Consider the following 144,179-nt stretch of genomic DNA (forward strand, 5'->3'; position numbering starts at 1 on the left):
TAATGTTGGTGGGGGAGGAAGGGTGGTTGGGGGGGAAAGAGGAAGGTTGGGTGTGGGGGGGTGGAAGAGTTTGTGTGAACAGGAAGGGTGTGTGATGTTGGTGGGGGGAGGAAGGGTGTGTTGGGGGGGGAAGAGGAAGGGTGTTTGGGTGGGGGGGAAGAGGAAGGGTTGTTGGGTGGGGGGTGAAGACTAAGGGCGGGGGGGGTCAAGAGTAAGGGTGGGTGGGGTGGTGGGGGAAGAGTAAGGGTGGTTGTGGGGGTGGGTGAAGATTAAGGGTGGGTGGGAGGGAAGAGGAAGGGTGGTTGGTGGGGGGGAAGAGTAAGGGTGGATGGGGGTGGTAAGAGTAAGTGGGGGTGGGTGGGGGTGGTAAGAGTAAGGGTGGGTGGGTGGGTGTGGTAAGAGTAAGGGTGGGTGGGTGGGGGTGGTAAGAGTAAGGGTGGGTGGGGGTGGTAAGAGTAAGGGTGGGTGGGTGGGGGTGGTAAGAGTAAGGGTGGGTGGGTGGGGGTGGTAAGAGTAAGGGTGGGTGGGTGGGGGTGGTAAGAGTAAGGGTGGGTGGGTGGGGGTGGTAAGAGTAAGGGTGGGTGGGTGGGGGTGGTAAGAGTAAGGGTGGGTGGGTGTGGTAAGAGTAAGGGTGGGTGTGGTAAGAGTAAGGGTGGGTGTGTGTGGTAAGAGTAAGGGTGGGTGGGTGGGGGTGGTAAGAGTAAGGGTGGGTGGGTGGGGGTGGTAAGAGTAAGGGTGGGTGGGTGGGGGTGGTAAGAGTAAGGGTGGGTGGGTGGGGGTGGTAAGAGTAAGGGTGGGTGGGTGGGGGTGGTAAGAGTAAGGGTGGGTGGGTGTGGTAAGAGTAAGGGTGGGTGTGGTAAGAGTAAGGGTGGGTGTGTGTGGTAAGAGTAAGGGTGGGTGGGTGTGATAAGAGTAAGGGTGGGTGGGTGTGTGTGGTAAGAGTAAGGGTGGGTGGGTGGGTGTGGTAAGAGTAAGGGTGGGTGGGTGTGGTAAGAGTAAGGGTGGGTGGGTATGGTAAGAGTAAGGCTGGGTGGGTGGGGGTGGTAAGAGTAAGGGTGGGTGGGTGGGGGTGGTAAGAGTAAGGGTGGGTGGGGGTGGTAAGAGTAAGGGTGGGTGGGGGTGGTAAGAGTAAGGGTGGGTGGGTGGGGGTGGTAAGAGTAAGGGTGGGTGGGTGGGGGTGGTAAGAGTAAGGGTGGGTGGGGGTGGTAAGGGTGGGTGGGTGGGGGTGGTAAGAGTAAGGGTGGGTGGGTGGCGGTGGTAAGAGTAAGGGTGGGTGGGTGGGGCTGGTAAGAGTAAGGGTGCTTGGGTGGTGGTGGTAAGAGTAAGGGTGGGTGGGTGTGTGTGGGAACAGTAAGTGTGGGTGGGGGTTGGAAGATAAAGGGTGTGTGGGTGGGTGTGGAACAGAAAGGCTGGATGTGTGTTGGGGGGGAAGATAAAGGGTGGGTGGAAATGAATGTTGGTGGGGGAGGAAGGGTGTTTGGGGGGGAAAGAGGAAGGGTGGGTGTGTGGGGGGGAAAGAGGAAGGGTGGGTGTGGGGGGGGGGAAGAGGAAGGGTGGGTGTGGGGGGGGAAGAGGAAGGGTGGGTGTGGGGGGGGGAAGAGTTTGTGTGAACAGGAAGGGTGTGTGATGTTGGTGGGGGGGAGGAAGGGTGTGTTGGTGGGGGAAGAGGAAGGTTGTTTGGGTGGGGGGGAAGAGGAAGGGTGTTTGGGTGGGGGGGGGGAAGAGGAAGATTGGTTGGGTGGGGGGGTGAAGACTAAGGGCGGGTGGGTAAAGAGTAAGGGTGGTTGGGTGTGTGTGTGAAGAGTAAGGGTGTTTGGGGGGGTGGGTGAAGATTAAGGGTGGGTGGGGGGGTGGGTGAAGATTAAGGGTGGGTGGGGGGGTTGGTGAAGAGTAAGGGTGTTTGTGGGGGGTGTGTGAATAGGAAGGAAGAAGGGTGGGTGGTGTGGGGTGAGAGTAAGGGTGGTTGGTGGGTGTGTGTAAGAGGAAGGGTGCTGCGGGGTATCTGATATGTGACTTGTTGTTGCGGCCAGTGTAGTGAAATAAAGGTGCGTCCATGTACAGCGTGCATGTAACAGTTGAGTGGAGCGGAGCGCACATGTGAAATTTTGTGTTAATAAAGTTTTAATTGAGCGACACATGCGTCTTGTGCCTGAGCCTATAGACAAAGGTATCGTGTTAAGCGGAGCGCATAGCGACATGGTGGTGCGGGATAACGGAGATGTCAGTTGTTGTTTATTATTTGACCGGAGCACATGTCAGTTGGTGTTGCGGCCAGCGGCCATTTGACCAGAGCACATGTAGCTAATGTGCGGAGCGCACATGTGAGTAGGGTATCGGTGATAATTGAATGCGGCAAGTAGTGAATATTTTGTTAGTTGACCATAGCACATGTGAGTTGGTGTTGCGGCATGTAGGTAATGTAGTGAATATTTTATTACTTGACCGGAGCACATGTGAGTTGGTGTTGCGGCATGAAGTGGTACAGTGTTCCAGTGTGAGTAGGGTGTTGCGGGCATTTGAGGTAAAGGTAGCGTTGATTATTGAATGCGGCAAGTACTGAATATTGTATTAGTTGACCGGAGCACATGTGATTTGGTGTTGTGGCCAGCGGCCATTTTATAAAAGTATTGGTAAGTGCGTAGGTAATGTGCGGAGCGCACATGTCACTTGCTGTTGCGGCCATTTTATCAACCAATATAATAATTAATTGCGTAGGTAAAGGTGGCGGTTATGATAGAAAGTGAAGTGGTAGAGTGTTCCAGTGTTGCTGTGCGGGCATTTGAAAGGCATTTTAAAGGTAGCGGTGATGATTTAATGCGGGAAGTACAGAATAATGTAGTAGTTGAGCGGATCACATGTCAGTTGGTGTTGTGCGTAGGTAATGTGCGGAGCGCACATGTGAGTTGCTGGTGCGGCCATTTTATAAAAAAATTATTAAGTGCGTAGGTTAAGCTGGCGGTTATGATTTGGCGGTTATGATTTAAAGTGTTTACACAGGATGGAGAAAGTGATAAAGTGATGGAGAAAGTGAGAAAGTGGGCATATTAATATGTAAAGTCTGTGCTGTGTGTATCATATACAAAAAGGGCAATGTTAAAGTGGCCATGTGGGCATATAGAAATATGTAAAGTGTGTGTTGTGTGTGTATGATGGGATGACAGTAAGTGCGTAGGTAAAGCTGGCGGTTATGATTTGAAGTGTTTACACAGGATGGAGAAAGTGAGAAAGTGGGCATTGTAGGAAGGGGAATTAGAAAGTGCTGCATTTTAAAGTGGCCATTGGAAAGTGGGCATATGTAAAGTGTTCATATACAAAAAGGGGAATGTTAAAGTGGACATATGAATATGTAGGAAGGGGAATTTGAAAGTGGTGCATTTCAAAGTGGCCATTGGAAAGTGGGAATGTTAAAGTGGGCATATATAAAAATGTCAAGTGTGTGTTGTGTGTGTATGATGGGATGACAGTGGCCATTGGAAAGTGGGCATATGTAAAGTGTGTGTGTGTGTGTGTGTGCAGGGGAATTTGAAAGTGGTGCATTTCAAAGTGGTGCATTTCAAAGTGGCCATTGGAAAGTGGGCATATGTAAAGTGTTTATATACAAAAAGGGAAATGTTAAAGTGGGCATGTGGGCATATATAAAAATGTCAACTGTGTGTTGTGTGTGTATGATGGGATGACAGTGGCCATTGGAAAGTGGGCATATGTAAAGTGTGTGTGTGTGTGTGTGTGTGTGTGTGTGTGTGTGTGTGTGTGTGTGTGTGTGTGTGTGTGTGTGTGTGTGTGTGTGTGTGTGTGTGTGTGTCAGTGCACACACAGGGGTGAGAGTGTCAGATGAACTTACCAAGGACTCTGCAGGGCATTGGTGTGTGTGTGTGTGTGTGTGTGTGTGTGTGTGTGTGTGTGTGTGTGTGTGTGTGTGTGTGTGTGTGTGTGTGTGTGTGTGTGTGTGTGTGTGTGTGTGTGTGTGTCTACACACAGGGGTGAGAGTGTGAGATGAACTTACCAATGACTCTGCAGGGCTTCTTTGGGGGTATGCTGTCAGTGCAAGTGTGTGACAGTGAAGTAGGTGTGTGTCAGTGATGTCAGTGTAAGTTTTGGCCAATGACAGTCGTGTGGGCGGTGTGTGTCACAGTGGGGCGTACCTCTTGGGCAATGACAGTCGTGCTGGCCACGGACCAATCACATTCACCGCAGCTAGTACCAACCTTTGATTTTATATATTAAGATAAAATAAAATAAATATTTCATTACTGTACATTCTAGAGAAGCGTGTTGTTTGGTGCTCTAAAAGAGGAACTGTGGGGAGGCGCATGCGCGACGGCTAGGAGTATGGCAGCCTAACCTGACAGCTCCCTGCCTCGACCCCCATAAAGTCAAATATAGCCCACAAATACCGAGACCAAACAACACAGAAATAAAGCCCCAGACAGCTTAAGCACTCAGGATGTCCCGCAAAACCCCCAAACCTGGGAAAAAACGGGTGATGCCAGAGTATTACGGAGCGGCAGAGCCGCGCGGTGCAGGCTCAGGAATGGCGCCACTTTTGAATGCCGGCTCAGAAACTGAACCTGACGGAGAAGAAGAGCAATTTACCCTCCAAGAGCAAAGACCGGCAAGGCAATGCGACATCACAAAGCTGTGCAATGATCTCAAATCGTTTGTCCAGGCCGAACTGAAGGACTTAAAGAGGGAAGTAACTGGACTGGGAGAAAGAACAGGAGTCCTAGAAACAAAAGTGGACCAGTCTATTCGCGCTATCAGACGGCAGGATAAGAAATCCTTGGATCTGCAAGCGCAGATAAATGAATTAAGAGAAAGGCAAGAGGACGCAGAAAATCGCGATAGGCGAAATAACCTGAGAATCAGAGGGGTACCGGAGAGCGTACTGGACTGTGAAGCATACATTACACTTTGGGTAGAATCGCTGCTCCCTGAGACCCCCAAAGAAGCACTGGCTATGGACAGATGTCATAGAGCCCTCCGGGCTAAGCCCCTACAAAATGATCCACCAAGGGATATAGTGATTCGCCTACACTATTATAAAACGAAGGAGAGAGTTCTCACAGTCACCAGACCCCTTCCAGTGGTGGAGTATGAAGGGGTCAGGCTATCGATCTTTCAGGACCTGTCTCCGGTCACTCTTGCCCGCCGCCGAACCCTGCTTCCAATCACTAAAATTCTCAGGGAGAAGGGGGTCAGGTACCGCTGGACTTTTCCCTTTGGACTGATGGTGGCAAGAAGTGGCAGATCCTTCATGATAAAGGATGTGGATGAGGGACCTGCTTTCCTGCACAAGCTGGGACTAGGAGAGGCCCCTGAAAAGTTGACCCCAGAAAGCTCTATGCCAGACCCCACCTGGTCCCAAGCCCAAAGGTCCCCCAGGGCACATCAAGATAACGCCTAAAATATGGCATAAAAGGACTATATGTTTGTTCTACTGCTGTTTGGTTCAAGTTAAATGGGTCACGAGCAACCACCAAACCCTGTAATGTGCTCCCGGTATCATTCCCTTAGCGCAGTCCTTCAACCACAAGACAAAGGCTGTGAAAAAAAACAAATATAAGAATTCTACTTACCTGGACAAACTATGAGAGCAGCTGGGAAGACCCCAGAGACATCGGCAGGGAAAAGCATGATGGCTCCCCTCCAAAGAAGATGGCGGCGACACACGAGGCAGCTGGAGGAAAGGTGAGACGCAGGAGCCGGAAGGCAGCTGCAGACGGGAAGCAGGAACGCGCTCACACTCAACCGCCGGGGACGAAAGCTCAATCCAAAATGGCGCCGGACCGGAAGGACGTCATCATACATGGGGTGGATCCGGGGAGACAGACGCCATCTTGAGTGTGGCAGCACAGCGGAAGGCCCCAAGAGGTGGCGAAAGAGCGCCTGCTGGATACAACGCCCCAATCAGGCACCAAATAGACAGCCGCAGCCAAAATTTAAATACACGCCCGCGAAACCAGAAATCGACGCAGGGGCAGCCCCAGAAAAGCCACAGAGGGAAGAGTAGGCAGCGCGAGGGGCGAAACACAGGTAGTTGAGAGTAGAGACGGAGGGACCACCACACGGGGAAGGGAAGAATAGCAGGTAAGAGGGCTAACAGTTTAAGGAGGTAATCTGCAGGCAATACAAGGCGTGTAGCGATAGAGAGAAGAGGGTACAGCAAGTGGTTAGGAAGGCCTGGGAAGTAGCAAAGGAGGCAGCAAAGATAGAAGAAAGAACAGAAAGATAATGTAATAGTGCAAAAAGGGATGGCACACTAGGAGGGTATCCATAGCAGCGGGGGAGCAGAAAGGGGTAAGACAGCGAGGGGGAAGTAGTAAGGAGAGGAAGGAGGAGTGGAAGGAAATGAAGGAAGAGAAGAGAAGAGAAAGTTACAGGAAGGGAGGCAGGAAGGTTGTACTGTGCCCAAGATAGATAGAGAACAAGGGAATAGGCTCTAAGTGAAGATAAGGGAATAGCACCTGCGAAATGACATAGAGCAATAGCCCGGGCAGGAATATACAATAAGCAGAGCTGCGAGGGGGGAAGGGATACAAAACCCAGAAGGGAGACAGACAGGAAATACCGTAACAAACGACTAAGGACTGCAATTGCGACAAGTCCAGCGCTATAGTAATAAGGGACACAGGATCACGGGGAGTTGGTGGGCTCACCCTTAGTTCAGTGGGTGAGAAGAAGTTCTACGTTTATTAGAGGGGGAGAGGCAGGAGAGGTGGGAGGAGGCCTGCCCTGAAGTCGGCATGGGCCTGGCGTTAGTAAATAGGGGAAAATTCCCTATGCACACTAGCGCAACCCTTTGGGTTGGATGTTCGGGGACAGGAGGTAAACACCCGGCCTCGAGTCCGAATATTCGAATTCTGGACTATAAACCCAAAGGAGGAAATCTTGGCGAAAGGTGGGAGGAAAGAGAACGCCGAGAAAGTTTATATGTTTTGATTGTTTCAGAGTTTTCCTGTGATGTTGTGTACATGTTCACCCCCCTGTTTCCCCATGTGTGTCCCCCTCCCTCCATCCCTACAGATGGGGTCATCAAGCTAAAGGTGGCTGGTGCTCACGTGAAGCGCAGAAGTGGCCTTACCAGAGGCGGCAGAGAACTACTACGACAGCCGGAACAGCACAGCTCTGCTCATGAGTAAGGATATAGTTCTAATATCCCATAATGTTAAGGGCCTGAATAGCCCGGCGAAAAGGCGAGTAGCATTTAAAGACTATAGACGTAAGGGCGCAGAAGTACTCTTCTTACAAGAGACACATTTCTCCCAAACTAACTTCCCCAAGTATTTTGATAAAAATTTCCGAACCCATTTCCTAGCATCAGATCAAGTTAAAAAAAGAGGGGTCGCCATTCTAATTCATAATCATATCCCATATAGACATGACAAAACATACCAGGACAAAGAAGGGAGATTCCTGATCATCACGGGTTTCATCCGAGAAGCTCCAATAACATTCGCTAATGTATACGCCCCAAATGATAACGCCACATCCTTTTTCAATAGCTTCTTCATTAAACTAAGTAAAGTTGCAAAAGGCAATATCATACTGGCAGGCGACTGGAACAGAGTCCTTAACCCTAGCCTAGACCGTTGCACGACCACTAACAAACCACATAGACAGGACGTATTAACTCTAACTAACGGTATAGCCAAGTGCCAACTAATTGACATATGGAGAGAACTACATCAAGGAGAACGAGAGTATACTTTCTACTCTCACCCACATAACTCATACAGTAGGATAGACTACTTCCTCGTGTCTAACGGTATGGTCCCTGGGGTCTCTCGCACAGAGATCCATGATATTTCATGGTCAGACCATGCACCAATAGAGCTGCGGTGCACACTAATTCCACTGGATAGACCTAGAGCGAACTGGAAACTAAATGAGATCCTGTTAAAGATCCCGGATCTCGGAAGAGAAGTAGGAGCTAGAATTCAGGAATACTTTGAGGAGAATGAGGGTAGTGTAGCATCACAAGCTACATTATGGGAAGCTCATAAGGCGACTCTCAGGGGGACATTGATGAATTTGGCAGCCAAACGAAAAAGGGAAAGAGAGAAAAAAACTAAGGCCCTAGAAACACAAATAGCAGAACTCTCTACCCTGCACAAAGCTAATAAACAGGCACATATACTCAAACAACTATTAGACACTAAAATTAAACTCAACCTCCTCCTTACCTCCCAGGCTGAGAAGGAAATGGCTTGGTCTAACCGGAAATTCTATGAAAAAGCGAACAAACCTGATACACTACTTGCCAATAAGCTAAAAAAGAAGCTTCCAAATAACGCTATTCACGCAATTCGAAACCAACAGGGAGACCTTACCTCCATACCTGGGAAAATAGTGGAGCAATTTAAAGCCTACTATGAAAAACTCTATAATGGAGACAAGGTCACCCACAGCAGGAAAACGAGGGATCTATTGTCCACTTTCCTGAAAGAGGCAAATTTACCAACCTTGGCAAGGGCAGAGCGGGAGGCACTACAGGCGGACTTTACCCTGAAAGAACTCAAAGAAGTCATCAAAGCATTAAAACCGGCCAAAGCACCGGGGCCCGATGGCTTCTCTAATCTATATTATAAGAAATATATTAAAATTCTAGCCCCACATATGCTAAAATTGTTTAATGGTATACTAGAGGGGAACTCCTTCCCAGCACAGATGCTCCAGGCGTCTATCTCGGTGATCCACAAACCTGGAAAGGACCCGGCAGACTGTAAGAGCTACCGGCCCATTTCACTGATCAATTCGGACATCAAAATCTACTCCAAACTTATAGCGAACAGGGTGGGTAATGTCCTTCCCAGGTTAATTCACACGGATCAAATAGGGTTTATCGGAGGAAGGCAAGCGGCAGACAACACCAGAAGAATCATAGACTTGATTGATCTGGCCCAAAAGAAAAATATACATTCTATGGTGTTGAGTCTAGACGCGGAGAAAGCCTTCGACAGAATAGACTGGCCCTACTTATCAGCGACGCTTGGGGCGTTTGGCTTTGGGGGACGTCTCATGCGGGCCATCATGGCATTGTATGAGAGCCCTACGGCGAGAGTGAGGCACCAGGGTTTTCCCTCTGAGCAATTCCACATAAAAAGTGGAACGAGACAGGGATGTCCACTTTCGCCGCTGCTGTTTGCGCTATGTGTCAAGCCCCTGGCAGCCCATATACGAGATAGCCCTGACATCTCGGGAATCTCAATTGGGGAGCATGAGTTCAAGGCCGCCCTGTATGCAGATGATGTCATTCTAACATTATCTAAACCGCTCACGTCCCTTCCTAATGTTTTTGAAATCCTGAACAAATTTAATCATGTCTCCGGCTTTAAGATTAATCAGTCTAAATCAGAAGCCCTCAATATAAATCTTCCCAAAGAAGTCGAAAAACTGATTGATCTTAACTTCAATTTCAAATGGCAACCCTCCGCAATCAAATATTTAGGGGTATATCTTACACGGGACTACAAAACTCTATATAAAGCAAACTTTCCCAGGTTAATAAAGACGCTGAGAGAGGATCTCAGAATATGGGCAAAGGGGGGCATCTCTTGGATTGGAAGGATACAAAGCGTGAAGATGAATCTCCTTCCAAGGATGTTATATCTTTTCCAAAGCCTACCCATACCATTGGTGCATTCGGACATCCTCTCCCTCCAGTCAGCAATAATGAAATTCATCTGGAATAAGAAAAACCCACGAATTGCTAAGGGTATCCTGACGAGACCCACAACCAGGGGAGGCCTAGCGGTACCTTGTTTGTTCGCTTATTACAAAGCGGCTCAATTAGCCCAAATTCTCCAATGGCACACAGACCCAAGCCTTAGGAGATGGGTAGAGTTGGAGAAAAAATGTTGTGCGCCGATTGATATCCAATCGCTGATCTGGCTGCCCAAGGCGAGGGCGCGCCAGATCGGCACACCACTACAGACCATTGCCAACTCTATTCGAGTGTGGGAGGCCTCCAAATTTAGTTGTAACTTAACTACAAAGGCATCTCTTATGACGCCAATCATCGGCAACCCAGACTTCGCTCCGGGCGTAGCCAGTAAGAATATGAAATATTGGATGCAGGCGGGCATTATCCGACTGAATGATCTGAGGGACAGGATAAGTATACAATCATTTGATCAAATTAAATCCGCAAAAAATATCCCAAATACAGAATTTTTTAAGCACCTTCAGATCAGGGATTTCTATAACAAAACTGCAATTAGACCAAAACGCACTAATTTTGAGCAGCTGTGCTCCAGAGATACGGACACAAGGGGACTCACATCTAGGATGTATGGGGAAGTGGTCTGTCCAAAATTGACAAGCGAGACCCGGCCAATCTACATGCGACAGTGGGAGACAGACCTAGGGGAGACATTAGAGGACGAGGAGTGGGAGCAGATCATACAAGCAGCGGCTAAAAGCTCCATCTGTACCACACTAAAGGAGAACGCGTATAAGGTCCTGATGCGGTGGTACTACACCCCAACTAGATTGGCTAAATTTGTTAAGGGCTACTCCCCGCTCTGCCCAAAACAGTGCGGGGAGACGGCCGACCTGCAACACATGCTGTGGTCTTGCGCTAAGGTGGTCCCGATTTGGGAACAGATTAGAGATTGGTTGCAGCGGATTCTCGGTTGGGAGATCCCCCTGGACCCGTGGTTGTTCCTGCTGGGCAGACGGATCCAGGGTATGCCAAATGCGACACACAAATTAATAACGCATTTCGCAATTGCCACCAGGTGCGAGATTGCAGCATTATGGAAGCAGACAGCAATTCCAGTTATCCCAAAGATTCGGAATCGAATTTGGCTCGTTTGTCGGATGGAACAATTAACGAGTTTTGTTAATGACACCGGCACAAATTTCCTGAAAGTCTGGTCACCATGGCTAGCACAGGCGGACATCCCCGGGGTGGACACCGCCGCAATTCTGCTATAATAATCGAGAACGCGTTCTCCTTTAGAGGGCAGAAGCCAATAGACACATAGAGACGTACAGTTAGAAGACAGCCCCCTAAGTAACAAGTAACAACCCGACGACCCTACTGTGCAACAGCAAGATGATTCACTAGCACTAGAAACAGGTTTGCAAACAGCACTACCTCTACGGAAATGGCGATGAAACGCACAAGCGGACCCCTCGACGGCAGAAACTTCTGGAGCAGACCCCTCTCCGCCCCCCCCCCCCTCCCCCCCCTCTTGTCCGATGTCCGGTTTGTCCTGTATGTCTTTTATGTACTGTCCCTGTCATAAAACAAAGTAGCCTTAATAAGGGACAGATGTTATTAAAGAGAATAAGAAAATAAGATGTTGGGGGATGGGAATGCAATGGGCTGTGATATATTGTCAGAATATGTATCCCCAATAAAGAAAATTGAAGTTGAAAAAAAAAAAGAGGAACTGTGGTAGCAAATGATAATGCTGGGAAAAACAACCGTGTGTATATTGAATGTCCAAAAGGATGTAGCCTGGTAAAAAATGATCCCACAATGCAAAGCAGTAAGGACAAAGTCATTTACACCTGCCGGTGTCCAGTAGATTATAACATCCTATTTGTATAACAGTATAAATCAACGGTGAAACTGGAACAGACTCACTTGGGGTTCTTTATCCACGATGAGTGATTAGTCCATTGAATACAGAGACCCAGGGTTGAGTGTGCTTCCGTTAGTAGATAGACATCAGAGCAGGTAGATAGAGAAAAACAGAGCACTATATTCATCAGCAAAAAGACCACCAGGAAAGCGTTCCCATAGTTTAAAAGCTAATTTAATGGATCCAGAGTTAATACAACACACACCAACGCGTTTCGGACCTGTGATAGTCCTTTCTCAAGGTGAATGCACACATCACATAACAATTACAATTTATACTTATCGTGGCATAACGGGGACCAACCGCAATCACTTCTGGGTTCGTCACGTGTCGCGGGCCATAGCCCCTGACCTATGACGTAAACACACCGGATGGTACAACGCGATTGCATAACTGATCCCGACGTGTGCGTCACTGCGCCAATAGGACCCGAGAGGTGTAGTGTGCGCAAGCACAAGGGAACGCGCATGACTACTGCAACATCTCTGGGTACTAATATGGAAACAGCACGTGACGTAAGCACGTCGATCAGTACGTGCAAAATACACAATGCATCATGTTGCTATGCGACCGGACCCCCTTCTGTCAGGAAAATCAAAACAACGCAACTTTATTAAACATACACATAACACAATAATATTCCTATTAATAAGTACTAGGAATACAAAAAGGATTAAAATCAATTGAAGCAAAATTGAAGATTAAAAACAATTAGATAAGCCAAACACCTCACTTATAAGGTATCCTTAAATCGTAACACGACTTGTGCAATACTTGTGATGGTTTACGAACAGCCTAGTTATATGGATATAACAATGAAATATAGTATATATAGCATAGTTCGAAAAAACCTTTTGGAGAGAATAGAAAATGAGACCCTCCTTTTTGATACTTGAATGTCTCTTTCAAAGTTTTTTATGTATAGGCAACAGCACAGATTGTCTCAATAATATTTGATAACTATAAGAAACAATTTTGCAATGTATATATATTAGAATGTAAATTATATTGCTTTATTTTGGAAAGAGCTTTATTTTAGATATGGTTATTGAGACTGTCTCATTTTCTATTCTCTCCAAAAGGTTTTTTTCGAACTATGCTATATATACTATATTTCATTGTTATATCCATATAACTAGGCTGTTCGTAAACCATCACAAGTATTGCACAAGTCGTGTTACGATTTAAGGATACCTTATAAGTGAGGTGTTTGGCTTATCTAATTGTTTTTAATCTTCAATTTTGCTTCAATTGATTTTAATCCTTTTTGTATTCCTAGTACTTATTAATAGGAATATTATTGTGTTATGTGTATGTTTAATAAAGTTGCGTTGTTTTGATTTTCCTGACAGAAGGGGGTCCGGTCGCATAGCAACATGATGCATTGTGTATTTTGCACGTACTGATCGACGTGCTTACGTCACGTGCTGTTTCCATATTAGTACCCAGAGATGTTGCAGTAGTCATGCGCGTTCCCTTGTGCTTGCGCACACTACACCTCTCGGGTCCTATTGGCGCAGTGACGCATACGTCGGGATCAGTTATGCAATCGCGTTGTACCATCCGGTGTGATTACGTCATAGGTCAGGGGCTACGGCCCGCGACACGTGATGAACCCGGAAGTGATTGCGGTTGGTCCCCGTTATGCCACGATAAGTATAAATTGTAATTGTTATGTGATGTGTGCATTCACCTTGAGAAAGGACTATCACAGGTCCGAAACGTGTTGGTGTGTGTTGTATTAACTCTGGATCCATTAAATTAGCTTTTAAACTATGGGAACGCTTTCCTGGTGGTCTTTTTGCTGATGGATATAGTGCTCCGTTTTTCTCTATCTACCTGCTCTGATTACTGTACATTCACATTTTTTTCTTTGAACTTTAAATTCACTGTGAATGTGTGTGTGTGGGGGGGGATTCTTCAAGAAGGCTTACATTTTTATTCATTGGTTACATTTTTATTCATTGATTACATAATCAGATTAACATATTCAATTCGAGAAGGGTTTATCACAAGTGCACATGCGTTACCGTAAACAAAGCCTCAAAGGGTTGGGGCGGGGGGGGTTCATAATGGATTAGCATAAGGGATTAGCCACGCATTTGAAAATGATTGTGAAGTTATACACGCATGCGCATTAATCATCAACTAGGTCCATTCCCAAAGAGGATTACACGCAGGCACAGAGATGTGACTCTCGGCTCGGGAAGATTAAAAGCACAAAGCCAAGCTTTTGAAAATGAATGGTTTTCAAGAGGTGTCGATAAGAAGTTGAAATTCTTGAGCCTTGTGTGTGTCTGCGAGGGGAAGGGGGTAAAGCTGGATGAAGGATTAGCAGTACTGAACTGTAGTTCAAAGACATATTTTCAACAGGTCATCATAATGTTTTGATCCCCAGACCCCCAAATCAATAAAATTACATAAAGCATGTGAATGACCAGTGTAACATTAAAAATCTACAGTACCGATAGAATATCAGAATAACAAGAATTTTTATGCAGGCACACATGTCTGGAAACGAAACATAAAAAAAAAAAAATATTTTTTTCCCCCAGACTTCAACTTCCACATGATTACACGCAGGCACTGAAATGTGACACCAGGCTCTGTACGTTATACATGCAGGAATGTGATGACAGATTCGGGATGATTGAAGCCAGAAAGCCATCTGGCTGGGAGAGGTGTACTGAACTGTAGATAAGAAGTTGAAATAGTACTTTAGCGTGTGTGCGGGGGCGAGAGGGAGAGCGCTGTATGCGCCGAAATGTGATACTGTAACACGCCTATGCATTTCAACAATGTATGGTACACGCATAATACTGTATAAAAAGAGTATGAAAAAAAGTAAAAGTACTGATTACAAAATAATACAGTACATATAGTACTATATAGAAATGTGATAATTTTATATTCGAAGAAGACGCGACGCTATATTTTTGTAATACTGTATACTGTAAATCCTCCATTTTACAAATACTGCGCGCGCACACACAGACATAATGCATTAGACATGCATTAGACTTATTAGACTTTTAAGATAACAGCTCGCAAACGCCCATCTGTGTTTTTAGACGGTATTGCAGTATAGCGGACAGCGCTAAAAATCCGAGCGCTAACATACCGGAAAGCGCTACGTAAAAAAGAAAATATACCGCATCTGGCCGCGGTTAGCAGAGCGCCGTGGATCCGGACGCATTAGGATAAAGGCAGCCGCAGCTGTACTTACATTATAAAACTGCCAAAATCTTAAATTTAGAAAATACATAATTTGTCATGTAACAGAAAAACCATGAGATAATTGGCAAAAATTATGGAAATTAAATTTGTATTGTGTCTTGTGGTTATGATGACAAGTTGTGTAATATGAAGATGCATTTAAAAACAAAATGTTTTAGTAGTATAGAATGGTTAAAATTAACAACTTTAAAAAAACGTTCTTGCTCCTCATTTAATGGTAAAGATACTCACAACATATAAAGTATATACCTTGTCTTTACATACCAATGCACTCTCCAATGTCAAGCTTAGACCCAATTATAAAAATGACTGTACACGTTCTACTGTATATCACCTACTGCTACAAACAAAATTCTCTTTGTGCACTCATGAATTACATTGTCAAAGGAACAAAAAAAATATAGTTGTTGGTAGAGGATATGCAAGGACAGAGTAACATTTCTATCATTTTTAAAAGTGAGTTTTGCTATGCAGCTGCACTTTAAAATAGCATTTCTAACTAATGTAATACTCCTGTAAATACAATTATAATAATTTAGTTTTACAATATTAAGAATGTAAAGTGTAGCCATGTATTCTTTTTGGCTACTAATCTGCCCTGCCTAACACATAAACCCTGATACCAGCGCAGGCAGTGTTAGGATTAATCCGTGTTTTCCCCTGCAGTAAGCAGCTCCCTTGAGTGATGGGGGGGGGGCTAAGGCCTGTGTTCTGCCCATTCAGGGGCTCAGACCTTGGACCCTCCCCCAGGTACTTAAAGGGCTGTACAGCCAAATTTAGGGAGTTCTCTTCACTGAGAGAGAGTGATTGATGGGAGTGTGGAATCAAGTCTCTGATCACCTATATCTGCTATTCCACCAGGGAATAAGGGAAGAGCAAGGATAGACTCTTGGGCCCTAACCTGGGCGTTTATTCCAGGGACCATCTGGAGGAGGGACAAGAGAAATGAACCCAGTTATATGCTGTATTCATTGCTGTTGAAGAATAAAGCGTTCCAGTTATAATATACCCTGCCTTAGACTGTAAGTAATCAGGGGGAGTATCAGCAGAGGGTTCTCCTGCATGGATAGGCTCCAGTACTACTGGATCCTGCTGGAGATGGAGGCGCCTCACTAGTAAGAAAGAACCAACCATCACCCCGAAAGCCTGTCCTGTCTTCCCAATTAACACCAGCGGAAACTCAGCGATTCTGTGAGCCAGCAGGTAACCAGCAATACACACCGTGTAATAGTGTAATCTCCCAGAGGGTGGTGGAAACCCCGTTACAAAAGCAATGTGCCAATTTGCTTATTAATGGTTTGAATGTTTCCCAGGGAAGATGTCAGGCTGGTAATTGTATCTGAAGAATAGAGAAAAAGAAAATCCATTTAAGAGTAGCCGACCAAATCTTGCATTGATACAGGATCTATAAAAGAGAAACACATTGGCCTTAACTTTATTATCATGGAAAGAAATACAAAGTCATGAGCCTTCATTAAAACTGCACACGTTTTAATGTTTCAGCTTCCAGCAGTGAGATGCAGTAATGTAAAAATCACAGAATAAAATTGATGGTTTGAAAGAAATAAACTAGTTTTATCTAGGTATTATTGTGCAGATGGATCTTCTAGTTTAAAATCTGAAATAAATTGCGTTATACATTCCACATTATGTGCTTTCCTAACCTGCATTGCTCTAGCCATGTAATTTCCTTAGATTATGTTACGATAAGGAAGTCATTTTAGTCCTAGCGAAGTGTGAATTTGTTGAAGGTTATAGAACCTTTTAATGGCCAGACATCTGAGTTCATAATAGATGAAATTATAAGATATGTGCAATTGCCTTGCAGTTCGGTTTTGGAATAAGCACATTTCGTGAAAAATTTGTAAAAATGTTTGCAAAGATTTATATGAAAAATGTCCACTATTTTGCCCCAAAAGTATACAAAAAACAAACAGCCGGAGCCTAAAATAAAATATCTCGGTGAATAAATTCTGACCAAATGAAGAGTCCAATCACGGATATCAAACAGTCCTGAGAAGGATCTTGACTGAAAACTCGCAGCACAGACAAACAAACATAAAAGAAGGCGATTGAAGCGGATGGACCCCAGACATCCGAGAGAACACCCGATCTGCAGCGGGACCCTCTAATGTCACCACCGTCACTGCCACCTTCTGGGGATGCAGCCTCAGGGCCCCTCGTGATTCCCGTCTCAGTTCCTTAGTCTTCATAAATCATTTTTTTTTTAAAGTAGCTTTAAAGAATACACTTGCATGAATAACTAGTTGTATATCAGGCACTACAGGACTGCTTCGTTGCTGCATATATGTTACAACCATGCTCTACTCAGTCAGCCGGATACCAGTGTTGCTGTCACTGCTCTGTGCACTAAGGTGAGATTGCTGATCTTTCATAAAGGCCTGTATCACACACATGAATCCCAAAAGTATGCAATTTTCTCCAACTGTGAGCATTACTGTATATGCGCTAATAGACAATTCAGTATCCATACTTGTTTACCATGGTGGAGAAATCATATGGTTTTCTCACAGGCACAAAGCAGTTTTGTGCTCTATGAGCCTGCCCTTCTACCCTTACACACCGATGGTTTAAGGGCCTTTTTGTTCAGGATTCATACTCTTCCTCCAGTACTCACAAAAGAGTGGGCACTTGTACAGTGGGTTGAAATAGCAAAGGCCCCGATTGGCCTGGCTGGGGAAGGCAGCCGGTGTCATTGCAGACTGAGTCGGTTTGATGCTTGTTGTTCATCAGGATCATTGTCTCTGTATAAAGTCACAAGAGTAAAAGGATGTTTGTCACATCCATGTGAGTGAAAAAAATGAAATAATAAATGTAATGAAGAATAATGAGTAGAGAAACGTTTCAGTGGTTAAGGAATACTTACAGAAGAATGGAATGGAGAGCAGAGAGCAGTGTGTGTGTGTGTGTGTGTGTGTGTGTGTGTGTGTGTGTGTGTGTGTGTGTGTGTGTGTGTGTGTATAAATAATTTAGTAGTAGAGAGAGAGAAATATAAAAAAAAGTTTGTGTGTGCTGGGGACCCCTTATTTCAAGTGAAACTTCTTTGTCTTTGGTCACTGTTTTGTCACAGATATTGTATTTGTGATGGTGATATTTTTAATTAAAATTCAAAACACAATGTCAGTGACAAAACGCAAAGAAGTTTGACTTAGAACGCACATGCTCGGCACACAACTCTGTTTTAGCTATATGCACTTCTATAGTTATACCAACTGTCTCTGTGTGTTTGTGTGTGCGTGTGTGTGCGTATGTGCGTGTGTGTGTGTGTGTATGTGCCTCTGTGTGTCACGTTTCTAGTCACTATTGTCTTTAAAGACCAATATTCATTGAGCACGCACCTATTCTATAAACCAACAGATAAAAATACTCTGGTATGGGCAACTAATCATCATCCAAATCAATTTAAAAAAGGTTTACCATATTCCCAATTCCTCAGGATTACGAGTAATCCAGATGAGGTGGATATAGCGATGCTCCAAATGGCTAAGCACTTCATGGATAGAGGCTACAATATCAGAGAAGTGGAGTCAGTCCTCATCAAGGCTAAGGTACCCACATGGCTTGAGCTTCTTGCAGCAAGCACTAAAATCAGCACCACAAAGGAGGAACGTTTTAATCTCAGCAGTACATTCAGCACTGCATCTGGACTCATAAAGAAAAGTATTCTAAAGCATTGGCATGTGCTAGCCAGGGACAATAAAATTGGTCGACACCAGAAAACCACCACTCTTTTGCTACAGGAGGGGCAAACAACTTGGGGACTCTGACACAAATTGACCCGGTTTCCAAATATACGCCTACAACTACCTGGTTGGCCAGGTCCCCCAGAGTGTGCAAATGACACGGGTGTACAAATTGCCAACATCTGATACTCGGCAAAACATTTACCCACCCTCACAACAGTAATCCTATAAAAATGAAAGATTATCTGAATTGTGAGTCCAAATTCGTGGTATACTTCATCCGCTGTCCCTGCAAGCTCTACTATATAGGAAAGACCTCCTGAATGATCAAGGAGAGTATGTGTCTACATAGATCTACTATCAGGAAGGCATTATTGGACAGCAGCAACAGCGAAGATTTAGAACACCAACCTGTGGCCAGTCATTTCAATAGCCATAAACATAGTCTGGCAACTTTCCGATGTATGCTTATTTTGCAGGCGCATGCCCCCGCACGAGGTGGGGATAGAAACAAGTTACTTCTTCAATTGAAGAAAAAAATTACATTCATCCTCAACATTAGCAAGAGTGAACAGAGAAGTTCAGAAGTACCCCTATAGATGCACTCTAGACATAATGTATATGTTTCTAAGGTAATAAGGTAATAGATCCCCTTTACCAGAAACTAAAAACGAAAACGGCGCAAAAAACAAAAAAGTTTTAATACATCTTTAAATTGAACTATTACACTCAAATGGATAAAATTGTGGGTATAAACTGAACCCCAAGTAGGTGTGATAAGAGTCTATTTGGAGGTGCTGGTGGAACTAGTGTTCTCTTAATGTTGTTGAATACCCCCCATAGACTCCCGCGTATGTATAGGACGTATATTGCCACTAACCCTTTGTATTAATCAGATGTTTGTATGGTGACTGTATTTGGCAAAATGGTATTTGCTGGGTTGAACAAAGTAGTTCAATGGTACACCGTTTTTATACACAGATAGTTACAGTCATCGCTCTGTATATAGTAACCAGGTACAAACAGGTCTATGCTTATATCAGTGTATAGACTCCTGGGACTGTGTCCCTTGTACTGGTATTATCCCTTCCACATATATGCACCTGAGTGCTGCAGACAGTGATGCTATAGGGCTAGCTAGTAGGTAACAGTAAATTGCTCAGTAGTAGCAGATATCGGCGCTCGTTCCTATGATCAGCGCATGCTATGGATTAAAGTGCTGCAAACTATCTAGCAATACATGTGGCTGAACTGTATCAGACACGGTAACAACCAGCGGCGCTCTCCCTTATGCAAATATACAATGCCGCATACACAAGCGGCTACTGTGTTAGCCGCGATTGTAGTTGTGGTAGGCAAAATGCCAGATCCACTAAATCTCAAGTTGAGAAGGGGAAGGGAAAACAAGGAGGCTACAGCGAGCCTTAACCAGGAGAATAGAAGCATACAACCCGTTCAGGCGGCTGGTAGAGTCCTCGCAGACGCTCCTACAGTGACGTCATCGTCGTGACGTCAGCAACAACCGACACGTGTTTCGCGCGTGTGACGCGCTTCATCAGGGGGAGGAGTCTGCCCTTCCGAGTGAGTCTGTGGTATTTGTAGGGGGACTTGGACTCCTATTGGTCCATGAGTTACTGAAAGTATTTAACCTTATAATATCCCTAGCAGGATTAACCCTATCAGACCGGGTTAATGTCTATGAACTGATAGTTCAGGACTTAGTAATTGTTATGTCATTCTACTTAGTAATTCGTTCCTATATAGTTGCACAATAGATATGAATACATCTATAGTATAGATTGTAGATCACCCAAATCGTCATGTAGGAGTGTCACAATAGTATTTAACAATCCGCCCCTAAGGTCAATACGGATCTTGGCGTGTTATTAATGCTATTTGGAGACTCAAATATGGATATTATTAAAAAGGGAGGTGGAGGGGTCCTAGAATACTAAAAGAGGTGTATGAGTGTAGGAGTGTGTAGCACATTTAAGGTGATCCGCCCCTAGGGTCAATACGGATCTTGACTGCATTTACAAACTGTATACCTGTACCCCAGATGGATGTAATATTAGCTGTATCTAGTGCCATAGCTACGCTAAAGGTATAGATGATATCTGTTAGCTAGGGTGTGTATAGATGTTCCATTCTACTTGTTATCACACTTTAACGTAGGAATGCAGAGTACATGAATCCCTCATTAAGTCCCGAGGGTGCCTGTGTTTGAAGGAGATAAATCCACCGGCACTCATGTTGGAGGAGGATTTTGTCCCAGTCGCCCCCTCTAGGGCTGGGAGGTACATGTTCAATTGCTGAAAAAGTCATGACTTTTGGGTTGCCCTGATGGTGCTCAGCAATATGTCTTGCAATTGCCGCGGTCGAGGTAGGCGACTCAGGAGCAAGGTCAAGGTCACAAGCAAAATTCGGTAACGGGAAAAACTTCAGCGAAGGCGCTTCAGCGTAGGTGCTGCAGCGCGATGGGAACGGTGGGTGACACAGGAACATGAAGCTTCAGCACAGGGGCTTCAGCACAGGAACAATCTCCGCTTGGAGGAGGCGAAGAACTAGAAGACATAGTATATGGCTCGGCACCCCAAACCCACCTTAGCAAACTTGACCCCCTCTACAATTCAATATGCTGTTTTGTTCTCCAATGCAACTACAACGCACATTACTGTGAAATGCTCAAAGAACTAGATTGGTCATCACTTGAGTCTAGGCGCGAAGTTCACCTTTCCTGTCTTGCCTTCAAATTCTTTCTGGGCAAGCTACCCATCTATCTGAAGAAGCTCCTCACCCCTACCACATGCAGCACTTATCATCTGAGATCAGACTCCAAAAGACTGTTCATGGTCCCAAGGCTCAACAAAGTATACGGCCGTTCCTCCTTCTCTCACCGTGCACCACAAAACTGGAACAACCTACCGGAGACCCTCACATCCACCACCAGTTTATGTTCTTTCAAAACTAAGGCTGTCTCACATTTTAATCTGGTCTGTAACTGTATAATACACCTATAATATATTTTCTTTAACTGTGCATGCAATGTATACCCTGTTCACTTATGTAACTGTATTTGTAACCATGTATTATTTGTCTTAACTCTATACCCAGGACATACTTGAAAATGAGAGGTAACTCTCAATGTATCACTTCCTGGTAAAATATTTTATAAATAAATAATAAATAAATACACTTTTATAGTGGTTGCTGCTGTGATGTAAATAACTATTTGTGGAAACCTTCTTGAAATAAGTATTTGTCACAATCTTGTTATCAGTATTAACCTGGAGCTCTAAATCCAAAAAATTGACTTTCAAATTTTTCGTCTCAAATGTAAATTGTAACCCCATATTGTTGTTGTCAAATGAATGCAATATGCTTGTCAGTTCTTCTAACTCCCCATCCCAAATAAACAAAAGGTCGTCTATGAAATGGCCATAGAACATCAGAACCGCCCCCAACCTCGAATTGCCCCACACATGGGAGTTGTCCACAACCCCATGTAGAGGTTGGCATACCTGGGGGTGAATCTGGTGCCCATGGCCGTTCCACAAGGTGAATTGATAAAGAGCTTTGCTCGAAACGCGTAGGTGGGATTTTGTTTGCCCCATTATGCTGCTTTTTAAGGATCCGATAAATTGATATATTTTTTCTATGGGTACGCACTCAACTTGACCTAACTTTATCTCTCTGTTGGAAGTAGTGCTTAGTTTTTTTGCTTGTAGATTAATTAAACCTGATATATTATTGATAAATTCTGGTGAGTGCTGCAGATTTTTCTTTTTTGGATTGATCTAATGTGTTGCTGGATGGTGATCCTGGCTACACTGCAAGCACCCTGATCTACAAAGATAAGTTATTTGTCCTACGTTGCCCACATAGAGTGCCCTGAACATTTTGTGTTATGTATACACACATTATATATATATATATATACACATACACACATTATATACACACACACATACATATACATACATACACACACATACATATATGCAACCCGAATATGCAGAGAGCAGTTCCTATTTCTTAGGCTCCCAACAGCCGAACAGACCACAGCAGCCTTTGTTCTCTGGTTTTGAGATTCACACACCTTACAGCTACCGTAGCTCACTAGCAATACGTGACCCTATGCATTTCTTCCATCTTCGTGGATTTGATCAGGGGATAAACTCAGTTAGCACTCATGGTATAAATACTCACACGCAGAGTCCAATCAACAGAGATTTAACTAATTACAAACTCTAGACATCTGTATTAAACTTTTAATTGATCTTAAACTGGGCTTAAAGATATACTATACGGTGAAAGGTCACAGCTGTGGCCCAAAAGAATCCTATTTGCACTCGCTAAACCAGAAATGCTAGGCTAGGAAAAATTTAATCCTTGGAGTAACCTCCATAGCCATACATAAACATATTAAAATCATATTTATTGAACATATATACAAAAAACCTTATGGTTAAAAATACCACTGTGTGGCTCCAGGAAAACACAAAGAGGAAGGTGGGGAATAAGTGCTGGTATTGTTACCCGAGCAATCTGAGACTCTATTGTAATCAGGACAGTGTGTATACTATAAATATATATATATACACAACATGAAAGACTCCTCAGAGTTATCCTCTATTAATTATCAGTACAGTTTATGGCCTGTGTGATATCCAAGGGAGTCCATGAGTGTAGGGAATATCTGCAATGTAATATGTCCCCTATGGTAGTATTCCGTAAGACTATATAATCATTGGGTGACGTCACCATATATGGTGTGCAGACGGGGTGATCTGTGTGTCCTAATATCAATGATACCATGCATTCACATATCATATACCATGTACACAGTTTGGCTGATTTGTAACTCAAAACGTGCCTCTAAGTCCCTAAGGCTCAAGTCAAAGCATCACTCTGATTACCGTGGCGCTGCCTCCACTTCAAACAGCTATATCTGTGTACTTGGGACTTATATAGGCCGTTTGCAAGTATATATACCCAAACCCGATTGATTTCACACAATAATCAACCCCCTCATGGAAGTATACGACCTGACAGTCTCTTGAATCATTTGCTCGCTTCCCGGTTCTCTATGTTTCCGGATGACGTCACCGGAAGTGCGTCATCACGTACCGACGTACGTTTCACGCTCGTGGGCGCCTCGTCAGGGCAATGGGAGTGACTACTATGATCTCCTCCCTGCTTTAAGTACTGGGTGGTTGGGGGCGTGTATCACGTCTCGGCCAACCCAGGAAATGTATCTCTAGGTGGATTTGCGTGTCATGTCACCATTTTGGATCGTATATATCCGTTATCCACCTATTGTGTATTCACGTTGCCATGGCAACTTGTCAGAATAAGGAATGATATGCATGATGCTCTCATTTATAACAGGAATTATTCCACTTTGTCAGCATGGCACATATTGTGTGATAGCTACAATAGACAAATGCATTTGGAATGGGTAGTTTGCAGGATGGCAGATTCTGATATCTTACACAACATACTGAGTATGTATATATATATATATATATTATAACAAACAAAGAATAGACTGCGCTCCTCAGGTGTAAACTCAGACTGATTACCAATTGATTGTATTAAGTGGATATAGCAAAGGTGAATGGCAAGGGTGAATGCAACAATAATATGGATGATTGACTCACACTAATAAAAATACATGCAATATGTTATAATAAAATGCTGAGTGCCAATGTTTAAAAAGCTGCTGTGAACATAAATATATGCCAGTGAACAATACAAATATAATAAAATGGCATGTGTTGGTGGTTATGACTACTGCACTAATAAATCCCTCCTGGATGATACTAAATAATGATGAATGGAAAAATACGAAAAAAATGACACTAAGTGTGTCAAAAATAAAAATAAAAATGAAAAAATATGAAAAATATAAAAATATATCAACCAAACCAAGGTTCCATGCTAGGATCTGGCTGCTCTCATGAAGGACCAACGAACTCCCAGAAATCTGTGAACAACAAGAAAAGAAAGCGCCCGATCCTAGTGCAGCATGAAAAAATACAATTTAATAAAAATGAATAATTAAGGGCCTGTCCCTACATAACAGTCACCAAAACCATTCCTAATCCACCAAATAGGACCTACGTTATCAAGAATCACATTAACTGTCTGTCTGAAGGGGTCATATACCTCATTACGTGCAGGTGTGGCGTGCGCTACGTAGGAAAGACCCATAGGGCCTTAAAAGTGAGGGTCCTAGAACATCTGGGATCTATACGGAATAGCAAAGACACCCCCGTCGCCCGCCACGTACTGAGTGAACATAACGGTGACCCCAAATTTCTCACCTTCTGTGGGATCGAACACATACCCTGGGGTCCCCGAAAGGGTAACTGGGATAGACGTCTGATGCAGCGTGAGTGTCAATGGATATTCACGTTGCAGACCCTACAACCAGGTGGCCTCAACGAAGGGTATATATACTCAGCATTTTTATAGGGACCCATCATTACCTGCCCCAGAGGTAGGTTCCTTCGAGGATGGCAGTACAAAGGTCATAACTATATTTAAATGACATAATAGGATCTTAATACCCCATGTGACCGTAGTGACTAGGAAAAGTGGTCTCCTTAATAGAACCACACTCCTACATCACTGACATACTTATATATCATTATGATATCAATATAAGTTTGAGTGGGGCATGAGATAAAGGAGATCCATTTACAACACAGAGTATACATATGAGTTATAGATAAATAGAGTCTTAAACTCATTACGTCCGTATTGACTCTAGAGGCGGTCATTAGTAAGGGATAATACTCCTACATTACTGATACACAAAATAAGATCCTAGAAATAAACAACACAAAAAACAATTGACCACATATGCTTACACAAGACTGATATCATAAGTGGTTACTAAACATATATATTTACCACATATATATATATATATATGTATATATATATATATATATATATATATATATATATATATGTGTGTATATGTGTTTATATATATATATATATATATATATATATATATATACATACTCAGTATGTTGTGTAAGATATCAGAATCTGCCATCCTGCAAACTACCCATTCCAAATGCATTTGTCTATTGTAGCTATCACACAATATGTGCCATGCTGACAAAGTGGAATAATTCCTGTTATAAATGAGAGCATCATGCATATCATTCCTTATTCTGACAAGTTGCCATGGCAACGTGAATACACAATAGGTGGATAACGGATATATACGATCCAAAATGGCGACATGACACGCAAATCCACCTAGAGATACATTTCCTGGGTTGGCCGAGATGTGATACACGCCCCCAACCACCCAGTACTTAAAGCAGGGAGGAGATCATAGTAGTCACTCCCATTGCCCTGACGAGGCGCCCACGAGCGTGAAACGTACGTCGGTACGTGATGACGCACTTCCGGTGACGTCATCCGGAAACATAGAGAACCGGGAAGCGAGCAAATGATTCAAGAGACTGTCAGGTCGTATACTTCCATGAGGGGGCTGATTATTGTGTGAAATCAATCGGGTTTGGGTATATATACTTGCAAACGGCCTATATAAGTCCCAAGTACAAAGATATACCTGTTTGAAGTGGAGGCGGTGCCACGGTAATCAGAGTGACGCTTTGACTTGAGCCTTAGGGACTTAGAGGCACGTTTTGAGTTACAAATCAGCCAAACTGTGTACATGGTATATGATATGTGAATGCATGGTATCATTGATATTAGGACACACAGATCACCCTGTCTGCACACCATATATGGTGACGTCACCCAATGAGTATATAGTCTTACGGAATACTACCATAGGAGACACATTACATTTCAGATATTCCCTACACTCATGGACTCCCTTGGATATCACACAGGCCATAAACTGTACTGATAATTAATAGAGGATAACTCTGAGGAGTCTTTCATGTTGTGTATATATATATATATATATATATTTATAGTATACACACTTTCCTGATTACAATAGAGTCTCAGATTGCTCGGGTAACAATACCAGCACTTATTCCCCACCTTCCTCTTTGTGTTTTCCTGGAGCCACACAGTGGTATTTTTAACCATAAGGTTTTTTGTATATATGTTCAATAAATATGATTTTAATATGTTTATGTATGGCTATGGAGGTTACTCCAAAGATTAAATTTTTCCTAGCCTAGCATTTCTGGTTTAGCGAGTGCAAATAGGATTCTTTTGGGCCACAGCTGTGACCTTTCACCGTATTCTAACTATTCATCCCATATGCACCCTATCTCTTGTACACCAGCACATGTATATAGTAGGACACTTAAGGTGAGCGGTAGCCATTTCTTACCTTGTAATATATGCTTATAAGAACGTTGTTCTTTTCGGCTGGCCAGTTCCCCGGGAATGGGACTGTGTCTGCATGGTACATGTAGTGTGTATATAGCGTTAGTAAATACTGTTGATGCTATCTGTATTTGACTTGTGAGCACTATATCAATAGCCCCTATGGCTGGTTTTCTGTCTACGACACCAGACTTTGATGCATGGCAAACTGAAGCCACTTCTGTTTTTACACTAGACCAAGAGTTACCACCAACCTCTAGCCAGAATGATATCAAAAGCTTTTTCGGTAATTTGGAAAGGGCAATGAAGTTAAAGGCTCGAATTTGGTGGGAGATTACTAGTCTAACCAATTACCTTAAACTGGATCTAGTTCCTCGAGGTTTAAGACTGAACCTAGCTCCATCACAATACCAAACTGATGAAACCTTCAATAAAGCGTGGGAGTCTGAGCTGCTCAAATGTTCATTTAATCTAATGAGACTACTCATTGAACATGAGACAGATAAACTGACCAAGACCAACAATAACATAGTCCTTATTAAAAAAGACATTGAGACTTGGAGCGGACTGGAAGAGTTCAGTGACCTTGAAAAGAAACTCAAAAACAACATTGATAAATTAAAAGCAGACATCAAACTGAGAAAACAGAAAAAATTTATTAGGGACTCCTTTGACTTTAAAGAAGGGAACATCTTTAGATACAAAATAAAAGCATCCAAAAAAAGGTTTACCCAACAACCATTAGAATCCTCAACAGAGTGGGAACACTCGGCAAGCGACACCGACCCTGAAACACAAGGGGAGAGAACTAACACACCCCATACTGAGTATACCAACCCTGGGCCACAGACTGCTTCTGACAATCATTTTTTAGGTTTAGGAGGCAGGTACATTCAACCAGGCCGAGGAAGACAACGAGGGGGAGGGGAAGTGTCGCTAAGAGACAGAGAGGTATGGGGGTATCAACCACAGGTGCAGCAGAGGAGACCCTACAGGGGGAGGAAGAGAAAAAACAGGTAGTCAATCTATCCAACAAATTGCTCAACAATTTCCATATAGAAGTGTTGAGCAAAGGACTCTCTTTCTCTCCCACAAATGATATAGTCCCATTTGAGTGTATAAAAGATCTAAATCTGTTTTCGAGGAAACTCCTTCTACATAAGTTCTTTCAAAGAAGGAGACATAACTCAATACAAGGAACAATATTAGAAAACCTGACAGATGCTGACCTAGACAATCTAGATTTGTTGAATGATCTGGAGGAGGAATCCAACAGACCATATGGTGAGGGCCCATTTACGGACCTCAAAAACCAATCCACCTTTACACCTCCATCAGAGTCATGCTCAAACGTAGATGTGTTCGTGAAATTAGTAACGATAGAGATTTTGCAGTTACATAAAACCAATAAAAGACATAATCTCACATACCCGCAACGCCTAACGCTAGCAGATTTGGAGAAAGATCCCTTGATCGAAATAAAACCTTCAGACAAGGGTGGTAATGTAGTCCTGTTAAACAAGGAGGACTATGATACAGAATGTAGGAGACTATTGTCAGATCAAGCCAGTTACAGGATACTTAAAGAAGACCCTACAGCGGTGTTCAAAACACAACTTTTGAGCATTCTGAATGAGGGTCTGGACGGGAAGGTGATCTCTAAAAGAGAACTAGAGTTTATCATGGTGAAAAATCCACAAATTGCTACATTTTATCATCTACCTAAGCTACACAAGCACAAATTACCGCCGCCAGGGAGACCAATAGTATCTGGTATTGATAGCCTGACGGCGAGTGCTAGCAAATACTTAGATGTGGTACTAAGACCATTTGTGAACTCCCTACCGTCATTCTTACGGGACACAAAAGATGTCCTTCTACGTTTAGAAGATGTTGTGGTCAGTACAGACACATTACTTGTGGGTCTAGACGTTGAGGGACTATACACAAGTATCCCTCACGCAGTTGGTCAGAAAGCTGTAACTCATTTCCTTAAACAGCGTGGAAGTAACTACAATGCACACAATGAGTTTGTAATCCAATTATTAGACTTTGTACTCACTAAAAATTATTTTACATTTGATCAAAAATTCTACCACCAAATCCAGGGCACCGCTATGGGGACCACTTGTGCCCCCACCTACGCTAATTTATATCTAGGCTGGTGGGAGGAAACAGTGGAGTCTTCAGCGAAGCCCTGGAGGAGTACACAAGGTATGTAGAATGGTGGGGGCGCTATATTGACGACATCATCCTATTATGGAAAGGCCCCAGACCCCTTCTGAAACAATTCATTGATGTGCTAAATACAAATGACCACAATCTAAGACTTACCTCTGACATAGACGACACCACTCTGAACTTCCTTGACCTGAGAATCACTAAACAGAAAGATGGCGAGTTAGTAACAACCATTTTTAGGAAAGAAACTGCCACAAACAGTCTCCTGAGGGCTGATAGCCACCATCCCAAACACATTATCCAGAACATTCCCACGGGTCAATTCCTAAGGTTACGCAGGAATTGCTCAACCTTAGATGAATTCAAGAGTCAGGCTGATGATATGACCGCGAGATTCATCAGGCGTGGTTACTCCAAAAACAGCTTACGCAAGGCAAAGAAGAGGGCAAACGATACACCTCGAGCACAACTCCTAGTGGACAGGCAGCATTCACAAACACAGACTGATAAGACAATACGATACATTGGGACATTTAGCAACCAGTGGCAGGATTTGAGAAAGATCTTTACCAAACATTGGCACATCCTTACAAATGATGCTGATTTGAAACAGGTCTTCAGAGATTCACCAACAATGACCTGCAGGAGGGCGAGAAACCTAAAAGACAGACTAGTACCTAGTCACTACAAGGAAACTAAACCAAGAACATGGTTAGGGGACAGGATACCTATAGGGTCATACCCATGTGGCCGCTGTAAGGCCTGTCCCTACATGAGAGTCACCAAAACCATTCCTAATCCACCAAATAGGACCTACGTTATCAAGAATCACATTAACTGTCTGTCTGAAGGGGTCATATACCTCATTACGTGCAGGTGTGGCGTGCGCTACGTAGGAAAGACCCATAGGGCCTTAAAAGTGAGGGTCCTAGAACATCTGGGATCTATACGGAATAGCAAAGACACCCCCGTCGCCCGCCACGTACTGAGTGAACATAACGGTGACCCCAAATTTCTCACCTTCTGTGGGATCGAACACATACCCTGGGGTCCCCGAAAGGGTAACTGGGATAGACGTCTGATGCAGCGTGAGTGTCAATGGATATTCACGTTGCAGACCCTACAACCAGGTGGCCTCAACGAAGGGTATATATACTCAGCATTTTTATAGGGACCCATCATTACCTGCCCCAGAGGTAGGTTCCTTCGAGGATGGCAGTACAAAGGTCATAACTATATTTAAATGACATAATAGGATCTTAATACCCCATGTGACCGTAGTGACTAGGAAAAGTGGTCTCCTTAATAGAACCACACTCCTACATCACTGACATACTTATATATCATTATGATATCAATATAAGTTTGAGTGGGGCATGAGATAAAGGAGATCCATTTACAACACAGAGTATACATATGAGTTATAGATAAATAGAGTCTTAAACTCATTACGTCCGTATTGACTCTAGAGGCGGTCATTAGTAAGGGATAATACTCCTACATTACTGATACACAAAATAAGATCCTAGAAATAAACAACACAAAAAACAATTGACCACATATACTTACACAAGACTGATATCATAAGTGGTTACTAAACATATATATTTACCACATATATATATATATATATATATATATATATATATATGTATATATATATATGTATATGTGTATATATATATATATATATATATATATATATATATATATATATATATATATATATACATACTCAGTATGTTGTGTAAGATATCACAATCTGCCATCCTGCAAACTACCCATTCCAAATGCATTTGTCTATTGTAGCTATCACACAATATGTGCCATGCTGACAAAGTGGAATAATTCCTGTTATAAATGAGAGCATCATGCATCTCATTCCTTATTCTGACAAGTTGCCATGGCAACGTGAATACACAATAGGTGGATAACGGATATATACGATCCAAAATGGCGACATGACACGCAAATCCACCTAGAGATACATTTCCTGGGTTGGCCGAGATGTGATACACGCCCCCAACCACCCAGTACTTAAAGCAGGGAGGAGATCATAGTAGTCACTCCCATTGCCCTGACGAGGCGCCCACGAGCGTGAAACGTACGTCGGTACGTGATGACGCACTTCCGGTGACGTCATCCGGAAACATAGAGAACCGGGAAGCGAGCAAATGATTCAAGAGACTGTCAGGTCGTATACTTCCATGAGGGGGCTGATTATTGTGTGAAATCAATCGGGTTTGGGTATATATACTTGCAAACGGCCTATATAAGTCCCAAGTACAAAGATATACCTGTTTGAAGTGGAGGCGGTGCCACGGTAATCAGAGTGACGCTTTGACTTGAGCCTTAGGGACTTAGAGGCACGTTTTGAGTTACAAATCAGCCAAACTGTGTACATGGTATATGATATGTGAATGCATGGTATCATTGATATTAGGACACACAGATCACCCCGTCTGCACACCATATATGGTGACGTCACCCAATGAGTATATAGTCTTACGGAATACTACCATAGGAGACACATTACATTGCAGATATTCCCTACACTCATGGACTCCCTTGGATATCACACAGGCCATAAACTGTACTGATAATTAATAGAGGATAACTCTGAGGAGTCTTTCATGTTGTGTATATATATATATTTATAGTATACACACTGTCCTGATTACAATAGAGTCTCAGATTGCTCGGGTAACAATACCAGCACTTATTCCCCACCTTCCTCTTTGTGTTTTCCTGGAGCCACACAGTGGTATTTTTAACCATAAGGTTTTTTGTATATATGTTCAATAAATATGATTTTAATATGTTTATGTATGGCTATGGAGGTTACTCCAAGGATTAAATTTTTCCTAGCCTAGCATTTCTGGTTTAGCGAGTGCAAATAGGATTCTTTTGGGCCACAGCTGTGACCTTTCACCGTATTCTAACTATTCATCCCGTATGCACCCTATCTCTTGTACACCAGCACATGTATATAGTAGGACACTTAAGGTGAGCAGTAGCCATTTCTTACCTTGTAATTAAAGATATACTACTCAGATGGAGTACTTGGAATTATATACACAGAACATATATATATAGATATATATATCTATATATATATATATATATATACACAGCATGTTAAGATAACATAGGAAATATTTTATATATAAGTAGATAAATAATGTTGATAGTATAATTTGAAATCATTCTAGATTCCTTAGGCTAGTAATAGAATTAAACCTACATAGCAAACATAGTTATACTATATCATATAAAATATAAGACATAACATGATAATATTTAATGCCTTTAAAAGGTTTTTCTATATGTCTTTCAGATCGACTTCAACTAAAAATCTGTAAAAAAAAATCTTAAAAAGTCCTAATTATTACATTTTTTACCAAGTTGATATCACACTATGATCGGGCGCTTTCTTCTTCTTTTTTTTCTGTTTAGGTTGGAGTTTGTTAAAACCAGGAAAAAGGCAAGCATCCAAGGAGACCTAAATAAGGTTAACCCATGGTTGGGTCACAGTGATACCGAAACTTTTATATATGACTTTTTTTGGACTTGTACTTTTTTTTAATCATTATTTATTTTTTGTTTAATATTATTAGATACATATTTTATATGTTTTTTTTATATTGTATATTTTGTACCAAAGCTTTGCTCACATAGCTATCAACACATTCACAACACATCCGTTATTATTAGATTGATTTCTAGGATATTTTTTTATTACATATACTTTAGGCATCTATACTACATTCTGGTTATTCATCATATATAGTGTAGTTACTGTATATCGGTGGATGTTTTGATATATCACTGTACATTTACAGGCGCTGCCCGTTACAATTTATTTAATTATTTTTCTTTATACATATATACACTCACATAGACACAACAGGCAGCCAGGTGATCCGAATCTTGTTTTTGGTCAATGATAACATAATTTGCTCTTATTCTTTCATTTTTTAAATAATTATTAATCATTCTGAGGTACTATGCAACGACTAATAGTACCAGTAGAGTGTGTTTGCTGGATTAATTAAATAAATAGAGTTCTAGTAGTAAAAAAGTAGTAATTTAACTAGTCTACTACTATGACTAGTAGCTCTTACTGTTGTCATTTAATAGGTCTGATTAATTAATTAAATAATATACCATTTGCAACACATATTAATTTTAATTATTAAAGATAAAGACCGTGAACACAAGCTTGAAATACAAAACCCTTTTTCAAAATGTAATATGCAAAGACGAGTCGTTATTATTAACTATGTCTATTATTGATGAAGATAAAGGAAAGTAGATGTAATATGGCATATGAATTTGAAACAAAGGCCAAGGACGTGGCCTTTAAATAAAAAAAGTTATTAATTAAGTAATAACCCCCTCAGAACAGGACATTACTGGCCAATGATGCCCTGGCTGGATGAGTTGAAGGCCCGAGGCGAAGCAAAGGAACTTTAACCCAGTCCGGGCATTATTGTCCAGTAATGCCCTGTTTTCATGGGATTATTACTATTATAGACTAAATGTAGACTTTTTATTTTTAGATTTCATTAAAAAAATAAGACACTTCTATAGTTATATTGATTTTTATCAACATGATATTCAACATTTTATTGTGCTTTTACTGTACTTGTTTATTAAAATTAAATTGTAAATACACTAAAGCACCTCTCTATACATTTACATACACACACTGCAGCCCCCCTCTGTACACACAAACACAATGCGGCTCCCCCTCTGTACACAAATTTCCCTTGAATTGTAATAGTAACCATGATTAACAACGTAACCAAAAATTTGTAATTTAAATAATTTTTTAGTCTATGATTAACATATTTTGTGTGTGTATGTATGTATGTATATATATATATATATATATATATATATATATATATATATATGTATATATGTATATATATATAAATATATCCCTTCTCGCGCTGAATTTTTTTTTTTTTTAAGTCCAGCAGTCTGATTGGCTGACAGGACTTGGCGGGCTGCCAAGACTTTTTTTTCAATCCAGGTCAGGCCACGCAGGCGCATCCTCTTCCTGCTGCTTGAAGAGGTTAGTACTCCATTGCATCCCCCCCTCCCGGTCCCCGCTTTCCCTCCCTGTCCCCGTGTTTGCCCACGGGGTGGGTGATGGTAGCGGGGGTGTTCCCCCCTTCCCCGCCCAGTCCTCGCTTCCCCCCCACCAGTCCTCACTTCCTCCCAGTTTCCCGTGTCTACCCGCGAGGTGGGAGATGGTAGCGGGGGTGTTCCCTCCCCCCAGGCCCGCTTCCCCCCTGGTCCCCGTGCGGGGCGGGAGATGGGCGCGGGGGTTGGAGGGAGCATGGTGCTGGTTGCAGCCTTTCCTCTCTTCCTTTCTACCCCCCCCCCCCCTCGAGTCCCAGGGGTTCCGCTGGCTGGTCGCACTTACTGCTGCCCCAGGCTCTCCCCCCTCCGCTCTCCTCCTTCCTCCTAGGAGCACGCGTGCAGTCCTCGCTGCCTCCTGCCTGTGAGCTGAGAGGGGGGGGGAGGTGGGTCATCTTTGGTGTCAGCTTTCTGTAAACTTTCTTGTGAGCTACGGGAGGTGTTTGGAGCTGCTGCTTCTTCTGCTCAACGTTGTGTGTGTTAGTGTGTGTGTGTCAGACAGTGTGTGTGTGTGTGTGTGTGTGTGTGTGTGTGTGTGTGTGTGTGTGTGTGTGTGTGTGTGTGTGTGTGTGTGTGTGTGTGTGTGTGTGTGTGTGTGTGTGTGTGACAGACTGTGTGTGACAGACTGTGTGTGACAAACTGTGTGTGACAAACTGTGTGTGTGTGTGTGTGTGTGTGTGTGTGTGTGTGTGTGTGTGTGTGTGTGTGTGTGTGTGTGTGTGTGTCAGACAGTGTGAGTGTGTGTGACAGTGATAGTTTGTGTGACAGACTGTGTGTGTGTGTCAGACAGTGTGAGTGTGTGTGTGACAGACAGTGTGAGTGTGTGTGTGACAGACAGTGTGAGTGTGTGTGACAGACAGTGTGAGTGTGTGTGACAGACAGTGTGAGTGTGTGTGACAGACAGTGTGAGTGTGTGTGACAGACAGTGTGAGTGTGTGTGACAGACAGTGTGAGTGTGTGTGACAGACAGACAGTGTGTGTGTCAGACAGTGTGTGTATCAGACAGTGTGTGTGTCAGACAGTGTGTGTGTCAGAGTGTGTGTGTGTGTGTGTGTGTGTGTGTGTGTGTGTGTGTGTGTGTGTGTGTGTGTGTGTGTGTGTGTGTGTGTGTGTGTGTGTGTGTGTGTGTGTGACAGACGCCACAGAGGGACGGCTATGTGAGGTGGGGATAAGAGATTGAGGAGGCAGGGACTCAGGGCAGGAGAGCAGAGTGGGGATTGAGGTGGAGGGGACGTGCTGAGAGGCACTTGTCCCCCGATTCGTTACAGTACCCCCCCCTTGAGGATCGGATTCCGGACGATCCTCCCAAGGTTTACGAGGAAATTTCCAACGAAACTGTCTAAGGAGAGCTGGAGCATGAACATGATGAGAAGGTATCCAAGAGCGTTCCTTCGGGCCATATCCCTTCCAGTGAACAAGGAACTGAAGTCTACCCCTGGACCAACGGGAATCAAGAATAGCCTGGACTTCAAATTCCTGCTGTCCTTGTATTACAACGGGATTGGGTCTCCGAGGACGATCTGGAAAATGAGCATTTCGGACGAAGGGTTTGAGCAGAGACACGTGGAATACAGAGGGTATGTTCATGCTGGAAGGGAGTGAAAGTCGGTATGCTACCGTATTGATACGTTCAAGAACCTTGAAGGGACCTAAGAATCTAGGGGCCAGTTTCTGGGAAGGAGTTTTGAGCTTGATATTTTTTGAAGATAACCAAACTCTGTCTCCTGGTTTGAATTCGGGGCCCACCAGACGTCGTCTGTCTGCTTGAGACTTTTGTCTTTGAACGGACCCTCGCAAAGCTTCTTGAATCTTATTCCATGAGTTTTGTAGATTGGAAATGTGAGTATCTGCAGCAGGGACACCAGAGGGGAGGGAGGAGAGGGGAAGACTGCTGGGGTGGAACCCATCGTTAATGAAAAAAGGCGACTCTTGTGTGGACTCATTCTTCAACGAGTCAAGCGAACTCTGCCCAGGGTAAAAGATCCACCCAGTTGTCTTGAGATTCTGAGACGAAGCATCTGAGATACTGTTCCAAGGTCTGATTCATTCTTTCCGTCTGGCCGTTGGTCTGCGGATGATAACCCGAGGTAACGAGAAGAGAAATGCCAAGTCTCTGAGAGAACGGTCGCCAAAACTTAGAAATGAATTGAGTACCTCTGTCTGAAACAATGGAAAGTGGCACGCCATGTAACCTGAAAATTTCCTTAGAAAAAATGTCAGCCAAGGTAGCTGAGTTGGGAAGACCCTTGAGGGGTATAAAGTGTGTGTGCTTGGAAAACCTGTCCACTACCACAAGGATCGTATTCATCCCTTTAGAATTTGGAAGTTCCACAATAAAGTCCATGGAGAGCTGCTTCCAAGGCTGTTCCGTAATGGGAAGAGGCAGGAGGAGACCCGAAGGTTTTTGGCGGGCGGGTGGACTTGCTCTGAGCACAGACTGGACAAGCTATGGTGAAATCAAAGATGTCTTTGTTCATTTTAGGCCACCCAAAGGTCCGTTTGATAAGATCTACTGTCCTCTTGAAGCCTGGATGGCCAGCGGATCTAGAAGAATTCCACCAGTGTAGGATTTTATTGCGAAAACGTGGAGCAGCATACAACCGTCCTTCTGGCACCTTAAATCTCCTAGGGACATGGCACTGAGCCTTATTGATCTCATCCAAGATATCAAAGTTATTAGCAGATATAATATACTTAGCGGGAAGGATTGTTTCTGATGATTCGTTAGATCCTTCCTCCAACGAGAATTGACGAGACAGGGCATCGGCCTTGATATTCTTGGTACCTGGGATGTAAGAAATCGTGTAATTGAAACGAGAGAAAAACAATGCCCAACGTGCTTGACGGGATCCTAGACGACGAGCCCCCTCAATGTACAATAAGATTTTGTGATTCATGAGAATAGCTACTGGCTCTTTGGTACCCTCAAGTAGATGTCTCCATTCTTGGAGGGCTAATTTGATAGCCAAAAGTTCAATGTTCCCGACATCATAATTTCTTTCGGCCGAAGAGAACTTCCTGGAAAAGAAACCACACGGATAGATTTTCTCTTGTGGAGATGATCTCTGAGAGAGTACTGCCCCAGCTCCCACATTGGAGGCGTCTACTTCCAGGGTGAAAGGAAGGGAAGAATCCGGATGTCGAAGGATGGGGGCAGAGACGAAAGCTCTTTTAAGGAACTCGAAGGCTTTGATGGCTTCAGGAGACCATGCTGTTGGGTCAGCACCTTTCTTGGTCAGAGCGGTAATGGGGAGAGCAATAGTAGAGAAATTACGGATGAACTTCCGATAGTAGTTCAAAAAGCCAAGTAAACGTTGAACAGCTTTTAAGGAATTTGGCAATGGCCAATCGAGAACAGACTTCAATTTCTCGGGGTCCATGGTAAAACCTTTATCAGAGATTATATAACCAAGGAAGGCTGTAGAGGATTGGTGGAAGAGACATTTCTCCATTTTCGCGTAGAGGCGATACGCACGGAGCCGAGAGAGAACCACCTTGGTGTGACGAATGTGCTCTTCCATATTCTTGGAGAAAATGAGGATATCATCTAAGTACACGATGACAAAGGTTCCCAGAATGTCCCGGAAGATATCATTCATAAATTCTTGGAAGACGGCAGGGGCATTGCAGAGGCCGAACGGCATCACGAGGTATTCGTAATAACCCGAACGCGTGTTAAATGCGGTTTTCCATTCGTCGCCGTCTCTTATCCGACTAAGATTGTAAGCTCCACACAGGTCGAGCTTGGAAAATATAGAGGCTCCTTGGAGCCGGTCAAAGAGTTCAGAAATTAGCGGAAGAGGATACCGGTTTTTAACAGTAATTTTGTTGAGAACACGAAAGTCGATACAGGGTCTTAGAGAGCCATCCTTCTTTTTCACGAAGAAGAAACCTGAGGTGAGGTGGAATTCCGAATAAAGTCTTTTTCGAGATTCTCCTAGATGTAGGTCGCCATCGCCTCGTCTCGGGCACTGATAAGGGATAGGACTTAGACTTGGGAAATATGGCTCCAGGAATTAGTTCGATGGGGCAGTCGTATGAACGATGAGGCGGTAGAACCTCTGCCTGGGTTTTGTTAAAGACATCAAGAACTCATGGTATACCTTCGGCAAGGTGGAGAGAGAAGGAGTGGTGTCGAGGCCAGCGAGCACAGCAACGGGAGGAGTGACCGTCTTCTCCACAGTAGAAGCCCATTGGATCGGTAATTCATTGGTCCAATCCACACGTGGGTTGTGAAGCTGGAGCCACGGCAATCCCAGAAAAACCTAGACAGTAGGAGAGTGGAAAATATCGAATAAGATTGACCTCAGTATGACCATCCGCGGTGGTCAGGGTAAGCGGGATAGATTCCCAAAAGCAGGTTGGAGCGGTCGACCGTCTATAGCCTCCAGGCCGATGGGAGACTTTTTCTTGACTAACGGAATTTGGTTGGTGCTGGCAAATTCATGATCCAGGAAGTTACCACCAGACCCGGAGTCGATGAAGGCTTCAACCTCTACCTTAAGATTAGGACCCACCAAAGTTATGGGGAGCAGGATCCTCTTCGGTAGTTCTTTGGGGGGAGAGGGGCAAGGAGAAATGGTACCCAATAGAAGCCCCTCTACCTTTACTGGGCGTTCTCGTTTCCCTGTTTCACATGGCAGTGACGAAGTTGGTGTTCCGGGGAGCCGCAGTAGTAGCAGAGACCCTCTTCGCGGCGTCGTGCTCTCTCAGTGGCCCGGACCTGTTGGCAACCGATTTGCATCGGTTTGGGAGCGTCCAACGCAGGAAACGCCGAAGGAGGAGACCTAGGGGAGACAGGCCAGGACGAGAGAGAACGGGAACGGTGATGCTCGTGGCGTCGTTCTTGAATGCGCTGATCCATCCGGATGCTTAGGGAGATGAGATCCTCTAGAGATGAGGGACGAACATGAGCTGCAATGTCATCTTTGAGGGATTCAGACAAACCATGCCAGTATGCGGCGGCGAGAGCTTCATCGTTCCACTGGGTCTCTGCGGCGATGGTGCGGAACTCCACCGCGTATCTTGCAGCCGACCTGCGAGCCTGGGAGAGATGAAACAAGGAAGAAGCAGCAGTCTCCCTATGCCCTGGTGTGTCAAAGACTTGCTGGAACTCCCGCCGGAATTTAGAGTAATCTTGGGTTATGTCAGGTCTGTGTTCCCAGAGAGGGGAAGCCCAAGCGAGAGCGTCGCCAGTGAGCAGGGCATAGACGTATGCTACTTTAGTACGTCCAGAGGGAAAGTAAGAGGGGGACATTTCAAATTGGACATCACACTGATTCAAGAATCCCCAGCAAGTAAGAGGGTCCCCATCATACCGGTTGGGAGCTGGAATACGTGGTTCCGGATTGCCCGAAGGTATTGGGGCAGGGGGTGATGGTGCAACTGGAGAATTCCGTAGTGTGAGATTGGAAAGTCTTTGGGTAACAGTGGTGAGTTGATCACTTAAAAATTGCCAATGTTCCATTGGCCCTTGGCCCACCTCAGGGGGGTCTGCATTTGTTGGGTTCTGCATAATGTAACGCCTGTATGCCCGCAGACCTGGCCAGTCCCCAGTACTGAGGTGGGTAAGGGTATAACAAGCACCCACAGCAGTGAGGGCGTGCCCGGAGTGTGGTAAGTTGCGTTGCCGGGCCTGGAGAGTAAGGGTTAACGTTTATACTTGCTCAGTCCGGGGTGCCAGAAGTCAGAGGGTTAATGTCCAAGAGCCAGAGTTCAGGGGCAGGAGAGAGCAGCGTGGTGATGTCCAGAAGCCAGGGTTCAAGGGCAGGAGAAGGCAGTGTAGTCAAGTCCAAAGCAGAGTCCAAGTTCAAACCAAGGGAAATCAAAACAGGGGCAGGGACAGGAATCAGAGCTGAAACAGATAAGTGAGCTAGGCATAGATACTGCACACACAGGAGCTACAGGAAAGCTATGCAGAGCAAGGAATGAAAGGACAGAGTGGGGTTATAAGGGAAGAAGGGCCAATAGAAGCAAGGGGTGGAGCAGGGGTTTGTCTGGGAGTTTGCAGGGGTAGGTGCAGGTGATAAAGACAAAAAAAGCGCACAACGCAAATAGTGAAGTATATCAAAAACTTTTTTAGTTAAAAGAAGGTAAGTATTCTGCGTACATCAATATATAAGAACATTCGCATGTACGTGTATCAATACACGAAATTACCACACAGCTGACATCAGGGTGGGTATTAGAAGGAGATTTCTCTGGTGAGTAGTCTTCCGCGGTTTTTAGATGTCATCTGGGTCTCTTACGGTGACTGCAACTCGTAACCAGCATCCAGATCGTCTGAGGATTTCCTGCGGCAGGCACTACGTTGTCGTCTGGGTCACTCACGTGACGTTGATGAAAAAGAGAGTCCTCAGTCCAGTTGTTCACACTATGTGTGCAGTTAAAGGAAAGTCTCTGTACCCGTCAGCCAGTAAGTTAGTAACGAGAGAACACAGAGAGGTGTTCACATCCCAGTCAGGGAGACCGGCGACTGGCAGTGACGGTTCACCTCAGTGTCCGTGCATCCGTGTGATGTCACATGGGAGGGCGTATCTCCAGCAATATACACCCCGGCAGTGTAGCTATGGAGTGGTACACTGGGAAATGCCTGATACACTACCTTGTAAGCAAAGCTGTTAAGGGAAGTATAAAAGGTACCAATATAAAAACAAAGAATAATCCTACGCGTTTCGTAGCTGTAGAGTGCTACTTCATCAGGGTTAAATTCAGTCATTACCCAGAGGCACTATATACACACCAGTCCTCCCACATTGGTCAGCTAATTGAGACCGGGAGCCAATTAAATGTGTCTAATCGGCCACCAGGGTGTGACAGTGAATGAAACATTTGAATACATATCAATTAACAATTAACATTACATCTTTAATCAAATACATTTAAAATCTGCAAAAGAGAAAACAAAAGGAAAAAAGATAAGAAGAATTAGATGGAATACTTCATCTATTCACAAACAACAAGAGTTATAATACAAAATATTACACAAACGTAAAAATGCTTGTTCAATGGAGCCTGAATACCAAAAGAGCCTTAAATTGTAACATGACACTTAGTGTGCCATAGATAACATGAAGGTTACTGACAAGAAAATTAATTAATAGAATGCCCAAACATCTAGGTCTTCATTTAACCCTTTAGTTGCCATACAATCCAATTTGTGGATCCAGTATGATTCTTGGGCGGATAAAGTCTTCAATCTGTCACCTCCCCTCCTATTACACGGCACATGTTTAATACCCTTAAATGTTAAACAGGAGGGGTCTTTCTGATGTTGTTGAAAAATGTCGTGATACACTATGTTTCTCAAAACCGTTCCTAATATTTCGAATATGCTCCTGTATGCGAATTTTAAGATTGTGTTTAGTTCTACCCACATGATAGAGCCCACAAGTACACTCAAGAAGATAGACTATAAACACAGAATTACACGTAATTAAATGAAGACCTAGATGTCTGGGTATTCTATTAATTAATTTTCTTGTCAGTAACCTTCATGTTATCTATGGCACACTAAGTGTCATGTTACAATTTAAGGCTCTTTTGGTATTCAGTCTCCATTGAACAAGCATTTATACGTTTGTGTAATATTTTGTATTATAACTCTTGTTGTTTGTAAATAGATGAAGTATTCCATCTAATTCTTCTTATCTTTTTTCCTTTTGTTTTCTCTTTTGCAGATTTTAAATGTATTTGATTAAAGATGTAATGTTAATTGTTAATTGATATGTATTCAAATGTTCCATTCACTGTCACACCCTGGTGACCGATTAGACACATTTAATTGGCTCCCGGTCTCAATTAGCTGACCAATGTGGGAGGACTTGTGTGTATATAGTGCCTCTGGGTAATGACAGTGAATAATCCCTGATGAAGTAGCACTCTACAGCTACGAAACACGTAGGATTATTCTTTGTTTTTATATTGGTACCTTTTATACTTCCCTTAACAGCTTTGCTTACAAGGTAGTTTATCAGGCATTTCCCTGTGTACTACTCCATAGCTACACCGCCCGGGTGTATATTGCTGGAGATACGCCCTCCCATGTGACGTCACACGGATGCGCGGACACTGAGGTGAACCGTCACTGCCAGTCGCCGGTCTCCATGACTGGGATGTGAACACCTCTCTGTGTTCTCTCGTTACTAACTTACTGGCTGACGGGTACAGAGACTTTCCTTTAACTACACACATAGTGTGAACAACTGGACTGAGGACTCTCTTTTTCATCAACGTCACGTGAGTGACCCAGACGACAACGTAGTGCCTGCCGCAGGAAATCCTCAGACGATCTGGATGCTGGTTACGAGTTGCAGTCACCGTAAGAGACCCAGATGACATCTGAAAACCGCGGAAGACTACTCACCAGAGAAATTTCCTTCTAATACCCACCATGATGTCAGCTGTGTGGTAATTTTGTGTATTGATACACGTACATGCGAATGTTCTTATATATTGATGTACGCAGAATACTTACCTTCTTTTAACTAAAAAAGTTTTTGATATACTTCACTATTTGCGTTTTGCGCTTTTTTTGTCTTTTATCTCTAGTTCGTGGGAGTGCTGAGCCACTCTTTAACTATAGCAGCATACGCCATATACCAACGGTTTTGTATGGTTCAAAATATTTTTCACTTCCACAGTAGGGTTGTGCCTTTTATCGTGTGCATAGCCAATTACGATATATAGGGGTTAATATTTGTATATTTGTTTCACTGTTAGACAGTGGTCTTTTACCACAATTAAGTTGTCTTTTGGGTTGCGCACTTATTTTTCTGTTTATAGGTGCAGGGGAGGAGACAGGGGAAGAATCCACCGCAATAGCCTGCAGCCGGTGAGGGGCGGAGCCACGGTTGCGAGAGGGCTGGTGAAAGGATTGGGTGCGCGCGCCCTCTGTAAGGCTGCCGTACGCGCGCACCGATCGTGTGCCTGGGTGTGCGGCGTGCACTGCGGAGGAGCGGCTCGGCGTGGAGGAGGTAAGGGAGCGAGAGGGAGAAGGAGCGGAGCAACCAGGAGCGGTGGGAGCTGAGGTGACGGGGACACGCTGGGAGATGCGTGTCCCCTGATCCGTCACAGACGATTGAGTTCGCGTCCCTTCTGCGAAGCTACTGCGCGCGCGGCCCGATCACGTGAGTGGATGTGCGGCGTGCGCCGCGGAGGGACGGCTATGTGAGGAGAGGGTAAGAGATTGAGGAGGCAGGGAATCAGGGCAGGAGAGCGGAGTGGGGATTGAGGTGGAGGGGACGTGCTGAGAGGCACTTGTCCCCCGATTCGTTACACACTCCTTGGAAAATGATAGCAACACACAAAAAAAAAAAAAAAAAAAGTTGTTGCACTTTGTGGTTTATCTGCAGTGAAAGAACAATACAACATTGCCTACAAAGAAAAGAAAAAGAAGAAATATACAATATATGTCTTCTGCAAATGATTATTCTCAACTCTCTACAGAACACCACACTAATGTACAAAAAGCATCCTTACATGCAGTCAAATAGTGAGTCCAAAAGGGGAGCACACCTTGGTACCTATCCATATTATTTGCCTGCAGTTTGTTTCTCCTGGAGGGGACTATACTGGTGACACTTTTCCCGGTAAGTATCTCGGGTAGCGAGGGGTTTCTGGAGCTGAAATTAACGTGGTTTATCTCTAGAGATTCTATACTTCCTATGTATGTAAACCCTGTTACAAAAATAAATAAATAAAAACTGACTAGAAGGAAATATTTACCTGTTCTGGTTTCTTTAGAAATAAAGCGATTCTGATATAGAATACATATAGAGGATTGTTTCCTTTAACCTTACCACACCCATCCTACCCCAGTAAAAGGTGAATAAATCCGAGGCAGAGAGAATGGGATCTTTGCCTTTGTAAGATCCTGTTTAGGCAACAGTGGGATTAAATGAATGGCAACACTTAAGAAAAAAAATCTAACTCTTCCAAAGTCTCTATGTTTACAAACTAGCTTTAAAAAGTATTTTAAAAAAACTCTTCAAAGGTTTTTGAATTTTGTAAACAATGTTTCAATCCCCTAGATTGAACCACATAAATATTGCACTGCTATTCATCTTTGGTTTTAGCAAAAAATATCATATTCTGCAATTTTTGATGGAATTTTTAGGCTTTGATGACTATACAAATGGCTGTAATTTTCTATCAAAGGATTTTTTTTTTTTTTTAGCATGTGCTCATTTCTAAAACATACATTTTGGTAGCAAAATAAAGTACAGACACTTTATTAGAGTAGTTTGATGATCTATGTTGAGGATACAATTGGTTAGGATAGTTTGCACTTTTTAAATAATGCAACTATTGAGTGATCTTAACTAAATATGTATATTTTAGGTAGGGAAGGGGGTCATCCCTGCTCAACCTTAATGTTCATAAGTATATAGTTAAGATAGCGGTGCAGTGGGAAAGAACAGATATATTTTCAAAAAAGTGATCAAAGGGTGATCACCAAAAGGTTCCAATTATATTGCACTCAGCCTATAAATTCCTAATGATTGAACAGTAGGTGTCCCAGAGTTGCATTGTTAGTGCAAGACACCAAGGAGGTAAGTACAATGAAAAAATGAAAAAAAAAATAAAATTTTATTAAACTCTTCTATCAAAAAACACTCTAATAAAATATTAAAAATCTTGCCTCTATTGTTAACACAGAGTGTGCTGTTTACTCCATTAGTGTCCAATAGTACTTGTGCCAGAAAACACCCTGGATACTAAATTGCCTCCAGGTGCCAGTATATGCAGAGGTTGGGAAAAGAAACACCCTAATCATGGGTGTACATCTCAATCTTGGTTTCCCTGTCTGAGACAAAATGTTCATGTGTATGATGCTACAATTTGCAACAGTTCACAGTGCATTCACTTCTGTGATACAACCACAACCACAGCAACAGTAAATACTGTATGTCAAGCAGTGCTGTTAAGGTTATACACTTGTGAATCCTATAAACAAATGTTACTTAATGACATGGAGTGTATCGATATTCTTGCACTCTCATAGTGCCTTTCAATGTATAGAGATCGCTGTCTACCACCATAGATAGCAAGTCATATAAGTTAACACAAACATATGTACAAAGTCTGTTTCAGACACAAGCCTATCTTAAATAGTTCTAAAGCGGCTCTAATGGATAGACGTTAGTTGCGTCTCAGAAACACTGCCAATCCACTGTGCATCAAACAAGGGGTTAATACCCTCTACGTGTATATATACACAAGTCCCAGTGCCTCAGTAAATAGTAACTAAGTTGCACATAGGTAGAAAATTAGAGCCATACAACCATAATTCCTCTGCGTCTAGGGTCTGCATCTAGCGTTTGATCAGCATGTTGTTCAGCACACTGTGTGAGGCAAGTTCCTCCGAACTAGCTGACGTCATCTGTGGTTGCGTCGCCTGACTGCCCGACAGCTGTTTCGTGCCGTGAACCGGCGCTTCTTCAAGGGGGGAAGAGTGTGCCTGCATTCGCAAGATCTCTACATGTATACCTCTCCTGGGGGTGGGGCTGAGGGTTACAGCTAATGTGTATGCATTCCCCAATTCGTTTTTGCCTAGAGGAGTTACGTATCTGCCTCTTAAAGATGTAGCACCTTATTTTAGTGCCTATTTGTATTCCAATGAATAGTGCAGTTCCAAGATAAGTGTTAGCTTACTTATAGGAATATATGTAAAGGATGTTAGTTAGACATTATATATCAGGATAAATATGGATTGGTTCTCATAGATGGGTCACAGAGTCTATTATTGTAGCTGCATATATGTTAGTGTGTAGGATTGGAAACTTACTAAGCGGGCTGCCCATAAGGTCAATACAGCCCTCCTAATGATTTAACATATTTAATTCTTACTATCAGCAGGATGATCAGAGGAATGCAATAGGGGTTAATTCCAGGCTATATAAAAGATGAAATAATAATAAAACCTTCATTCAGCCCCAAAGGGCTCTGAGTTTTTAATTTAGAAAGCCATTTGCATTCTTTCTGAAATAAGTGTCTGTTCCAATCCCCTTTGTGGGATCCTAGGGGTATTTCGTAGTCACAAAGTCTTTTAGTGTAACGGTATATATGTTAATGTGTAGGATTGGAAACTTGCTGAGCGGGCTGCCCATAAGGTCAATACAGCCCTACTAAAGATTTAGCATATGTAGTTCTCACTATTAGCAGGATGATCAAAGAAATGCACTAGGGGTTGATTGTAGGCTATATAGAAGGTGAAAAAATAAAACCTTCGTTCAGCCCCAAAGGACTCTGAGTTTTTAATTTAAAAATCCATTTGCATTCTTTCTGCAATAAATGTCTGTTCCAATCCCCTTTGCGGGGTCCCAGGGGTATTTGTTCAATGCCTGCAAATTGTAAGACTTTACAATTCCCATTATGGATACCATTGACATGTGTCGAGACAGGTGTATCCTGATTGTTACGTATTGAGCCGAGGTGCTCAAGAACCCGTATTTTAAGTTCTCTATACGTCTTTCCCACATACATTTTTTCACAAGTACATTTGATTACATAAATGATTCCTTTGTTGTTACAGTTAATAAAATCTTTTATCCTAAATGTGTTTTCTTTATCAGTGTCGGTAAACGTTTTTGTTTGAGGCATGAACATACAGGCTTTACAACGGCCACAGGGGTAGGATCCCTGTGGTTTCTGATCCAGCCATGTCCTTGTCTGTGCTGGTTGATAATGACTTTGAACAATCCTATCTTTAATGTTTCTAGACCTTCTACTTGTAAATGTTGGAGATCTATTAAGTACCTCTGCTAGATCCTCGTCCTCAGTTAGTAGGTGCCAGTGTCTATTGAAAATTCGTCTAAGGTCATTCCTTTGTGTATTATATGTACTTATATAGCGAATCACTTCCTTAGGGGTAGTCTTCCTCCTAGTTGGAGTCAGAAGTGTGTCCTTGTGACTTGCTATCTATGGTAGTAGACAGCGATCTCTATACATTGAAAGGCACTATGAGAGTGCAAGAATATCGATACACTCCATGTCATTAAGTAACATTTGTTTATAGGATTCACAAGTGTATAACCTTAACAGCACTGCTTGACATACAGTATTTACTGTTGCTGTGGTTGTATCACAGAAGTGAATGCACTGTGAACTGTTGCAAATTGTAGCATCATACACATGAACATTTTGTCTCAGACAGGGAAACCAAGATTGAGATGTACACCCATGATTAGGGTGTTTCTTTTCCCAACCTCTGCATATACTAGCACCTGGAGGCAATTTGGTATCCACGGTGTTTTCTGGCACAAGCACTATTGGACACTAATGGAGTAAACAGCACACACTGTGTTAACAATAGAGGCAAGATTTGTAATATTTTATTAGAGTGTTTTTTGATAGAAGAGTTAAATACAATTATATTATTTTTTTCATTTTTTCATTGTACTTACCTCCTTGGTGTCTTGCACTAACAATGCAACTCTGGGACACCTACTGTTCAATCACTAAATATGTATATGCATTGATTTATTTATTTAATCGTTCAACTAATACACAACTATTTTCATGAACGTGAGTAAACTAGGTGATACAGCTGCAAATTTCAGTAACTGAGCAGACCGAAAACAAATATAATTTTATTTTAAAATATACAAATGTCATTACATATATACCAATATGTAGAACAAAGTGTGTTTTCGTTATTAATATTAAGTACTTCCCCTACATACATCTTAGAATTTTTGTTCATATACATTTTACTTCAATGGGATACATATTCTTCTAGGATGTCAATTCTACATTGGGTGAGAAAAAAGAATAGCCAATAGATAACCAGTTTAAAAAAAATTTGAAGACAAGTATTTCCTTGATAGGGATAATTTACTATTAAGCCCTCTACATAAAACAGAGTTTAAAACTGTTTGCCTAAACTGCAAATCTGAAAAAAATACATTTCATGTAGGAACAAGTTAAATTAACAGTAAAAAAAAAATGTTGATCCATTATTCACAGGTAATAGGTTTATTGCATGGGTTTTTCTTTATAAAAAAAAAATATATATATATATATATATATATATATATATACACATACATACACACATATATATATATATATATATATATATATATATACATACAAATACATACAGTACATACATACATATATATATAAAAACTCTCTCCAATAAAGAGCATATTCACTTGTCTTAGACAGGTCTGCAAACCTGCCTTTCAACCATTATCACCTAGCATACAGTGCTTCCACAGCAGCAAGGGATTCTGGGAAATGACAAGCAAATGAGCACACAATGTGTCACCTTTTGCATGAAATCCAATTTTACATGGAACCTTTATAAGCAAATGCTGTGCTGTTCACACAGCTTTTTAGCACAGAATGGGATTAGATGCAAACCCAGTCAAACCACTCACAGACTGATGTTTCAACCTTTATCAGTCTCATCAGTGTGAGGATGGTTGTACTGGCTTTGCAATTTTCAAGGCTGCGTAGGTTTACCAGATGCTAACTGTGGAGGTTTTTTGTCGCCTTTTTCACCCACCATAAGTTAAAATGTGTGTGTGTGTGTGTGTATATATATATATATATATATATAAAAAATGAAAAAATGCCTAAAACTGACCGAATAAAAAAAATGTACCTAAATCAGACAAAGTATGCTATACAGTAAAAAGCTGCAGACGGTGCTGGGGATAATATAAATATGTAAACAAAGAAAGTGAAAAGTATTCCACAAAAAGCACTCAGGTGTACAAAAGTATATACATTTATTAATAAATACATCAAAATGAGCACAAAAAGGATAAAGTAATCTCTAGTACCTCTTAAGCAAATCTAAAATTTTTACTTGTGAGCACATTCACATGTCTTAGACAGGTCTGGAACCCTGCTTCCCGCCATTATCACCTAGCATACAGTACTTCCACTGAATCAAGGGATTTTGGGAAGTTACATGCAAATGAGTACCCATTTTGTCTCAAATCCATTAGTACATGGAACCCTTGTGTCAATGCCCGCTGTTTTAAACATAGCCTGGGATGAGATACACTGACTTTGCAGGCTGCAGTGGATGCACTGTATACTAGGTGATAATGGTGAAAAGCAGGGTTGCAGACCTGTCTTTGGCTTTGTCCCCTCTGGCGCTGAGCTTGCTCATGCTTGGAGAGCTCTCCAAGCATGAGCACGGGTGTCCTTTAAATTTTCGCAAGCGCTCGCGGGGGGGGGGGTGCGGGGGGGACAATGCAGGGAAAGCTGAGCACGCTTGTAAGTCTGTAAAATTTGTTTATGTAAGCGCAGAGCGCCGGTGAGCGTGTGTGCCCGCGCATCGCGTGAGAGGGGACTTGTATATATATATATATATATATATATATATATATATATATACAAGTCACCTCACCAAGCGCCGCCCGCTCAGCGAGCTCAGCGCTAGCGGGGACCCAGCCTAAGACATGTGAATGTGCTCACAAGTAATATTTTTATATGCTATAAGCTAACGGTGGAGGGTTTTTAGTCTATATCATAGCTTTTGGGATGTCTATTACCTTTGTCTTAAGCAAATGTGATAACTGCTATATGTGGTTAAGATATAGACATTCTGATCACATAGTAAAGATATTTTGATTATTATCTATTCATTTATTATATTCTTTGTTACAGTTATTTTTAATACATTTAACATATAACTTTATCATTTGAGTGTGTAACAATAGCATTTAGTACATACACTTCTGTAGTTACATGAAATCAGGAGGAATTGCTTTACTTTTAAATGGATGGATTTAGTTGTATCCATCATTTGAGAGATTATTATTAATGTATAATAAATTACTAGCATAGGTTATTACTGTAGAGGCAACGTTTATTCTAACATTTGCCGTAAACTAGCCGGGTTACATTCTGGGTATGTGCTGGGTATGTGCTGGGCTAGTTTGAGGCACGTTTAAGGTATTTCTGCATTGACTAACGACCCATAGGATTAACACAGCAGGGATCCCTGGCAGTCCAATTCAGTTTGAATGGGACTGCCAGGGACCCCCGCTGTTAATCTGATAGGCCATTAATCAATGCAGAAATGCTGGGGCTAGTTTAAGGAAAGTTTAAGGCATGTATTCAGAATGTACCTGGGTGTTTCCTGGGTTTTTTGGGGAATTGCCACTGGTTTTTGTTCGAATAAGAGTTGCCTCTACTGTATGTTACTATGCTTGTCTCAATGTGTGTGCTGGTCTAAACCCAAATTGAGTCTTATATAGTGTGTTTGATAACAATGTCAGCTCAAGTGAAGTAGGCTTTAAACCTGCTACAATCATGTGCTTCTCCATGGTATACATGTTATTTACGATCCTTGTCTCACACTCAGATTATCCCTGAACAATTCGTACAGCTAACGTCTAGCAAAACAGTGTGTGGTCTGGTTATCGGATTGCCGGATCAGCTGTGCCGGTTCAGCGCTCATCGCTTTTATTTGGTCCGACATCATGGAGGAAGCAACATAAATAGAACGAATGTCCGCCTCCTCATTAGGCCTCCGAACTAAGCGGTTGGCGAAACATACGTCAGGGCTTGTTCCTTTGTCTGTACTCTCTGAGTACCTCTGTGCCTTAGCACTCACTCACTTCTTCGTGGATACCTGGCATTCAGCAGCGACTCAGCGGTTGCCGTTGTCAGCACATCAGAAACGGTTCTTTCATCTGCTCAGGACTATTTCTCAGCGGTGGCTTAGTATTGACTCAGCCGTGTCTCAGTACTCCCACTCCTTATACTATATTAGGAATTGTCCATATGCCTATCTATAGAGCGGCTGTTATGAACTAATATTTATGGACTGCCTTTACCCAGGGGCTCATTATGTGTGGATCATACTCTTTATGTCTGACACACCTACGACACTGCATGTTTTTCATTGCTGTTACTCCATTCGTAACCAGGTATCCCTGTACCCCTGGTATAAATATATACATTTGTTTTGCTGTAGATTGGGGGTTGTGTTGTTCCACCAGTATTCTCATCAGACCGGTCGGTCTTGTAGGTGGGAGGCTGATTGCATGCCTCATCCCCCCTATATCATTGTTACTTATCAGTCATTCTCATGCTTTACTTTTGTATTATTTAGTGGCTTTGTGGCTTTACTTTATTTAGGGGTATTATTTTTATCCTAATTTACTTACGAGGTACTAGAGATTGTTTTATCCTTTTTCTTTTCAATTTAATGTCTTTATTACATTTATATACTTTTTTTACGAGCATTGACACGAGGGTTCCATGTAATAATGGAGTTGAGACAAAATGGGTGCTCATTTGCATGTCATTTCCAAGAATCCCTTGCTGCAGTGGAAGCACTGTATGCTGGGAATAATGGTGAAAGGCAGGGTTGCAGACCTGCCTAAGGCCTCGGCCAGGCTCCCTGCTTGCTCGCTGAGGCTCAGGGAAAGCGGGTGCTTTCCCTGGCCTTGCGGTTGCTTACCGCACGCGCTGTCAGCGGGCCGTCAGGAGGCGGGCCGGGTGTGTCACTGGCCAGGGGCGGGCCAGTGACGTCACGGAGCTGGTTCGCCCTCATTGGGCGAACCGCTCACGTGACCGGCCTGTCGCGCCAGCAAGCGGGGGAATTTTAAATTCCCCTAAGACCAACGCTTCCGCAAGCGCACGGAAGGGTAGGTGAGTTCCTACTAAAGCCGCTCTAATTGCGGCTGTAGGGGCTCAGTGCTGAGCGGGAGCGCACATCAGCGCGCTTCCGCCAGCAAGCAAGGAACATGGCCGAGGCCTAAGACATGTGAATGTGCTCACAAGTGATCTTTTTATTTGCCGTATGCAATACGGTGGAGATTTCTTGTTGCCTTTTTCACCCACCATAACCTTAAACCTTAAACGTGTATATATATATATATATATATATATATATATATATATACATACACACACAGTGGCGAGAAAACGTTTGTGAACCCCAATGATAATGACGTAAATTCCATAGTTTTTCCATGATAACCTTGTTGAATCAAAAGATGTTTATATTAACCAAGTCCATGTCTTTTGAAACAAAATGATGTATGAATTAGAAAAATCAATGAGTAATTAAGAGTCATCGTATGCGCAAAAGTGAAACCCTGATTTTATAAGCTAAATTAAGGGGATAATTAGAAACAGGTATTTAAATAATTAGGTAGATCTTCGGGTGTGGGTTTGGGAGGCCACAACCTAGATTAAGAACAGAAACAGTGCAAGTTTGGTCTTTACCATAGACGTGGGTGGTAACATGTTATGCGACGATCAAAATAAATCTCTGAGGACCTCAGAAAAGCAGTTATTGATGCTCATCAGTCTAATTTTGGTTACAAAACCATTTCTAAGGATTTGGGGCTCCACCAATTCACTGTCTGACAGATAGTCTACATATAGGAGAAAGTTCTAGACCACGGTCTCTCTACCTAGGAGTGGTTGTCCTACCAAAACCTCTCCAAGAACAAACGGCAAATCATCCACAAAATCACAAAGAACCGCAGAGTTATATCCAAGGACCTGCAGGCCACTCTCGCCTTGGCTAATGTGAGTGTTCATGACTCAACTATTAGAAAATGACTGAACAAGAATGGTGTTCATGGAAGGATAGCCAGGAGGAAACCACTGCTCTCTAAAAAGAACACTGCTGCCCATCTGAAGTTCAAAGAGCATACTGCTGCGGCCAAGTTTATTCGAGCATTTGCCCGTTCTTGGCCGCAGCAGTAGCCTGGCGTGCGCCGGAGGGTGACGGGCGCGCGCCGAAGCAGCGGAAGAGCGCCCTCCGATCGGGGCGCTCTCCCTACCGCTGCCGGGTCCCCCGGAACCCCCTGCCGCCGTCCCCCACATCGCGGGACACCAGGGCTCCCTCGGGGAGCCCTGGACGCGCGTGCAGGGGGCGCAGGCTCCCGAAGACGCGTGACCGCGCGCACGCCGAGGGGCGGCCACTAGCAAGCCGGGAAATCTCCCGGCTTGCGGATCTGGCCGCACTGCGATTAAGTGTGTCGCCAGTGTATAGAAGATTCACAAGATTCACAAGACTTCTGGAACAATGTTCCAGAAAAGTCAAATATGTGTCAAAGGTAGAACTATTTGGCCTCAATGAGAAACGTTACGTTTGACGAAAACCAAACACTGCATTCGAACAGAAGAACCTCATCCCAATCGTCAAGCATGGTGGTGGGGTGTGATTTTTTGGGGCTGCTTCGCTGCCTCGGGACCTGGATGGTTTTCCATCATTGACGCAACCATGAATTCTGCATTTTATCAGAAGATTCTAGAGGAGAATGGCAGTGAAAGTGGGTCATGCAGCATGACAATGATCCAACACATACAAGCAGATTTACAAAAGAATAACTATAGAAAAAAAATCGTTTTTTGAGAATGGCGTAGTCATATTTCTGATCTAAATCCCATCGAAATGTTGTGGCAGGATCTGAAGCGAGCTGTTCATGCAAGGAAGCCCTCAAATGTCACTGAGTTGAAGCTGTTCTGTAAGTCGGATGGGCCAAAATGTCTCAAAACCGATGTGAGACTGACAGGCAGTTACAGGAAAACTTTAGATTAAGTTATTGCTGCTCAAGGGGGTGCCACCAGGTAAAGAATCTAAAGGTTCATAAACTTTTTCACACATGGATATTGAATGTTTTATCATTTGTGGATAAATACATTTTGAAAAAGTATCATGTTTTTGTGTAATTTGCTTAATAAGGTTATCTTTATCTATTATTAGGACTTAGCTTAAGATCTAATAACATTTTAGGTTTGAAACATGAAAATCCTAAGGGGTTCACAAACTTTTTCTCGCCACTACACAGTACATACACACTGCATGTGTGAGTATTGCTTAAAACAAAATACAAGTTTCTCATACATTTGTAGAGTAAAACACTACTTAGCTGTCTATAATTAGACACTAATCACACTGAAAGTTTACAATATATGCCACTAAAACGGATTTCATGTTGTCTTTCGTTTTTAGGTTTCTAGACAAAATACGTAACTGAAACCAAAAAGGTCCCTGCAGATGTGTGTAATCCTTATCGTGTGTGTGGGGCTACAAAGCAAAATCGGGTAACATGAAGCATTCAACCCAACGTTAAAGCACCAGTCCCGTAATGTACATAACACAACTTGAAACATACCATTCATGTAATTTTTTTTTGCAAAACCACCGTTTTTCTTGGCTGTCTCATCAAGTATATTAGTAGCTTGCAATCATCATTCAGAAATTGCTTTAAAAAACTGAAACAAGTCCCAAAAGCCCAAGAGTGACAGCAATGGAGGATACTTTTAATTGAAATGTTTGAATTTAAAAAAAATGGAGAGAGGGAGGAACATGGTGATTTAAACATCTTACAGAAGGGCGCTGCCCATTGGACATAGTTTATCAAATGTACAGTAACTTTAAAACGTTACGTATGAGTATGCCGACATACAAGTTACTCCGGATAATAGATTTTTAGCTACAGGCAATTGTTTCAAGCTGTTGCTCTGCTTCAGCTGCCATAGCTGCTGCCTGTAATTGTTCTGTCTCACTCTGCATGGCACTGGGGGTGACTTGCTTGCGTTCACTATGCATATTGTTCTCGTGACGTTTTAGGTCAGAGGCCTTTGCGAACGCTTTAGTACACGATGCACAAATAAATGGCTTCTCCCCTCTGTGTCTCCTCTCATGGTCCTTTAGGTGAGATTTGTGCTTGAATGCTTTATCACACATGTGGCATGCAAATGGTCTCTCATTACTGTGAACTCTCTCGTGTTTTTTCAAATCTGGCGCTCGGATGAAAGACTTTGCACACACCTCACAGCTGTAGGGCTTATATCCTGTGTGAATTTTCAGATGTTCTTTCAGGTGTGCCTGCGTAGTGAATGCTTTGGCACACATTTCACAGACGAATGGTCTATCTGCCGTGTGCAACTTCTCATGTTTTCTTAGCCGAATTTCGTCTGTAAAGGTCTTGCCACATGCTTGACATGCAAATTGTTCCCTGTGACCATACAGTAAATACTCAAATTTCATGTCACTCGTTGCTGTGGTCCAAGCTGGTGCTTGCTCATCTTTCACTTCGCTAATGCTGTCATTAAATGTCAAGGCTTGAGGAGTTTGCGATCCCAAGTCCTTTGGTTCAGTTGTTTCCATTGCCTCGACTTCCTGACCGTAGCAATTAACTTTCCGAACTTCTTCACTTCCCAATTCTTTTAGAATTGCCTCCTGGACCCGCAGTGTAGCAGTGGGTGACTTTTCCTCTTCGTGACTTGGTGGAGTTCCCTCAACTGTGTCATCAGAGGGACTATCATCCTGATCTCCAATCTCCTCTACTTCATCATCCTGGTTGTCATTGGCCTCACCTACTGGCCGACTTATTTTCAAGCTCGTTTCATATGAATATTTATTCTTTGTAGTAGAAGGATTTTCCTCTGTGGTGGAAACGTCACGCTTTTGAGAGCAGAGCTTATCCAAAAACCGAATACCAAGTATCTGGCCCGAGGACATCATCAAGTTGACATCTTCTTTCTTGACGCCAATCTTTGCAGTGTACATGTAGTTGAGAACTTCCTCGAATATATCAGAACGCAGGAAGTCAATTTCTATTACTGAAGAACTGTCAACTTCCAGTTTCTTGAAAAGTTTCTTGAAGTATGTGCTGCACGCAGCAAGTACACATCTGTGAGCTCTGAACTTGACATCTTCAACAACAATTGCTATGTCGCAGAAATCTCCTTCTAGGCGTTGCTCATTTAGTGTTTTTAAAAATACAGTTTTATGATCATCATCATTATATTTTATAGTTTCAGACATACTGATGAAAAAATCCTGAAGGGTAAAAGAAAAACATATGTAAACAGAACTGGCAAAATTAACGTCATTTCAGTTACTCAATATAATGTCTAGAGGTAATTAAATGTATTGTGCGTTCACGACAAAAAGGATACTAAAGGCTCGATGTCTATAGTCCCAACACTATTCTGGCTCGTCACTGCCAGAAGGGCCTTGCCATTGCAAGCCAATGTGTTACAGAGCCCTCTTGGCAGCAAAAGATTTAAGTCAGATGGCTGTAAAAAGTCAGGCAACTGCTAAATTACAGCATAGTCTAAGATTGTTTGACTTTCTGAAAAATGTAACCCAAATATCTGTGTAATTCAATAGCAATTTCAATTCCTACTGTTTTCCAAATAAGATCAGACTTCTGATTGACAGGTACTCTGAAAATGTTCTCCTTGTTGAAACTGACAATCTCCTGTTGATTTAGAATAAAAAATAATCACCTTCCACTTATGTGACTCCAATATACTGCTGTGTCATCAGAAATGTAGTGCTCTTGATAACAGCCTGTGCTAACTCCATGTTACTATGTGTTCATATGTTAAAAGTATGTCAGTAAACATATATTCAGTTAGTTATACAACTTATAATACCAAAATCTATAAACATTTAAAAAATGTTTAATAGATATTTTACTTAAATAAAACTGGATGAGAAAAACACAATATAGCAAGACAGAACAAAGTAGTTTGAATAAAAATACACTGTTTTTTTACAGCTAACTTAAGCTTTTTAAATGTTGGATGTGAGCATTTCCAAATAATCATGTACATGCTGCTTTTTTGTCTTGACAAATTGTATAATTCACTTAGCATGGTGATTTCTATCAACATCAATGACTATAGAACACATTGTCAACATCGATTATTATATAACACATACCATGAACACATGAAAAGACAAAAAAGACAGCGCACGACGTCTCATAGTGTACAAATGTATATATAATAAAGCAATAATATGGTGGTATGATATGCTCCGTGAAAAACGGCTGCCCTCATTGGGTTTAGTTTGTTCCGCCGATCCGCCGTGTATTCTGATTCCGTACCAGGTGTGATTTTGCTGCTGTGTGGATGTTTGCCAGCCTGTGCACATATGCAGAGATCTGGACAGCCTGAAATAGGAGCGTCTACAACGACCGGAGTGGGAGCGCATGAGGACAGCCGTTTTTCAGAGAGGGATTTCACTGACACCCGAGCGGTAACATGTACCAAAAACATGTCCTGCCTATATAATCGATTTATTCTGTACGTGCATATTATACCACCATATTGTTGCTTTATTATACTGTATATACATTTATACACTATGAGAAGTCGTGCACTGTCTATTTTTCTTTTCATGTGATCTTCATGATGTCGAGCCATCTATCCTGACGAGCAGCAGACTTTATCATATTATTTAAGAGGTTTAACAACAAAGTTTTTTTGTTACACTATCACAACGTTTAAAAAACAATTGAGTGCAAAAAAAAATATTTTGTGTGTACTTTCTGTAATTGTTATTGAGATTATATATTTACACAATTGTATATTTAAGTCACTATCTATCACACAATTGGTGCGCAGTTACATTTTTCTTTCTTACATACCATGAACAAAAGAGGGAACTTCCTTAAAGAAGACGGATAATTACGAATAATTCTGTTTTGAAAGAAGATCACCTGAAAGAGAAGACAAGAGATTATGATGAAGATTCTCTTTGTAATAAAATGTTTTTATCCACAGTACTTACAATTGTTAATTTTATTCCACGAACATTGAAGCTTACTCAAATGTGCAGTCTGACATATTGGACTATATATATATATATATATATATATATACACATATATATATATATATACACAGTGTTCGACAATCCTATACATTTGCACGCCCGGGGCGAGTGGATTTAACATCTGGGCAAGCTCCTATTGGCCCAAGCAGCACACGTGTTTGTTTTTTTAAATTTTCCCTGCTCGCGCTGAAATTTTCCCTGCTCGCGCTGGAAAAAAAAAAACTCCCCCTACCTGACTGCTGATTGGCCACAAAGCCTGGGAGCGCGCGGCAAGGCTCTATATGAGCCCGCCCCCAACGAGCGCCCATTCTTTCTGCCTGGAGATCTGTTGGAGAGTAAGTACTCTCTAATCCTCCATCCTGCGGCCTCTGCTCCTTCCCTGCCTCCTGCAAGCCAACCCGTGCGATCCCCCTGGTCCCCACATGGCTCCCTAATCACCCCCGCGGCCCTTTGCTCCTTCCTGCTGCCGCCTGTATGCGCCTTTGCGTTGGCAATTGATCACGTGACCATACTGTGAATAATCTGTGTGGAGGGGGGTGGGAGACTTCACCCACTGCGCCATATCATCTGATCACACACACAACTTTGCTATAAAGATTTAAAATGCCTTCACTAAGTGTTGTGATTTCTTTATTTCTGGGTGTAGGTGTGCGGTGTATTTTGAGAGCTTACTGTCATTTATATTGCATGTTAACAAGCTTCACAGTCCGTACTTTTACAAGCCGATCAAGTACTGTACTCTGGAGGGGGGAGGAGGCAAAAAGTTGCTGTGTTCTGATCCACATTTTAGGTATCAGCCTGGTCGCACCCATCAGTCTGGACCCACCATCTGCCTTCCAGCACCCATCTGCCTTCCACCGCCCACCCCCTGCCTGCACTGATTGTGTGCACTAATTTTGGCTTCAAGTAAGTGTTGCATACAGTATACTGACTTCCGACTGTTTGCCAATCATTCCATCTTTACTAATTGAAAGATCTTTTTCTACATTTTAGGTATCAGCCTGGTCGCACCCATCAACTTGGACCCACCGTCCAGCACCCACCGTCTGCCTGGAACCAACATCTGCAAAGATGAGCAACAAGACAAGACAAACTTCACTCCATATATTTTTGTGAGATAAAAACCAGGGACCATCTCAGCGTGTTAACCAAACAGAGACTGTAGAAGATACTCCTCCAGATCAAGCCAGTCCGATAGCAACAAAGTTAATCCATAAAAGAAGAAATTTTCAAGACAGTTGGCTCAAAGATTTCACATGGTTAAAATATAACAAGGAATCAGTTGTTGCATCATGTATTATCTGTTCGGATTTTGCTCGTAAGACTGGCGTTACTCCGCCTACACACATACGACAAATTTTCAATACACCATTTAAAGTAGAAAGTTTCAAATATCATGGAAAGTCTGGTCTACATATCAAGTGTGCCAAAAGTTTGAGTGCACAAAAAAATCCAGAAAGCACACCAATGGGGCAATGTGTAAAAAAGATGGAAAGGGAAATGTCCAATAAACCATTCAGCGACATAAAAGAACTGTTAAATTATGCACGCAAGCTTGGCGTTCATGTTCTCAAACAATATAGTAACGATGAGCGGTGTGCAGAATTTGTCAAATTTATTGCCGAAAAACTAAGAAATGACATTGTCGCTGAAGTTAAAAGTAGTTCATTCTTCAGATCATATCTACTTTGTGAGAGTTGAACAGCTCTATCCCCAGGAGAAGCACTCTGAAATGTTACGGCCTACTGTGTCCTACAGAGGAGTATACCAATTTGAAATACAAATCCAAGTGATCTTGTTTTGGTAATTCTATTTTTCCGTGGATCCTAACAAAGGTAAATACTTTACATTGATAAGCCTATACTAAGTACCTATCACCTCTTCAGTGTAACTATTTGAGGGGGCCTGAACTCACCAGCAAAAAGAGGGAAGATGCTCTCCGTATAAAAAAGATCCAAAGCACAGGTGACGTTCCTCCAAGAGACACACCTCCTGCAGGAGGATACCAAAAGACTAAAAGCACCATGGATCCAAGAAATAATCGCGGCACCATACACTGGAAAGCAAAGAGGAACTGCAATACTAATAAACAAAAATGTGAACTACACCATCCATACATTCTGAAAGATCCGGGAGGAAGAAATCTCATGGCCGACATCACCATAGAAGACTCAAGAATGTTGTTGGTTAAGGTATATGCCTCAAACTTGCCTAACCATTTGTTTTTCACAGATCTCTACCAAAGAATTTTTGAGTGGGATGCAGAGACCGTTGTTGTAGGAGGCGACTTCAATGTAGTGGAGGGCTGGACACTTGACAGATCAGGAAACAAAAGGATATCGCACCACTCGCACTCACACTGGGGAACTTTAAAATCCTTCAGAGAACCTAACACTGGTAGACCCCTGGAGAATTTTAAACCCGCTAGTATTCACACGCACACAATATGTTCTCAAGAATAGACCGGTTCCTAATCTCAGCTAACTTAACGAGAATAAAATCAGCTAAAATAGAAAATATAATAATTTCAGACAATTCACCAATATGGATCAACTTAAGACTCAGTAAACCCCAAAATATCTCACGAAGCTGGCGCATGCCTACATATCTAGCCGACTCAAAAGCGTTCAAAGCGTATTTACAAAACCAGTGGTCCAACTATGAGACGGACAACCAGCAGCACACTGTAGAACCCATTCTGTACTGGGAAACATCCAAAGCAGTACTTAAGAGGCCATATAATTGCTTATAGTATTAGGAAAAACAAAACCCTAAACACCAAACTGAACAACCTAAACACACAACTAACAAAGGCATTCCAAATATACAAGACAGATAATACAAAACAAAATAAGAAGCATTATTTAGAAACCAAAGAGATGTACAAGGCACTGCTGACAGAAAGAGCACAAACCCAACTTACAGTATTTATCAAAAAAAAAGCCGGGGCGGGGGGGGAAGGCCGGGGCGGGGGGGGCGGAAGGCTGGGGGGGGAAGGCCGGGGCAGAGGGGGGGGAAGGCAGGGGGAAGGCAGGGGCAGGGGGGAGGCAGGGGAGATGGAAGGCAGGGGCGTGGGGGGAGGCAGGGGCGGGGGGCAACGGGGGTGTCATTGTGTGTGTCCATGTGTCTGTCACTGTGTGTGTCGGGGGGAGGGGAGGGTCAAAAACGGAGCTGGGGGGGGGGTCAAAAACGGAGCTGGGGGGGGGTCAAAAACGGATCTGGAGGGTGGGGTCAAAAACGGAGCTGGGGTCAAAAACGGAGCTGGGGGGTGGGTTCAAAAACGGAGATGGGGGGGGTCAAAACGGAGCTGGGTTGTCAAAAACTGAGCTGGGGGGTCAAAAACGGAGCTGGGTTGTCAAAAACAGAGCGGAGGGGTCAAAAACTGAGCTGGGGGGTCAAAAACGGAGCTGGGGGGGGTCAAAAACAGAGCTCAGTTAAGCCCCCCTCAGCAGCAGCAGCAGCAGCAACAGCAATAGCAGGCGCCACCACCACCAGAGAGCATTTTCCTCACCTCATGCAGCAGCAGCAGTGTGGCCGGGGGTTGGGGACCCCTGGGTTAGAGCGCACCGGCCAATGAGAGCCGTGGGGGGGGGGCAGGCAATCCGGGAGGGGCGAGACACCAGCCAATGAGAACCGTGGGAGGGCGGGCGGACCGACGGACCAATCAAATGGTCTCCAGAGACTCACAACCAAGATTTTCAAATTTATATATATAGACTACAAAGAACTATACACAACAATCCCAGATGAAAAAGAATTAGAAGGAAAAGTTATACAAGAAGCAAACCTTCCTCCGATCTCCAAAGCAAATAGAGAGGCACTAGATAAACCTATAACAACCCTAGAAGTACAGGAAACTATCAACACACTTAAAAATAACAAATCTCCAGGACCAGGTGGCCTTAGTGCAGAATACTACAAATTATTAAATCCCAAAATAGCAATATCACAAACCAACCTATACAATCATATAAGGGAAGAAAAACAAATTCCGCATAACTATAGTATAATCAAGCAAAAATAATTGTCATCCCAAAACAGGCAGAAATCTGGAACAACCATAAGACCCATTTCCCTGTTAAACCAAGATTTTAAAATTCTAACACTAATTTACCCAAATCACCTCAAAAATATACTTCTCGGAGGCGCATGCGCGACGGCAAGGAGTATGGCAGCCTAGTCTGAGAGCTCCCTGCCTCGCTTCCCGATATATCACGTAAAATCTACCAAATTCCACACCAAACGGCACACAAACTCATATAAAGATTAAACAATTAACCAGGATGTCACGGAAGACCCCCAAAACGACGAAAAAACAAGGGCTACCAGAATATTTTGTCAGACCGGGGCCGCGCGGTGCAGGCTCAGAAATGGCGCCGGTTTCAAACGCCGGCTCAGAAACTGAACCCGACGGGGAGGAGGAGGAATTAACCCTGCAGGAACAACTGCCGGCAAGACAATGCGACATAACTAGACTTTGCACTGATCTTAAAGCTTTCTTTCAAGCTGAAATAAAAGAGCTGAAAAGGGAAGTGTCCGGACTGGGTGAAAGGACAGGAGTTCTGGAAACGAAAGTGGACCAATCTATAAGTGCCATCCGGAGACAGGACAAAAAATCTATAGACTTACAAGAGCAAATCAATGAATTAAAGGAGCGTCAAGAAGATGCTGAAAATCGCGACAGGCGAAATAACCTCAGGATAAGAGGGGTCCCGGAGAGTGTCTTGTACTGTGAGGAATATATTATGCACTGGATGGAGACACTGCTCCCTGAAAACCCGAAAGACACCCTGGCAATGGACAGATGCCACAGGGCACTGAGAGCTAAACCTTTACAAAACGAGCAACCGAGGGACATAGTAATACGTTTACACTATTACAAAACAAAAGAAACCATACTTAATAAAACCAGGCCCCTACCTGTTGTGGAACATGAAGGAGTGCGGCTCTCGGTGTTCCAGGACCTATCCCCAATAACACTGGCCCGCCGGAGAAACCTACTGCCCATCACCAGAGCCCTGAGGGAGAAAGGAGTCAGATACCGGTGGACCTTCCCCTTTGGCTTACAAGTGGCTCGGGGAGGCAGATCCTACACCATCAAGGTCCCGGAAGATGGACCCTCTTTCTTGGGCAAGCTGGGACTGGGAGAAGGCCCCATAGCTGCTGACCCGGCGAGTCCAACCCCGGACCCCATCTGGTCACAGACCCCAAAGTCCCCCCGAGCGCAGAAAGATAAAACCTAAAAATGTGAGTTAAAGCTAAAGTTCAGAGTTAAGTAGCTGTTTGGTTGCGCTACGAAGTTAACTACAACAGGTCCCAATGCCCACAGATGAAAGAGACACTGTTGATCTATGCCCTAAGAGACTGTTGAAAGTGGCTAGTTAATAAGCTACGAACTCACTTACCCCCTGAGAGTCCGGATCGTGGAGATGAAGAAAAAACAGATGTCCCCATGGTGTCCAAGATGGAGCTCGTCGCAGAAGATGGCGGTGCAACACGAGGCTGATGGAGTCCACGGTGACACGCAGGAGCCGGATGGCAGGTTTGGGCGGGAGCCGGGAGAGCGCGCAAGCACCTCTGCATCGGGAGAAAGCTGGATCCAAAATGGCGGCGGCCGGAAAGACGTCAGCAAGAAGGGGGCGGAACCGGCAAATCAGACGCCATCTTGGAGGAGGCAAGGAGTACCAGAAGGACCCGAGAGGTGACCAAGACGCGCCGGAGCGGGGGAAACGGAAAGGCCCCCACCGGCACGAGTTAGACAGTCCCAGCTCCCGGCGGGCAAATTTAAACAGGTCAAAGATGCGGAGGAAAGCAAAAGACGGCAACTGACGAGAGGAGAAGGTTGGGGAAGTAGCGGGGCAGAGGAGGAAGGTGGAGAGAGAGACAAGGGCATAAGGGGAATGGAAAAGGGGGGTCCAGATAGTTTAAAGGAAAGGGGGGAGATGAGGAGGGCAGCACAGAAGTGACGGAGATGAAGGCAGATGCAGGTAGGATCAGAATGGGATGATAGGAGGCTAATAGGAAAATAGAGGGAAGGAGGAAGGCAGGATTAGGGTGGGATAAAGTAGGAGACTGAGAGAGGGAGTAAGTAGGCAGGACGAAGAATAGATAGAACGCAGGGCAGGGATTAGGATAACGAAGGAAGTAGAAGGTTCAAGTATGTAGATAGAGAAGGGAGTCATCCGAGGGGGGCACCTTAAGAAGAAAGAGAGATGAAAGTGATAGAACAGGAAAGGGGAGGTAGATAAGAGGGAGATAGAGGGATAGGGGGATGTGGAAGGCACAAGCAGGTCGTACTAGGAAAGGTAGAAAGGGGGGACCAGGAGTGATGAGAACAAAGTAAGTGACGGGGTAGATAAAGGAGCGTGAGCTAAAGAAGAAAAAGGGACAAGAAGAGCGACGTGAGTAGAAGGTGGAGAGAGACAGTCGTAGGGCCCGAAGCTAGGAAGATCAAAATAAAGAAATATCAAAAAGGGGACACTATGGGGAGGGACAAATTAGAGACATATTAGGGGGTCTATTCAGGAGGACTTAGACGAAGCCTCGAAAGAAGGGGCAACGAGGCGAACGGGACCTGTTGGGTTTAGCCAAAGTTTGGTAGATAGGAAGATTTAGTAGTTCAAGGGAAGCGGGGGGGGGAGCAGAGGGGGGAAGCCTGCTCCGAAGTCTACATGGGCCTGGCGCTAGGGCAGGGGAGAAAAACCCCTAGGTGCACGGGCGCGACCTTTGGGGTTAGATGGCCAGGGAGGGGTGTTAAACAACACGCCCCAAGACTGGACATCCGGCACAAGAGCCAAAAACCCAGAGGCAGAAGTATCGGCGAAAGGAGAGATGCAAGATTACGCCGAGAAATATTAATTGTTATTGTATGTTGTGTTGTGTATTTGTCTACCCCCCTGTCCCTTGGTGTTTGTTCCCTTTCCCGTATCCTTGCAGAGGGGCCCGGAGAGATTCGAGCGGGTGGAAAAGGCAAGAGACCCACGACAAGACAAACTCGGAATGACAAGATGAAGCTACGTCAGAAGGCCCAGCACAGATCTACTAATGAGTAAGGACATAGTGTTAGTATCCCATAATGTTAAGGGCCTCAATAGTCCGACTAAACGGAGAGTCGCATTTAGAGACTACAGACGCAAAGGTGCGGAGGTGCTCTTCTTACAGGAGACCCACTTTTCCCAAAACAACTTTCCCAAGTACTTTGACAAGGACTTTCGGACTCACTTCCTAGCTTCAGCTCGAGTAAAAAAAAAGAGGGGTCGCTATCCTACTCCATAACCGTATACCATTCAGGCATGACAAATCATATAGTGACAGAGAGGGGAGATACCTAATAATCACAGGCTCCATCAGGGAGTATCCAATAACATTGGCTACAATATACGCCCCGAATGACAATGCGACATCATTTTTTAGTAGTTTCTTTGATAAGCTAAGTAAAGTTGCAAAGGGGAACATTATAGTAGCGGGTGACCTGAATAGAGTCCTCAACCCAAGCCTAGACCGTTGCACGACCACTAACAAACCACACAGACAGGACGTATTAACTTTGACAAAAGGCCTAACAAGTTGTCAGCTTATAGACATTTGGAGAGAGCAACACCAAGGAGTACGTGAGTACACTTTCTACTCTCACCCCCACAATACATACAGCCGGATAGATTACTTCCTTGTGTCCAACAGATTGGTCCCTGGGGTCTCTCGTTCAGAGATCCATGATATTTCATGGTCTGACCATGCACCTATAGAGCTGCGGTGCACATTAGTTCCGCTGGACAGACCTAGAGCGAATTGGAAGCTAAACGAGATCCTCTTAAAGATCCCAGATCTCGGACGGGAAGTAGGTGAAAAAATTACAGAATATTTTGAGGAGAATGAGGGGAGCGTGGCGTCACAAGCCACGCTGTGGGAAGCCCATAAGGCAACCCTCAGGGGAATATTGATGAATCTGGCCGCCAAGCGGAAACGGGAAAGAGAGAAAAAAACTAAGGACTTAGAAACACAAATAGCTGAGCTCTCTGCCCTGCATAAAACGAATAAGAGGGAAAAAACGCTTAAACAACTTTTAGACGCCAAAATTAAACTTAATCTTCTCCTCACCTCCCAGGCGGAGAAGGAAATGGCTTGGTCGAAGCGTAAATTTTATGAAAAAGCGAACAAACCTGATACACTCCTTGCCAATAAGCTAAAAAAGAAGCTTCAAAATTACTCTATTCACGCAATTCGGAACCAACAGGGGGACCTTACCTCCATACCTGGGAAAATCGTAGAGGCTTTTAAAACCTACTACGAAGAGCTATATAATGGAGACAAGGTCACTCATAACACTAAAACGGGAGAGTTATTGAACACCTTCCTAAAAGAGGCAAATTTACCAACATTGAGAAGGGACGAGAGAGAGGCGCTGCAGGCGGACTTTACTCTTGAGGAAATACTGGAAGTCATCAAAGCATTAAAACCGGCCAAGGCGCCGGGGCCCGATGGCTTTTCTAATCTATATTATAAGAAATACGCTAAAATTCTAGCCCCACATATGCTAAAACTATTTAACGATATTTTGGAAGGGGCCTCCTTTCCAGGACAAATGCTTCAGGCTTCCATCTCTGTGATCCACAAACCTGGAAAGGACCCGGCAGACTGCAAGAGCTACCGGCCCATTTCACTGATCAATTCCGATATCAAAATCTATTCTAAACTCATAGCAAACAGCGTGGGTAGTGTCCTTCCCAGGTTAATCCATACGGATCAGGTAGGGTTTATCGGAGGCAGACAGGCGGCAGACAACACCAGAAGAATTATTGATCTGATCGATCTGGCCCAAAAGAAAAAAACACATTCCATGGTGCTAAGTCTGGACGCAGAGAAAGCCTTCGATAGAATAGACTGGCCCTATCTAACGGAAACTCTGGGAGCATTTGGCTTTAAGGGACGTCTACTGCGGGCCATCATGGCGCTGTATGAGGGCCCAACGGCGAGAGTGAGGCACCAGGGCTTTCCCTCTGAGCAATTTCACATAAAAAGTGGAACGAGACAGGGATGCCCGCTGTCGCCGTTGCTGTTTGCCCTTTGTATAGAGCCACTGGCGGCGCACATACGCAACAGCCCAGATATCACAGGCATCTCAGATGGAGAGCTCGAGTATAAGGCCGCTCTGTATGCGGACGATGTTATCCTAACGCTGTCCAAACCGCTCACGTCCCTTCCTAATGTATTTGGAATCCTGAGCAAATTTAACCGCATTTCCGGCTTTAAGATCAATCAGTCCAAATCAGAAGCCCTCAATATAAACCTTCCCAAGGAAGTGGAAAAACTGATTGATCTTAACTTCAATTTTAAATGGCAACCCTCCGCTATCAAATATTTAGGGGTATATCTTACACGGGACTACAAAACTCTATATAAGGCAAACTTTCCCAGGTTAATAAAGGCGCTGAGAGAGGATCTCAGGGTGTGGGCAAAAAGGGGCATCTCATGGATTGGAAGGATACACTGCGTGAAGATGAATCTCCTCCCAAAGATGTTATATCTTTTCCAGAGCCTACCTGTACCGGTGGTTCACTCTGACATCCTCTCCCTGCAGTCAACTATTATGAATTTTATATGGAATAAGAAAAACCCACGAATTGCTAAGGGTATATTAAAGAGACCCACAGTGAGAGGAGGATTAGCGGTACCTTGTTTGTTTGCTTACCACAAAGCGGCCCAATTGGCTCAAATTCTCCAATGGCACACGGACCCAAGCCTTCGGAGATGGGTAGAGTTGGAGAGAAAGTGCTGTGCACCGATTGACATCCAGAAGCTAATTTGGCTTCCCAAATGTAGGGCACGCCAAATAGGCACACCGCTTCAGGCCATTGACAATTCGCTACGAGTGTGGGAGGCCACTAAATTTAAGTGTAAATTAACTACAAAAGCTTCTCTTATGACGCCAATCATTGGCAACCCAGATTTCGCTCCAGGGCTGAACAGTAAAAATTTGACGTACTGGATACAAGCGGGCATAACCCGTCTGAAGGATCTGGAGGGTAGGATACATATTCAAACATTTGAGCAAATTAAATCCGCAAAGGATATCCCAAACACAGAATTTTTTAGGTATCTCCAGATCAGAGATTTTTACAACCAAACCCCAATTAGACCAGCACGCACCAATTTTGAGCAGCTGTGTTCCAGAGACGTGGACACAAGGGGACTCACATCTAGAATGTACAGGGAAGTGGTCTGTCCGGAGACAAAAAGCGAGACCCGGTTAAGCTACATGCGACAGTGGGAGACTGACCTAGGGGAGACGCTAGAGGACGAGGAATGGGAGCAGATCACACAAGCAGTAGCTAAAAGCTCCATATGTACCACACTGAAGGAGAATGCGTATAAGGTCCTGATGCGGTGGTACTACACCCCAGCTAGATTGGCTAAATTTGTTAAGGGCTACTCTCCGCTCTGCCCAAAACAGTGCGGGGAGGTGGCCGACCTGCGACACATGCTGTGGTCGTGCACGAAAGTGGTCCCGATTTGGGAACAGATTAGAGATTGGTTACAGCGGATGCTCGATTGGGAGATCCCCCTGGACCCGTGGTTGTTCCTGCTGGGCAGGCGGATCCAGGGTATGTCAAATGCGACGCACAAATTAATCGCGCATTTTGCAACAGCCACTAGATGCGAGATCGCAGCATTATGGAAGCAACCAGAAATCCCAATTATCCCCAAGATTCGAAATAGGATTTGGCACGTATGCCGGATGGAGCAATTAACGAGTTTGGTTAATGACACCGGCACAAATTTTTTAAAAGTCTGGTCGCCTTGGCTGACTCAGACAGATATCCCCGGGGTGGATGCCACCGCAATCTTGCGTTAATAGGTTCAGGCGCGTTCTCCTTGGGGGGTCAGAGACGGAACGACAAATAGCGACGAACAGTTAGTGGACAGCCCCCGAAGTAGTAGCCCCCCAAAACAAATCAGCGGAGAAATTTTTTTACGCCAGAGACAGAAGCAAGGAGTGCCAACCAGCACGACAGGAAGCCCGTAAAAGACATCAAGTCAGCAGGAACAACCTGGGCCGACCCTCTCCCCCCTCCTTCCTCCCCCCCCCCTCCCCTGTCCGTCGTCTGGTTTGTCTTGTCTGTCCTGTATGTGATGTCCTTGTCCTGTACTGTGGCAGTTACCGTTGCCTGATAAATGATTAAAAAATATTATTGGGGGGAAGTAACACAATGGGATGTGATACAATGTATGCTTATGTGACCCCAATAAAGAAAAATTTGAAGTTGAAAAATATACTTCTCGATATTATATCTCCAGAACAAACAGGTTTTGTCCCCTGGAGACAGTCAATTGCGAGCAAAAGATCTGCGGTGGCCGCGGAGGTGGAAGCAGGACAGTCCAAAAGCAACAACATAATAGTAAATCTCGACGCCGAAAAGGAAGATAGGAGAAAGGAAGAGGCACACAAATTGTAGTGGAAACAAATGATTTCAAATGTATTGATGCATCAGGCTAACAATAGTAACGTTTCAGGACAAGCAGTCCCTTCCTCAGACCAAACACCTCAGGTTCAATACATTTGAAATCATTTGATTCCACTTCAATTTGTGTGCCTCTTCCTTTCTCCTATCTTGCTATTACTTTGGATCCAGCTTTGGGACGCCAGGATCAACGGAAGGTGAGCACCAAATGTAAACTCCTTAAAAAAAAATTCTTTAAAACAGTGGTGTGCCACCTATAATCTCCTTTGTGATGCCGAAAAGGCATTGACAAAATTACATGGGCAGACATTACAGGACTCTCCAGGCACAAAACTTTGGGGAAAATTTTACAACATTAATCCAAACTATATACAACTCCCCCAAAGTCTATATCACAGCTAATGCACTTAACTCTGAACTTTTCACGTTACAATGGGGAACAAGGCAGGGCTGTCCCCTATCCCCAATGTTATTTGATATAGCGTAGACCCCCTAAACGACACCTAAAACAGATGGAGGAATTCAAGGGCATTCAAATAGGTGACAAAGAACTAAAAATCGCAACATTTGCAGACGATATGCTTCTTTTCATTTCAAACCCTCAAAAGGCAATACCTGGCGGCAATACAAATATATGGCAAAGTCTCAGGTTTAACCATCAACTATGAAAAATCAGAGGCACTAGCTCTAGACTGCAATCAAAAGATAAAGTGGAAGGGTTCCTTCCATTTTAAATGGGCAAATAAATACATCAAATTTCTGGGGGTACTCATCCCGAGTGATATCCATCAATTATATAATATTAATGTTAGACCACTGGTAGATAACATCACACAAATGCTCTGAAAATGGCAGAACTTAAGCGTAATATTTCTGGGGAGATGCCACCTGGTGAAAATGACAATCTTCCCAAAAATCTTATATATACTAAGAGATAAAGACGAAAAAGCTCTAAACAAAGCATTTCAAATTTTTATATGGAAAAACAAAAAGCATAGAATTAGTATGGCAAAACTCCAGCAACATAAAAGAAACAGAGGTGTAAACCTCCCCTTACTTAAAATGTACAACTTGGCCGCTATCTTGAGATATGCAGGCGACTGGATAAATCATACAAACTATTTCACAATATATGAAATTGACCAACAAATATGCCCAGATATAAACTTGGCATATTTGTTACATATGCCTTCTCACGAGGTCCCAAGAGCTATAAAAGAAACCGCATTATTATTCAGCACATTTAAAGCAGGGTATGAGCCAGGAAAACACTCTCTTTACAAAGGAACAAGTCGCTATTTCTACCGTTCACTAAGAATCTGAAGTTTCAGGAAGGGAAGGCGAATTACCCTTTTGAGGCATGGGAAAAGAAGGGAATCCTTGGAATAGGGCAGCTCCTACATAAACTAAATCACACAATTTACTCATTCAAGGAACTGAAACATAAATACACACTACCTAACACACAATTCTTCGCATATTTACAGGCCAGGCATTACGCATTGACATCACTAAACGCTTTGCCAACAGCAGATAGAGACAATCAACTTGACGCTCTCTTCCAAATAGCAAAATATGGGAAAATCTCAATATCACATTTTTATCAATGTCTGAAGAAAACATTACATTTTGATGACAACACACCGGGAATTGGAGTTTGGGTAACAGACTGCCCAAATCTAAGTATGGAGACTATCATGAGACCGTTTGGGAAATCTTTGAAAATCATCCCATCCACAATATACCAAGAAATGCACTACAACATTTTACATAGGACATATACTACGCCCAAATTCAGATACAAAGCAACATTATCTCTGGACAGTAAATGTACCAAGTGTGCAGCCCCAGAGGCAGATCTTATACACTGCCTATGGAACTGCCCAGTGGTCCAAGACTTTTGGTCACGAATAGGCGAGTACTGCACAGATTCTCTGAATACAACAATCCATATAGATCCCGAATATGCGATTTTTAATATTATAAACCTAAACGCTGAAGGGGCAGCAGGGGACCAAACTGACAACAGCAAACTCAAACAAATTATAGCTATGGCTGCAAGGAAAACGATCTTACAACAATGGATACATAACACTCCCCCATCTCTGCAGCTGTGGAGAAAAAAGGCTTGGTATATTCACATTAGACTGGGTGGAAGCCACGACGGCCAAAAAATAAAAAACGGAACGATTCTTCCAAATCCGCAGTCAGATGAGACAAAGGCAAAAATCCAAGAAAACTTTCAACACACAACATGGTATGCAATACGCACACTAACCAGGAATCCCCCAACAAGGTTCTGAACACACCATTTAAAAAAAAACAAAAAAACAGAAACCTGAGGGGTAGAAAGGTACCTAACAGGACTACTGAGTTCTTGGACTCAGTTGGCCCACAGTCCCAATCTGCGTTTCCCCAAGCTGTGTTCTTGATCGCGCAATCCACGCATGATGCACACACAGTATTTCCACTCTCTTACACTGAACGTGCACTCCAGTGATGTAAATATAGCGCTGAAATCACCCTCCGATCAGTCCTGTACCTCTCCATACGTATGCCAGTCTAATTAGGTTTTATCAGGGGGTTACAAGTTATATTGGAATAGCTTGCAGAGGTGAGATTATCTGAATCGGGCCTTTAATATAAGCCCAGCAGAGATCATTCGCACAGTGAAACACAGTATTGGTGAGGGGTTTGATTCTCTGAGGAGGGTATTATCCCTTTGTGCTTTTCAAAAGTGTCCCAAACACCTCTACTGCCATCTGTTCCTTTTACAGAACTTCGCAAATGAACTTTTTAAAAGAAGGAAAAAGTGCGACCTTCACCTTTCATCTTGGTCTGGAGTTGATTCCAACTTTCACTCACCTAATCTGTTGGTCACTCTTTGTAGGTGATGGGCAGGCTCAGATTGACTGATTTCCTCAAAGGAAATCATATTTCAATAGTGGTCTCCAAGGGGTATGACTCTGATTAGAGGGGACCCCCCTTTTTTATGAGTAATTAAAAAAAAAATTCTGGCTTTGGGTGATACTTTCATATTGTCTAAACCTCCAGTAAATTCACTCGTTTTACCTAAAATTGTTTAAAAAAACAAAACAAACCTTTTATTATATCAGCTAGTTTAGATCACCGGCAATATTTTGGAGGAATATTATTATAAACATGATAATGTTTATTATTACCAGTTATTATATTGTTTTCCTTCTTACTTATAATATGTTTGAGGACCATGACCAGCGAGTGACCGGAGCTTTAGTTCATCAGGGTAATATCAGTGCCACTTTAGGCTAAGGCCACGGTGCAGCGACGCGCGCTCATGCTTGAGAGCTGCGATGTCACCAACTCTCTGAGCATGTGCGCTAGCCTGTCCTGAAGGAATTTGCGAGCGCAAGCGGTGTGGCACATAAGGGAGAGGGCATGTCATTGCCTGGATCGGGGGGTGTGTATGCACTGGTGCGGATTCCTTGTTGAAGGGTCATGTGACCCTTAAGGGCGCTTGGAAATCCATTTTCCCTGTCTCCCCAAGCACTGAGCATTGCTAAGCGTACGTGCACGTGCGCAACGAATAATATTGATTCGATCTCAACAAGCGCGCGTCGCTACACCGTGGCCGCAGCTTTATAGTTCGATAGATCAGCTTGGTGGCTTAACCATTGAAGATATTATATAGTACCTCCATTCTGGGGCTGGATATTTACAACCAATCATCCAGGGTATGGAACTTATGGTTATGGAAATAAGCAGTGCACAACGTGTTTTTTCTTTGATAATATATTTATGGCCACTTTTCTGGGAGACAAATGTCTTTACTGATCTCAGGAAACAAATCTACTTTTTGTGATGTTCTAACAAGAAAGTTGAACATTGTGCTTATGCTGTTTTGTTTAACAATTTGTTTAATAGAAGTATGTGATGTGTATTGGGTGTGTCACTGGTTGTTAGGCAGGTTACCACTGTCATAACAACAAAGATCTGGGCTGGCTGCCAACTAACTTTAAGTTGCAACAAAGTAAAACTCCATAGACAGACTTTTGGCTGTTAAACTCTTTTACTTTGTTAGACTTATCTGCAATTACTGGTGTGTACCTTTCAAGCTGCATGATGGGAGATTGTCCATGTTTGGCTATCCTGACCGGCGGTGACCCTGGGAACATATGGTGTATTATCCCTGAAAAGGTACTCAGGATCTCAATGCAATTACTGACAGCCCTTGTAGCCTCAGCTATTGGGATACAAAAACCATTACACTTCAGAAAGGATTTTCTAATAGAAACATACAATTTGAAGGCAGATAAGAACATATTGTCCCATCTAGTCTGCCCATTTTCCTATCTGCTGTAAAACCTCAGACCCTATTTGATTCTTGTTTTTTTTTTTTTTTTTCATATTTAGGGTAGCCTTATGTCTATCCCAAGCATGTTTGAATTCCCTTACTGTATTAGCTCCTACCACATCCGATGGCATATATCCAATAGTTCTTAATGCTGTAGTTCAAGCAATAGCCTACGTGTTTTTTATTAATTTAAATAAATCAGTTTTGTACTATGAGAAAATACTTGTAGCTTTAAAAAAAAAAAAAAATGTAAAGACATTTTAATGTATTCTAATGTAACAAGCATTTTTGTTTCTATAGCAACCATTTACAACGTCACATCCCCTTCCTCTTCTGAGACAGACACCAGCACACCCCGTTTGCATTCTGTCTAGCAGTGCACCAATTGTATCTAGTGACTGCCTGGCTACATGATCTTCCACACAGAACTTTGCATCTTGGGTACACTTCTGCAGCACTAACAGTGATTTATAGAACCCCCGAGCCGAATCATTTCCGATTGATCACAGGAGAACAAATCGATTGGCAACTTAGCTAATCACTTGTCAGTGTGCAGATTGTATTGATTCACTTTTTTTTTTTTACGGCAGCTTTAAGAAGCTAAGTTCAGTAAGGGCCAATCCATTACATTTAATATTCAAGTACTCAATTTCCAAAGGCTCAATACCACAAGATTGGCGTAGACCAGACGTGGTGGCTATATTTATAATGAGAACTAGATCACTACTGGGGAATTACAGACCTGTAAGCCTAACATCAATAGTGGGGAAGCTACTTGAAGATTTAGTATGGGATAATATTCAGGAAAACCCAAGATTGGGCTACAGTTGTGAGTGGAGTACCTCAAGGATCAGTACTTGGACCCCTGCTTTTTAACTTGTTTATTAATGGCCTTGAGGTTGGCATAGAGAGCAACGTCTTAATCTTTGCTGATGACACTACATTGTGTAAGGTAGCTGAATCAGAGCACGATGTCATTACTCTCTAGAAGGACTTGGAGAGACTAGAAACTTGGGCAGGTAAATGGCAGATGAGGTTTAATACAGATACATGTGAGGTTATGCATTTGGGAAACAAGAATAAATAGGCAATTTACAAATTAAATGGGGAAAAATTAGGAGAATCATTGATGGAGAAGGGTTTAGGAGTGGTTGTAGACAGCAGGCTTAGCAATAGTGCCCAATGTCATGCAGTAGCTGCAAAGGAATATACACAAAGGGCACGTCGCTACACCAAACACACATACAAGTTGACAAGAAAAAATCTACATGGTGCAAGGGAGAAAGCACAAATCAATACACACAAATAATCAAAGGATTATAAATAGCCCCCTATAATTGCACTCAAGGTAGGTGACAGAAATCGTATATATTGTCTACTGATAACTGGCTTGATATTAGCCGTGACGTCATCACGTTGACGCATGCGCGGCTTGTGTTTGGAGTAATGGCTGCTCCTGAGAATACACGGAGCAAAACGGCTGCTTATTGCTATCAGATATCAGGTCGTATATTATCCTATTGGGCCCTGCTTTACTCATACCCTGTGGGGGCTTGTATTTACGCACTTTGCAGTGTGCGCTATCCAGAGTTTATTATTGGCAACGATGTATGTGATGTTTCACTCTGTGCATTGGTCTTATCCAAGCTTCTCTAGGGCCTTCATAGAGACCAAGTTATAGATTATACCGAGTTTACTGATTACCCTATACAGAGGATTTGCTATTTATATTACCTATCGCATATTGGTTGCATTGAGCCCACTGCTATCTTCCTTTAACCCTGCAATATCCATTAATTATTCACCATACCTGTGTATGCAATAGTGCAGCTTTATATAGCGTCTGATTCATTACTAGCTATATGTTTGGAACACAATCTGTTCATATGGTTACCATGACCAAACACATTTGGGGATTTTATCTATGCACTGTTGTGCATTTTTATAGTGTTTCGTCGTTTTTTAAAGCATAACTATTAAAGTCTTTTTTATTTTCATTTGAGTGTGACCTTTTGGCGGTGAATCCTATGCTAGGATTTGGCTAATATCCAGCCAGTTATCAGTAGACAATATATACGATTTCTGTCACCTACCTTGAGTGCAATTATAGGGGGCTATTTATAATCCTTTGATTATTTGTGTGTATTGAGTAGCTGCAAAGGCAAAGAAGATCTCATCTTGTATTGAACAGGGAATAGATGGAAGGGAAGTAAACATAATTATGCACCTTTATAAAGCATTAGTAAGACCCCACCTTGAATATGGAGTAGTTTGGGCACCACTCCATCAAAAATACATTATGGAACAAGGAAAAGTAGAAGAGAAGCGTCATCAAATTTATAAAGGGGGTGGAAATCTGACTTATGAGGCGAGGCTAGCTAAATTAGATTTGTACATTAGAAAAGAGGTATCTAAGAGGGGATATGATAACTATATCCAAATATATTCGGGGACAATACAAGGAGCTTTCAAAAGAATTATTCATCCCAAGGGCAGAACAAACAACACAGGGTCATACCTTAAGGTTGGAGGAAAGGGTTCTTTACAGTAAGGGCAGTTAAAATGTGGAATTCATTACCCATAGAGACTGTGATGGCAGATATAATAGATATCTTCAAAAAAAGTTGGACTTTTTTTGAAAGGAAAGATATACAGGGATAATAAGTAAAATGGGAAGGATGTTCAGAGAATAGGGAACCCGCACCCAAAAACAAGGAAGAAAGGAAAACAAATTAATCAGAATAAGTCATTTATTGTGAATCAGCAATAGAAACAGATACCATATACTGTGTATTCAAACACACAGGTCAGTAACGTGAACTCAGAAATCTACAAGGAGCACAGAAACTTGTATGACAAAAAGAGAGAATACTTAGCTGTGTAAAGAAAATACTATGCTAGGTTCAGATTCCATATACTGTAGATATACAACTTTGCAAACAGCACTACCAAACGACAATATATAGAGAAAATCCTAAGCATGTCGTGCAGGGGAAAAAAGGGGAATCCCTGTAAATTCCTATAAATACAATAAATACAGTGATGTTCCTCGCACTTTAAAAACTAAAATATACCGACTCTGTATTTAAGGTATTAAAGAATTTTTACTTAATTGAAATGTAAATACACAGAAACGGATACACCTCACATACAGATAGATCAAAAGACACAGCAGAGGTGAAAAAGTAATGATAATCCTAAAAATAAAAAAAGGGGGGGGGGGAGAGAAAGTAAAGTGCAACACAATCAAAAAGGGGAAAAAAAGGGAACGATAAAAAGGAAAAAAAAATTACAAAAAAAGGGGAGCAACGCCAACATTTCATGGCCCTTTCTTCTGGCCCATTCCTACGTTTATACGTCAAAAATAGAAAACGTAGTACTTCCCTTTGATGAGGATTTCATTAAAGCCCAACACGTCAAGGAGAAGATAGACTCAAATCAGGAAGACACGCATATGGAAGTCTAGGACTTCTGTGTAGTCATTCCTGAGAGTAGTAGCTGTAAAGGTTATCCGATGACATGCTGATCAAAACGTCCGTCCACCTCTGTGCTGTACAGAGTGCTTGTTATTATTGTTCCTTTTTTTGCTTTTTAATCTTTTTGTGATTTTCCTAGCCTATTGTATCTCTTCTTTTCACCAGCACCCCTTCTGTCCCCCCATTTTTTTACCATGCAGCCTTTTGTCTACATTTTACCTTTTCTTCATGTAACTGAGCTGTTTGTTTGTAAACACAGTATATGGTATCTGTTGATCCAGGGATGAATCTGATTGTGAATATTTGAGTCAGGGAGGAATTAATTTTTCCCGTTATGAGAGATCATTGGATGATATTTCACTGGGGTTTTTTGTTTGTCTTCTTTTGGATCGATATACTGTAAATACAAATATAGGATAAGTATCTGTAGTCTAAATTTAGCATAGGTTGAACATTTTATTTTACTCTTATCTACGTAATATGTAAGATAATTTATTAATGGACTTCTATACGAAAAAAAATATTTCAGAACAAAATTCAGAAACACTGCACTGGAAGGTTAAGAAAATGGATTTTATATATGTGTAGACATAATTATCATGAATTAATTTCATTTGTCCGACACTAGGAAAACATTTTCTTATATAAAAGGCTTACCGAGTCTTGTTTAACTACCCCTGATGAAGCTGGCAGGGAGGGGGGGGAGGGGCACGGCAGGGTGTTTTCTCGTGTGACCTCTGGTGTATGTAAAGCAGCAAGACCTCTTTGTTCCAGAGAGGAGGCAGTTTTTAATTCCACTACAAACCACAGTGTTTCAGGCCTTACAGCTACTTGGCCTGTATTCAGTCAAGGATGAACGAAGCACCTTCGCCTGAGGGACACCGATCTCTGGCATCTCAAAACTTTTATAATAAATTCACGTTTGCACCATGCTGGCCTCTTCTATTGAGACTTACTTTTCTGAAATTCAAAACACCATACAGGATGTGAAGATGTATTATATTTTACCGTTTTCTTATTCAGAATCATTTATTTTTGTTTTCCTTCATGACTGTTTGTGACTTATACATACATCGGGTCAGGTTAGGTTCTCCAGATCAATTTTATTTATCATTTGCTAGTGGAGATAGTGGACGCACTATCTTCATGTTGATGGTTTTCGTGATGTCTTAGCGTCTGTGTATATATTAAATTGAAAAAAACTGTTAAAGTGTATTGAAGGTATTTAAGTAAACCCTTCAAAAGTCTGGATCACAGAAACCTGATGCATCTGCGAGGGCGAAGTAAGAGACAACGGAGAAGCATGATGTAAGGAAGAGAAAGGAATTGGACAAACCTCATATTTCTGGTTGGCGAGTGGAGAAAGACACCTGAGAAACCTAATGCTTGTGGGGGGAAAGAAAGGAGAGGCCTCGTGTTTCTGGGCAGTGGGAGGAGAGAGGGATCAAAGAGATGTGATGCTTGGGGAGGTGAGAAATAAGGGCCCAGAAAAGCCTGATGTTTGAGGAGTGGGCTGGGGGAGAAATGGACCAGAGAAGCGTTGTTCTTTGGGGCTGCATTCCACATTCTCTGATGTGATGGGTGTCAAGATAGACCAGAACTTACCCAGGAATCAAAGCACCAAACAGGACAAAGCAGTTCAATAAAGAAATATTATTCCAGCCAGAGCCAGCAAGCATAGCACAAAAACACACAATCAAAGCTATACCCACAAACACAGAGCAAACGGGGGGAATCCTAGCTGGCTAGGTGCTGAGCACCACATTAAAGGCTTACATAGGGCCTGCTTCCACTCTCCGAAGGGGTAGGGACCATCCAGACCTTTCTGGTGCAAGTCGCGACAGAGCACTTTTAAATCTCCTGCTGAAAGTCCTGCTCTCCACTTTGCCGGCAAAGCTACAGTCCTGTAACACAATGTGAGTTCCAATTTCCCGCTTCCAAGGGCTCTCCGATCCTTCTTTAGGTGTATACATTTGGCCATGCTCAGTAGCACTCCTTTTGACATAAAATATAAAATATATAATATATATATATATAACCCTCCTTGAGAAAGGTTCTGTTCCGGAACCGAAACGTCGGGATTGGTTGTCTATCTACATATGCCTGATTACACACTTTTTATCTTCTGGATGTGAGTGCTGTCTCTTTTTGCCTATATATATATATGCAATACGATACCGTGTGAGGACGAATATCAGAGGCAGCACTCCAAATGGCTGTCAAACGAATATTGTATTAACAAGACATTTCCAACGTTTCGGTCCTTCGTGCGGGACCTTTCTCAAGGTGATGTGAATAAAGAGTGACTAAGAACACATATAAATACCCTCAAAACCCCTGACAAACAGGTGCAGCACATAATTATAATCAAACCATACATGGTATACATTATGAAAGACTCTCCCATATCTGGGAACCGCCCAGCGTTGACTGGAACGCAGGGATCCGCCCGTGTGATGAAACGCACTAACTGCGCATGCGCAGGTCAAGGGTGAAAGGTAAAAGCCTCCGGCGCGTGTATCAGAGCCAGAGAGGGCGCCTGCACTGAATGGAACGCAGCGCAAGCCATAGGAGGGCCAACTGCGCATGCGCCAACCACTGCTAGGTCAAAATAAATAAATAATAGGCGCGTCTGCAGGGAAACTGGTCTCTCGCGATCTTGGTGCAACTGCGCATGCGTGACGTTGCTAGTGTGCGATATGGGCTAAGGCAGCACAGTATGAATGGTTAGGCTGTAATGAAAACGAGCAGAGTAGGACAATAAGCCTCTGGCAGAATAAACACTGACCTGTGAATGTGCCTATCAATGCCTGCATATAATTAAAGGTGTGTGGAAACACATCAGTGACTAAATCACCATGTAAGCAGGGCATATCTACCTGAGAGTCATAAAACGTATGTATCAAAGAAAAGAGCATGTGGCACTATAATAAAACACCCACAATAATGGTGCAAGACAGTGAAAGACATACTGTGCAATGTGAACATTAGTGAAAAAGTGGTCTGGCAAAATAATATAATTAATCCATATTAGAACTGATAAACTGGCTGATGACACGGTAGTGAAGCCAAAACAACAGGGATGAGACACATCACACTGTAATGACTATGTATATTGACATTTGCATATATTATGAGAGCCTAGTCCACAAGATATAATTAAGGCAAAACTGTGATTCAAAAACATAGATACCGCAATGCTTTAGTAGGCCAATCCATTTGTCTCTACAGCAGTTATTGGAATACTGACTCATGGAGCCAAAAAGTACCTGTAGAAAATGTATTAGTTCATGGGTCATATATTTACCATGTTAAATTATGGTCTAGTAGGCAATGTCTGAACAATTATGAGTCAGGAAACGCTGTTAGGAACGGAGTGCCTATTGCTCTTTATCTTTTTGAGATATATATATATATATATATAAAATCAACACAACCAAAGAGAAAAGAAAAATATCCCACATATAGCACTCAAGCGTACAAAAAATATACACATTTATTATAAATCACATCACAAAGATAAAACATCCCTGAAATTAACCCTAAATAAGTATAACAGGAAAATACCCTATAATGAAGAAACAGCTTGGGCATGATAGGAAATTGAATCATAGCTGATATTCAATATATAATGATGGCAGGACAATAAAAACTGCCCTCCACCATCAGACCGGTCAGTCAGAGAAAATGTCCTACAGACAAGTAAATGCTATGAATAAAATATGCAGAGCAATTGAGCACATACCAAGAACACACAGAATCATGTATAAATAAGTACTGTGATGCAAAAGCAGATAGAGGGTGCTAAAGGTAGCAATAACACTCTATTCCTGGTGAATGCTAAGAGACAAGAAAGCTGCACAGCTTAAGATGCATCTGCCACGTAACAAGCAGAAAATGGGCAAAAATAAGTGTGCCAATACTTAGCTGTCAGTAAATGCTAAGCAGCCTAATTACAACAGCAACGCTGCTAGCAGAACCGCTCTTAAAGTCCATGTAAGGGTCTTGGTGATCCTTGGTAAGTCCAAATAGCACAGAAATCATGCCCAACAGCTGATCATCTAAACGGGTGGTTGCAGGGAGTACAAACAAGAGGAAAGCCCGACGTCCGTTTCGACCCCTTGACTTCATCCGGGGGCTTAATGATGAAGCGTGCATGGGGGGCTTAATGATGAAGCGTGCATGACGGGTATTTAAGTCGCTTCAACATTGACGTGATCCAATTAAAAAGCGAGCAACGGCGGGTTCCCGCAAAAGAAAAACACTCAAAGCAGCAGCCAACCAGTATGAGGAGGCAACGGGTAATAGGTGTCGTCATCAGCAGAGGAGTGTCAGCAATGTATGTTCCTCCTACTCTTAGACGCAAGCCAATAGGAACCAAGCAGGACTATCAGATGCAAAGTCGTAGCACCAGCGGGTTTCTGTCTGAAAGGCTGAAATTATACCAGACATAGAAAGAAAGAGATGATATTATACGAATAAGCAAATAATGCATCAAAAGCACAGTGCCTGAATATATACAAGTGCATACTTTTGACCTAAAAGAAATGTTGGTAGATCGAGACTCTTAAAGGCAGAAATATTTTAGGTGAAAATGAGTAGACAAATAGCACACACATGAGAATATTGTGTACAATCCAGTCAAACAAAATGTCTAAGGGACAGTATCGTATGGATGAACAGTAAATGTAGAAATCCCTACAAAAATTATTGCACCACCCCAAAACACCCACCAGACAAGCCTACTAACCTGTTATAGTACAGTAGATGTATAAAGAAATATGGATAAACCGCAGGGGGTGGACACAGAGTGCGAAAAATTACAGAAACATTGCATGCCCAGTATATTCGTTCATCCCCTGTGGGAGGAGATTGCCGAGTTTAAAAATCCATTGGCACTCTCGCTGCAATAGTAACCTCTCTATATCCCCCCCCCACATATCCCTAGGAACACATTATCTATTGCACAAGCCTTCAAAAGGCTAAAGTCAGAATTGTGTTTAGATCTGAAATGCCTAGCTACTGTTGTGTTTTCTACCCTTGGTATGGTCCTGCTTTGCATTTTTTATATTCTGGACATATTCAAGAACACGGAAGCGAAGCTCCCATGTCGTCATGCCTATATATATCAAGGGGCATGGACACGTGAGATAATAAACAACAGTCTTAGTTTTACACCCCAAAGCCATCCTTATTTTAAATGTATTATTCCTTGTGGAGTCATAGAATATTGACAAGCTGCACATGTACTGGCAAGCGGAGCAGGATTTACAAGCGGAGAAGCCATTCACTTGTTCTCTGTAGAGAACATTTGTAGGCCTGCTGACATTGTAGTGACTCCGAACAGTTTATCACTTAAATTCGGAGCTCTACAACTCACCACATTGACTTTTGAACCAAGAATCTTGCATAGGTCCGGATCTGATCGTAATAAGTGCCAGTGTTTCTATATAGCACCTCTAAATCCATTCCAATTTTTGTCATACGTTGCAATAAATCTGATGGCTTGTTATGTGGCATCTTTAAGCTGTGCAGCCTTCTTGTCTCTTAGCATTCACCAGGAATAGAGTGTTATTGCTACCTTTAGCACCCTCTATCTGCTTTTGCATCACAGTACTTATTTATACATGATTCTGTGTGTTCTTGGTATGTGCTCAATTGCTCTGCATATTTTATTCATAGCATTTACTTGTCTGTAGGACATTTTCTCTGACTGACCGGTCTGATGGTGGAGGGCAGTTTTTATTGCCCTGTCATCATTATATATTGAGTCTCAGCTATGATATAATTTCCTATCATGCCCAAGCTGTTTCTTCATTATAGGGTATTTTCCTGTTATAATTATTTAGGGTTAATTTCAGGGATTGTCTTATCTTGTGATGTGATTTATAATAAATTTGGATTTGGATATTTTTCATACGCTTGAGTGCTATATGTGGGATACTTTTCTTTTCTCTTTGGTTGTGTTGCTATTCATTTTAATACCCAGCACCGTCAAGTTATTACATTATAGCTTACTTTATTGACTTTAGCCACGTTTATTATTTTTAGTCTGTAGCAGGCATCTCTTTTTGTTTTCCATTATACTGTTAGCCCTTTAGTGGGGTCTCTTTTGCCTAGCACGAGTCATTAGTATTAGTTTCTCTCATGGATTTTTTAAGTTGCGAGCAGCGGTGGATTTTAAATGCGGATGATATATTTTCAGTTGCAAATACCACTGTGAGTAACGTTCAGGAATCTGTAGTCATCTCACAAAGTGACCAGATTAAAACACCCACATTTTTATTAGAAAAACATACCAAGACATGGTGGAATAGGACATCATTAGAACGTTATCTTGAGCAACATTAAATACCAAGGGGGCTCAGAATCCAGGTATTCCCGTCCTTTGAGTTTGGGAACGTAGATCTCAAGCTCAGGTGGAAGGAAACCCTGAATTCCTGTTCATCTGAGTTGATGCAAATTCTCATTGCAAATGATAGTGCTAATCTTTGCGAGTTAAATAGTCAAATAGACACCATTAAAACTAATCTGGATCAGACTGCAAATTCCAGGGTGAATCAAATTGAAAAGGAGTTTTTGAGCTACGAAGCGGATCTCATTCCTTTCAAGAAAAAGAAGTTCTCCAGGGACCTGACTGACTTCAGAAATAATAAAATATATAAATGAACTCAGGTGACAAACTCGCTATAAGAGGAAATTTACACAACTACCCACTAATCCATCAAATCTAGAATCAGGTTTTATGACATCAGATGTGGAATCTTCAGATAGTGAAGTGAGGGTACAGGACAATAGCGATTTGGATAGTTCCTCTTTTTTAGGTTTGGCCAATCGGCTAAAAAGAGACAAGACAAGGAGAGGTAAAGCGGGTCCTCAGAGACAGACAAGAAGGAACACATAATAAACAGCCAGAAGACAGGCAACAAAACATCACAGAAGAACTAGATGCTCTTAATATCATTCATTTGTCTGAAATTGCCCTGAGTGCGGACAAACAATCTGTATTAAAGTATGGTCTGTCCTCCTCACCTACATATTCAGTTGATACTTTGATTGGGTGAAAATGTTGAATTTGTTTTGTAGAAAGCTTTTACTCCATATATTCTTCACTAAAACATCACGGGATACAGATAACTCATTGGAATCCACTCAGATGTGGAATACACAGAAGTGCGCACTTATCAGTGATATGGAATCCAATTTTGGGGAGAAGATAGGTGGGCCTGCTGATAGTATTACTTCCACTGCTTTTTCCAAGCTTGCATATAAATCTGTATTTTGTCCCCTGCTACAGACTTCCTCGCATATAGAGGTTTGCTGATCTGGTCACCAAGACGTTTTCTGGTTTGCCCAGACTCCGCGGCCCCAGTAATCTGACGCATGGAGAATCTCGTGCCATTGATGAACTTAAAAACCTGATGGACTTGGAAATCAAGCCATCTGACAAAGGTGGGAATGTTGTCCTGTGGCCAAAGTCGTTATATGAGAGGGAGGCATTATGTCAACTTAAGGATGAAAACTGTTACAAAATACTCCCCATTGATTCCACCACTAAATTCAAACTTAGTCTTGTTAGTTTAATTGGTGAAGCAGTATCGCAGGGCGTCATTACCACCAAGCACAGTTTTGGCCTGATGTCCAAACATCCTGTAGTGCCCACATTTTATATGTTACCAAAAATTCACAAGGACCCCTCCCGCCCACCGGGGCATCCCATAGTGTCTGGCATAGGGTTGGGAGGGGTTGTGCGGGCCAATTTGCCATTTCCTTGATCACTTTTTGAGACCTTTTGTAGAGACCCTGCCATTTCATCTGAGGGACACTACGGATGTGCTCCTCAGATTGGACCAGGTTGCCCTGGACAGGGGGACCGTACTTGCTACCTGTGACGTGGAATCACTTTACACCAATATCCGTCACAGTGATGGTTTGCTGGCGGCTTGGTATTTCCTGTCCCGTGGCAACCTTGCCCGAGTTGGTAGATTTTCTTTTGGATTTGTTCAAATTTCTTTTGACACATAATTATTTTGTTTTTAAGTGTCAGTTTTATTTACAGATCAGGGGAACTGCAATGGGTGCGACATGTGCACCCTCCTATACCAATCTATTTCATGGACACTGGGAAAGGGAGGTGGTCTTTCAAGCTGATGTGAATCCTGGTATACAGCACGTCTTGCTATGGTTGAGGTTCATTGATGACATCCTCATCTTCTGGGATGATACTTCCCTGGATTTGGGGATGTTCATCGAGAACCTCAACCATAACCCCTTTAACATCAAACTCACTAGCGTTGCGAGTATGGAGTCTGTTGAGTTCCTGGATCTCAGGATCTCCCTTAATGAGGGATTTATTGAGACGGACATTTTCCGTAAAAGGACCGCGACTAATTCCATCCTTCACGCCTCTAGCGGTCATCTGGCCCACCAGATTAAGGAGGTACTGGTAGGAGAGTTCCTGAGACTCAAAAGGAACTGTTCTCTGCAAAATATCTATCTCTCAAGAGCTAATGAAATTACGTTGCAGTTTCAGAATCGGGGCACAGTAATACCATGCTGAGACGAGGCTGGAAGATCAGTGAGACCAGATCACGAACCTCTCTATTGGTTGCTGGGGTGGCGGACAGAACTAAAATCAGAACAAGTCATCAGGTTTATTGCACCATATGACAAAATTGGAACGGATATAGAGGTGCTATTAAGAAACACTGGCACTTATTACAACCAGATCCGGACCTATGGAAGATTCTTGGACCAAAACTCAACATTGTGAGTCGTAGAGCTCCGAATTTAAGTGATAAACTTGTTCGGAGTCACTACAATGTCAGCAGGCCTACAAATGTTCTCTCCAGAGAACAAGTGAATGGCTTCTTAACTTGTAAATCCTGCTCCGCTTGCCAGTACATGTGCAACACGTCAATATTCTATGACTCCACAAGGAATAATACATTTAAAATAAGGATGGCTTTGGTGTGTAGAACTAAGGCTGTTGTTTATAATCTCACGTGTCCATGCCCCTTGATTTAAAGGCATGACGACATGGGAGCTTTGCTTCCGTGTTCTTGAATATGTTCAGAATATAAAAAATGTGGAGCAGGACCATACCAAGGGGAGAAAACACACAACAGTAGCTAGGCATTTCAGATCTAAACACAATTCTGACTTTAGCCTTTTTGAAGATCATGTGTTCATAGGGATACGTGGGGGGGGGGGATATAGAGAGGTTACTATTGCAGCGAGAGTGCCGATGGATTTTTAAACTCGGCACTCTCCTCCCACAGGGGATGAACGAATATACTGGGCATGCAATGTTTCTGTAATATTTTGCACTCTGTCCACCCCTGCGGTTTATCCACATTTCTTTACACATATACTGTACTATAACCGGTTAGTAGGCTTGTCTGTCGGGTGTTTTGGGGTGGTGCAATAATATTTGTAGGGATTTCTAAATTTACTGTTCATCCATACTATACTGTCCCTTAGACATTTTATGTTTGATTGGATTGTACACAATATATATTCTCATGTGTGTGCTATTTGTCTACTCATTTTCACCTAAAATATTGCTGCCTTTAAGAGTCTCGATCTACCAACATTTCTTTTAGGTTAAAAGTACGCACTTGTATATATATTCAGGCACTGTGCTTTTGATGCATTATTTGCTTATTTGTATAATCTGATCTCTTTATGTCTATGTGTCTGGTATCATTTTAGCCTTTCAGGCAGAGACCTGCTTATGCGTCGAAGAGTGGGAGGAACATACATTTCTGACACTCCTCTACCGATGACAACACGTATTATCTGCTGCCTAATCATGCTGCCTTTCAGAGACCCGTTGGTGCTATGACTGTGCATCTGATAGTCCGGCTTGGCTCCTATTGTCTTGCTTCTAAGAGTGGGAGGAACATACATTTCTGACACTCCTTTGCTGATGACGACACCTATTACCAGTTGCCTCCTCATGCTGGTTGGCTGCTGCTTTGAGTGTTTCGTTCGCCGGAACCCGCCGTTGCTCGCTTTTTAATTGGATCACGTCAATGTTGAAGTGACTTAAATACCCATCATGCAAGCTTCATCATTAAGCCCCCGGACGAAGCCAAGGGGTGAAACGTACGTCGGGGCTTTCCTCTTGTTTGTGCAGATGCAACCACCCGTTAAATGATCAGCTGTTGGGCATTATTTCTGTGCTATTTGGACTTACCAAGGATCACCAAGACCCTTACATGGACTTTGTTAAGAGCGGTTCTGCTAGCAGCTTTGCTGTTGTTATTAGGCTGCTTAGCATTTACTGACAGCTAAGTATTGACGAACGAAAAGGAAAAAAGGGGGAGCAAAGGATTAGATGGACCTATATTAACATTACTAAGATGACTTCATAGCATATCTAGCTGTTTAATAAAGGTGGGGTGACGAAATGACAGTATATGGTAATCCAATACTCACACGGCCCTGTGTGAGCACATATGTGTAAGGGTATCTTGTTCCTGGTATCCACTTCTTAGCCCAAATGTTGTTCAGATGGAAGGGGGGGGTTTAGAAAAAATAATAATATACTACTTACACGGCCATGTGTAAGCTCAATCCTGGGAGAGAATAATGTGGGGTTGTCTGATGGACCCGTCCGTGGTACTTCCCGTGGCAACGTATAATCAGCTGCTTGCGGGCAAAGTGATTGCTGGCGGTTCCCCTTCCCTCACACGTTCCAATCCTCCCCCCTCCCCGATTCAGGAAACGGGGATGCGTGGGGTAAAATGATAGCAGGGCGTCAGTTACAGTCTTCAATTAAATGAGCGTTTTATTAAACATTTAAACAGAACAAAAGACTCACAGAATAATGTTTAGAGCACCCCGTGGCACTCCGATCAGCGTGGCTGCAGGTCGCCTTCCAGCTGCGCTGTCTTCCGTATCCGGATTCAGAAGTGATGGAAACTTCTGACGCGGCTGTGACTGCAGTCTGCTTCCACTTGCTACGGATGCCTCCAACGTCCAAAATGATGTGGTGAATTAGAGCAACGCGTTTCGCCGTTCTCGACGGCTTCCTCAGGCTCAAAATGTAAAATGGTGGGGGTCTTCTTAACTTATATAGACCCCATTAATCATACATATTGGTTAAACATGGTCAGTTAATTGTTATCTGCCTTAAAGGGATATACCCCCATTGTGGTTGTGGTATCTAATTCATATGCAGGGCTGCTATAGTGTGTTGTAGAAAACATTATGAAAAAACATTAAAAATGGAGACTTGCTGACTTAATCAAATGTGATAATGATGTGCAACAATGAATATAGGTAAAAACAATACAAATATAAAATACTCTTAAAAGCATCCTAGCAATCACTAAAAATACAGTTAATTCTAGGGCATTCTTCTTTCACAAGTTAAAATTCAATTACATTACAAATTTTATTACATTACAATGTAACTTAAAAAATGCATACTGCTATTATCGGAAAAATTGGTAGAAAATAAATTTCCACGTCGAAGTTAAAAAACTCATACTATTCAATAAATCCTTAAAATATGTGTAACTATTATGTTAAAAATTAAGTTGCGATGATAAGTATAAATGAACCTAAAAATAATGGTGTTTATGCTCAAATTCATATTTTCCACTTTAAAATGAATATGGACCTGAATTTAGTGGTCAATGCAATTTATACACAGTAGATGGTAATCCGTGTATCTATAATCAAGGGGAACCGCCAGCAATCACTTTGCCCGCAAGCAGCTGATTATACGTTGCCACGGGAAGTACCACGGACGGGTCCATCAGACAACCCCACATTATTCTCTCCCAGGATTGAGCTTACACATGGCCGTGTAAGTAGTATATTATTATTTTTTCTAAACCCCCCCCTTCCATCTGAACAACATTTGGGCTAAGAAGTGGATACCAGGAACAAGATACCCTTACACATATGTGCTCACACAGGGCCGTGTGAGTATTGGATTACCATATACTGTCATTTCGTCACCCCACCTTTATTAAACAGCTAGATATGCTATGAAGTCATCTTAGTAATGTTAATATAGGTCCATCTAATCCTTTGCTCCCCCTTTTTTCCTTTTCGTTCTCCTATACCTTGAGGGTTTGGATACCCCTCTCTGGGGTCGAGCAGAGGAATTCATCGCAAGCCACGGATTGCACTGTGAAAGACTACATCCATTGGTTTTGGGATAAGTATTTCACTTTATTCTCTACCCTGTACTAATACCTTAAGGTAAGCGCCCGGTTTTTTTCCTGCATTTCAGCTAAGTATTGACACTTACTTTTGCCCATTTTCTGCTTGTTACATGGCAGATGCATCTTTAAGCTGTGCAGCTTTCTTGTCTCTTAGCATTCACCAGGAATAGAGTGTTATTGCTACCTTTAGCACCCTCTATCTTCTTTTGCATCACAGTATTTATTATACATGATTCTGTGCGTTCTTGGTATGTGCTCATTTGTAACAACAAAAACACATAGAAGTTCCTCCTTGAATGCACTCAGAAAGGTAAATGAGGATGATATGGTAAATATAGTTAAAAACCTTTTAATCACATAAGTAGTAAAACATGTTTGTATAGAGGGGGATGGTAAAAATTCCAAGGCCAATCCCTACTAACAGACCAAGAGAATCTTCCAAAATATACACATGGAAGATAGTGTAAATGACAGTACATCACCTAGATGTGGATACATAGACTGCAGGAGTCACCATGTACATCCTCAGACTTGGAAACCTGTCCTGTCCACAGTGTTCCTATTTACAAAAAACCGTCAACCTCAAGAATTGAGGCTGATGGTACAGAATCTGAGGGGGTGATAAAGGAGCAGTCAATGCGGTAATGAAGTATACCTACAGAATGTCAGTGACCCACATGAAGGTATAATGTATATCAACTCCAGAACAGGATGAAATCAAAATAACATGAGGAAAAAGTAACATATAGTGAGAACAACAAAAAACCCACACAAAAAAAACCACTAGCTACGTGGCTTAGTGGTATAAAACTCTGCGAAAGGGCATGCACAAAGTGTGCTCTGCTAATGCCCAGAGGCACGGTTCTGTGACCGTATCCAGTTATAGCCTCATATACTAAATAGGACAGTCAGGCGCAGAGATGCATATATGGAGTCTCATAAATAGAACAGTGGTATAAAACTCTGCGAAAGGGCATGCACAAAGTGTGCTCTGCTAATGCCCAGAGGCACGGCTCTGTGACCGTATCCAGTTATAGCCTCATATACTAAATAGGACAGTCAGGCGCAGAGATGCATATATGGAGTCTCATAAATAGAACCCACTGACTCTAATGGCAGAAAATCCCCCTTAGGTCACAATAAAGCATGTAGTTCATGAAGTGTACTCTGTACTTTTAGAAACACAGTTGTAATGTCGCCATGTATATAAACCCCCAAGTCAGGTATACGGCGGGGGCCCTAAATAAGGTAATGGCTATATGGGTGATATCTTATCCCAAATTGACAGGACACTGTTGTCATACAAGCCCGTCTGGACGCACAGCTGAGTAGTGTACAGCAATAGTATACAGCAACAGGGTGCAGTCACCTTTAACTGTTGCGTCTAATTGGAAAATTGTATACTTAGCTCAGCACATGCTGTGTAGGTCCGATGCGTGGGGGCAGGGTGCCTACATGGAGGATACCGGAGTAAAGAGTCAGCGGCTGTATATGCAGCTGTTCGGAGATCCCATAGCGCTTGTGGAAGGCATCCACTCAGTATGATGACGTCATGACGTTCCGGTCACCTGACGCACGTTTCGCGCATGAGCGCGCTTTTTCAAAGGTATGTGCACGCAGTGAGCGTGCATGTTATATAGCTCTTGGCTGCCATAGCAACCTTAAGGGGGGGAGTGTCTACCCCGAGCTGCTTGCTGATCTACCTATCGCATTGCCTAGAACCTTGGCATGAGAATGGTGTCAGTGAAACCCTAACTAGCATATTGATGTGTAACTGTGACCCGAAGTGGGGATTAACCAGTGATTGGCAGAGAAATTACACTAAGTAACTGATCACTACATATGAGTTTGACACAGTTACATTATTAGCAAAAGTGCAGAGATGCATCTAGGAAAAGGCACAGAAGGTAAATTAATGTAAATTAATGATGTCCAGTGGAGAATGGTTTGGCCCTAGTTGTTATAAAAATATCATTTGGTCGTCAAAGGGTTAAAATAAGTTGCCATACTGTGGTCCCTTATATTGTGGTGAGTGTGAATAGTATACCCTACGAATGGTCGATATTGGATAGGAGGTAAGGTAAAATTAAAGAGAGAATCCTCCGGGGGCACAATGTATTGAAAACAATCAGTAGATCAAATAAACGGAGAAAACAAAAATTCCTCGTTTAGTCCCTTAGGGGCCAGAGTGCCCAGGGTGTAAATCCACCGGGATTCACGCTTCAAAATCTCAATGTCCCAGTCCCCCCCTCTACTGTGATTAGACACTGCCTCAATACCCACAAACTTAAGAACCGTGGATTCTCCATAGTGTCGGTTGTGGACGTGGTTCGCTACAGGGGTGTCGCGATGATTGCGAATATCACCAAGGTGCTCGAGGATTCTGTGCCTAAACTGTCGCTTGGTCTTACCAATATATTTTTTGTTGCAGGCACATATGATTTGGTACACCACGCCCATGGTTTTGCAATTGATAAACTGACGAATATTGAAACTGTGTGTGTCATCCCAGTTGTAAAAAATCTTCGTGGGCATACAGGAGGGACAAGCTCTGCATTTATGGCACTTGTAGAAGCCTACTGATCTATTGGCTAGCCACGTACCTGTGGGCGGTTTCTGGTAGTGGCTATGTACCAGTAGATCCCGAAGACTAGTAGCTCTTCTACTCACCACGGACGGCCTCTCGCTCAAGACCTCTTTTAGGTCCACATCCTCACGCAATACATGCCAGTGTGTATTAAGTATATTGGTTAGTTCTGGCCATTGGTTGTTGAACCTACCAATGAAACGTATTACTTGTTTATTGTTGTGCGAGGTTACCCTTTCTTCAAGCAGGATGTTCCTGTCGGTCAGTCTCGCTCTTTGGTAAGCTTTTTTAATGACCCTGTTGCTGTACCCCCTTTCCTGAAATCTCAGTTTCATCGCTACAGCTTGTCTCTCGAAGTCTACATCGGATGAACAGTTCCTCCTCAGGCGTAAGAACTGTCCGGTTGGTATACCCCTTATCAGATGTTTCGGGTGATGACTATCAGCTCTGAGGAGGCTGTTCGTCGCGGTGGACTTCCGATAGAGGGACGTAGATAAAGTCCCCTGTGTAGTTTTGGAAATCAGAAGATCGAGGAACGTAATGTTCATCTGATCAACCTCAGAGGTAAGTCTGAGGTTGAGGGGATTGTCATTGAGCTCTCCAATGAACTCATCAAAGAGTGTCTTGGTGCCCTGCCAAAGAGCAAAAATATCGTCGATATATCTTATCCATAGAAGGATATGAGAGGTATACCGGCGATAACGCTCTTGGAATACCACCTCCGCCTCCCACCAGCCCAGATAGAGATTGGCATAGGTGGGGGCGCAGGTGGTCCCCATGGCTGTGCCACGGAGTTGCTGGTAAAGTTTACCGTCGAAGGTGAACACGTTATGCATAAGAATAAATCTCAGTAAGTCTAGTACCAGTGTGTTATGGTTACTGAATTCAACTGGCCTTTGATTGAGATAATATTCTACAGCCTGGATGCCTCTCTCATGTATTATGGAAGTATACAGAGATTCTACATCCAGGCTGATAAGCAACGTGTCCTCCCCAACCGACAAATCCCTTAATTTGTTAAGAGCATCCTTTGTGTCCCTCAGATAGGAGGGTAATGTGACCACAAAAGGACGGAGCACTTTATCGACGTAGATACTGCTTTGTTCGGTAATGTTCGAGATCCCCGATACTATGGGGCGTCCAGGTGGTGCTACCAGGCTTTTGTGCACCTTGGGTAAGGAGTAGAAAGTGGCCATCCTCGGGTTCTTATTGAGGAGTGCCAAACTTTCTTTGTGGGAAAGAGCCTTAGTCTGTATACCCATATCAAGGATAAGTTTAAGGTCACGTAAGTACAGGTTGGTGGGATCAGATCTCAGAATCGCATAGCAGTCGCGATCAGATAAAAGACGCAGATTCTCCTTTACATAGTCTGTGGAATTAACTATCACGATATTACCCCCTTTATCCGAGGGTTTAATCGTGATGGTCAAGTTTTGCTTAAGTTCTAGCAGAGACTGCCTCTCTGAACAGGTCAAGTTAGTATGGGAGGGTCTAGGCTTAAGATGTTCAATGTCTGCTGTAACTAGACCGATAAAAGTTGCAACATTGTGGCAGGTCTCAAGTGCCGGTGTGAACCTAGATTTTGGTTTCAAGGTAGTGAATGGTCCTTCACCCGGTGTCCTAAGTGATTCCTCCTCCAATGATGCTAAATTATTAATAGCTTCGAGATAATCATCATCAAAGTCTTCTTGACCTATTGCCCTCAGTTGGTTCTGGGCCCTCCTTTTAAAGAATTTGTGCAATAGTAATTTGCGACCGAATAAATACGTGTCCTTAATCCAGTCAAATCTGGAAAAGTCCTCACTGGGAGAAAATGACAGTCCCTTTTGTAGGACAGCCATCTGATCCCTGCTAAGGGTCACATCAGACAGGTTGATCACCTGGCTAAAGTCGTCAGTGTCAGTTATTGGCGGCGGTTGCGTGATCGTCGTTTTGGTCTCCCCCTGTACCCCCAGGTGTCTCTGTCTCGCAGCCCACCCCATCTGGCCTCTTCGGGTCTTACTCGTTCGGGGGGCGGCTGGTGACGGGGGTCTTGGTCTAAAAAACCAACCCTAGAAGTGTCTACCAGTCCCAGTTCTCTCCTTTCCCCACCGTCACTCTCCTCATTGGAGGTATCCCAGTCAGTCGAAGACTCTGGGTGACGGAAGCGGACTTTTTTGGTGTCCTTTTTCTGTTTGTAAATTTTACCTTCTTTAAAATCTTTTGTATCGCGAATAAATTTGCGCTGTTTCCTTTCTTTAAGTTCGCGTGTAAATCTGCCTATGGTCTCTTCAAGTCTATTTTCTAAGCTAATAAACTCGGAGTTACCACGCCATTTCTCTGCGTCATTACGCTGCTCTGCCAATTCACTGTTCACAGTCACTAATGTACCAGTGTCTGTTTCAACTAGTAATTTCATAAGGGAGGCGGAACATTTGCCTAGAATTTGGTTCCACTTAACTAGGAATTCAGGGTCTGAGTGTGGGGTAGAGGGAGGCAGATCCACTCTTAATCCCCTAGGAATAAGTTCAGTGGATATATACTTTTCTAAGCTCGCTATCTCCCACCATAATTTAGCTCGCCGTTTGTAGATTTTCTCTAGGCCAGAGAAGTAGGTGTTAATACTGGTCACCCCAGTGTCAGTTATATCCCCGTCAAGTGAGAAGACGTTATCTGCCTCTGACTTCCATGCGGTAAAGTCAGGCAGCTGCGATAGAAAACCAGCCATTTATAATATATCGAAAATGGTGTGATACCTGCTAGTGTGTATGCGAGCTGGGAGCAAGAATGGACATACGTCCACAGGTGTATACTAGTAAATCAGGTAGTGGGAAAGAGGGGGAGGGGGAAGGGGAAGGGTGGCTCCCGCATCAGCACAATCATGCATAGAGTAATGTAGAGTAAAGTACAACCAAAATCAGGTGCATAGAGGATAGAGACTGTAGTAACAACAAAAACACATAGAAGTTCCTCCTTGAATGCACTCAGAAAGGTAAATGAGGATGATATGGTAAATATAGTTAAAAACCTTTTAATCACATAAGTAGTAAAACATGTTTGTATAGAGGGGGATGGTAAAAATTCCAAGGCCAATCCCTACTAACAGACCAAGAGAATCTTCCAAAATATACACATGGAAGATAGTGTAAATGACAGTACATCACCTAGATGTGGATACATAGACTGCAGGAGTCACCATGTACATCCTCAGACTTGGAAACCTGTCCTGTCCACAGTGTTCCTATTTACAAAAAACCGTCAACCTCAAGAATTGAGGCTGATGGTACAGAATCTGAGGGGGTGATAAAGGAGCAGTCAATGCGGTAATGAAGTATACCTACAGAATGTCAGTGACCCACATGAAGGTATAATGTATATCAACTCCAGAACAGGATGAAATCAAAATAACATGAGGAAAAAGTAACATATAGTGAGAACAACAAAAAAACCCACACAAAAAAAACCACTAGCTACGTGGCTTAGTGGTATAAAACTCTGCGAAAGGGCATGCACAAAGTGTGCTCTGCTAATGCCCAGAGGCACGGTTCTGTGACCGTATCCAGTTATAGCCTCATATACTAAATAGGACAGTCAGGCGCAGAGATGCATATATGGAGTCTCATAAATAGAACAGTGGTATAAAACTCTGCGAAAGGGCATGCACAAAGTGTGCTCTGCTAATGCCCAGAGGCACGGCTCTGTGACCGTATCCAGTTATAGCCTCATATACTAAATAGGACAGTCAGGCGCAGAGATGCATATATGGAGTCTCATAAATAGAACCCACTGACTCTAATGGCAGAAAATCCCCCTTAGGTCACAATAAAGCATGTAGTTCATGAAGTGTACTCTGTACTTTTAGAAACACAGTTGTAATGTCGCCATGTATATAAACCCCCAAGTCAGGTATACGGCGGGGGCCCTAAATAAGGTAATGGCTATATGGGTGATATCTTATCCCAAATTGACAGGACACTGTTGTCATACAAGCCCGTCTGGACGCACAGCTGAGTAGTGTACAGCAATAGTATACAGCAACAGGGTGCAGTCACCTTTAACTGTTGCGTCTAATTGGAAAATTGTATACTTAGCTCAGCACATGCTGTGTAGGTCCGATGCGTGGGGGCAGGGTGCCTGCATGGAGGATACCGGAGTAAAGAGTCAGCGGCTGTATATGCAGCTGTTCGGAGATCCCATAGCGCTTGTGGAAGGCATCCACTCAGTATGATGACGTCATGACGTTCCGGTCACCTGACGCACGTTTCGCGCATGAGCGCGCTTTTTCAAAGGTATGTGCACGCAGTGGGCGTGCATGTTATATAGCTCTTGGCTGCCATAGCAACCTTAAGGGGGGGAGTGTCTACCCCGAGCTGCTTGCTGATCTACCTATCGCATTGCCTAGAACCTTGGCATGAGAATGGTGTCAGTGAAACCCTAACTAGCATATTGATGTGTAACTGTGACCCGAAGTGGGGATTAACCAGTGATTGGCAGAGAAATTACACTAAGTAACTGATCACTACATATGAGTTTGACACAGTTACATTATTAGCAAAAGTGCAGAGATGCATCTAGGAAAAGGCACAGAAGGTAAATTAATGTAAATTAATGATGTCCAGTGGAGAATGGTTTGGCCCTAGTTGTTATAAAAATATCATTTGGTCGTCAAAGGGTTAAAATAAGTTGCCATACTGTGGTCCCTTATATTGTGGTGAGTGTGAATAGTATACCCTACGAATGGTCGATATTGGATAGGAGGTAAGGTAAAATTAAAGAGAGAATCCTCCGGGGGCACAATGTATTGAAAACAATCAGTAGATCAAATAAACGGAGAAAACAAAAATTCCTCGTTTAGTCCCTTAGGGGCCAGAGTGCCCAGGGTGTAAATCCACCGGGATTCACGCTTCAAAATCTCAATGTCCCAGTCCCCCCCTCTACTGTGATTAGACACTGCCTCAATACCCACAAACTTAAGAACCGTGGATTCTCCATAGTGTCGGTTGTGGACGTGGTTCGCTACAGGGGTGTCGCGATGATTGCGAATATCACCAAGGTGCTCGAGGATTCTGTGCCTAAACTGTCGCTTGGTCTTACCAATATATTTTTTGTTGCAGGCACATATGATTTGGTACACCACGCCCATGGTTTTGCAATTGATAAACTGACGAATATTGAAACTGTGTGTGTCATCCCAGTTGTAAAAAATCTTCGTGGGCATACAGGAGGGACAAGCTCTGCATTTATGGCACTTGTAGAAGCCTACTGATCTATTGGCTAGCCACGTACCTGTGGGCGGTTTCTGGTAGTGGCTATGTACCAGTAGATCCCGAAGACTAGTAGCTCTTCTACTCACCACGGACGGCCTCTCGCTCAAGACCTCTTTTAGGTCCACATCCTCACGCAATACATGCCAGTGTGTATTAAGTATATTGGTTAGTTCTGGCCATTGGTTGTTGAACCTACCAATGAAACGTATTACTTGTTTATTGTTGTGCGAGGTTACCCTTTCTTCAAGCAGGATGTTCCTGTCGGTCAGTCTCGCTCTTTGGTAAGCTTTTTTAATGACCCTGTTGCTGTACCCCCTTTCCTGAAATCTCAGTTTCATCGCTACAGCTTGTCTCTCGAAGTCTACATCGGATGAACAGTTCCTCCTCAGGCGTAAGAACTGTCCGGTTGGTATACCCCTTATCAGATGTTTCGGGTGATGACTATCAGCTCTGAGGAGGCTGTTCGTCGCGGTGGACTTCCGATAGAGGGACGTAGATAAAGTCCCCTGTGTAGTTTTGGAAATCAGAAGATCGAGGAACGTAATGTTCATCTGATCAACCTCAGAGGTAAGTCTGAGGTTGAGGGGATTGTCATTGAGCTCTCCAATGAACTCATCAAAGAGTGTCTTGGTGCCCTGCCAAAGAGCAAAAATATCGTCGATATATCTTATCCATAGAAGGATATGAGAGGTATACCGGCGATAACGCTCTTGGAATACCACCTCCGCCTCCCACCAGCCCAGATAGAGATTGGCATAGGTGGGGGCGCAGGTGGTCCCCATGGCTGTGCCACGGAGTTGCTGGTAAAGTTTACCGTCGAAGGTGAACACGTTATGCATAAGAATAAATCTCAGTAAGTCTAGTACCAGTGTGTTATGGTTACTGAATTCAACTGGCCTTTGAGTGAGATAATATTCTACAGCCTGGATGCCTCTCTCATGTATTATGGAAGTATACAGAGATTCTACATCCAGGCTGATAAGCAACGTGTCCTCCCCAACCGACAAATCCCTTAATTTGTTAAGAGCATCCTTTGTGTCCCTCAGATAGGAGGGTAATGTGACCACAAAAGGACGGAGCACTTTATCGACGTAGATACTGCTTTGTTCGGTAATGTTCGAGATCCCCGATACTATGGGGCGTCCAGGTGGTGCTACCAGGCTTTTGTGCACCTTGGGTAAGGAGTAGAAAGTGGCCATCCTCGGGTTTTTTTTTTTTTTTTTTGTGTGGGTTTTTTTTTGTTGTTCTCACTATATGTTACTTTTTCCTCATGTTATTTTGATTTCATCCTGTTCTGGAGTTGATATACATTATACCTTCATGTGGGTCACTGACATTCTGTAGGTATACTTCATTACCGCATTGACTGCTCCTTTATCACCCCCTCAGATTCTGTACCATCAGCCTCAATTCTTGAGGTTGACGGTTTTTTGTAAATAGGAACACTGTGGACAGGACAGGTTTCCAAGTCTGAGGATGTACATGGTGACTCCTGCAGTCTATGTATCCACATATAGGTGATGTACTGTCATTTACACTATCTTCCATGTGTATATTTTGGAAGATTCTCTTGGTCTGTTAGTAGGGATTGGCCTTGGAATTTTTACCATCCCCCTCTATACAAACATGTTTTACTACTTATGTGATTAAAAGGTTTTTAACTATATTTACCATATCATCCTCATTTACCTTTCTGAGTGCATTCAAGGAGGAACTTCTATGTGTTTTTGTTGTTACTACAGTCTCTATCCTCTTTTGCACCTGATTTTGGTTGTACTTTACTCTACATTACTCTATGCATGATTGTGCTGATGCGGGAGCCACCCTTCCCCTTCCCCCTCCCCCTCTTTCCCACTACCTGATTTACTATGTGCTCATTTGCTCTGCATATTTTATTCATATCATTTACTTGTCTGTAGGACATTTTCCATGACCGGCCGGTCTGATGGTGGAGGGCAGTTTTTATTGCCCTGTCATCATTATATATTGAATCCCAGCTATGATTCAATTTCCTATCATGCGCATAGCTGTTTCTTCATTATAGGGTATTTTGCTGTTATATTTATTTAGGGTTCATTTCATGGATTGTTTTATCTTTATGTGATTTATAATAAATTTGTACATTTTTGGTATGCTTGAGTGCTATATGTGGGATACTTTTCTTTTCTCTTTGGTTGTGTTGCTATTCCTTTTATACCCAGCATCGTCAATAGTTATTACATTATATATATATTTATTATCCCCCCCCCCCCCTAAGTGGCAGGGCATGTGTGTGCCTGCAGTGGGGAGGAGTTCCCTTATGGGCTGGCAATCAGAGTCTGTATAAGTACGCGTGAGTGACCTCACATGTGACCTCCTGACGAAGCACGTGGTTGCAAAACGCGTAGAGGTCACGTGAGGTCACCATACGCGTCTGCTGTTTGGCTGGGGTGGACCCTTGTCCTGGTGGCTCCTGCTGTGCTGTGATCTCCGCCGCTGGTGCAGTCCAGACCTTTGGCATCAGTGAGCGGCTCCAACTTGCGCTCTTTGGTAAGTGCCCGTCACCTCCTACCCCCCCCTACCCCCCCCCCCCCCAGGTTTCTTTTTTGTGTAGTACTCAGGGCAGTTGTGACCAGAGTGTCTCTCTGTGTATGTATCTGCTATGTACCTTTTGGCTGTTTTTACCATTCACAGCGGTTTACGAACCGTCTGTGGTGAGGTGTTGTGGTCCATTAGAACCCCAATTTTAACTATTGTATGTCTATTTCTATGAATAAATAATTGTTTTTTACACCTATTAGGTGTTATGTGATCTTTTGATAGGTCACAGGTACTCATAATATGTATATAACGCTATGAGTAGAGCACTGCTCATTATCACTCTTGGATTTAACCCCCGGTGTGCTCTGTGCGCTTTCTGTTGTTTGTTATTACATTATAGCTTACTTTATTGACTTTAGCCACGTTCATTATTTTTAGACTGTAGCAGGCAATATATATATATATATATATATATATATATATATATATATATATATATATATTTTGTGGTGGGTTCTGGGGTTAGAGCTTGCTGGGATTGTGTCTGTTAATTTCAATTTTCAACTGGTATCAGTAGTTGGAGCTTAGTAGCCCCACCCCCCTTAAACTAGTAGCTTTTTTCATGTTGCTGTATGATCAGCACTACGGTCATTCTCCCTCCAACAGAGGTAAAAGAGAAGGTTCACAGTTTAGTGTTAGGATCTGCAAATTTGGATATGCCTTGACGTGGCTTATAACACTTTGCCCAAAGGGTTTAACTAAATGACCCTTACTCATGAGAATATTATTTAATTTTTTAACTATATACTATTTACTATATATTTAGTCACATTGGATGTAGCATTGGGCTTTTCTGTCTTTTGTTGTATAACTCTAGAAGATTGAAGTTAATTAAACACCCTGCATAAAATACAAGGACTTTGAGTGGATGTTTTTTATTGATTTTATAAAACAAACATTTGTTTTGCTACATTGTTTGAGATATTTTATAAGGAGTTTCTTATCATTTACATGTTGGCACACGTAGAAAGAACAATAGACAGGGGCATAGCTATAGCCCGGGCAAAAGCCACACTCTTGGGGGCGAGCTATCTATGGTAACCAATCCTACTGCGCATGCGTGAACAGTGTTTGCTGACCGCGTGTGCAGCAAGTGCCGGTCGCGCACGATCAACCAACGCAATAAAGAAAATTTGCCCGGCCATGTTTTGCTACACCACTCACAATACAACTAGGTTCATTCAACTTGATTGTTTAAAACCAATGAGTTTTTTACCCACCAAGTACACATATAATACACCAGTTAGTCACCTTTTTTTCCATCCTTGTCACTGCCTTTTCCCACCCTTTTCCCCTTTCACCGGAGAAAATTGCACCACAAGACCTTTTTTCTTTGACATACAAAGGACTTGGAAAATCCTTTAATCCGTGAGCAGAATTTTTCAGGACCCTCACAAGATTGTTGTGCATCCACAATTTTTACATAGTCATTTTATTATTTGATTGCATTTGCACTTATACATTATACACAATTTTGAGACATTCACCTAATATTGTTAGCACTTTTCTTTCCTCCTTTTCCGGGTTATAATTGAAGTCTAATTCAAACCATAACTACGGATGCGCGTGTATAGTATTCTGGATGCGCTACTGCACATCCATAGTTAAGGTTTGATTGAGACTTCCATTATAACTCCCCTTTTACAGTTGCTCGTAACGCTCTCAAAAATGGATCGCAGATTGGTAAGGTGTATGTTTGTGGAAAGTTTGAGCACAATCCGTTCAGTAATTTGAATTACAGGGGAGACAATTAGGTGTGTTAACTTTGTAGCCTATATCTCAAGACGGATTGGTGGATGTTATGAGTAACTGAAAAATTAGGGTTATATTGGAAGTCTCGATCAAACTTAACTATGGATGAACCATAATATATACACACTACATTTAGAGAGACACACTTTATACAGGCATACCCCGCATTAACGTACGCAATGGGACCGGAGCATGTATGTAAAGTGAAAATGTACTTAAAGTGAAGCACTACCTTTTATCCACTTATCAATGCATGTACTGCAATTGTCATATACGTGCATAACTGATGTAAATAACGCATTTGTAACAGGCTCTATAGTCTCCCCGCTTGTGCACAGCTTCGGTAAAGGTAGGGAGCTGGTATTGCTGTTCAGGACGTGCTGACAGGCGCATGCGTGAGCTGCCGTTTGCCTATTGGGCGATATGTCCTTACTTGCGAGTGTACTTAAAGTGAGTGTCCTTAAACCAGGGTATGCCTGTATACTGTATTATAAATTAATATTCATACAGTATAAACATCCATTTTTCAGGTATCTCCATGTTTTACAAATGTTTTGTAAATGTTTCTCCGATTTCAATGTGGCAGAAGAATTTAATAAAGGCTGCAGTATGTATTATTGTGTGTTGATGGTTAGAATTGCTGTGCACTTCAAATGTTTCAACATTGTACAGTATTTGTAAATAAATGTTTTTGTACTGACTCCACCAATAAAAGAACATGTTGAATTGCCTCACATTGTTTCCATTTGCTCCTCTGACAGTGTAACAAATGCGAGGCTTGCTGCACTGTTTTTTTACTGCCTGACCGCAAAGCCGCAAGATCGGCAACATTGTAAAAAAAGAGCAATGAGCGCGATATTGGCGTGGGAACTAGGTCAATTGGCGTGGGAACTTCTGTTCCAGGGCACCTAGAAATAAAGAAAGGGTCACGCCGGCGAGGAGGGTCCTACCAATGAGCATAATGGCGGAGAAAGCTTTGTCAGAATGAGCAGAAACCTGGAACCCACAACTCCGTTTCTGTTCAACCTAGAGGGCTCAGATTTGGTCACCATGTAGTCCTAGTTGCGACAGGATTGCATGGCAAATTGCGACCCTCTCGTGGCAGCAGAACGGAGTCAGGGTAATGTTAAAGTTCAGGTTTCTGCCATTGACTTCCATGCCAGAAAAAAAGCCACTTTGGTAATGTGCTTTTAAACTGTCTTTTGGTATCTCCGGTTCCGGGGGTCGTGCAAAGCTGATATTTTGCCACTATGGCAAGGGTCCTTCCGCATGAGGACCAGGCGAATTTCAACCCGCTCAGACCCACAGAACGGGTTATTTTAAATTATATTCGCGCAATTGGCGTGGGAACTACTTAGGGCCTCAGTCAAGTTCACGGACAATTGGCTTGGGAACTTCTGTTCTAGGGCACCAAGAAATAAAATTCATTTTGCCCCCAGATGTTAGGAACCCCCTCACTTCACCCCAACAGGGTCCGAGCATGTACAGTACTGTACTTTAAAATAAATTAAATATGCAATTTTACTATTACTGCGCGCGCACGCACAGACTGTGTAGGTTGAACCGCGAAGGTATTAAACATCAAAGACAACAGCTCGCAAACGCCCCCATGCGTTTTTACACGGCATTGCAGAATTGCAGACAGCGGGAATAAAATGCTTAAATCACGGCGCGAAAATAACGCAATACACTCCGTGCGAAAACGACACAAAACCGCACATCACAGGGATATTCTGAAATTCGCGGAGCTAGCCGAGTTAGAATAAAGTTGGTCGCCACTGTACATGGCAAACAGGGATTACACATTGCAAATGACATCCAGTGAAAAAGAAATCTTCGTAACTGCCATGGTATGATCATTAATCTGAGAAAATATTAGCATATTGATTTAATGACGAGTACAACATTAAAAACTGTTTAAAGTAAAATATTGTGAGTATTAATGCATGAAAGTGTGAAATTTGAACAACTTAAATACGAGGGCTTTATGTTTTTTACCGAAATGGTTTAACAAGAATGACAATAATCAATTTTAATACATGACACATAACCTTATCCATTTAAAATGAATACAGGCATACCCCGCATTAACATACGCAATGGGACCGGAGCATGTATGTAAAGCGAAAATGTACTTAAAGTGAAGCAGTACCTTTTTTCCACTTATCGATGCATGTACTGTACTGCAATCGTCATATACGTGCATAACTGATGTAAATAACACATTTGTAACATGCTCTATAGTCTCCTCACTTGCGCACAGCTTCGGTACAGGTAGGGAGTTGGTATTGCTGTTCAGGACGTGCTGACAGGCACATGCGTGAGCTGCCGTTTGCCTATTGGGCGACATGTACTTACTCGCGAGTGTACTTAAAGTGAGTGTCCTTAAAGCGGGGTATGCCTGTATACACTTTTGTAGGTCACATTTATGCGTTCCATTATTTTGCTGTTATGTACATATTGCTATTGTATTCAGTATATTTTGTATTCTAGGTTACAATTATTTTAATTATCTAAACTTTTGTATTTCTCAATAGTGCAGAGTAAATTAGTACTTCAGGATTAGGCAATACCTTTCTCATTTGGACTAACAATGGATAGTATAAGACAAGCTTTTGAGAGTTCTCTTCAGCTGAGCAATACTGATTTACAAATATTTCATGTATTATATTACATAATAAATGTTAATATTTTCATAATGCTATCTGTGCTATATTCTAGTGTGGTACTTGTGAGTTGAAATGGTATATCTGGTTCTATAGATGAACCTCAGACTTCAATATTTTTAGTCTGTTTTTGTGCTTCCAGTAGCGGTTGGTATAAGTCTTTCTTTAAAATGTCTGGTTTTAGCCTCAACAATTGACCATACTGTATATAGATTGAGCCTATATTGTCAAAGGCTGGAGAATATATTTGTCTTTTTTATTCTGTAAAACATTGTGAATTCAGTTAGTACTCAAGATGTGCATCCTAAGGCCTCGGGTATAGTGGACGTGCGACGGAGCGCATGGCGTCGCACGCACCTGTAGCCTGAGCGATCTAAAGACTTCAAATCGTTCGAGATGGGGAGGTGTGGCGGTAGCCCTCATTGGCTGAACCGCGCACGTGACCCGGCCGCCGCACGGCAAAGACAAACCAGTTTGTCTCGCCACGCATCGGCCGCCTCGGTGCTCAAGTGCGCACTATGGGCAGTCGCTTTGGCCTCCATTGATTTGGATTTGGCACAAGCGACATTGCTCACGCCGTTGGAATGACCATGGACGCGACCTTACATTTAATATAAAAACTAAAAAGAGAAGGGAGTTGTTTGTCAGGGATTTTTTTTTTTTTTTTTTTCAACAAAAGTTTTTATTGGGTGTATGGTACATGTACAACATAGGCTAACAACACACTGTCTTACATTTGTATCCATATTCCCCCCTTATTTTTCATTGTAACCAAACTGGACTCACAAGGGTGACCGACTGACATACAAGACAAGACAATGACACTTGAAGAGGGGGGGAAGGGAAACCGCACGAGGAATACCGACCTATCTTCTTAAATGTTGTGTCCTTTTTGAAAAGGACCTCTCTTCGAACCCCTGGCGCACTCGTAGAGTAGTGTTGATTCCTGTCAGCCCTACCTGTTCCCTTCCTATTTAGTGTCTGTACTGGCACTTCAAAGGAGAATGCATCTCAGGCTATCAGAGCAGTATGGTGGCGGCATCTACCCCTGGGATATCAGACTGGGCCAGCCACGGGGCCCATACTTTTAGAAAGTTTGTGCCGGTGTCATTGACCAGACTCGTCAATTGTTCCATCCGGCAAACGTACCATATTCTATTCCTAATTTTCGTGATTATGGGTAAATCTGGTTTCTTCCATAATGCTGCAAGTTCGCACCTCAGGGCTGTTGCAAAATGTGCAATCAATTTATGCGCCGATCTGCTTAGCCCCCAGGTGCGTCTACCTAGCAGGAACAACCAGGGGTCCAAGAGGACCGTGGGTCCGAGAATTCTCTGTAGCCAATTGCGAATATCCTCCCATATTGGGGCAACAGGAATGTTTTTTTTAATTACTTTAGACGGGTTTCTGGAGAATGAAGATGTAGCCAGGCCACCTGTGGCTACTAGTCTGCCTTTGTACTGGCAGTAAGCCATGGAAAGAACAGGCCTTGCCAGCGGTTAAGATGGGGTTTTCCCATTCCACTGTGTTGCATTTGAGTGACAGTGGGAGGCGGTGACCTCAGGCCTGAGCATGTCCATTCATGGAACCGACCTGGTGCCCCATTGCCTGGCTGTACTGCCCCATATTCAGTAGTGCTTCTCCCCACTGAGAGAGTTGTGGTCACACAACTGGAAGTCTGAGATTGGGGCCTTCCCTAGCCTCTCCCCCTTGGGGGAAAGTGAGTGTGGGCCTATACCCTGACTCCTGATTGGTGAGTCGGGAAGAGCTAGGACAGCTGCAGAGGCCCTGACCTGTAGTGGTTGTCCAGGGACCATCATCCAGTGGATAGCTGACCTGGGAAGCTGTGATTGAGCAGACCACTGCTATGTTGTGATGGTATCAATAAAGACCGTTCCTTTTTGCATGTACCTCCTGCCTGGGTGTGATCTTAGTGGGAGGGAGTATTTCTACCGTAGGAGATCGCCTCCATTCATCTTGGAGCCTGGGGCAGATGGAGGCGCTGCACTGCTAGAGAACCATGTGGGTAAGGTACCCCAGAAACCTGTGTCCCCACAACTATCAGCGGACAGCTCAGCCCTCCTGTTACCAGCAGGTATCCTGCACCACACGTACAGTAATGGCCAAATCTCCCACCTGGTGGGGGAAACACCGTTACATTTGGAGGCGCTGCTGAGATGTTGCTCAACAGGACAGGTTTTCAGCAACGCAAGGTTGGAAGTAACAAGGTACGCTTCCAGGCAAGTGCTGAAATTGAAGGAGGGAGTCTAGGAGTAGCGTCTCGGGGACCCGCCCCAGTAAATGGAGCTACAGCTTAGACTGCCCTATCAGGTGAATGGTCTGGAGTCAAAGGGCTATTGCTGTTCTGAGTCGCCCTGAGGTGGGTAGTCGGATGCCTAAAGGGGGTGCTCTGGTTAACTTAGTCCAAGGGACCTCTGGAGAGGGTCCGCGATACTGGCAGCCAAGTGGGCGGCGTTAGGTACTGCTAGGGAGTGTCTTAGGATGGGTGCCTGATGCACTTGGTGCCGAGACCCCTCTGCTGGAAGAATGTCCAGAGTACTACTAGCCGTAGCCAGACTGTGGAACCACAGAGTGCCTGTAATGTGCAGCGTATTGGAAAGAGCTTTGCTAGTCTGGGGTACAACCTACTCTCTGTAGACTGCTAACCATGTGCTGTGAGGACGTCCAGAAGATGGATTCCCGGCAGAATCCTATGGGACATGTGGTCCTATATAATAAGGAACTTAAAATGGTGATTCTCCAGTTCGAGAAGCTACCAAGTGAAGTTCGCCATACAAGATGGCGTCTCCTGCCAAGGCTGCACATGTTGCCCGCAAAAGGGTTGCACGAGAAATTCTTGCAAACTTCTGCCAGGACCCCACCCAAGCGACTGGCTTATCCAGGAGTCAGTCACGCCCTGTTCCAGTGTGCCCCACCTCTAATCTCCACCAGAGGGAGGGGGCACTGTGACAACCAATGTCTATCGATGGCCGGAGACAAGGGAGGAGCCGGATGTGGCCGGCCGCACCCTCAGTTCTTCGGAGCCAAGCGACAGGAGCTATCTTAGCAATACTCCAGTGCTCCTACTTATCCAGGGATCTAGCTATGTCTAGCACTATGGACTTCACCCACTACCAGCTACCAGGCCTTCTGGTAGTGAAGGTGGACAGAAAGAGGTACCTCCGGTGCCTATGTCCTAGATGTGATTTCCCCAGTGGCGAGTTGGTTTGGGGAGTCAGGTGTGCCCACTACGGAGCACGCTTTATCAAGCCCATGCTGCTGCGGCCTACGGCCTTTACGGACAAAGATGTGACCGACACCAAGACTTGGGTGGTCAATACTGCTGCTACACCGACTAACTCAACGTTGGAGGTTCCTGAGGGCCCGTGCACTCAAGAGGACGCTTCAGAAGTCAGAGAACCCCGATCATATCCGAAAGCTCCACGGAGGTTTCAGACCAGGAAACCGCAGAGGAAGCAGAGACGGCCGGAGAGACGGAACCAGTTCAAGTGCAACCGGGTAAGGTGACTGTCTGGCGTGATGAGACACCGCTGTTGCCAGAGGTGCAGGAGCCAGAAAAGGCCTTGCCGATTGCCTTGGAAATGATCCAGTGCCTTTCCCCTGCAGATGTGTTCCTTAGCTTTGTCCTACAACAGTAGTCGGAGGTCTTCCATGGTGTTCAGGCCGAGGTAGCTGACAACGCGACTCTCCGAATCGGAAATGACAGACGGCGGAGCCCGATGGTAATGACAGTGGCCGCGAGACGGAAGAGCATCCCGTTCTTGGAGGTGCCCAGCGGCCTTCTCAACTCAGCTACGGCGTCCATGGCAACATCCAGTGTGGAGGTACCGCAACCCATGCGGATAGATGACGACAGCAGGAACCCGCCCGTCCAAAGACCAGATGTCGACGCACTTCCGGTGCGGGACCTAGAGCTGTACCAGGACCTTGTGATGCCGCCAAGTGATATCACCATCCGAGCGACCGCTGGAGCGGAGGAGGAACCCGAATCGATTCCCGCTCTGGTGAGTGCCGCTCCAACTCCTATTAAAGGGAAGGCCTTTATGGACTCTCTCCAGGAGCGCCAAGTCCGTAAGAAGGCTGTGCCCCTAGAATGGCATAAAAAGTTCATACTCACAAGTTTCTATCCCCGTACCAGAACTATATTATGGAGCACAGGCCGATGCCCAAGCCTGCGGTAGAACCGCATGTTGTAAGCGTAACGCTGGTTAGCTGGCCAGGGTGGGCACATTGTGCAGGACTTTGATCGAGACTTTAAGGCCCCGTACTTTTCCCAGAGTACCTCCATTTTCTCTAAAAGTTCTGCTCCTGCGGGAACTACTACTAGGGTCAGCCCGGGTGGTGCTCATCCTGGAGAAGCTGAATGGGCCTCTAGAGAACATTACTTTAAAAAAGGAGGAGCCTGCAGGCCTCTAAGACTCTTACTCCGTCTGCAGATTGGAAGGACTGGTCTTTGGGGAATACAATGTTGATTGATAAATGCACTGTTGAAATGGAAGATGCTACGTCATGTAGTGTTAAGTCTGGTATAAGTCAATATGCAATGTCAGTGAATTCAGATATGTCTGGGTTTTGCTCACACACTACCTCCGGGTCAGAAGTTACTAAGGTGCCGCCTGTTAAGTCCCTACCCTGGTGGCACCCTAGATTCCAGGGGTACGTGCCGAACATGCACCGCACCTGATTCCTGTTAGAAAATCGGGGATAGTCGACCACTGGTGGGAAGGGGAATTCTGCCCTGAAGAGACCGCGGAGGCCATGAGGTGTAGGGAATATGAAACCAAGTGTGGTATCATAGAACCAAAAGGCAGTATAGTAATGTACTGTGAACCGTCCACACAGGACCCCTTGTACTCGGTCCTGCCAGGAAAAGTAGACTTACTAAAATTAGTAGAGCAGAATGTCACGTTGTACAAAAGTACAGACATTCTCATGGGTTCGAGTACCCGTATGTTCCAGAACCAATAATGAAAGATCGACGAGAACCGTGAGAAATGGTTAGTTGAAATAATTAGGGACTATGTTCAGACTCACAGCCGGAGTACATTCCACCATCTGGAAGCCGGAATAGCATATCTAGTGGATGTGTGGAGAGTAGGGAGCTCCATTTATATGGACAGAGTCGAATGTGTCTGAGCGCCACCCTAAGAGGGTATTTTCAGTTACTTGTCAGATAGTACTGAAGCACTAGTCAGCAAACCAGACCCCGAGCATTACTATTGAGTAAGAAGGTTCTCCATGTTTGGAGGAACTGGGTAAAATAATGGAATGCTTCATGTAATTATTTTCAACAGTATTGCCACAAGTATGTATCATGAGTTGTAATGAGTAATATACTGTATTATCTCTACTGTTATAAGGGTTATACATTCGAATGATGGTGTCTACCAAATTTAAGGTTCAAGCGGGGCCATTGGAGTTTCCACCAGAGTGAGGATATAGCCAGGCCACCTGGGGCTACTAGCCTGCCCTTGTACTGGCATTAAGCCCTGGTAAGAACAGGCCTTGCCAGTGGTTAAGATGGGTTTTCCCCACTCCATGATGTTGCATTTGAGGGACAGTGGGAGGCGGTGACCTCAGGCCTGAGCATGTCCATTCATGGAACAGACCTGGGCCCTCCTCCTGGCTGTACTTAAAAGGCAGCACCGCCCCAAATTCATTAGTGCTTCTCCCCACTGAGAGGCAAGGTCACAACTGGGAGCCTGAGATTGGGCCTTCCCTAGCCTCTCCCCCTTGGGGGAAAGTGAGTGTGGGCCTATACCCTGACTGGCGAGTCGGGAAGAGCTAGGACAGCTGCAGAGGCCCTGACCTGTAGTGGTTGTCCAGGGACTGTATGTAAGGAAAGACCTAGGCACTATGGGTTTCTGCTATAAACCCATAGTGCCTAGGCCTTTCCTTACATACAGTCATTGGGGTTACCAAGCAGAGATTCCTGGACCAGGAGCACCGGTATTTGTGTTTTATTACTTTTGGGGAGTGTCGCATTGTACTTCTAATTTGTGGTTGTCCAGGGACCATAATCCTGAGGATAGCCAACCTGAGAAGTGGTGATTGAGTAGACCACTGCTGTGTTATGGTGGTATCAATAAAGAATGTTCCTGTTTGCATATACCTCCTGCCTGGGTGTGATCTTATTGGGAGGAGAGGGAGTATTTCTATGGTAGATCGCCTCCATTCATCTTGGAGCCTGCGCAAATGGAGGCGCTGCACTGCTAGAGAACCATGTGGGTAAGGTCTGGAACATAGTAAGCGCTTAGGTGCTGCTGCTCGCTCTCGCTTGCTGCCGCTCGCTCTACCAGGAGCTTTTTGCTGTCCTGACAGAGGAGACAGCAAGCGCTTGGGAGGCGGGTATCACTGTGTGTGTGTGTCACTTGGTAGCTGTCAGTGTGTGTCACTTTGAAGTGGTCTGTGTGTTTGTGTGTCACTGGGGAACGTGTGTGTGTGTTATATACTATTTTAAAAATTAAAAAAAAAGACATGTTCTGAGAATAAATTATTTATTAACATTGTGCAACTTTGATAAATATATTCACGCGCGCACACACACACACACACACACACACACACACACACACACACACAGGGATCGGGGCAGAAGGGGGACAGGGATCGGGGCAGAAGGGGGACAGGGATCGGGGCAGAAGGGGGACAGGGATCGGGGCAGAAGGGGGACAGGGATCGGAGCAGAAGGGGAACAGGGATCGGAGCAGAAGGGGGACAGGGATCGGAGCAGAAGGGGAACAGGGATCGGAGCAGAAGGGGAACAGGGATCGGAGCAGAAGGGGAACAGGGATCGGAGCAGAAGGGGAACAGGGATCGGGCAGCTGGGGGACAGGGATCGGGGCAGAAGGGGGACAGGGATCGGGGCAGAAGGGGGACAGGGATCGGGGCAGAAGGGGGACAGGGATCGGGGCAGAAGGGGGACAGGGATCGGGGCAGAAGGGGGACAGGGATCGGGGCAGAAGGGGGACAGGGATCGGGGCAGAAGGGGGACAGGGATCGGGGCAGAAGGGGAACAGGGATCGGAGCAGAAGGGGAACAGGGATCGGAGCAGAAGGGGAACAGGGATCGGAGCAGAAGGGGAACAGGGATCGGAGCAGAAGGGGAACAGGGATCGGGCAGAAGGGGGACAGGGATCGGGGCAGAAGGGGGACAGGGATCGGGGCAGAAGGGGGACAGGGATCGGGGCAGAAGGGGGACAGGGATCGGGGCAGAAGGGGAACATGGATCGGGGCAGAAGGGGAACAGGGATCGGGGCAGAAGGGGGACAGGGATCGGGGCAGAAGGGGGACAGGGATCGGGGCAGAAGGGGGACAGGGATCGGGGCAGAAGGGGGACAGGGATCGGGGCAGAAGGGGGACAGGGATCGGGGCAGAAGGGGAACAGGGATCGGAGCAGAAGGGGAACAGGGATCGGAGCAGAAGGGGAACAGGGATCGGAGCAGAAGGGGAACAGGGATCGGAGCAGAAGGGGAACAGGGATCGGAGCAGAAGGGGAACAGGGATCGGGCAGAAGGGGAACAGGGATCGGGCAGAAGGGGGACAGGGATCGGGCAGAAGGGGGACAGACCGTCAGGGGGCGGTCCGGGGGTGGGCACGTCACTGGCTGGGGGCGGGCCAGTGACGTCACGGAGCTGGTTCGCCCTCATTGGGCGTACCGCTCACGTGACCGGCCTGTCTCGCCGGCAAGTGGGGGAATTTTAAATTCCCCTAAGACCTGCGCTTCCGCAAGCGCGCGGAAGCGCAGGTGAGCCCCTACTAAAGCCGCTCTAATTGCGGCTGTAGGGGCTCAGTGCTGAGCGGGAGCGCGCGTCAGCCCAATTCCGCCAGAAAGCGCCAAACATGGCCAAGGCCTAAGGTACCCCAGAAACATGATCCTGTGTCCCCACTACCACTGACAGACAGCTCAGCCCTCCTGTTACCAGCAGGTATCATGCACCACATGGTTACATAAACAAATCAAAATAAGTTCCACATGTACAAATTGCTGTAAAACAACAGTAGTGAATAGGATGTCATGATCTTTAGCGTTACATGATTTGCAGATAAATTGCTAGCACGATTATAGATAACGACACCTTTCTTGTGTAGTACTAGTAAATGTCCACTTGGGGCAATACTACCCGACTACACAACTCACTTGAGTCCGCGCAACCCCGCGGCTCGGCCCAACGCCAGAGACAAGGGCTGACAATAATCAGTACACAAACTGCACACACAATTACCACAGTATAGTATGTTAAACAAAAGGTTAATCTACAAAATAAAATTAGTGGGGACTAAAAAAAAAAAGTACATTTTATACATTTGTGTGTGTGTATATGTATCTCAAAAAAAGCCGTACGACGAAGAAAATATGTGCAACCGCGAATAATATCTGCATGCAAAAGAAATGGATCAGGGTGCGGACTGAAGCTTCAGCTCCACCAGCTGACTGGCAAGCGCGAGACTTCCGCGTGCGCTGTCCTCGCGCCAACGCTCCACGAATGCCGCGCCAGTCACGCGCACACCCCCGACAAACAAGCACCCGCAGACAAGAAGTACTCAAGCCGTGCAACCAGCCGCCATTTCAGCTCCCTCTTAAACGCATGCTCACCCGCGCCAGCTTACAGCTGCAAAAAAGGGCGGGCGGTTGTACCGACTTCACCATTGCTGGTTACGTTTTAAATAAGACTTCATTAACAATGATTCCCGTCTCGGGGTGAGAACTCTCCCTTGAGAGCCGGAGCATTGGCGTGAACACTTCCCTGCAGTAATGCAACGAGAACGCGCGAAGCACCCCCGCCGCGGCTACCAGCAACAGTCCCCGCCACCATCCCCTCTCCAAATGCACACGCATTTTTTTTATATATGTTTAGATATCACTTCTTACCTCCAGTGCAGCTAGGAGATGATTTATTAAAGTTGTTATGGTCTAGTCCGTGTTTGCAATTTAAATATCGGTATATATGAAAAAATTGTTTATGAGTTGTGCACTTCTTTCTTGTCCTCCTGCACGAGCACCGTAGGTCTGTGCATGCGCCGTAGAGAAAGGGCGCGCCGCGCAGGCACGGAACTGACATCCACAGAGGGGAGGGGTGCGACTTTGGTTCAGAGGAGTCCATTATTTTGTTACTTTCTATATACTTTTTATTATTATTATTATTAAAAGATTGTGTTTCAGTAATGGATTGAATAATCCACAGCTCACCATTAAAAACACAAATGCTATTAAAAAACAACCACTACGTGGCTTGTTTTTTGCAGCCGGATTGTATGGATAAATGACCCCCATATTTTGAACATGAGCATACACCAGATAATGTTTGTAGGTATCCATCTTCATTTAATAAGGGGTTTGTCACATTAAACAAATGTAGTGTTGCGATTATAGTTATATATATATATCGGTACAATCCCGCGTGTATGGAGCATGGTGATTACACCCGTGCACGCCTGCTGCACGCGCGCTGGGAGGAGACAAGGCTCGGTGACCTCACACGCGCACATTGTGACGGAGGCGGGAGCGGCTGGCGCGGACTCGGAGACCGCCAGACCATTGTGACATCACAGAGAGCAGGCTGTAGGGGGGGGGATCTCCTGGGGGCACAAAGGAAGCGCGCGCGCTGTCCTGTCTGTGACCTCACAGGAGGATCGCAACCCAGTTCTTCCTACGGAGACCACTCCTTTGCGTTGCTATAGGAAATGTTTCGTAAAAATATATATCGCACGTGTATGTTTGTTTATAAAGCGGTGCTGTAGAATATAATCAATGTCGAGTTGACGCGCTCCGGTTGAAATGGATACAAGCTGCCCCTTCCCAAGGTGTGCAAAAGTGAGAGCGTGCAGCGTGAACCCGCCGCGTGGCGCAGCGCGCGGACCCGAGGCGGGAACACTGGGCTGTACATTCTGACACATGGGAAGACCACCTGTCTTGTTTTAAAGATGGGGGCTGCAGCCCACTTTCGCGGCATATGGGTGATGTTATATGACATACTCTAGTATTGAGCCGGGCAATATGCAAACAAATAATCATTAAGTAAACATGGCAGAAGGTGTGTATCTCTCATATTAGCAGTGATCCACGTCTTGCCAAGTGGTTCTGAAGCCCAGCCTATTACTTTATTAATCTTTCGCCTGTGAAGTTTATTTCTAGGATACGTGGATTGGCTTTGACAGAATTCGTTCCTACTGTTTCTACGTTTAAAAAGCCATTGAGATAAAACATTGTTGTTACATGTGCAGGTTATTCAAATCATACTACTAAAATGGTACTTCTATTTCTGTTTAGTCATCATACCTTTTTATTTAATAAAGTAGTATAATGAACGGCTGTGTAGTTAAATGTTTTAATTTGTTCACTTAAATATGTTTGTGATGTGTCTTATCTGATTTGTGTACAGTATATATAGTACCTTGTCTTAACTTCATGAAGGTAAAATATTTATGTGGGGATTATCAAATGTATTAACCTGGACCCAAATGATTAAATCTGAAAAACTATACAGTAAAATAAACATAAATACAGTAGTTACATGTAACTTGGAGAAAATGTGTTTTAAAATTCTTCCTGTTTCTTTAGAGCCTAAAAATAGCTTATTGGAGAGGGTTGGGGTTCCTTACAATGCATCTGATCTCAGAAGTGCTATTAGGCCTCCAGGGTGACGCTGAGTGGACGTTCGCGCTGGCCATGATGAAACACATTGCTGCAATGTGCAAGCGCCTGCACGGCACTAAGCTGCTTGCCGAAGGAAGCAAATTTGATGGTGATTGTGGCGCACCAGCTCTGTGACGTCATGCCTGCGCGTCCCCCATCCCGCGCGCACCTAGCTGGCCACAAATTGCCCGGCCGAGCAGAGCGCGTAACGTCACTGTGCACTCGCTCCCTGCGCTGCAGCCAGGGTGGCGCAAGCAAGCGGCAAATTCAAATTTGCTTGCTTGGCAAGCAGCTAGCGCCGCGCTTGCTCACGCTGGCCACACACATTGCCGCAATGTGTTTCATCGCGGCTAGCGTGAGCCTGCTCAGCACCACCCTGGCCGAGGCCTTAGGCTGCGGCCCGGCAGGGAGCGGGTGCAATGGCTCGGCCGGGAGATTTGTGGCCGGCTAGGAGCGCGCAAAGGGGGGGGCACGGCCATGATGTCACGGAGCTGGTTCACCCTCATTGGGCGAACCGAGCAAGAGATCAATTCAATTTTGCTTGCTTCGGAAGCAGCTAAGCGCCGAGCAGGTGCTCGCTCACGCTGGCTACACACATTGCTGCAATGTGTTTCATTGCAGCCAGCGTTTAGCTGTCATAATACCGAAGGCACACTCCACACAGCGTCTTGCTCTTGAAAGTCTGTAATTAAAGATTTCTTCTTGTCTCGTCAATCTTTTACGACTGTATGGCTTCATGCGGTATGTGAGCAACGGATAGGCCTCATCCGCTAATAGTACATGGGGTAGCTTTTCTCTTGTTCTACTCGAAGGCAACTTTTATCTAAAGGAAACAGTCATTTCTTTTCTTCATTAAGTTGATAAAGCGATGAAGCTCTAAACACCCCGCCATCACTTTGTTTCCTGTACGCTCCTACGTCAATTGCAAGAAGCATATATTTTGCACCTACAACTGCTTGCAAGACAATTGAATGGAAATGTTTGTAGTTGTAATACATGGTGCCAGCATTTTTGGCATGCTTTATGCGAATATGTTTGCCATCAATACAGCGAACACAATTTGGGGAATTCCATTTGCTCAAGAATTCACTAGCCACATTACGCAAATTTTGAACACTAGGAAATGGCATATGATCAGCCTGGAATGCATTTTAAATTGCAGCTCATGCCTCGTTAACAATGCTTATCCAGGGTACTTTTACCCCAATCTTAAAACAGGACAAGCCCCGATACGCAGTTCCAGTTGAAAGAAATCTGTACTGAAAAAAAAAAAGTATATTAAGAATTTGTTTAATCAATATCTACACCGCCCTTTTTCTATTGTAGCATTTATGCAAAGTACAAAACACTCAGCAAGTTTACACCAACATACTTCTTGCCTTGAGAATTCTGCACTAAAACCGTCATGACATTGCCACCCCTCCCTCCCCCCCCCCATCTCGTGTGCCTTCAGATAGACTGCACGCCAAGTATCGCTCGAGAGGTAGGTGTGCGTGATGTCACGTGCGCGCCTACACTGGACGCGGCCTAAGAAGTAGATAGCACAGACTGTAGGGCAGAATCATAAGGCAAAAGTTACAATGGAGTAATGATATTACTCTGATCAGCATGTAAACGTTCATGAAAGTGTTCTGCCACAGGTTGAATCCAGTCAAAGGACAGCATGAGTATTGGAATGCATCAATACCGATGCCAGGTAATCTTTGAGCAGTAAACTGGTTTTAGACGTGGGAGCCATGGAATCTGCCATCAGGCTTCGCAAGATAATCCGTGTCCAGAAAAGTGGTCTTTGCAATGGAGGTCAAAGAATCAGCAGAACATAACTCAGATACTGCAGGGGAATCAGAAAGGATTGCGCTTGTCTTCAAAACAGGAGCATAGGAATCAGCAACAGGTACATCAGGCTCTGCATAGGAATTAGTGAGCAGTAAATCTGTCTTTAAAGTGGGGTATTTGAATCAGTAAGGATTATATCAGGTACTGTAGGGAAATCAGTGAGAGGTAAACCTGTCTTTGAAGTGGGAATTTTGGGATTAGAAATGGGTACACGAGAAACTGCAGAGGGGTCAGGAACAGGTAAGTTTATCTCTGAAGCGGGAGACTGAAAAGCAGCAGTGGTTATACCAGGTACTGCAGCGGGGTCAAGAAAAAAAAATTGTCTTTTAAGAGGGTGGCTTTTAAATCAACCAGGGTTAACACAGGTACTGCAGAGGGATCAGAGGGGGATACACTTGTCTCTGAAGTGGGAGACTGATAATCAGTAATAGGAAGGGCTTTACAAATACACTTGCCCACTCGCCTCAGCCTGATGCATTTGGCCCACTGTCAAGTGCTTACCGGCAGCGGATGCAGCTGCGTGGTGAAGCGTTCTCCCAGCATTCTTCTGCAAGTCCTGTGTCTCCCCTCCAACTCCCATCAAAATGGCTGCGCTGCGTCAAAATGACAACATGACGTCACGAGGCATTCCATTTCCACATAGCATGCCGCGGCGTCATTTGATGTATTGCAGCCATTTTGACGGGAGTTGGAGTGGGAGACACAAGTCTTGGGGAAGAATACCAGGCGAACGCTGCACCACACCGCAGCATCCACCACTGGTAAGACTGGACAGTGGGAGGAGGGGTTAAAAAAATTCGGGGGGGGGGGCGAAAGCAGTTCGGGCGAGCGACAATTTTTACAATTTGTCGAGCCCTGGTAATAGGTATACCAAATATTGTGGGGAACTTGAAGACAAGAGCCTTAGAATCAAGGATAGGAATAGCAAACATTGGAGGAAACCCAGTAGTAGTGCAACTTGTCTTTAAACAGGATTCTTAGAATCAATAATAGGTATATCAAACACTGCAGAGAAATAAGAGACCAGAGACAGGGAAATGTGACTTTAAAGCAGGAGCCTTGGAAAATTAGTTTCTTGGCTCCTGGAAGAGAACGTTAGCTTTGGGGCCCCAAGAAAAAGACAGGGGTATCCCAAAGGGGTTATGAGTAGGACTTGAAGTGCTAAGTTACCCTCAGGAGGTCTGCAACATAGTGCTGATGGTGTCCAGCTTCCATTCCAATGTGTCTAGGTGGTTGGAGTGAGTCTCGAGGAGTTGGCCCTGGAGGGACACAACACTCCCTACCTCAGCGGGGTCCATGTATGGCCCGAGCATTATATAACAATGATTGTCTCCGACAGGTAGTAGAGCCACAGAGCTAAGGTAGAGGGTATATGATTACCAACCAGAGTCCGGGAATAGAGACCTGTTAGGGTAGTCGGGAGGTAGGCAGATATCAAGGCAGGCTGCAGAGATGCAAGGTCAGGGTCACAGGTTGGGGTTGGCAATGGAATTCACATGGTACATGTCAGGAATCGGTGTCCTCCGCGCTCCCCACACAGAGCACTCTCTCCCCTCAGGGAGTCCCTGGACACACTAAACAATCCTGCCTTACCGACCTCTGCGGCTCCCCGCCCCTGCCGCCGTCGCGGGATTACTCCCCTCGGCGATTCCTCTGCTCAGCGCCGGGCGCGCCCACGCCCTCCCACGCGCACACCTGCACCATCCACTGGCTCGGTCCACGCGCGTACACGCGTTACGGAGCGTGCTCATTCTGCACACTCTTCTTCCCATCCCCCGGACCTCAGGCTCCGCCCCCGCACACCACACGAGCATACTTAGGTTATCAACAAGACTCACCTGGCCTGTTATGTTTGCACCAATCTGCAGTGTCTCCCTGTAGCTCTTCCTGTCCCGCCTCCGTTCCTAATTGGACCTTCCTGCTTTATCTAGCTCCTCTCTGCTCTCAGTCTTTGCACGACATAGTCTCTGTATGGAAGTACTTCTGGATTCTCTCAGTGTTTTCACAGGTTCTGACGCGGCTTGTACGACTACCCCCTCTGGCTCTCGATCTCGGCACTCCTTGGACAACGCTCACTCTGGTAACCCCTTGAACACGGCTTGGACTACGACCTATCTCCGCTCTCCACTCCCTGACCTCGGCAAGGCATTCTTCACTCTATCTCTACAACCGGTACCGGCAAGTATTGTCTACCTTACTACACCTGGCCTGGCAACACTTTATACAACACTCCGGACACGCTCCCTTTGCTGTGGGTGCGTGTATTACCACTTCCCCCTTCAGCTCAGGGGACGGGTCTGGTCTGCGGGCAGCACCGGCGTAACATTATGTCGAGCCCACAAGACGCAGACCAGACCAACTTCAACAGTTTCTCTCCAATCTGCTTCACCAAAACCAGGCCAAGGCGGATCAAATTGTGGCACTTACACGCCAGGTCGCAGTACTCTCAGACCGAGTACCAACAGCGACCTCGCCAGATTGTCACAATGACATCAACTTTTATCAACACATTTATATTTCTGGGTACTTGATTGAACAGAACAAGTTGTAAAATAAATTGTGATTTATTTCCTTAATAGACAAACACACGACATCTGCAGAATACACTTAAAACAACACTCACTGGGATAAGGAAATTAAAGAAATTGTCCTTGGAACGAAAGAAATAGTCCTTTGCTTGCCAGTGCATGAAATGCAGCCTTGGTTTTAAAAGTCCTGTGGTTATGTGGTTGTTAACCCCTTCACTCCTGGACTGGTTGCTACTGTACTGGAACAAAGTCTTGCATCTTTACATCATAGATTAAAATTCAAGAATTACACTGGGAAATACCTGGGAAGCCACAGTTATAGACTGCCCAAAGCTATCTTTAACATGTGGATCCAATCCCCTCGTGGGAAGAAAAAAAAACCACGAATAGCCAAGTGACCCACAGTTCATAAGACCGGTCAAAAGGGCTGTCTGGTGGGCAGGGCACATGGGTCAGGTTGACGCCCATGCCACTTAGCATACCTGGCCTACACCCATTTCTTGGGGCCACTGTGTCTGGTCTCTAACTTAGAGGTGTCACTAGCCTGACATCTGCTGTGCATCATTATGCCAGTATTGTATACATTATGGGCCTCTTGGTATTGTCATAATTGACACTTTTAGACAGGGGGACTCTAAATCTGTTGGAGCCTTTTGAGGCTCCATCATAAAAATAATTACAACCCTTTCAGGCTTGGTCATAAAAATACAGAAGCTCATTCACCCATATCACAGCTGGGTGTCCAAGTAATTCCTGCTTAGACTTACAAAAAAATACCTCCTGCCTTACATTTAAGATCTTCTATCATGTGTTGGTTAGAGAGTATGGCAAGCAATGCATCTTGTCTTTTATCCTCGCAGACAGGGAATGGCCTGCACATGGGGAATAAAAATGGCGGGGACAAGGCAACAACAGTAATGCATGGCAAATCAGGTATTAACCCTTTCCTCCCCGTCACACAGATGTAAGCCCCCACTGCGCAAGCGCAGTTAGCAGCTCCGATGTAAGGATTCCTCCCCCCAAGCCTTTTGCAGCTGAACCGCAAGAATGTAGGGGTTTCCTAAACCAGTGTGAGGTACAGTTTGAAATGGCCCCCCATCTCTACAATACTGGTCGCAAGAAGGTAGCCTACATTTATAACCTCCTCACTGGCAGCGCCCTAGCTTGGGCTTCCCCGGTTTGGGAGCAACGTTCTAATCTTACCCAAGATTACCCGGCATTTAAAGCAGAGTTCCAACAAGTATTCGATTCCCCCGCTCGTCGGGAGATGGCATCTGTTTCTCTTCTCCAGATCACTCAAGGACGGCGAATGGTGACACAGTATGCTGTGAAATTCCGGACTCTAGCAGTCAAGACTAACTGGGGACAAGAGGCTCTCGTCTCCGTATTCTGGCAAGGCCTGGCAGATCCCATCAAGGATGAACTCTCTCGCCAATCCAGGCCGGATCAATTGGAGGTCCTCATTGATTTGGCCGTCCGAGTGGATCAACGTATCCAGGTACGCCGCTCAGAGTGTCAGCGCACTCGCTTCCATAACTTTCAGGTTCCGTTCTCCAGTACTCCCAGCAGCACTCCTGCTCCCCCAAGTGCTACCACACCTCTTCGTCCTGCACTGGAGTTGCCAGAACCAATGCAATTGGGGGTACAACGCATCTGCACACCGATACGGCAGTTCCGCCACGCCGGGGGATTGTGTTTCTACTGCGGATCCATGGAGCATCTGGTTCGGGAGTGTCCACTGCGTCCGGGAAACGGGAACACCCAGTGAGTACAGAGGGGCTCTCTCTGGGTGTAATGTCTCCACGTCCCCTTCATAAATGTGAACTCCCTAAGAAACTTACATTTCCAGTCTCCCTTTCAGGCGATAAGTTCCAGACTTCTACCGCCGCTTTCATTGACTCAGGAGCTGGAGGAAACTTCGTGGACCTTGAATTCGCCAGGTTAAACCGCATAACGCTCGTGAGGAAGAAGGTTCCCATCGCACTCGTCGGTATCGATGGACGTCCTCTTACCCCGGCCCACATCTCCTTAGAGACGGCCCCCTTGCTTCTGTCCTCACATCTGCACAAAGAGATCTTAGTTCTCGATGCCATTCACGCTCCTGGGATACCCATCACCCTTGGTCTTCCTTGGCTACAGCTTAACAATCCTCTCATTGAAGGACTTCCTCTGCTCCCTTCTCCTGGAGGCAGAGGTCAGGCTAGAGTCAGGCGGACCACAAGAACCTTCTTTACATACAGAACGCTCGACGCCTTGGTCCACGACAGGCTCGTTGGGCTCTTTTTTTTTTCTCGATTCGATTTTCACCTTTCCTATATCCCCGGGACCAAGAACGTAAAGGCAGACGCACTCTCCCAAATACATTCTTCTGAAGAGAGACCAGAGGAACCTTTGGAGACTATCCTTCCACAAGAGAGGATTCTCGCCACGTCTTCTTTCAAGGATCTTGACAAGATTTTGCACTCCCAGAGACACATTCTCAAGGACCTGGTCGTTCCCGACAACAAACTCTTCATACCTTCCAAATTTGTTCCAGAGGTCCTGTCTTGGGGTCACTCCTCTAAATCTGCAGGTCATCCAGGTTTTAAGAAGATTACTGATCTCATTCGTCGGAATTTCTGGTGGCCAAGGATGTCTCAAGATATTCTGGAGTTTACCCGAGCCTGCCCCACGTGCGCTCAAAGCAAAACTCTCCGTAAAAAGTCTCAGGGTTTTCTGTTACCTCTTCCAGTTCCCGACCGCCCCATGTCCCACATTTCGATGGACTTCATCGTGGATTTGCCCAGGTCCAGAGGAATGAACACTATTTTGGTGGTCGTGGACAGGTTCTCGAAGATGTCCCATTTTATTCCACTTAAAGGATTACCCACCTCCCCCGCCCTTGCTGATATCTTTACGGAGCAGATTCTCCGGATTCATGGGATCCATTCGTCCATTGTTTCTGACAGAGGTTCTCAGTTCGTATCCAAATTTTGGAGAGCTTTCACGAAGAGATTGGGCATCTCTTCTTTCTCTTCCGCCTATCATCCTCAGTCCAATGGACAAACGGAGAGAATCAATCAATCCCTGGAGAAGTACCTGAGATGTTTCATATCCGATTTCCTGGATGATTGGGCTCAACTCCTTTCAAGGGCAGAGTATGCCGTCAATTCTGCCAAAAACGAGGCCACCCGGGAGTCGCCCTTCTTTATAAATTATGGGTTCCACCCTCCCTGTCTTCCCATCCCCAACATCCCTTCTGGAGTACCAGCCTTAGATGAACGCATTTCTTCCCTCCAAACCGCATGGTCCAGGATTCAGTCTACCCTTCTCGACTCCTCCCGCAGATCAAAACTACAGGCCGATCGTCGTCGTCGTTCGGCGCCCAGTTACAAACCAGGGGATTTGGTATGGCTCTCCTCTAAGAATATCCACCTCAAGGTACCATCTCCTAAACTGGCACCTAAGTTCCTGGGTCCCTTCCCTATTTGTGAACAAATCAATCCCGTGGCATACCGGCTCCAACTACCACCCAGTATGAAGATTCCCAATGTCTTTCATGTGTCCCTCTTAAAACCATTCATCTCCAGTCACTTCTTTCCGGATCAGACTCGTAAACTGGACCCCATTACTGTCCAAAATAACGAGGAATACGAAGTTCACTCTCTTTTGGATTCTCGCCTATCCAGGGGCCAGCTCCAGTTCTTGGTGCACTGGAAGGGCTTTGGCCCTGAAGAGAGATCCTGGGTACCTTTAAAGGACATACATGACCCGGCCCTTCTTAAGTCCTTCAGGAAAACCGTTCATGGACCGTCCTGAGGCCGTTCCTGAAGAGGGGGGTACTGTCAGGAATCGGTGTCCTCCGTGCTCCCCACACAGAGCACTCTCTCCCCTCAGGGAGTCCCTGGACACACAAAACAATCCTGCCTTACCGACCTCTGCGGCTCCCCGCCCCTGCCGCCGTCGCAGGATCACTCCCCTCGGCGATTCCTCTGCTCAGCGCCGGGCGCGCCCACGCCCTCCCGCGCGCACACCTGCACCATCCACTGGCTCGGTCCACGCGCGTACACGTGTTACGGAGCACGGTCATTCTGCACACTCTTCTTCCCATCCCCCGGACCTCAGGCTCTGCCCCTGCACACCACACGAGCATACTCAGGTTACCAACAAGACTCACCTGGCATGTTATGCCTGCACCAATCTGCAGTGTCTCCCTGTAGCTCTTCCTGTCCCACCTCCGTTCCTAGTTGGACCTTTCTGCTTTATCTAGCTCCTCTCTGCTCTCAGTCTTTGCTCGACATAGTCTCTGTATTGAAGTACTTCTGGATTCTCTTAGTGTTTTCACAGGTTCTGACGCGGCTTGTACGACTACCCCCTCTGGCTCTCGATCTCGGCACTCCTTGGACAACGCTCACTCTGGTAACCCCTTGAACACGGCTTGGACTACAACCTATATCTGCTCTCCACTCCCTGACCTCGGCAAGGCATTCTTCACTCTCTCTCTACAACCCGTACTGGCAAGTATTGTCTACCTTACTACACCTGGCCTGGCAACACTTTATACCACACTCCGGACACGCTCCCTTTGCTGTGGGTGCGTGTATTACCACTTCCCCCTTCAGCTCAGGGGACGGGTCTGGTCTGCGGGCAGCACCGGCATAACAGTACAGAATACCATGCTCGTGCAGGGGCTGGGAGTAGCGGTCTGTTAATTAAAGCCCTGGAACAGGTGTAGCCAATTACCAAGTTCAGGAAGAGGTTGCCAAGAACCAAGATGACTACAATTTCCATGTAAGGGCAAGTTCCAGCAGAACCCTGGACCAAACAGAGCTCCTTATACTTCCTCCCAAACCTGGCCCTGCTACCTCCTTCCACATTACTATTGGAAATACGATCATTCACCCAGTAGCCCAAGCATGCTGCCTAGGGGTTACACTTGATTCCTCTCTCTCATTCTCCTCTCATATTCAAAACGTTTCTAAAAATTGTCACTTTTTCCTCTGCAATATCACAAAGATACGCCCTTTCCTCTGTTACTCGACAGCTAAAACTCTGACTCAGGCCCTCATTCTCTCACGTCTCGATTACTGCAACCTCCTGCTGTCCGGCCTTCCTCCCTCTCACCTGTCTCCCCTACAATCCATCCTAAAAGCTGCTGCCAGAATCACTCTACTCTTTCCTAAATCTGTCTCCGCATCTCCCCTCCTGAAATCCCTCTCCTGGCTTCCGATCAAATCCCGCATCTCACACTCCATTCTTCTCCTCACTTTTAAAGCTTTACACTCTTCTGCTCTCCTTACATCTCAGCCCTAATTTCTCGCTATGCACCATCCCGACTCTTGCGTTCTTCTCAAGGTTGTCTTCTTTCTACCCCCTTTGTATCTAAAGCTCTCTCCCGCCTTAAACCTTTCTCACTTTCTGCCCCGCACCTCTGGAATGCCCTTCCCCTCAATACCCGACTAGCACCCTCTCTATCCACCTTTAAGATCCACCTTGAGACACATCTGCTTAAAGAAGCATATGAATAGCTATTCTGGAAGCCAGAGGGTCACGTGTAGGATGACTTAGCTCAGATAGTGTCAACTCGCCCTCTTTTTCAAGCACGACAAGGTCTGTTTCTTTTCTTACTTTATTTTGGAGGAAGCAGGGAAATACAGTTTCTTGTGTAGAGGTGTAGGTCTAAATCTCTGTGTGTGCTTGGTAGTAAAGGGAGGTGAAAAGATAATCCTGCAGCACCATTACAGGGGTTACAGCGAGGTACTCACGAGTCCAGAGGAATGGTGGAAAGGAAGAAGCAATGTATGCTGGGCAGTAAGATAGTCTGGGGACAGACCATCTGTAGGCAGAGCAGAGGGGGAGAAAGCAGACTAGCCCATTTGAGAGAAAGGCTGGGGCTGCTATGGCAACTCACAGGAGTGTCTGGGGGAGCTACAACATGTAGCAATAATGTTGCATCTTTAATACAGCAAGCTGCTGGGAGAGGGGAAATGGCACTGGGTTTATCACACAAGCACTGTGCTTGTGTGCAGAACCAAACACATACAGCTGGCACTAATAAGCTGACAAGCAGAGCTGCGAGGAAAGGGGGGGGGGAGGGGGGTGAAACAGAAGTGCAGACAGGGGTATACCTGTTCCATGACAATAGCACTGGATAATCCTGGACACATGATACATAAAGCTTGGCCCCCTGCAGACGCACTTACTAGAATTCCCTCCTGCTGTCTCTGTACGTTCTCTCTACCTACCAATTAGATTGTAAGCTCCTCGGAGCAGGGACTCCTCTTCCTTAATGTTACTTTTATGTCTGAAGCACTTATTCCCATGACCTGCTATTTATATTTGTTATTTATATGATATGTATTACTACTGTGAAGCGCTATGTACATTTATGGCGCTATATAATTAAAGACATACAATACAATACAACCTTTACACTATGATGCTCAGAGTCTTTATGTGACAGTACTCATGGGCAGTTGTTTTATGTGCCCAAAAGACCTAAATACCACCAACAGCTCAAATCTTCTAATCCATTCTGCATAAGATTTACAGAATCTCTTTCTGTCTCAGAAGTGTCAGTTGACCAGTAACCTTCTCTGCTTGATCAGCTTCATCTGTCTGACTTAACTGATGGATCAGACACTACTTCTGAACTACAGAACTTGTCCTTTTTGCCTTCGTTGCTAGAACCATTAGGGGTGGCAGTCACAAAAGAAGGGTCTTGCTTCAAATCTGCTACCCGTAAGCAACAGACTCACTTTAAGTCTGCAATGGTTTCACTTCAAATCTGTTATACTGAAGAGATGGTGTCGCTTCAAATCTGCTACCCATAAGTGACTGACTCACATCAAGTCTGCAATCCATAAGAGCAAAAATAGAGTTGTAAGGCGGTTCACTGCTGCCGCAGGGGTATAAAAGTGGAGGATCCACACGCAATAAAATAAAGGTTAGTTTATTTGGTGCATATACACAAAAAAGTCTGCCACAGAGCGAACTCTGACGCGTTTCGTCCCACCAGGGACTTTGTCAAAGAGTATCCAGCACTGCCCCTGGTGATGTATATATAGTGCGCCGCTGTTGTATAATTGGTTAATAGATTAATTGAAGTAGGGTGAGTGATAACACACCTGATGGCTAAACAACCAATAATGAGCATCAAAAGCTATAGCGCTATGCGACACTAACAGTGCCCACTATCCAGACATCACCATTGACACATAGTTGTTACAACAAGACACTAAACGACACAAAATGTAATTAAAAACAAAAAGGTACTCATGACCAGTAGTACATATACGCAATGGTGATGTCTGGATAGTGGGCACTGTTAGTGTCGCATAGCGCTATAGCTTTTGATGCTCATTATTGGTTGTTTAGCCATCAGGTGTGTTATCACTCACCCTACTTCAATTAATCTATTAACCAATTATACAACAGCGGCGCACTATATATACATCACCAGGGGCAGTGCTGGATACTCTTTGACAAAGTCCCTGGTGGGACGAAACGCGTCAGAGTTCGCTCTGTGGCAGACTTTTTTGTGTATATGCACCAAATAAACTAACCTTTATTTTATTGCGTGTGGATCCTCCACTTTTATACCCCTGCGGCAGCAGTGAACCGCCTTACAACTCTATTTTTGGTCAATATACCTGGGCTGGAGCACGCTGTATTCCTCTTCCGGTTCAGAGGTACCTGACGTCATCATTGACCGGAGACCCGGCGCGTCAAGACTGTGAGTGACTACTCTTCTAGTTCCCTTCCCCTACCTCCGCATGGAGGTCTTCTTGTTCGTGGGTGACACCGGGTGTAGGAGGGCAGTGGCGGAGGGTAGCGGTATACTTAGCGGGTTGTTCCTTTACAGGGGACACGGCGGTACTACTGCTTTATATTCCTCCTTACCACATTTCAGCCCCTACCCGTTGGTAGTCACGGTGCATGGTTCAAGTGGGGTGTCTACATTGCCTCTTCATTTATTAGTGGGACACTGGACGGAAGTGCGCTTTTTTTCTTATTGTGCAGCATTTTTCTGGACTGTATGTAGTACATGCCTGTGTACAATTGGTAGCACCAGTTTCTCCTTGGAGTAATTCTAGGATATCTGTTGTCTGCAATCCATAAGAGATGGTTTTGCTTCAAGTTTGCCAACCGTAAGCGATAGTCTCTCTTCATGACTGTTTTCAATAAGAGACGATCTCGCTTGAAGTCTGCAATCCGTAAAAAAAAAAAAATCTTGCTTCAAGTCTGATATCTATAAGAAACGATTTTGCTCCAAGTCTGCAATCCATAAGAGACGATCTTGTTTTAAGTCTGCTATCTGTAAGTGACTGACTCGCTTCAAGTCTGTTTTCCATATGAACAATTTCGCTCCAAATCTGCAATCTGTAAGAAATAATCTCACTTCAAGTCTTCTTCCCATAAGGGAAGATGTTGCTCCAAGTCTACAATCCGTAAGAGATAGTCTTATTTCAAGTCCTCTATCCATAAGCGATGATCTCACTTCAAGGATGTGCTTCCGTTCTGGTTCGATGTCTCAAGAATCTCTGATCTCGCAGGTGTATGTTGGTTGAGCAGCCCATGCTGCGTGCCATAGAGGAGTGGAGGACCTGCACTGAGGGACAGCTGGCCCTCGGTACACAGCTACTGACCTCACCAGCTGACCTTCCAAGACCTATAAAAAGGCACCTCCCCCCAGCTATCTGGGCTTCACAATCGCTTTGCTAGATGGAGTAAGGTTTTGTTGCTCCCCTGCTGCATACCTAGCACTTCCTAGAACTCTTTGTAAATCCTGGTCCCATTTCCGATCAGTCTTATTACTTTGCTTCTGTTATTTCAAATACCTGGTTCCTAACTCCGGCTTGCTCTTGATTACTCTGCCCGACTATCCTGCCTGCCGCCCACCCTGTCCTTGGATCGCCTGTCCACCACTTCTGCTTGCTCCTCCCTGAACTCTACTGAACATCACACTGTGGATACGGACTTCTTGCTCCAGGTATCTGTGACAACCCCAGGTGATTCTGCACTACTGACTCTCTCCGTGGATTTCTCCTTGAAACCCTGACAGGGAATTATCAGAGAGAGGGAAGGGCATGTTAGAGACCAAGCAGAAGCAGGGGGAAAAAAACAGCTCAAGGTCCATTGCAGTGAGTAGTAGAGGTGGTCCACTTGCAGAGACCATAGGAGGTTTAGAGATACGATGGGCAGCTGAAGTGGCATTGGGTTTGTCAGTAGGTATGTTAAAGTCTTCAAGGATGACGGGCGTTTCAGGTGGCAAAGTTGTCAAGAAATTGAGAGGCAGGTCCAGGGGGACGATAGATGACAGCGACATGGAAGGAACAGGGGGAAAGAGGTGGACAGTGTAGACTTCGAAGGATGAGGAGAGGGAGGTAAAGGGGGTGTAACTGTGACGGTTCAGGGGATTCCTTCCCCTTCATGTGTCCCTGATGCCCCATGCTCGCCTATCCTCTCTGTTCCTTCCCCTGCCAGCCTCCCTTCCTTTACCCACTCCTATCCCTCTCTGGCAGCCTCTGACGTCATCCCAGCACCACTGCGCGCTCCCCGCAAGACTCGCGCACCCGCTCTGTTCCCGAGCCCCTGCTGCGGCGTTCCCCACTCTCAGCCCCCCTCGGTCTCTGTTCCTATCCCCTTACCTCCACCGGCTGTCCCCTCCGTTCCTCCCTCTGTGGGTGTCCTCGCGGCGCTCCGCGCGCCTCGTGATGCAGCCGGTGCGCGCGCACTCTCAGATTACAGAGTGCGCGCGCACACGCGCCTCTTCTAGGGTTTTTCAGCCTCCTGGCTCCTCCTCTCATGCCCTGCAGGCAATCTCTCTCACTGGCTCCCCTGTCTCCTCCTCTTCTCCTCCTCTCCTATCCCTGCTGTCTCCCACTTCACCTTCTGCTCCTCCTCTCTCTCCTTTTGGTGTTCCCTCCTTTATAACCCCTGTCTGCCCTTTTTCTCATTGCTCTGCATAGCTCTTGTTACCCCTGTGTTTGCAGTCCTATGCTTGGCTCTCCTCTGTGTTTCAGCTTGTTCCTGCTCCTGCTTATCCCTGGATTTCCCTGGTTTGACCTCTGCTCGTTCTGGACTACTCTGCTCTCTGTTGCCTTTGAACCCTGCCTACAAACTCTACCTTGCTGACCTCTGTGACCCCTGGACTTTGGCTTACGAACTTGACGACTCTGACTTCTGGATCCCTGGACATTGGTGCACGGACACCACTACTCTTACTCTGTACTCCCAAGGCTTTGTAAGTATCGCTAACCATCTTTCAACAGGCCCGGCAACGCCATACCACACTCCGGGCATGCCCTCACTGCTGTGGGTGCGTGGTAATACCCTTCCCACCTCAGTATTGGGGTCTTACCAGGTCTGCGGGCATACAGGCGTGACATTATGCAGAGCCAAACAAATGCAGACCCCCCTCAGGTGGGTACAGGTGTTTCACTTGAGGCCTTACAATTTGTGAGCAATCAGCTGTCCAGTCTCCCAGCAATTGGCTAACCTTTCCCTTCAGGAGACACCAATGGCTCCAGCACCCCCGGTTGCCATGACCCATGCTAACTCTGGACCCCGCATTCCATCACCTAATCACTACGATGGGGACCCCCTCACCTGCCGCGGTTTCCTAAACCAATGCGAGGTGCAATTAGAGATGTCCCCCTCTCAGTTCCCCACTGGTCGCTCTAAGGTGGTTTACATCTACGCCTTGCTTACCGGTGACGCCCTCGCTTGGGCTTCTCCCCTCTGGGAACTTAAGAGCGAACTAACCCAAGATTATCCTAAATTCAGACACGAATTTCAGCAAGTATTTGATACTCCTGCACGGCGCGAGACAGACGCATTCTCTCTCTTCCATATTTCACAGGCCCGAAGATCTGCTGCCAAATACGCAATCGAGTTCCGTACTCTCGCCGCAGAGACCCAATGGAATGATGAGGCATTCACCGCCGCATATTGGCACGGACTCTCGGACACCTTGAAGGATGATCTTGCTACTCATACCCGGCCTTCTTCCCTGGAGGAGTTGATTACACTGAGCATACGCATGGACCAGCGTACCCAGGAGCGACGGCACGAGAGACACTGTTCTCATTCTCTTCCTTCCTCTGTTGTCTCTCCCAGGTCGCCTACATCACCCCTCCTGGCACTGGATGCCCTGAAGCCGATGCAAATCGGTAGCCAACAACTTCGGGCCGCGGAGAGAATCTGACGCCGTCAGTAGGGACTCTGTTTCTACTGTGGTTCTTCGGAACATCTTCTCCAGAATTGTCCCCTGAAGCCGGGAAACGGGAACACCCAGTAAAGGTAGAGGGGCTTCTACTAGGTACTGTCTCTCCTTGCCCCTCTCTCCCTGAAAATCTCCCAAAGAAATGTATGCTTCCTGCCACTCTGGAGGGTCCTGACCTTTTCCTGCAGGTAAAAGCTTTCATTGATTCTGGATCTGGTGGTAACTTCCTGGATCAAGCCTTCGCCCCTGAGAATCAAATCCCTATGGTTAGAAGAAAAGCACCTATTGGTCTCGAGGCCATCGACGGTCGACCACTCCAGCCAGCATTTATCATCTGGGAGTCTATTCCTCTTACACTGACCTTGGCCGACGGTCATAAAGAGGTAATCATTTTCGATATCTTCCATTCTCCTACTGTTCAACTTATTTTAGGATTGCCTTGGCTTCAACTCCACAATCCGCGCATTGATTGGACCGGCACCCTGCCTATCCAATGGCCTTCTTCCGCTGACTCTGCTCCTACGGCTCCTCTTGTTGCGGTGCTTGCCGGTCTGGATTCCGTTCCTTCCAATCTATCGATCCTACCGACCATGTATCATGAGTACTTGGATGTGTTCAACAAGGTACAAGCTGAGGTTCTACCTCCCCATCGTCCGTACGATTGTCCTATTGATTTGATTCCTGGAACCATCCTCCCGAAGTCGTATCCTTTGTCCGTTCCTGAAACTGAGGCCATGACGTCCTACATTCAAGAAATTTTGGAAAAAGGATTCATCCGCAACTCTACCTCCCCTGCCGGGGCAGGCTTCTTCTTTGTGAAGAAGAAGGATGGATCACTTAGGCTATGCATTGACTTTCGCGGACTCAATAAGATCACAGTAAAGAGTCAGTATCCCCTTCCCTTGATCTCTGAACTGTTCGACCGTTTCCAGGGGGCCTCTATCTTCTCCAAGCTCGACTTAAGCGGGGCCTATAATCTCATTCGCATAAGAGAGGGGGATGAGTGGAAAACCGCGTTTAATACGCGATCTGGACATTATGAGTATCTAGTTATGCCCTTTGGCTTATGCAATGCTCCTGCCGTCTTTCAAGAGTTCATGAACGACATCTACCGGGATGTGTTGGGGACATTTGTCATAGTATATCTGGATGACATTCTAATTTTTTCTAAAAACCTGGAGGAACACATTCAACATACCAAACTGGTACTGTCTAGGCTCCGTTCGAACCGCTTATACGCCAAGATGGAGAAATGTTTGTTCTACCAGACCTCTACTGCCTTCCTAGGCTACATTATCTCCAACCAAGGTTTCTCTATGGATCCAGAAAAATTCAAATCGGTTCTCGACTGGCCGCTGCCTAATTCGCTCAAGGCTGTGCAGCGTTTCCTCAGCTTTGCCAATTATTACAGGAAATTCATTAAAACATTTTTCTTCTATTGCTCTTCCCATCACCGCCTTGACCAAGAAAGGCGCAGATCCCACCTCCTGGTCTCCTGAAGCTATTGTTGCTTTCAAGGTCCTTAAAAAAGCTTTTGTGTCCGCACCCATCCTACGCCATCCGGATACCTCTCTTCCCTTCACTTTGGAAGTCGACGCTTCGGACGTAGGAGCTGGTGCAGTTCTGTCTCAGAGGTCTTCTCCCCAAGAAAGACTCCATCGCTGTGGTTTTTTTTCCACGGAAATTTTCATCTGCTGAAAGAAATTATGATGTTGGTAATCGTGAACTTTTGGCCATTAAACTGGCTCTTCAAGAATGGAGGCATCTTTTAGAAGGCACCAAGGAACCTGGGGCTTTCCTCACTGACCACAAAAATTTGCTGTATATCGAGGGGGCCCGACGGTTGGGGTCTCGTCAAGCTCGGTGGTCTCTCTTACTCGCCCGCTTTAACTATACCATTTCATACATTCCTGGTACCAAAAATGTCAAAGCGGACGCTCTCTCTCGCCAGTTCGCCACGGAAAGCGAATCTAATGAAGCCACGGAACCTATTCTTCCTGCCAAATGCATAATCTCCGCTAATAATTTTGGTGTGTTGGACGAAATCAATAAAGCCCAGGCTCACATTCCCAGCAGGTTCAGGGTACCAGAAGGGCGCTTATACGCAGCTCCACGGTTTCGTCACAAGATTCTTCTTTGGGGTCATTCCTCTAGATCTGCCGGTCATCCAGGCTTCAAGAGGACAGCGGATCTTATTAAACGGACATTTTGGTGGCCGAGGATGAACAAAGATATTTTTTACTTTACTAGTGCTTGCCCTGTATGTGCCCAGAGTAAGACGCTCCACCACAAACCCTCTGGCCTCCTCATGCCTCTCCCCATTCCGGAGCAACCCTGGAAACACATCTCGATGGATTTCATTGTCGAACTTCCCAACTCCAAAGGAATGAATACCATTCTTGTCATAGTAGACAGATTTTCTAAACATTCACACTTTATTCCCCTCAAGGGTCTTCCTAATTCTGCTACTTTGGCCGATGTTTTTTCCAAGGAAATTTTCAGATTACATGGCGTTCCCATTTCTATTGTCTTTGACAGAGGGTCTCAATTCATCTCTAAGTTCTGGCGGGCGTTTTCCCAGAGACTCGGAATTTCTCTCCTTTTTTCTTCTGGATATCATCCTCAGACCAATGGTCAGACCGAAAGGATGAATCAAACCCTAGAGCAATATCTCAGATGTTTCGTATCGGAGTCACAGGACAACTGGGTGGACCTGTTACCATGGGCCGAATTTGCAATCAACTCTCTCAAGAATGAGTTTACCCAAGAGTCACCCTTTTTCATTAATTTCGGCTTTCACCCCAGCAATCTTCCTCTCCCTTCTCCCCCTTCTGGCGTTCCTGCAGCTGACTCATGTTACGACCCAACAGAACTCTTGGAAAAGGATCCTCAAATCCCTACAATCTGCTGTTGCCAAACAAAAAACCAAGGCGGATCGTCATCTCCAACCAGGTCCCTCATTCAAGCCTGATGACAGAGTGTGGTTGTCCTCGAAGAACACCTTAAAACTCCATCTCCTAAACTGTCACCAAGATTTCTGAGCCCATTCAAAATCGTAGAAAAAGTCAACCCAGTCGCTTACCGTCTTGCTCTACCTCCCACCATGAGGATTCCTTCTGTATTTCATATCTCCTTGCTTAAACCTTTTGTACAGAGCTCGCATTTTCCTTACCCTTCCCGTAAGCCCAACCCAGTGTCCACCCTATGACAACAAGAGTACGAGGTTCAATCTCTCATTGACTCACGCTGGTCTAAAAACAAGCTCCAGTTCCTTGTCCACTGGAAGGGCTAAGGTCCGGAGGAACGTTCATGGGTACCGGCACGTCACATTCATGCTCCGAAACTCCAACAGTTTCATCTAAAATTTCCCCAGAAACCGTGGCTGGATCGCTCGGAGATCGATCCTCAAGGAGGGATACTGTGACAGTTCAGGGGATTCCTTCCCCTTCATGTGTCCCTGACGCCCCACACTCGCCTATCCTCTCTGTTCCTTCCCCTGCCAGCCTCCCTTCCTTTACCCACACCTGCCCTCTCTGGCTGCTTCTGACATCATCCCAGCACTACTGCGCGCTCCCCGCAAGACTCCCGCACGTGCTCGGTTCCCGAGCCCCTGCTGCGGCGTTCCCCACTCTCAGCCCCCCTCGGTCTCTGTTCCTATCCCTTACCTCCGGTGGCTGTCCCCTCCGTTCCTCCCTCTGTGGGTGTCCCCGAGGCGCTCCGCACGCCTCGTGACGCAGCCGGTGCGCGCGCACTCAGATTAAAGAGGGCGCGCGCACACGCGCCTCTTCTAGGGTTTTTCAGCCTCCTTGCTCCTCCTCTCATGCCCTGCAGGCAATCTCTCTCACTGGCTCCCCTGTCTCCTCCTCTTCTCCTCCTCACCTATCCCTGCTGTCTCCCATTTCACCTTCTGCTCCTCCTCTCTCTCCTATTGGTGTTCCCTCCTTTATAACCCCTGTCTGTCCTTTCTATCATTGCTCTGCATAGCTCTTGTTACCCCTGTGTGTGCAGTCCTATGCTTGGCTCTCCTCTGTGTTTCAGCTTGTTCCTGCTCCTGCTTATCCCTGGATCTCCCTGGTTTGACCTTTGCTCGTTCTGGACTACTCTGCTCTCTGTTGCCTTGAACCCTGCCTACGAACTCTACCTTGCTGACCTCTGTGACCCCTAGACGTTGGCTTACGAACTTGACGACTCTGACTTCTGGATCCCTGGATAATAGAGCACGGACACCACTACTCTTACTCTGTACTCCCAAGGCGTTGGAAGTATCGCTAACCATCTTTCAACAGGCCCGGCAACGCCATACCACACTCTGGGCACGCCCTCACTGCTGTGAGTGCGTGGTAATACCCTTCCCACCTCAGTATTGGGGTCTTGCCAGGTCTGCGGGCATACAGGCGTGACAGTAACAGGGCTTTTCCCCTGTCTAAAAGGCTGCCAAAATAAAGCCTGTCTTTTGCTGATGAGTCCAGCAAAGAGATGGTTAATTTCAGCAGGAGTTAATTGACTAGTCTCCACCTGGCTCATCAAGCAGGGTTAAAAGCCCTTCACACAGACTGCCTGAGAGCTCTAACACAGAATAGTCTGTGGGGAAGAGAGACTGTTCCACGCAGCATGGGACCCTGGAGCCTGCCAGAGAAAACCCCCACAGACATCACTACCGCTACAGACCCTGGACTGACATGGAGAGCACCCTGCCTACAGGTCTTTGAACTGTGTCAAAGGTTGGTCAGAGGCCTAGCCATCCAGCCGTCAGATAGGGACTGCTGAAATGTTAGCCAGTCCCCTACATGGGGTTAGGCCTGCTTGTTGTTTTCTGTTGTAATGTGTTTGCTGATATGAAGCTGTTTTCTGTTTAAAGCTGCTGTGCTTTTAATTTGCCACAGTTCCTGTAATGGCTTGCATAAAAGAAGTAAAAAATGGAAGAACCACGTGCAAAGGTGATCAGAATAAAGGGCTACAGATCTAAGCAGAAAAAGCTTCACTGCGCTGAATAAGGCCGCGCTTATAGTGCCGTTGACGCGACCGATGACGTCACCCGTCGTTGTCACCACTAGTGAAAGTTAAACTTCAGTTTTAAACACCGTCTCTGGCGATGTCACGAATGGGACGGGTAGCGCTCTCCGATTGGTTTAGAGACAGTCACATGTGGCGACTGTCTCTAAAAAAATCAAATTTACCCGGCTTCAAAATTTTTGGTCGCGACATCACTCCGTTGCTCTGTCGCTGTCACCCTTACTATAAGCGCTTGCGACGGAGTCAATGGATTTGTTTTTAGAGCAACGTCTCTTCGCCATCGCCAGGCACTATAAGCGCAGCCGTAAGCTACAAACACCATGCTCTTACTGGGGGGGACTGCTACAGAGAGTGACCCACACAAGGTACCCTGTTTTGTGACCAAAGTCTACCCCATTTCGTGCAGGAAATAAACCCACAGGTTTTTTTATAAATGACTGCTCAGCAAAAACGAAGTCTACAGAGATGCTTGCAAGAGCTACAAACTCTGCAACTGAAGTTTGCCCTCACTTGTATAACTACCAGCTGTGTTCTAGCATATACAGAGAATATTGCTGCAATATCGCCTCCCAAGGTCAGTGTGAAGAATGGAGGGCAAAATGTGTTTTTTCTGTCATGAACCCTGCCACACCAAAGAGTGTCCCTTCAGGCCATTTGATGATGAGAATGTCTCTTATATGTTCTGAGAAATGAGACGCACCAGCGAATCACCCTTAGGATGTTGGGGCTGCCTGGAACTTAGGCACACAGAAGGGTCATATCCCAACGTCCTTGAACATGAATGCCGGCAGCAAGAGCAGGACCCACTGAACACCGAATATTTCCACCTGATACTGCAACGGCAAGAAAAGCATGGTGGGTGCAGTGAAACAGATAGGGAGACTGCTGCACACCAATAACAATAGAATAGATAAAATAGATACAAATACTCCTGGCTCAGGATTCTCTGTGATAATCCAGTATTCAATGGAAGGTATAAAGAACAGGGCTCCACGTATTTTAAATACACTATTTATTGCCAAAAGAGTGACGTTTCGGCCATACATAGCCTTTATCAAAAGCAAAATGCCATTTTGCTTTTGATAAAGGCCATGTATGGCCAAAACGTCACATTAGTCTTTTGACAATAAATAGTGTATTTAAAATCTGTGGAGCCATGTTTTTTATACTAACAAATAATATTAGACAGCACACAAAGTCTGTATAAGGAGAAATAATAGGTGCAAATGGGAACAGGGAGGACCCTGTTTCCTCCCAAATTATCAATAAACCAAAAATGTTCCCAGCACTCAAACGGAAGAAACAAAAAGTGAATGGATCAGCCAAAAACACATTTAATGGTACATGAATTATGCACACAATGGTCAAACACAGACCGAGAAAAACACTATGTGCTAGGACAGGCACAAGGACAGGGAAGGGGAGAGGGGAGGGAGGGGGAAAAGAGGAAACATTGGGGGTATAAAAGTCCAGGGCGTGACGTTGCCCCCCTTCTACAGGCCCGTTCCCAGGTGGACCGTAGTCACCTGGTACTTCCCTCAACCCTGCGACAAAGTCCCTGAGAAACACAGTAACAGACTATCACTGAATATCCAAACAGAATAAGAATAGGCTGTGAGGCACAAGACTCAGACCAACCAACCCTGGGAGAGCTATGTATATGACAGGGGAACTGGCTGGTAAAGGTCTGAATCTAGCACTGACAGTGCTGGGCTGCTTGCACCAGGAGGAGTTTGCTGCCACGTCTCGTTTTGCCTTAGGACATTTCCTGTACTCACTGGACTTAAAGTCTACCAACGTGGGTTATTAACCTTTTAGTACCCTGCTTTGCCAGCTTACTCCCCTGTCACACAAATAGCTCTTACAGTGTTGGTGTACACATCTAGATTCAGACCTTTACCAGCCAGTTCCCCTGTCATATACATAGCTCTCCCAGGGTTGGTTGGTCTGAGTCTTGTGCCTCACAGCTTATTCTTATTCTGTTTGGACATTCAGTGATAGTCTGTTACTGTGTTTCTCAGGGACTTTGTCGCAGGGTTGAGGGAAGTACCAGGTGACTACGGTCCACCTGGGAACGGGCCTGTAGAAGGGGTTCCCATACCCCGAAACGTGACGTTGCCCCCCTTGCCCTGGACTTTTATACCCCTCGTGTTTCCTCTTTTCCCCCTCCCTCCCCTCTCCCTTCTCCCCTTCCCTGTCCTTGTCCCTGTCCTAGCACATAGTGTTTTTCTCCGTCTGTGTTTGACCATTGTGTGCATCATTCGTGTACCATTAAATGCGTTTTTGGCTGATCCATTCACTTTTTGTTTCTTCCGTTTGAGTGCTGGGAACATTTGGGGTTCATGTTTTTTATACCTTCCATTGGGTGCAGTGAAACTACAGAAATTGCATGCAAAGAAGGGGGACCTCGGTATGCCTGACGTGCCAGAGTCTTCCAAAGAAAAAGAGGAAGAAGAAGAAAAAAGGTTCTCAACTTACCGTGGAAATTGCAGACACATCAGCAGGTGACCCTGCGACACCACAAGGGGGCTGAGTTGACCTGCAGCCTAGAGTGAATGGAAGATTCATTCCGGGAATGGTGAAATCTCCAGATGGCCCAAGGCAGAAGTTGTGACCCTGAAGAAGTGTCTGTCTGGCTCTGACAGTGAGGAACCCTCAACAAACAATACCAGGGAAGTGAAGCCGCAACCAATAAGTGACGATCCCTTGACCAACCCTGAAGATGCATTGCAAAATGCCAGATATGACTGATCTCCATGAACGATTGTAACAGGAGATAGAAAATAACGCTGAGCAACAGAGTGCTCTGCTCGCAGTTTATTCTGGAGTCTAGCACCAAGTTGGAGGACCTGAGGACTGATCTAGAGGCAGCTGACAAAGTTATTGCTGACTGGAAGCAGAAGTTTGACGAGACTCAGGCAGATCAGAAAGTCTCTCAGAAGAAGGTTCTTAGTCTCACTATAGAGCTTGACTCTCACAGTCTCAGCACAGTCTCTCAAGCAGTTTTTCAGTCGCAGTGCAAACCTGGGAGTCTCTCAGGAAGAGAGCTGATTGCTGACGAGAGCACAATCTTGGCACAGAACTAGAAATCTCTCAAAGGGAATTTCACAGACTCTGTGCAGAACTGAGAGTCTCTCAGAAAGATATTCACAGTCTTGGTACAAAGCTCGAAGTCTCTCAAAAGGAGTTTTGCTGTCTCATGTACTGATCTGGAAGTGTCTCAGAAGGAGCTTCACTCTCTCAACACAGAGCTAGAAGTCTCGCACCAGGAAATCCGACGTCTTAGCACAGAGGTGTGTAAATTGAAGAATGGCTACGGAAAGGCCTGAATACTATAGAGACTGTAAAAAGAGAGAACAAACCTGACATAGGAGGTTTCATATCTGACTGATCAAATTTATAGAAAAGTTGGAAGTACAGTTGGCACTGAAAGAAGCAGAGGGCACTTTTCAGCAGGAAAAGAGAAACTCCCTGTGTCTTCAATTAGACCTTTCTCAGATCAGAGCAGACTCTGAAAGAAAAGAAGAGTTCTAACACTTCAAAAATACTGCAGAGCTCTTATGCAAGGAAGGTTAGAGAGAGAAAATTATCTGCGCAACCGCTCTGTGACGGTTGTCATACAAGCTGCCTACAGATAAACGAAAGCTCACCAGATTTATCGCCAGAATAAAGCAGCCTAAATTCTCCAGTCAATATGGGGAATGCAACAAAAAATAAAGAAATATGAACATTTGAAGCAATGTGTAATTGTGCTCCAGTCAAATGTTAGGAAGTATCCGCAGCAACGATGCTACAGGAAAATGAAGGAAGCTAGTTGTGTGATTCCGTCCAGATATAGATCCTACATCACAAATTAAGCAAGTTGTGCGTTGCTATAAGCACATCCGCAATGCCGTCTCAGTGTTACAGCTGGCTTTCCACAAAATCCAGGAGGACTGAAAAGTACAATACAAATCCGGGCATACTACTGTACCCACGTGTCCCGAACCAGATTCCTCATGATGAATACAGCTGCTCTAAATATCCAGTCTTTGGCTAGGTTGCGACAGAACTGTACCAGTGATCATGTCCCTAAAGATACAACAATAGTTTTTCACTCGTCTTTGCAAGGAAAAAAGGCCCAGTATGATAAATTTACCGATTACCAAACAGAAATGCAACGGGGGTCAATCAGAGTTGATAAAAAATAAGAACCGCCTGAGATCAATGATACTGAGCCAGACAACTATCATTAATGGATTCATCAAGCTTGCTTGAAGGCTAATCAACTTTTGAAAAAACTCCCATTTTAACCACTGCCCCACTATAAACTCTTGAAGCAATCTGAAGTCTCAGCTGCCCTTTAAAGCTGTTTCACCAATCAGTGGGCAAAAGAGTGTTTGATAATCCAAAGGAGAACAATCTATTGGACAGTGCAAATAAATAAAACACTTATCAATAACATGGGATTGAACAAAACAGTTTACAATTTTTCACACCATCATTTTAATGAATTACTCACTTAAGGTCAGTCTGTCAATCCGTAAAAACAAACAATACATCCTCAACATTAGGTTTTGCAGTCAGATAATCTGACAAACACTTAAATGTATTTATTAATAAAACATTTTACAGGAATTAAAAATACATTGAGAGTTACATCTCATTTTAAAGTATGTAATAAGTAGATTATATATATATATATATATATATATATATATATATATATATATATATATATATATATAAATGTAAATACAACTGTATGCTCATCTGCATGTCTTAGGCAGGTCTGCAACCCCGCCTTTCCCCATTATCACCCAGCACACAGCACTTCCACTGCAGCAAGGTATATATATATATATATATATATATATATTACATTATATATGACATTTACAGACGTGTTTAAAGTAAGAAACACCTGATGTCCTGAAAGCTTAGAAAATTTGCCCTAGAAATTAAGTAAGAGAAGGAAGAACAACTGGATACTACTAGAACTTGAGCAGGCTTCTAAAGAAAAATCTTAGGTGATAAGTGCTGTATACAGTAGTGGGAAGAAGCCTTCTCAGTTTATTAGGTAGCTTGTCCAGAAAGTATTTGAATGTTAGACAGGAAAATTGTACCCTATGTCTGGACGTTAGTGGCAGCCTACCTAATCCTGTTAAAATGTCAGAATGATGGGTATTAAAGTTACATGATGAGAAAAAAAATGGCATATTGAGTTGAATAGAATATCATGTTTGCTGTGATTAATTTGGGGTGCTGTACCATACACTATGTCCCTATAGTTAATAATTGGCACTCTCATATGTTGCGCATTGCACTTTCTGACCATGGAACTTAGGCAACGTTTATTCCTGTAAAGTATGCCAAGTTTGGTATAGATTTGTATGTCAACGTGTCAATATGAAAAACAAACATCAGATGGCAGTCTAGCCATTTACCCAAATGTTGGAAATGGAGGCTATCTTAATGGTTCTAATCAGTAGTTCAGTCATTGGAAGCTTTAGAATGTAGCCTTAATCCCAAACACCATATTTACTCTTTTGTCTGTGTTTAAGAAGAGCTTGTTTTGGGTGATTCAGAATACGACAGATAAATCAGTTTGAAGTACATTTTCAAGGCCGCAGAGTCTGGAACTGAGTGCATATAAGATAATATTATCAACATACTTGTGGGCAGGTCATTTATACAGACAAAAAATAGCAGGTAACCCAGAACAGAGCATTGGGGGACCCCACAGGTAACATCTACAGTAGGTGGTTAGAGTTAGAACCTGAGAGATAATTAACAGGGAGATCTCAATAAGTATGAATGAAACCAGTTTAAAACATTTGGTCCAATTACAGAGCACGGAAGCTTGTTTAACAAGATACCATGGTCAACATTATTGAAAACCTTTGTAAATCTAGGAATATTGCATTGGTTAACTATACATGTTCCATTCTGCACTGGATCTTATTGCATAATTTAAGTGTTGTTACTGTAAAATGATTTAGGCGAAAGACAGATTGAAAGTGACAAAGAAAATGTAACATAATATCTGCTTAAGTGAAAATGAACACATTTTCCATGACTTTAGACAATATAGGTAATATAGAGCAGGGGAAAAGAATAGGGGCGCAAAAGAAGAGAAATAATCACTAAAAAGTGCAAAAATATCAATTTATATAGGCATATATTAAAAAAGTAGTACACACTTACAATAAAAATAAATCATGTAGATCCTAACACATCAAGCTAGTGAATTCCACGAACGCGACGTCCGCAATCAAGACAGAAAAACCCCTCTCCGGATAGCAGTTGGTAAAGCTGAGGGGAGTCTCCAGACCGGCATCTCCGTGTGAAAATTCCTGCACTGGTGTGAAGCTGTTGGGCGTATCGCGTCGTCACGCAACTACCCAGCATGCACTGGCACTCCTATGCATTTCGTGTCACGTGGGACACTTCGTCAGGGGGTGCACGAAATGCGTAGGAGTGCCAGTGCATGCTGGGTAGTTGCGTGACGACGCGATACGCCCAACAGCTTCACACCAGTGCAGGAATTTTCACACGGAGATGCCGGTCTGGACACTCCCCTCAGCTTTACCAACTGCTATCCGGAAAGGGGTTTTTCTGTCTTGATTGTGGACGTCGCGTTCGTGGAATTCACTAGCTTGATGTGTTAGGATCTACATGATTTATTTTTATTGGAAGTGTGTACTACTTTTTTAATATATGCCTATATAAATTGATATTTTTTGCACTTTTTAGTGATTATTTCTCTTCTTTTGCGCCCCTATTCTTTTGTTTATGTGTTTGTGAGTGTTCTCTAGCTCCGCTGATCACGGGAGACGGGGAGCAGCACTGAAGAGAGATTGCCATAGGAGATCTGTGACGGCAAGTGCGCACTTACCTTCCCATTTCAATATAGAGCAGGGGTGCACAAACTGAGGGGTGCAAGATTTTCATGGAGGGGGCGCGGCTGTTAAAGAGGTCCCGCACTTTGCCACAAGGCATTTAAATTAAATGCCGGGGGACCGCGCAAGGCCTCTGTAAGTTCCCTTACTATGGCTTCCAGCGACGCGTCGTCATGGCAACGCGGCGTCAAATGCCATTGCGGAGGTCACGTCACATCATGTTACCATGGCAATGTGACGTCACACGAACCCGCAGCGTCATTTGACACCGGAGCCAAGGTAAGGGGGCGCGAGCAGAGGGGGACAGCATGCAAGGGGGAAAGTTTGCACACCCCTGATAAAGAGCATGATCTGTAGTTGGAAACTATTTTTTTTTCCCACCACATTTGCAATTTGGGATGACTAGCAGTTTTCGAGACCTTTTGAAATGGCCAAATGACAAAATAGTTGATTAAGGAGACAATTGGTTTAGCAATGACAGGGGCACTGAGACGTAGGATGCTGGATTGCAATTGCTCTGACCCACATTGGTTGTTTAGCTTTCGTATTAGAAGTCCCTAAAACTCATCATCAGACACTGGGATAAATTGAAATATGTGAGCAGAGTCGGGAGAGGAACGGCTACTAAAAGCGTGCGCTCAATCTGGGCATCATAGTTTTGGCCACTATAGTGTCTTGACAATAAGAAAATAAGACATATATAGAGAAGGAACAGCCGTTCCTAAAATCAGTGCTCAGAGAAGACAAGTAAGTTCATTGTTTTTAGCTATATGTATATAGCAACATTCTGATGAGTCCGGACACGAATATACATCCATGAAAATAATAATCTATATTGAACGAGAGTCACATTATACTCCAGGGAATAGCTAAATAGGGGATGCCTGCGGCTCCCACTATAATAATGTAGTTCTCCTGGAGCTAGACTATCAATGTAGAAAAAAAGGAGTCCCTGAGAACATGAATAATCATAGTACTCATGACCTTCCGGTTGAGTGTCCAGTGCTCCCCACTCGCGTGCAGGATACCGGAAATTGTCCCATGGGGGATGAGATAGAGCGGTGCACTGCCCGTGAAAATATCGTGATGGGAGCCGGATCGCAATAAAAAAATGTATTTGTGTCCATTAGCAACATAGAAAAATAGAGATACAGGAACCTCTAACGTGTTTTGCAAAGTTGTACGCTTTATCAAAGAGAGAATAAGACATCCCACAAAGTATACATTGAATGTGTTAGCAATGGCTGTGCAATTAGATAAAAGTGCATCATCCTTCTTGATAAATGGGCAATAGGACAGACAACTTTATCCATCCAATGTTGTAAACACATTTATTTAAATCAACATTCATCAAGCAACAAAGCTTAGAAAAAAAATACTTTTGAATAATCCAAAATGCATTGCCTGCAAAGGGAAGAAAAAAAAAAAATAGAAAAAAGCAGAACTTCCAAGAGACCCTCTAAATCAGATAAGTCACCAAAATTGCCTTTTGTAATTAGTCTATTAATTCCACTCACTGACAAAAAGCTGACCATGAAGCTGGATTTGCTGATCATTTTAAAAGGTCCTTTAATCCATTAAAATCAAGGTCCCAGTAGACGTTGGCAAACCATGCTTCATTATCTCTGGAAACAGCTGCCAAAACAACGTCATCTGAAAAGGAGAAAGACAGTCAAGTATAACATTCTTAAAACAGAGTATGTAGTGTCTAAAACTAGAGTTGATTCAATTTGTGTAAAAGTTAAGTGACGTATAAAGTCAACCACTGGTCTAAAATTAGCTGACACCTTGTTGATGGCTGTATCATGGGACAAGAACAGCTGGCATTAATCAAAAAGATTCATAATCATCACCGCATTACGCACACTTCGTGCCTCCTTAATAGGCTACAAAACAGCCAATCGATGGGTTATTTCCAATAACAATACACAATAGTTCAAGGCGGTGGTCAGATACATTCGGGGCCCTAGCTTCCTCCTGTCTGGCTAGAGGGGTGGGTGTG

The 144,179-nt window shown here is 44.2% G+C and overlaps 1 protein-coding gene across 1 annotated transcript; it reads right to left on the reverse strand.

Annotated features, from left to right (window-relative positions):
- Positions 1-47,780: 47,780 nt before the first annotated feature.
- On the reverse strand, positions 47,781-113,610 carry ZBTB14 (zinc finger and BTB domain containing 14). The gene is made up of 3 exons (XM_075585290.1): positions 112,950-113,610; positions 57,586-57,657; positions 47,781-55,985 (listed from the first exon to the last, which is right to left on the reverse strand). The coding sequence occupies exons 2-3, from the start codon at positions 57,586-57,588 to the stop codon at positions 54,630-54,632; spliced, it is 1,359 nt and encodes a 452-aa protein (XP_075441405.1). The 5' UTR covers positions 57,589-57,657; positions 112,950-113,610; the 3' UTR covers positions 47,781-54,629.
- Between the last annotated feature and the right edge of the window lie 30,569 nt (positions 113,611-144,179).

The sequence above is a fragment of the Ascaphus truei genome, chromosome 2 (genome assembly GCF_040206685.1).
Source record: "Ascaphus truei isolate aAscTru1 chromosome 2, aAscTru1.hap1, whole genome shotgun sequence".
In the NCBI taxonomy this organism is placed as follows: Eukaryota; Metazoa; Chordata; class Amphibia; order Anura; family Ascaphidae; genus Ascaphus; species Ascaphus truei.